This window comes from Aplidium turbinatum, chromosome 8, assembly GCF_918807975.1.
Source record: "Aplidium turbinatum chromosome 8, kaAplTurb1.1, whole genome shotgun sequence".
Classification (NCBI taxonomy): domain Eukaryota; kingdom Metazoa; phylum Chordata; class Ascidiacea; order Aplousobranchia; family Polyclinidae; genus Aplidium; species Aplidium turbinatum.
In genome coordinates this window covers 12622428-12766606 of record NC_137479.1, presented here as the reverse complement: position 1 = coordinate 12766606, position 144179 = coordinate 12622428, and the positions used below count along the sequence as shown (strand labels likewise).

The 144179-nt window shown below is 37.6% G+C and overlaps 5 protein-coding genes across 5 annotated transcripts; 1 reads left to right on the top strand and 4 right to left on the bottom strand.

Annotated features, from left to right (window-relative positions):
- Window positions 1-29307: 29307 nt before the first annotated feature.
- LOC145776075 (adipocyte plasma membrane-associated protein-like) lies at window positions 29308-35113 on the bottom strand. Its single transcript, XM_082587480.1, has 6 exons — window positions 34848-35113; window positions 34095-34297; window positions 33307-33534; window positions 31370-31567; window positions 30702-30849; window positions 29308-29518 (listed from the first exon to the last, which is right to left on the bottom strand). The coding sequence occupies exons 1-6, from the start codon at window positions 35111-35113 to the stop codon at window positions 29308-29310; spliced, it is 1254 nt and encodes a 417-aa protein (XP_082443606.1).
- A 4050-nt stretch (window positions 35114-39163) lies between these two features.
- On the bottom strand, window positions 39164-57832 carry LOC145775917 (adipocyte plasma membrane-associated protein-like). Its single transcript, XM_082587323.1, has 6 exons — window positions 57534-57832; window positions 55273-55475; window positions 52638-52865; window positions 51705-51902; window positions 40295-40442; window positions 39164-40009 (listed from the first exon to the last, which is right to left on the bottom strand). The coding sequence occupies exons 1-6, from the start codon at window positions 57797-57799 to the stop codon at window positions 39817-39819; spliced, it is 1236 nt and encodes a 411-aa protein (XP_082443449.1). The 5' UTR covers window positions 57800-57832; the 3' UTR covers window positions 39164-39816.
- A 1450-nt stretch (window positions 57833-59282) lies between these two features.
- Window positions 59283-86638, bottom strand: LOC145776074 (SCO-spondin-like). The gene is made up of 19 exons (XM_082587479.1): window positions 86582-86638; window positions 85697-85808; window positions 84782-84928; window positions 80635-80790; window positions 79741-79890; window positions 76258-76416; window positions 73331-73503; window positions 72730-72888; window positions 70939-71100; window positions 70534-70687; window positions 70284-70442; window positions 69427-69585; window positions 68599-68743; window positions 67947-68128; window positions 67395-67567; window positions 66667-66749; window positions 66032-66393; window positions 65486-65643; window positions 59283-60218 (listed from the first exon to the last, which is right to left on the bottom strand). Exons 1-17 carry the CDS (start codon window positions 86636-86638, stop codon window positions 66141-66143), a joined length of 2583 nt encoding a protein of 860 aa, XP_082443605.1. The 3' UTR covers window positions 59283-60218; window positions 65486-65643; window positions 66032-66140.
- A 22791-nt stretch (window positions 86639-109429) lies between these two features.
- Window positions 109430-114864, bottom strand: LOC145776073 (calcium homeostasis modulator protein 6-like). Its single transcript, XM_082587478.1, has 4 exons — window positions 114668-114864; window positions 111843-112329; window positions 110884-111105; window positions 109430-109696 (listed from the first exon to the last, which is right to left on the bottom strand). Exons 1-4 carry the CDS (start codon window positions 114862-114864, stop codon window positions 109430-109432), a joined length of 1173 nt encoding a protein of 390 aa, XP_082443604.1.
- Window positions 114865-141473: 26609 nt separating this feature from the next.
- On the top strand, window positions 141474-143331 carry LOC145775537 (putative hydroxypyruvate isomerase). Its single transcript, XM_082586833.1, has one exon. The coding sequence runs from the start codon at window positions 141487-141489 to the stop codon at window positions 142255-142257; it is 771 nt and encodes a 256-aa protein (XP_082442959.1). The 5' UTR covers window positions 141474-141486; the 3' UTR covers window positions 142258-143331.
- Window positions 143332-144179: the final 848 nt, after the last annotated feature.

Sequence of the window (144179 nt, the reverse complement as noted above, 5' to 3'; positions counted from 1 at the left end):
GAAGTCGAAGTCAATTTGCTACCATAGCGATACTTTCTAATTTCCGGTTTTGCGAAAAGACCTCCACGAACTCCAAAACGTTGAGACAAGCGAGCTAATGACATTTCTATCCTGTCTTCCTCTGACAAGCCAGGAGTGTCGGAAACCAAATTAGCAATCGTTTGTGCAGCTGTTCTAACACAAGCTGCTTGCAACAAAGTCAAACGAGTTCCCTTAAAGGGCGAAGCTGCCATCAAGGCCATAACACGATTTTTAAAGAAGACAAATGGCATATTATTACCATCGTAACCAATCAAGGCCGCCTTATCGAAGAACGTCCTACTATTTTGGTATTCAAAAAAGCAATCCTGCTGTTGAGAACTCGATTTAGCGGGAGAAGACAAGCTATATCCCTTAAGGGGCTGAGTGGGCTCAGTCACATGCACAGCCTGATCACGATCCTCAAACACGTTAAAATCAGGAGACACGATACGCCTCTCACAACCACCTAAATTACGTGTAGCTGGGCGATCAGCAACTAGCGGCGCAGAAAACTTTGAAGGGGGCAAAGCATTACTGCTAATGGCGGCCCCGTGACCTGTACGCTCTGGGGTAGGAGTTCGGTTGTAATTTGCAGACCTTGGCTCTACAGCCTTCGGAAGACCCTTAGCCGCGGCCCCAAGACCTCCTGAAACAGCTGGAAAACATGTGGATTGTACAGGTCCACTTACAGATTGAACAGGCGTTTGGAAAAGGTTAGGTAAATTAAACTGCGATTGATGTTCACTTCTGGAATGCCTAGAAGAGCTCTTCTTAGAGCTACGCCGGGAGCCCGCCTCTGATCGATATTCAGCTAAAACTACCTCTTTTCGTTGTTCAGCCCTCAACTGAGCGTCTTTGAGTGCGAACTCAGCAGCTCTCGCTTCGGCTCTCGCGGCGGCCTCTGCAGCTCTCGCTTCGGCCTCAGCTCTCGCGATGGCCTCAGCTCGTATGGCCTCAGCTCTCGCGGCGGCCTCAGCTCGTATGGCCTCAGCTCTCGCGATGGCCTCAGCAGCTCTTGCTTCGGCCTCAGCTTGGATCTGGAGCTCCTCTCGTCTTAACTGTAGGTTAATTTGTGCTACTATCCGTGACGAGCTCTCAGACATCCTAGTGCTTACATTTGAGGCGGTATCCTCAGGATGTATGTCAGCATCTAACCTATCTGAGAAATCACTTTCTTTTTGTTCGAAGTTATTTTTTAACGAGTTAAATTCGGGATCTACCCTATCACGAAGTTCTGCCAAGATTGCAGAGTTAACAATTTTACTCAAAAGAGCATGGAAATGCCGTAATTCCTCTTCTAAAGTAGATAACTTAGATCTAAAAATTAACAGTTCCTGCTTATCACTCAAAGAACCTAGGGCTACAGAAAGTTTCCCAATTTGAGTCAAAATATCCCGTCTAAGATGCCGGGCCTCTCGAACTGACTTAGCCTCATCGTTAATGGGTCCCTCCCCAGAATGGCCTGCCCGACCGCAAAGAACATCATCAGGCTTAAACTCAGTCGAGTCGACGGCGGTCGAGTCCCTGTCACCACCGAGTGTAGACATATTAAATGTTAGGGCTAAATTTAACAATTAAAAAATTAAGTTACACAAACACACAAAATTACAGTAGTTATAAAAAACTTAACTGTAAAGACCGTAAAAATACAAAAAAGAATTTAAATGCACGATACCGTAGCTGTACGAGTATGTGAAGTCCAAACGTCCACAAACTTTGCTTGGATTCTTCCACTTGAATCTTCAAGCACAGATGGATTGCCTTTAATCTTCTTTCTTGCCAATAAATGTCAAAGTTATTTTTTCTTCTGTACCAAACTGAGAAGAAATGTCTTTACTTTTTAGCTTAAAGTTCTTCAGTTGCCTACCGAGAAGAAATGTCTTCAATTTTCTTTGCTTCTTTAGACTACCAACCAATAAGATCTTCTTTTATTATTTCTTTGCTTCTAAGTGCTTCTTAGCCTACCAACTACAAACTTCGTCTTTTATTTTTTTGCTTCTAAGTGCTTCTGTGCCAAACACTAGACAGAGAATCGTCTTTTATTTTTTTTGCTTCTAAGTGCTTCTGTGCCAAACACTAGACAGAGAATCGTCTTTTATTTTTTGCTTCTAAGTGCTTCTGTGCCAAACACTAGACAGAGAATCGTCTTTTATTTTTTCTTCTTTTAGTGCTTCTTGGCCTACCAGCTAACAAGAACTCGTCTTTTATTTTTTATGGTCACAGCGGTAAACCATAATCTCTTCGTGGGAAAATTGTAACGTAAGATTCCCAAATCCGTTCGTCTGCATGCAATGACCCAAAAATAAACACACTTTCGAAACGTCTATTCAAACAGTGTATTCCAGTAAAATTAGCCCGAGGCTATCGAAAATAGGTGTAACGCCTACACCTCTAAAAAAACTGTCACTACAATACAGATTAATTGGATAAAAGACGGAACTTTTGTCCAGCTAGCAAGCACTAAGCCAACAGTTAAATGTGCGGCCAACTTTCAAACAATCATTTTACGAATGACCAGAATAGATATCAATATCTCAAATTCACGTATGCAGTACTGTGACGCAATAATGAAAAACAATTATGAAGTCATTCAACAGGTGTTCGAGCTAGTGAACCAATGCATTCATGTTTAAACAGGCCCAAACAGGTCCAAACAGATTTAAACAGGTCTGACACAAGTCTTATTAACGCTGGTGCAATTTTGGCTCATGTTTTAGGAATTTCCATGACGTAATATTCAGTAGACTTGAATGGTTTTATATGACGTTTGATTTGTACAGAGATTGGCCGTAACAATATTATCTGCAATATTGCAGAGATTTAATTCACCAGCACCGCTGGGATTCTGCTCGATCATTTTCTTTATAGCCAAGCAAGCGATATATGGGCTACTCTTTATTCCCCAAGGGTGTAGCCTACACTAAAACGAAAGGGTACCATTCTACCATTTTCAAGGTCATCATCTTCAAACCACAATATACGAAACAAATCCCTCTGCGACTCAGGTAACTTTATTTGAAAGAAGCATTCAGTCACATCAGCCATGAGACCAAATCTACCAAGCCGAAATCTAGCCAAGACATCTACCAGAGGGTTTAACAAGTCAGGACCAGAAAACATTACATCATTAACACAAGTTCCTCGAAATTCAGATTTGCCATCGTAAACAATGCGCTTTTTTAATTGTGACGTCACAAAGTTTGGTAAATACCATTTAAATCCCTTGACATTTCCTGCTTCACCAGCACGCTCAACATAGCCATTAGATTTAAGATCTTTCATGGTGTCAGTAAGGAAATCACGAAGTTCAGGTTGTTTTAAAGCCTTCTTCCTTAAAGCAGCAGCTCTATCTGACGCCAACACAAAATTGTTAGGTAGATCAATAACTTCCTTCAACGGTACAGGTATCTCAAATCGACCATCTTTCAACTCAATATTCGGTTCGACAAGTTCTCTAGCCAAATTATCATTGCGAGACAATTCACAGGTTTCATTTTGCAAGGTCAAATCCTCAATGACTTTATTCAGGTCTGCAATTTCTATATCACGAGACTCAATTTTACGCTGAAAGCCAGAGATGACATCCGACTCTGAAGACGTCTGCACTCTGCACACGTTAGCAACGCTTTCATCTAAGGGTGACTTACCACCACAAGCCAACCAACCGAGAGGAATGAGTAAAGCATGCGGTTCACTACGATTTTCACCAACACGCTCTTTTTTTGCACACATCAAATAAGCGTTGTCGTTGCCAATCAGTACATCTACAGTACTACAATCATTCAAATGAAACATATTCACGTCATGAAAATGACGGAAACCACTTAAATCTTGTTTATGTGGTAAAGTTTTAACATCGTCAGCCCAAGCTGGGTTAACCACCGAAGTTATATCACAAAACAGTTCATCTGTCTCTAACGATTGGATGTTGAGTTTGACAAGGTCAGCACAAGTAGGTTTCTGACCAGCCAGAGTATCCATTTTAAACGACGCTTTATCGTACGGTTTAAGACCAAGTTCGCACACCAAATCACTCGAAACAAACGTCAACTGCGAACCAGGATCATGCTGACAATACACCAACTTCGATTTGCCAGTCATTGGATTGAAAACACGAGCAGCAGTAACGCGGTTAAAGGCTGCTTTAACATTTCCAATCTTAACATTACGCACAGGAACTCTGGCACCAGCATCATCTTTGCCAATCGAATCCAGAGAATCACGTGACATCACATAAAAATCATGCAGAAGAAAATAGTGTTTCCTATCGTTGTTAGGGACACACTTACGACAGTTGTTTGCATGAACGCAATCCCTAACCATATGCTGGCGCAAACAATTCAAGCATTTGCCAGCTTTCACAATGACATCTCTCCGACCTTTAGGTGTCAAGCCCAAAAATTCTTTACAATTAGACAAAAAATGATATTCAACTTGACCACGTGACGAACAATAAAAACATGCCGGTATGTCACTACGTCTGGCCACACCACCGCGCGGTGCGCCAACAGCAGTCGAGTGCTGCGAACTCCCTGAAATCACATTATGATGGGGTTTTACCGACGTCTGCCTAACCGGACAAGAAGGCAATTTTCCTTTGCCAAACTTTTTAAAATGCCGCGACTCACCAGAATCGCCCATTAGCATAATGCTAAAATCAGTCGACTTGCGCGTTTCCTCCCGTACTACAAAATCAAACAAACTCTGAAAAGTAGGCTCATCAGTACCGCCATACTGATCACCTAAAAAGTCAAGATAACGCTGCTTAGCGTCAAACGAGAGTCGCTTAGCCAAATCCAAAACAAAACGTCCGTCCAATTTGTCACGCTGACCATAAGCTTGCGCGTAAAGCCAAGACTGCGTAAAGCAGACACTGCGACAATTCATCTTTAAACTCTTTTAAATCACTGGAAGAGATCGAAGTCAATTTGCTACCATAGCGGTACTTCCTAATTTCCGGTTCGGCGAAAAGACCTCCACGAACTCCAAAACGTTGAGACAAGCGAGCTAATGACATTTCTATCCTGTCTTCCTCTGACAAGCCAGGAGTGTCGGAAACCAAATTAGCAATCGTTTGCGCAGCTGTTCTAACACAAGCTGCTTGTAACAAAGTCAAACGAGTTCGTTTAAAGGGCGAAGCTGCCATTAAGGCCATGACACGATTTTTAAAGAAGACAAATGGCATATTATTACCATCGTAACCAATCAAGGCTGCCTTATCGAAAAACGTCCTACTATTTTGGTATTCAAAAAAGCAATCCTGCTGTTGAGAACTCGATTTAGCGGGAAAAGACAAGCTATATCCCTTAAGGGGCTGAGTGGGCTCAGTCACATGCACAGCCCGATCAAGATCCTCACACACGTTAAAATCAGGAGACACGATACGCCTCTCACAACCACCCAAATTACGTGTAGCTGGGCGATCAACAACTAGCGGCGCAGAAAACTTTGAAGGGGGCAAAGCATTACTGCTAATGGCGGCCCCGTGACCTGTACGCTCTGGGGGAGGAGTTCGGTTGTAATTCACAGACCTTGGCTCTACAGCATTCGGAAGACCCTTAGCCGCGGCCCCAAGACCTCCTGAAACAGCTGGAAAGCGTGTGGATTGCCCTGGTCCACCCACAGGTTGAACAGGCGTTTGGAAAAGGTTATGTAAATTAAACTGCGATTGATGTTCATTTCTGGAATGCCTAGAAAAGCCCTTCCTAGAGCTACGCCGGGAGCCCAACTCAGAACGATATTCAGCTAAAACTACCTCTTTTCGTTGTTCGGCCCTCAACTGAGCGTCTTTGAGTGCGAACTCAGCAGCTCTAGCTTCAGCTTTCGCGGCGGCCTCAGCAGCTCTCGCAGCAGCCTCAGCAGCTCTCGTGTCGGCCTCAGCTCTCGCGGCAGCCTCAGCTCGTATGGCCTCAGCTCTCGCGATGGCCTCAGCAGCTCTTGCTTCGGCCTCAGCTTGTATCTGGAGCTCCTCTCGTTTTAACTGTAGGTTAATTTGTGTAACTATCCGTGACGAGCTCTCAGACATCCTAGTGCTTACATTTGAGGCGCTATCCTCAGGATGTATGTCAGCATCCAACCTATCTGAGAACTCACTTTCTTTTTGTTCGAAGTTATGTTTTAACGAGTTAAATTCGGGATCTACCCTATCACGAAGTTCTGCCAGAATTGCAGAGTTACAAATTTTACTCAAAAGAGCATGGAAATGCAGTAATTCCTCTTCTAAAGTAGATAAGTTAGATCGAAAAATTAACAGTTCCTGCTTATCACTCAAAGAACCTAGGGCTACAGAAAGTTCCCCAATCTGAGTCAAAATATCCCGTCTAAGATGCCGGGCCTCTCGAACTGACTTAGCCTCATCGTTACTGGGTCCCTCCCCAGAATGGCCTGCCCGACCGCAAAGAACATCATCAGGCTTAAACTCAGTCGAATCGACGGCGGCCGAGTCCCTGTCGCCACCGAGTGTAGACATATCAAAATGTTGGGGCTAAATTTAACAATTCAAAAATTAAGTTACACAAACACACAAAATATTACAGTAGTTATAAAAAACTTAACTGCAAAGACCGTAAAATACAAAAAAGAATTTAAATGCACGATACCGTAGCTGTACGAGTATATGAAGTCCAAAAGTCCACAAAACTTGCTTGGATTCGTTCACTTGAATCTTCAAGCACAGATGGATTGTCTTCAATCTTCTTTCTTGCCAATGAATGTCAAAGTTGTTTTCCTTCAAAACCAACAAAGAAGAAATGTCTTTACTTTTTAGCTTAAAGTTCTTCAGTAGCCTACCAACCGAGAAGAAATGTCTCCAATTTTCTTTGCTTCTGTAGACTACCAACCAACAAGATCTTCTTTATTATTTCTTTGCTTCTGTAGCCTACCAACCAACAACTTCGTCTTTATTTTTTATGGTCACAGCGGTAAACCATAATTCTTCGTGGGAAAATTATGACATAAAATTCCCGGATCCGTTCGTCTGCATGTAATGACCGAAAAAGAAACACTCTTTCGAAACGTCTATTCAAAAAGTGTATTCCTGTAAAATTAGCCCACGGCTATCGAAATCGAGATGCAACGCCGTACACCTCTAAAAACTTGTCACTACAATACAAACTACTTAGATAAAGACGGAAATTTTGTCCAGCTAGCAAGCACTAAGCAAAACAGTTAAATGTGCTACTAACTCTCAAGCAACCATTTCACGAATGACCAGAATAGATAGTAATATCTCAAACTCACATTCACAGAACTGTGACGTAATAGTGAAAGACATTGTCACGCAATTCAAACAGGTGTTCAAAGCTGGTGAACCAATATTTCATGTTTAAACAGGTTTGACACTGAAACAAGTTTAAACAGGTTTGACACAAGTCGTACGAACGATGGTGCAATCTCTGCTCATGTTTAGGAAAAATTCCATGACGTAATACGCTAACATTCAGTAGACCTGAACGGTTTTTATATGACGTTTGATTTAGTGAACAATTGTCTGGAACAACTGTAGGCTATTATCTTTATCAGTAAAATATGGTTCAAGAAAATCACCTCTTTACCAAAATTGTATTATTTTTATCAGTTTAAAACGACGTAAGAAAATGTTTATACTAAAAAAAATTGCTTCACTGTAGGCTATTATTAAATTGACAATGCCAAATCGCTGTCGCCAATTAGCCTACAAATAAGAAAATAAAAAAAAAAGATCTTTCGTTTGAGCCTTTGGGCTCAAACGACGATGACTGGATGTTGATTGCTTTTTACTATTTAGTCTATTACATGACGCTACCAACGAAAGTTAACTTTAATAAATAAATGTTTGAAAATGTTTCTAATTTTAACTTGTTTCTTATTTACAAGCCGCTAATGACGTAGTCTACAGTTTAGAGTCGGCAATAGAGCGTGATATTTTCAAACGTGTAGCTAAACAATGGGGAAACTGCCATCTTTAGAATATTAAGCGCTATGGCAAATGTGAAAGCAGTTTATTTTTGATCTCGTTTTCTTAAAAGATTATGAAAATCTTTTTACAACAAAAGCCCTGCGATAGCTGAAATTTAACGATTAGACAGTCACGTCAAAGAACGACGTAAATTGAAGTTTCAATGCGTGGCTATTACGTAAAGCGTTTACGTCTGACGCTGCACTTACGCAGAAACTGTCAAATGCTCGCATCATCCAACTCGTCATTTTTGTGTTATTGTTCAACGCAACTTGGAAGACATGCGCCTGTAACTAATACACAAATCTCTTTTGGGAAGATTGCAAACTGTTTCTTTTGTGGTAATTGCTAACAATTCGACGCTGTGTTTAGTTGCAATTGTTACCAAGTCAATGAAATCAAGGGAAAACGTAAAAGGATGGTGGCCTACCTAAAACATGTATTGCTGTTATTTGCATTTAAGCAACTATTGTGTTGTGACTAAATTTGAGCCTAATTGTTTTGAACACCTTTCATTTCCAAAATACTGTCACAATGAGGAGTGGATAAATTGACTTTGTCGGGTTTTGTAAACTTTGAGATAGATTTACCAAACAAGCATCCGTTTATATCTGAAAAAGTGATGACAAGCATTTTTGCTGAAAAAACAAGTGGAAACTCTTTTATCGTGGCAACTCTATTTTGAGAAGACAGTTTTGCATCCCGTTGATTTACTGAGTCTACTTCCAGTGTTCCCTCTAAGGTGCGCACCTGCGCAATAACACCAAACCATTTGGCCAGTATACTATGAATTGATTTCTACTCGCTTACAACGCTTAGCTTAAAACAAAGATTTTAAGTTTAACTTTTGCAGCACAGAAAGTATTTTTGATCTGTTGGTTTAAGGCTATTTGAATACAATTAAAGTGTGCACCTTAAACAAAAAGCATTACCAGACAAAAAACGATCAAAATAAGGTAGGCTAAAATTTGTCAAATGTTTCTGAGAGCAAGCCCCTAAATCTCAGTCTATTTTCATATTTTATCATACTTCAACTTTTATACTAGGTATCCATTCTTTCTTACAAGATTTTTTTGGACGGAGCTCGGTGCCTCCAATTATTATTTCTAAATCCGTTACTGAGTTATGATCAAATCTATCTTCACTAAAGCTTCTAAAATAACTAATAGATGATGACAGTGAAATGAAACGTGGGTGATAACCGGAAAAAGCACGAAAGCAAAAAGGTGGTTGAATTAAATTTTTAGGCTAATTTGTTTGTGCTCTTTGATACTTAAAGATTACTTCTAACTAAGCCTAGTCAGTTTATTTTGTTTCAATAGCGCCATATGCAGTAGCCTATATACAAACAAGCAGAGAAAATAAAATTATCAAAGCAATGCATTGCAGGATACAACTGATGGTTAGATTATGGTGTGATCACTGCTCAAGATGGTAGCAAAATCCATAAGCGGTCAATAGTTTGCTAAGTTTTTAATTCACATGCAACTTTGCAAAGGCAGCCTTAAAATATTATTGCTCACTGAAAAATATTATTGCGTACTGGAAAAATTTCTTGGAGGGAAGACGGCCTACTTCTAGAAATCTCTGACTACAGGTTTCTATTTTTGGCTTCAGTTTATGCAATTTTAATAATTTGAAGAGTCTACTGTAGGCTACTGTCCATGATCGAAAATCAGTCATGCTACCTAAAGTTCCACAACGGTAAATCACTGCAAAACCGTTTCGCCTTGTACGGATGCAGGTTGCACTTAAACTGTTTGTTTTGATGCAATAAGCACAGTGCCCATGCAGTGCCATCACTATTATTAACATGAGAGTGACAGTTTGTATTATACATCTAGTGACAATGAAATTGTAACAACAAGTAACTTTTTTTAATTCAAGCAGAAAGGTAAATAGCAAACAAATCAACATTTTAACAAGTCGCTTGACAACAACCTACAACGAAACAAATCCATTCTAACAGGTAAATACGTATCACAAAATCACCATCAACACATAGCCTACGTAACGCTAGGCTACCACATAAGTTATACACTGTTGGTAAATCGGAATCAAGGTTGCAATTAAATGATCTAATTTATAGTATTTGCGCAATTAAATCAAGCTAAGGTCTTTATTACTTTGCACGGTAGTCAACAACTATAAATAAAACAATTCCTAGTGGCTAACTTCAAGTAGCATGAGAAATGTTTTAACTCAGTTGCGAATCCAGAAAGTATTCTTAGGGAAAGCGATTTCAACAAAACTCAATGATGTTTAGGTTGGCATTAATCTGACCATCGCTCCCCTTTTTGATCCGCCACAGGTCTGACAAGTGACAAACACCGTATAGCAAGGGGATTCAGGGATAAAATTAAAGTTAACCTCCTTCGACGTAGGCTACTTATAGCAAACTGTAGTGAATCCAGGTTCGAGCCAGGTCATGACAACTGTGGAGACAAATAATTCACAAGGAGATAGGTGTGAACAACTTCAAAACAAAGTTAATTTTATACTAAATCAAACCAAAACTTGACCCGCACAATGTAGGCCAGGAGTGTGCAACCTTTAATACAGGCGGGCCAGATATAAATAACTGTGTGAAACCGCGGGCCGCACGTTCATTTAACATATGATTTCTAGTAGTTGCAAGCACAAAAGAATAGTTCTTTTGTGTTATTCATGTTATTCTTTCGGCATTACTAGGAGTTTTCTTGCAGAAATAATAAGTCAAGACTAGGGTTGTAAAAATACTGTATTTTTGGTTGTGCGTAAAATACAAATGTAAAATACATGCATTTTTCGAAACTCATGAGTACAGTGACTATGCCAATAAAAGCAGTCAATATTTTGGTCCATTTCACCTTCTCTAGCTACGTACTGTACAGTTTTGTAGGTACTGTACAACGCCATACAGCTTCTAAGTGCTAACCTCACATTGCGAAATTGCAAAGCAGCATTCTTACATCACAAAGCTTCAGCTCTACATAAACCCCCTAAACCTTAAACTTGCTTTGATGTAAGTGAACTAACATTATGCTGAGTAGCCCACTACGCGGGCCACTCAGAACAACGTGGTGGGCGGTTACACATGTCCGCAATAGAACAATGACCTAATTGTGACGTAGATCGCCTGTGACATCACAATATATTATATCTGTAGAAGACTATAAGGCCATTGCAAGTAAGATATTAAGTACAATCACTAAACGTTGATAAAAAAGAATATACAGGGCTCTAAAATCCGCAGTTGGAATGGTTGGATTGTGTAAAAGTCCTCATTTGTATACGTTGTTATGTAGGCCTACCATTCCGCGACCCTCAGAAGCATCCTCGCGATCCTCGTTTGGGTCGCGACAATGAGTTTGGGAACCACTGACGTACAAAGACCAAGAACTTCGCGTAGCGAGCGGATGCTCCCTGCCGTTACGCTGTTGCCGGAGCATGACGCGAGCTTTTAATAAGTTTTAATTTAATACGAAAAATACATGTATTTTTCCGTCGATGTATTTTTCTTGTATTTTACATGTATTTTACACATGTGTATTTTACACGAAATGTATTTTTACAACCCTAGTCAAGACGCATAAATTTCTGACGAAAACTGCTATTTTAATATATTGTCACACCGACTTTAAATGAGTTCAGTGAGAAATTTGCAGTTGGCTTCTTTTCCCGACTGCTTTTTTCCAATTTACTTCAATGGAAATGCTTGCAATTCGAAGTCCGTTTTCCAAGTGTTCGTCTGTCAGAACTAGAGATGTAAAAAAACGGTTTTTTTTGTTTTTAAAAAAAACGAGCTCGTTTTTTTTGTTTTTTATCGTTTTTTTTGTTTTTTATTTGTTTTTTTTGTTTTTTTTACCTGTTTTTTTATTAAATGTCACAATATGCAGCAATTAGGGTAAACTCATTGCAATAGCGTCTCTTTCAACAAAAAAATAGTCTCATAACTCGTATAACATCTTTCAAATGAGACAATATGTCTCTCAAGTCTCAACACACGAGCCATAAAGGTTTCTCATCGTCTCAAATAGTAACACAGTGTCCTATGGTTGGCACATCTCCAGTATTGTCTGTAATTTGGTTCAGCCAGTTGTTAAATGCAGTACCACACTCGTGTACAGTTTCGAAGCCACCTGGGATTTTGGTTAATGGGCATGTTACGTTAAGACCAGGTGGTCAGGGTCCTGTTTCTCTACTTCACAAAGGCACTTTTCACCAGCACACCACACCATTACCAGTACAACGTCAAGAGATTGTTCCAGTTGATGTGCATTTGGTGCAAACGTGATGAAAATCACACAAGCGGTTCTTGAGTTATAAGTGAAATAACCTTAGCCACTAAGTGGCTTTATAGATAAGGAGCAATAGAAAAACGGCCATATCTCAAGAACCGCTCAACATATTTACATAAGTTTTAGCTCTACCCCCATGTTTTATGGGGTGGGCTATCTGTTTATGAATATTAAAACAAGTTTTGGCTACTACTTTTTGAGCTAAAAAGAAATTAACCTCTTGTCGTTACGCACCAATAAAACCATGGTGCGTAAATTAAAAAAAATAATAATTGGGTAGAAGAAAGATTGATGACAAGTTTGGCAAAAGCAGTGTAGTGCTAAAGTCCCAACTTTTAGCCCAAATCACATTTAAATGTAGTGAAAGATGAAAACGTTTTTATGTTTTTTTATTTTCCCTGAAGAGATTCAATAATCCTTTGTGACGTCATAGTCATGTTTGTTTTCCCTTAATCACACCATTGTGCTGTCATAGACATGTTTAAAAGAAGTATGGTTATTGGTTGCACTTAATCCATCCAATTTGAACTAGTTTGCAGAACTTTGAGACTTTAGCACTTTTTTGTTTTTGCCTAACTTTTCGTCAATCTTTCCTCTGCCTAATAAAAAAAATTAAAATTTGCATCATGGTTTTATTGGTGCGTAACGACAAGAGGTCAATTTCTTTTTATCTGAAAAAACAGTAGGCCTAGTTCTCAAATAAAATAAGTTTTCATCTTTGATGTTTGTTTTGTATCTTTATCCTGCATTGTGGGAATATGGGTAAAACTTTATTCTTGTCAGGAAAAGCATTATAAAGCATTTATTCACTATGTGAACACTGAACACTGAGCAGTGCTGAAAAACTCCACTTTAAAGGAAAAACTTCTTCATTCAAGGTTGGTAGAATGGTAGTTTCTAGCAATAGTCAACATGGGTGGTAGGCATTTGAAAGGAACATTAACCTAAACCTTTTCTGACAAATGCACTAACTTTTGACAGCTAAAAATATCAGTGATAAGGTCTCTTGCATTATATGTCCCAAATAATCTGCAAGAAGCATCAATGACGAAGTGTCCAATCCAAGATCTTACAACACACGAAAAGAATACTTCTGTTTCAACATTTATAAAGCATATACATCGTTGGCAAGCTATCAGTTACAAAACATGTTTAAACAAGCTATTGGCAATAGCTTGCATTAGTAAATTATCACGTCCACAAACAAGGTAAATGTGTGTACTGAATACTGCCACCTTGTTTTGTCAAAATTTCGTCAACCCATTGAGTGTGTACAAGAATAACCAGTACCACAGTATACTAACATCATAGGCTAACTTCCATAAAAGGAAAAAGAAATTAACTCATCTACATTATGTCATGTATCAAATTTCATTAATTCAATGTTTGTCAGGTCTACTGCCACAAACATGCCAGAGAATGAAGAAGAAGGCGAAACAACATAGGTCCTCATAGGACTATGCAAGAACATATGCTGCCAAACACAAACACTTAGGAATTTCAGCACACCAATAAAACTATTTTTAGTAATTTAATGTTTTTCAAGAGCACTATAATGAAACTAAGCTGTAAATTGCAAAAAAATTGCAACTTTTCCAGAAAAATATGAAAAAAAACAAAAAAACCAAAAAAAACCAAAAAACGAGTGTTTTTTTTGGCTCAAGTTTTTTTTGAAAAAAAACACGTTTTTTTTAAAAAAAAACGGTTCGTTTTTTTTGCATTTACATCTCTAGTCAGAACTGATCGATAGGAAGATTTCATGACGCCTATTTTAGAAAAAAATTGTTCGCACAAATACGTTGAGCCAAAAAGAGCCATTTTTGAAGCCATGAGTTTTTTCAAATGTGGAAAGTCATTTTAGTTGAAATGTTTTCGGTAAAAATCGCCAAGATTCATTTTTAAATAGGCCTACATTGCTTTCAAATCCATTTGCTCTTGAAGATCAATCAGTCCAAGTTACATCGGCTGGTGCTTTGTCAATGTCTGTGTTGAATGGCGAAGACAATATATATTCCAAACAAATGTTCATGAGATTTGAAGTCCTTGAAACGAGCCAAAAATTCATACAACAATTTTTCAAGTTGGTCTGCAAATTCATTTTTCTTCTCAGGATGCATTCCATAGTCTCTCAAAGTTGGAAAGTGGAAAAAATGTTCTGTCTGTATGTGAGCTTTCCAAATTCGTAATTTGTTCATAAAGCCTTTTATGTGACCATACATTTTTACGTTCCAAATGATTAAATACAACGGATTTGCCGTGGCCGGTGGGAGATTTCTAAAATGGTTAACAAAAGGTGCTAAATTTGCAATACAATAATCCACTCCACAATGAATTGTTAACACGTAGGCCTACCAGACTAAACTAAATTACAAACACGTTTCACGGGGCTCGCACAATTCAAAATTAGCACATCTTCGCGGGCCGCACAACTTTTCTTCGCGGGCCGCACGTTGCACACCCCTGATGTAGGCTATTGTGTGCAGCCGCATGCGGTGCTCATACAATTGAGGTTTTAGTATGTTTTTTCACAATTTACTCGCTTTGCTCGCCCAATCAAGTTTGGTCAAATACAACGAATGCGTCTTAGACAAAAGATATAATATTGAAGCTCAAAAAGCGACAAAAACAACGTAGTAATTGCCAAAGGTTTCTCAGGGGCAAGCCCAAGTCCCCTGTCAATCTTTGATCTCAACATGTTGATTGCGCTTGGAATTTATTCGTCGTTGAAACTTTGGTGCCCTCCAAATTTTTTTCTAGATTGGCTACCATGTAGCGCAGTAATTCATATAGCTTACATCACTTCATTTTAAAATTTTACAAATAATGCAATCAAACGTGAAATTTCACACGTAGACCTGCACACTTAGACCTGCATAGACCTGCAGCGAAATTCTTAGTGTGCCGTCGGCAAAAAAAGTTTGAAAATCACTGATCTAGAGACCGAATAAGCGAAATAGACAACGAATCCACAAGCCGGCTGCATTGCCGAGTGGTGAGAGCCCTGGAACGACATTCGAAAGGGCGCCGGCTCGACACCGCGCAAGAGCATGCAGCTGTGTCTTTGGTAAGACACTTAAAGGCATGCCTGAATGTGGTCACGAAGATTGGCTGCCTTGCCTTCCTGTCCACTTAATCTAAATCTTCAATCACCAGGCGTAAGCCTGGATACGACAAACAAAAACAACTAGCCGTTCCGTTAAAAATCGAACGAGGCTGTTTACCAGGCATTTAGTTAAATAACATGATATACATGTATCATGTTATTTAAGCCGTTCTGTTTTTATCATATAAAAAAAAAGGCCAGATTTCATTTTTAGCTAAACGCCGATATCAGACGCATTGCAACAACGCGCCTGGAGTATAACCTATTGTGAAAATCTGTACACATGCAATGTTAGCCTTTCATACCAAAATCACCTTTTGGAGACCACGCTGAAAACCAAAAAATTTAAAAATACGTTAACGTATTATATTAATTCAACTTACCTCAAAGTTTGCTTTCATTATTGTATACCCTTAGACTGACGTAATCCAAACATCGTACTGTATTATATTGTTTATGATGAATTTAACCGCATCCAATCGAAGTCTAGCAATGATATATTTATGACAACTCCATTCACACAATTTATGAACTCTGTTTGATTCTTCTTGTTTTGCAATATTTCTTTATTGTTTTCAAAGTGCAGCAGGTTTGGCCTGCAGTATTACAGGCTATAGTTTAATGCACTTAGGTTTGCAAATGTAAATGCAAACATCAATTAACATCGTTTGGAACGTAAAATTTATTACACGCATTTCAATCATAGTTTTTGTTTTATAAATTGATAAAAAGTTTTATTGCACAGAATATGTATTTTTTATGGCAGTTGTGGCGAAATAAATGACAGCCTATCAAAAATCTCTATCCTTGCGAGTCTCGCCAAATCTGGAAGAAGATTATTTTATGATTTTCAAAAACTATTAGGCTGACTGTCACTGAAGTAGGATTGCTGTCTGATGAATAAGTATCACAATTTTGTTTGGATTCAGGCGAGTTTCGCATGCTTATTAGCCATGTTGGCAGGTAATCTTGCTTCAAAATTGACAGCACAGCACTGCGTTAATGAATGGCAATTCACTTAAAGTTTCTAACACAAAGATTTTGTTAAATAAACTTCCCATCATACGTCATATTACTCATTACAAAGAAGACCAATCAGCTTTGAGATGATGATTAAAACAAGTCCAAATATTTTGTTCAATTTCGATCACCGTTGAAACAAAAAATTAAGCTGGTTTTTAACAACTACGACTTGTCTCTAACAACTGCGACTTATCCGTGATTTGTATAATACACGTGATTGAATTAGCCTACTTAGTAAAATTACCAGAATGTTCAAAGACGCAAGAATGTATGACAGAAATTTCTTAGGTTTTTGCAAAGAAGCAGCAAAAAGCTAAGTAGCATATACTGTACCTAACTCATTAATCAGTAGCAAACATCTATGGTGTTCGTATTTAGCCTATACCACGATAGATTTTGATTATAAAGCTTTTTAAATCAGACTTCAATTGTTCATTGAGAAAATAAATGCATTTCTTTATCAAATAAAACGTTTAAAAATTTGGTATTTTTAACCATTTAAAAGTTTGGACATAGGTTATTAGTTATTACATTCCAAGATGTTGTATGTGGCCTTCCATGTTCAGCTGCAACCGTGTTACTCCGACCCATACGACAGGTGAAGCTGCCTGCACTGAGAAGTGCACTTGCTCAAGATAAGGAGGATGAGTTCCTCTTGTTGGACACCGGGGCCGAGGTTTATCCTTTTATCTCCCCGGCTGCCCTGTGAATTGCGGTCTCTGCTGGTTGTTGCCATTTACTTGACAAACATGACTTACGGGGACTCACCACAATCCACAATGATTGTCGAATAGACGCCTTTTGTTGGAATAATATTTTCGACCTAATAACAGTGATATAAATAGGCTATACTGAGTACTATTCAGTGAGTTGGCAATTTGTTCTAGCAAGAAAGCAAGCCATTGATGCTTTTTTATTTTAAAATTTTTACAAAAAGCTGATTTTGATGTGGTGTCTTCTGTTAGAAAACCTCTCATTTTTTTCTGTTTTACTAATTGTTTATTTTTAAATCGGTTTTGAATTGTAGTAAGTAAAGGTAACGGTCACTCAGTTACTCAGCTTTGAGGAATGAGAAGATAAGGTACTCATCATACTAGGCCTTCCGCACCAGCGAGAGTAGAGTGGCCAGTTTCTTTTTCTCTGGCGCCTTTCCTTCAGCAATTATGGTCATCTAATTTATTTCACCCTGGGTGGAGGTGAGCGGTGTTTATCCACAACCAGCTAGCTTAAGCTGGGTGTCGAACCAGGTTTGCAGTATTGGAAAGCCAGCGCATCATCCGCTGCACCATTCTACCACTAAATTGTATTGCATATTAATACTTTGGGTGATTAAAGGTGCAATATATGCTTTTGCAACAATGATACGCTACGTAGAAGTACGACGTAAGTGCAAATGAGATGCAGATATGATTTTAGATAAGATTAGATTACAGAAACAATTAGCTTCATGTTAAGGATGCTGTCATCAAGTTGTCATGCTAATTTTTCGTTTGTGACAAACACTTCCAAGAATGAAATGGTATAAACAGTGTATTGCTTCAAAGCACAACTTTATGAAAAATGGTATCTTTTCAATGAGTTTGTAAAATTGCTCAGAAATGCTGTTTTATTCTAATTATTAAAGAGTCAAAAAAGTATGAAAGGTCAGTTGCTAAACAGTTATGCGTAATCAGACGTAACTCAGCAACAACACTGCATTTAACATTATAAAAACGCGAAGGTTTTCGGCTAGTCATGCAGTCCTTTTCAAGCCTATAAGAAAAATATTCTAAAAGAAATACTAAAGAATCATACAGTATCATAGCAAAAAATCTGGTCAAATCTAAACATTTGAGAAACTGCTTAACATGCTCACACAAAATGATAACTGAAAAATTACGCAGCACAACGGGTCAAGTATTTGAGAAATAAAATTAATTGTTCAGAGAAGGACTCAAGCAGATTTAAGCAAAATGGACAGAAGCGAGCAAATTTAGCAGTTTTTTTACCATATTTTTTGCTGTGATATTGTATGATTCTTGGGTATTTTTTTTAAAATACTTTTCTTATAAGCTTGAAAAGGACTGAATGACTAGCCGAAAACTTTCGCTTATTGTTTTTTGTTATTGTGTTGTTAATTGTAGTGTTGTTGCTGAGTTATGTCTGTTTAAAGTTATCTCTCTACCCAAATTGAGTTATGCGCAACAGAAAAGAAATGTTCAATAACGTCTTTATATCTATTAATAAGTAACGATATGTTTTTTAATTGTTGGTCATCATAGATCTAACACTTTTTTTCTATTATGTAGCCTATAGAAAAGACTTCTTTGAACACGAGCCAGGCCTAGTTAATCTGCAGAATCATGGTGGTTATTAGAAAACGCTATAATAAGAAAGTGTTGTATTGTCGGTTTATTTTCAGAATTATTAACACGTCAACGAAAGAATCTGTGGATACCAACTAGCCAAATTACCACTAGCGCTGTAGATTATGCTTAAATTTGGAAACACTGGGCGACAACAATTTTAAATGTTTTTCTCTGATTTAAAGTAAAAGAATTTTGGCCATTGATTAGGCTGGCTAAGGCTTTAGAGAATGAATGAGGAAGGACAGATGCCATCGTAATTTGTAGCAAAAATATCAAAAGTAGAAAGAAGGAAGTTGTGTTTGAAGAAGTACAACACCAGCGTCGAAGAAGTTATTGAACATGACGAGTAAAAGTTGATTCAGGCGCGATCTGTAAGAAAGACAGAACACCGAAGAGAGCGAGTGAATAAATCAGTATTCAGCAGCAACTTCTCTTACAACTTAGAAGCAAGTTTACTTTTCAGTTGCTCACATATCATTACTTTTAATTAACTATTCATTACACATGTGCTGAAAATTAAAATAAATTTCAGTTAGCTACCAATTGTTAGTGGCAGCGCCTGGTTTAGGACAAGCATCGGTAGGCTATGTAGCGGCAAAGGAAATGTTGTAAATTCTAAAAAAGGGGTGCAAGTACTTTTTTAGGCCATTTGCTGTAAAACTGTTGGACGTAATTTCTAAATCCTTTTATGCCAACTAGGAATTAATCAGAGAAAGAACGGTATCTAGTGACCATAAGTTGATTATTATTATTAACTGATGTTATTGGCCGAAATACTTTGACGCAATGAACGTTCTGTCTGTATGTGATCAAAATTCTAAAGTGTAGTCAATGCACAGCATAAACAACATGGAGCTATGTCAGTATGTCATCAGTTCTGTGAACCCGCACGCATGGAATGTCAGTGTTGTTTCTTTTTAAATTGGTGACAAATACAAAACAAGGCGTGTTGAGTCATGAATCGTGTTCAGGAACACCTACCACTAACTAACATGGTTTAATCACGCGCGTGAAAATTTTTAGTCAAGAATTTAATTTTTGTTTTATCTCAAATCTTTTGTTTCTGTTTTATCTTGTTTCGTCTTTCTACGGGAAAATTAGTTTGTAGCCTAGAAACACTGTTGACAAGGCTAAGCAATGGTTGATGAACCAGTCATAAGTGATTTAAAATTGTATGAAAGTCATGACATGGGCTATGTTGTTACCTAGCGTAGGCTAAGTGAGAAAAAATCAAATATAGCCTATGCAACTTGGAGGAAGAGCTTGAATTTAACGTTTCGATAAACGAAAGCTTGTGGTCCCAAAAAATAACGAAGAATATTAAATTTGTCGCTTTTCTGCGTTGCTATAAGGATTTTAAAAGTTCCCTTTTCATTTTTTCGCTTTAGGCTACTCAAGACTAGGATTGTCAAGCATGTGTGTTCAAGTCGAGCCATGCGGAAATGCAGCAACTGTTTTAACCTTTGTGATGTGTTTCAACATAACTGATATAAATTTATACGATAAACGTTTAACAAAATAAGATCATGATAAACGTTATACAACTTCTTGCCAAATACTCAAATTGCAGGATGTGAGGTTTAGGCTTGCCAAGCTATGACAGAAACTCGTGACTAAATGAAATAGCACAAGAGGCCGTGCCGTTCTTATCTTTTCCAGTTTCAAAGCATGGTCTTTGCTTGGTCGCTCTTAAATCTATGTCGGAATCTATTTTCGGGCAGGCTAGCCCTTTTTTCCTGCAATGTTTTGCTAAAAATCTAGAAGTTACTTGAGAATTTCAGACACTTCAGTTGATACAGGCAATTGAGTCGACGCACGCTTTTTGCGTCAGACGTAACTTTATGTAGGCCTACGTGCTTTTTCTGCAGCGACTGTGTTCTACGCAATAGATTATACAAAAATATCTGTTGAGTAGCCAACAGTATAACAGAATCATCAAACTGACTTTTAACTTAATCTTTTTTAATAGAACAGTCAGTATCTTACTGCTTAAATTTCTGAAAGAATATTTGAAAAAGAAGCTGCAAGTATGAAATGCAAAGTGATGATTTCGCTTGTGATTTTCACCTGTTTGCTTTTGGATTATTATTGTGCAGGTAATAGAACAGAGTTTGTTTCATTGACGAGTTTGTGAAAAAGCTTAATGTTTTTTTGAAGAAAGTAGGCCTAAAGCATCTTTACATGGTGATGAAACAGGAAGAATTTAGATATTTGATGCCTAACCAACTAATCATTGCATGCAATTTCAACCTGTTGTTCTTCTTTACCAGTCAAACAATCGGCATCATCATTCATTATGTCTACAGTGTCGCTACTTTGACATAATTTGTGAAATTTAGTCTACTGGTCTCTAGTTGTTGTTCAAATATCACTCAATAGTTTCCTCAACTTCGTTCTTTTTTTTTTAAATAAAGAAGTAGTCGAAATAGCAATGTTGCCGCATTTTGTCGCATCCGAAAATCTTTATGCAGTGTTATACTACAATGCAATTAGCCTATAGAGAAGCGTTATGGAGTTTCATCAAAATGCTCGATTCAACTTTTTTTAGAACTAGCTCTAACCAGGCACCTGTCAAATTCTTTTTGACTCCAATTAGCCTACCGTACCGACATCGACCTTATTTGAAAATAACACAAGTCAGTTGACATTTCGTTACACACAGCTCATTTTTAAAGCATGAACTTCTTCAAATTTTGTATTTATTCTCTTTTTAAAGTTTTCAAATTTGTATTTATTCATAATGTTCATTGTTTAGAAGCAAATCAACGTCAGAGTGTCGAGCCCTCCAACAAGTCTTCGTTTGAAAATATGGAGATTGGTTATTTCACAAAAGAGCGAGTGCTCCACCGAACAGCGGTCCAAAGATGTCAATCATGGAAAGGAACGTTAGTTGCTATTAAAAACCAGAGAAAACAGCAACACATTGAGGAAAATATGCCGGTAAAGGAAAACTGTATATCGTACTTCTTTTATATCGGATTGGTTCGCTATGGTGATCATTGGAGATGGCCCGATAGAACAACCTTTCGAGAGGGAGTCAATTATTCAAATTGGAGAATGCACGAAGATGAAAGAAAAGATCCTTGCAGCGAGGAGCCAAACGGATACAAGACATGCTTACCACCAAGGACAGTGCCTCGAGTACAAAACGCAACACAGATATCAGCCTGTTCGAAAGCAACAACTTCATCTGTTGGAGATTGGTTTGATAAAGATGGGAGAACTTCCAACTGGTACTACATATGCGAAAGACCGAAACGCAAATCCACAATTACGAGTAAGTTTATGGTTAATTAATTTTAGAAGCCGCTGTGCAAGCGTACGATTGTATTAGTCAAGTAATTTGAAGTAAACGCAATTGCAAAGTTGTAACTTACTATTCAATAAACATCGTTTGATTTTTGACTAGCATAGGCCAATTTTTATCGGAAAGTTGGTTAGATTTTTATTTTAGTAAATGTTTGTAATTCGCATGCCCAGTTTATAAAAAACTTCAACCACAAAAATATATCTCTTATCAAAATATTTCTTCATGACAATTTTATTTGAGTAACAAATATGATATTTTTCAGGGCGCATAGCATCAACCACATTGGCACCAACCTTGAAACAAACGACTCAAGCTGAAGATACCACACAATCACGCGAAACAACTACACAAGCAGTAACGCAGCAGACGGATATGGATAGTATGACAACCGCCAAGTCTGCTTTAAAGCTGCTTTCGAATGCAACTACAACAGTTAATACCAACCCAACGTCATTGGCACCCTCACCCAGCACTATGGTCGTTACCGAACAAGCCATTTTGACATCACAATCTTCAACCATCGGTACCGATCACGCCATCACGACAGCCTCTGTGGAGCAAACCAGTAACAGTGACATACTAACCACAGCTCAAAGGCAATCACAAACAGATAAATGTTTGTTGGATTTATTAAATGGTGAAATTGGTGTCACTGGCGAATGTGAGCTTTCAAAGACTTTTGGAGAAGACTTTGACCTGAGTTTATGGGAAGAAAACCTCAGTCAAAGTTTAGGTCGCCTTTTCTTAGTGCAAGATGAAATGATTGTAAGAACAATTAGCTTTCCAGGGATCACTGTAAGCTTGTTTAAAGCGAATACTCAAAACAATTTATCAAAGATATTTAACATGAGTACAAAAGCAGTCGACCGTGTTATAATACCATTTGACAATGAGAAGGAATCTCGTAACAGTTTTTTTGTGAATTCGAGAGTGCTTTCTAAAATTCCACGTCCATTTTCTATTGTAGCAGCCGAAATTAAACCACCGTTACAAAGCGAAGAGTATGTAAAACACGCAAAACCGATACGACAATTTACCCCCAATGCAACTGAAGCAAAACACTGGGAAATAAACTCTTTCTTTAACACTTTACCTTCTGAAGGAAGCATTCTGTCATTTAAACTGTATATTCCAAGCGGGAATTCTTCTGTGCAAGTAAAAACTCTAAGCATCCCCGTTGAACCAATTGTAAGTCTCGAAAACGATGACAGTGTCTCAAAAATCGAACGCACTGGCAATTGGAAAATTCCTTACGATGGTGTCTCTTACTCGTGTAGATTTTTACAGACATCCTCGGCTGGAGTAAAGTCGTGGTCGACTGATGGTTGTTTTGTTAAAGAAATAGCAGACAAAGTTGTTCATTGTAATTGTAACCACACCACTTCTTTTGGTGTCATCGTGGCTGTTAGGACTTTTTTCATACCTCCCGTTGTTCCTACGGTGGCTCTCGTTTTGGAAATATTGACTGTATTAGCATTGGCAGTGACCGTAATTCTACTTTTATGGTTAAGGAAGCGTATGCATAGTGATCGAACAGTCATGCAAATAAACCTAGCTTTCTCCTTGCTTTTAGCTCATGTTTTCTTCATACTTGGTGACTCTGCTGTGAGGCACAGCGAACCTTCTCTTTGCATAGTATGCGCTGTCTTCTCGCAGTTTTTTGTTGTCACTACAGCTTTTTGGATGCTCAACGAAGGAATTGTTTTAGTTTTGAAAACTTACAAAACCGCCCTGTCTTTTAGTGTAAAGAAAATCTTCCCATACTTAGCGCTTGTTGCGTGGGGTTTTCCTATTTTTTACATCTCAGTTTGTGCCGGTGTTGCTCTCAACAACGACATATACTTGGACAAGAAAAACTTTACAACAAATGACGCTGGGTTTCCTTATGCTCGCTGCTGGGTGGGCGTGGAACATCATATGATATACACTGTAGTTGTTCCGGTGTTCCTCGTCTTGGCCATCACAACAGGAATCGTAATCAAAACATCTATTGCTATCAACAAAATGAGCAAGGAAGTAAAAAGAATGCAGCCACGTGGAAAGAGCTTAAATATGAGTCCTTCAAATGTTTCTGTATCGACAAATGCATCCAGCACGTTCTCTTTTGCAAGCGAAGGCAGTATAAAAGCCAAAAAATCTGCCTCACGGCATGCTATGGTGGCTTTGAGAGCAGTCGTTTTGCTTCTTCCGGTGCTAGGCATTACTTGGTGGTTGGCGTTTTTTGTCAATATACCCTATCTGGAGCTGCCATTCGTCATCATTCATAGCATCATAAGCGGTTTGCAAGGCGTTTTCATATTTTACATTTACTGCATTCAAAATTCACATTTTCGTCGTGTGTTTGACCGGAAATGGAAAGAGCTTTCCAATAGCCACATGGGAACTGACATGTACAGCCAACGATCTTCAAAGCATCATTCTCATACCGGCCACAGTCATATTAGATAAAGTCTTGCTGCGACTGATCAATTTTCCATTAACTGTGGCGTGATGGTTGTATACGCCGGCTATACATGTTCTTAAAATCCTCTTTTATACAATCTTGTATACAAGCTCTACTGTATAGAAATCGTTTACAAACAAACGATTGACATATTTTCAAACACAAAATTGAGTAACCAAAAGTTTTCAATTGCTATCGGCGTATGACATTTTGAGAGTATTTTATATTTCATGCTGTTCTGTTTGGACTGGTCTTGTTTTCTCAAACAAACAAAAAAGTAAAAACGCACCAGATTGGAATCAATAAAACTTAACTAAAAAACGAGTTGTGACATCTGATTTAGTAGAAGTCATGACTTCGTTTATGGATGTTTCACTTTATAATTTTTTATTAATTTGCTCATATGGATGTGTTGTGATTTGGAGGAAATTTTATCGTTTAATTCGATTTAGATTTGTGGAAGAGGATCAATAAAAAGTGTAGCCGGCTGCAAATAGATCCGCAACTTATTTTATTAAATATTTTTGTAAGGTTGACAAATGTTATTTATTCCCCACTGTTGCTGCATTAGATGTTTAAGAATGTTGTTTCGTCATTTGGCCTTGCATCGGGGTCAATTGCACCCGACGATCTGTTTGGAGGATTAAATTAATTCTGATTACATGCATAATGAGTTGATTGACCGGGTGGTTTAACCTATGAATAAGTTGTCTCGACAATTTTCTGAAGCCCAAATACATGCACATTGCACAATAAGTTGAACTGACACGTTTCAAGTTTGGCACCGGCATTAAATTGCAGCCTGCGTATGAAGATCGATGACTTTATAATTCATGCTTTTATTTTGTATCTACCTTTCATTCTATTTGATCGTATCGATGCCGTTGGAAAGCTACATGTGCGGTAGCATTTTCAATAAAATGTAAAGTTGATGTTGAAAAATGTAAATCCAATTGCAGATGTATTTATGAGATTATGTTTAGCTGATTTGAATATTTCTTTCAGCAAAAAAATTACACGAATTTGAACGTCCAACTTAAGAAATAGCTTATTGAAAGATCTGTTGTTTTTATTTAACTCGATATGACTTGTGTGTTACAAAATATGGTTTGTGGCGTTTCGCAATGCTTAAAAGCATTGCAAACTTACTTCTGAAAACATCGTAGAATTTGAAGATTATTATCATTACTGCAATATACAGTATTAAAGCTATTTTTCAATAAGATACCTTTCGTGGATTAATTAGGCCTTTGCAAATGGTACTAACAGATAAATGGAAATAATAGTGTTTATTAATCCAAACAACTTGCTTGATACAGAGGCGTGGTAAAATCAGCAATGCAGTCAGTTAGCTATGCAGAATTTAAATCCAAGGGAAATAGTTTTTCATTTAAATGTTACAAAAAATGCTCATTGAAAGTTGTAGTTTGATTTTTTGTTTCGGAATTACATAACCGAGTCTGATGGATATATTTGATACTACTTTTCATTCTGAGTATTCGGTTTAATTGGCAAGTCTTAATAAACTTAATTTCATTCAAACGATTAGTTTATATATAAATAATTGTACGGTAATCAAAACTCCCAAACCTCTGACCTGCAAGTTAAAAGTATTCTAAATACCATTTTACCTTTTTTTCACATATAATTTTTAACCATTTTGTAACGCAGTTTTGTCAGTTTACTCTTCGGCGAACGCTCGCTTTAATAAAGCGATTATTTAGTTATTGGTATGCATAAGAATATCTTTGCTAATAGGTGCGATGATTGCTTTTGATGCCTTTAAAAAAAGATACTAAAAGTCATTTTTAACAAGGCAAACGTAACAAAATGGATTGCGCGTTTTATTTTTGATTCAATTTTTGTAGAGAGGTCAGTTTTTAAACCATAGGAAACAAAAGCAAGTAACAACATAGCATTTAGCATGATATAAAAGAAAACAAACCTTTGCATGGCCTAATTTTACTCAAAAATTTGGGTCGTCAATTCGCCAAACAGTGAAGTATGCTTCTATGAAGCAGTCTCTGTCGCGTCATGCGGTTTTAAAAAACGGTACCCAGCTAACCTATTAATTCGCTTTTCATTGATTCAACGTCTACAGACGTTGAATCAATATGTGATTGGACTAATTTGCCTGCTGGGCAGAGATTGTGTTGTTTCTTTATGCTTGCTTCCAGACAACGTTCCATCCAACGTCTACAGACGTTGAATCAATGTGTTGATTTGCTGTCTGGGTTCTTGCGTCAGGCAACAAAAATATCTCGGCGTGACGATGCGTTTACATCGTAAATATGAAAGAAAAGAAACAAGCGTCAGGTCGCTCAACTAGCAGTTGTGAGGCGACAACGAGTGGTGTAAACTAGGCTACACTGTGTAGTGCTATTAGCATCATTACTATTATTATTAAAATAATTTCCTATAATCTAAAGCGACCCCCCAATCATAATCATGAACACTTTTTTGTGCTGAAGTGTAGCAATTTTATCTTTTACGATTATTGGAATGTTAATGCTAATAGCTGACTTTTGAGGATGTTATGTTAATGTTTGTTTGAGTGATTGTTTACGAGGTAAATCGTCTGAGAGCTCAAATGATTCCTACAACTCATTTTGGTGGCTGGGCAAAATTATAAAGATACTTCGAGTCAATTCAACATCAGCGATGGCATAAATAACAATAATATAACAAACATGCAAGCATTTCTTTCTGGTTAATCAAAAAGTTGGCATGCAACAAGCAAAGTTTGTTGCGGTGTGCCGTAGGCCTGCTAGTGAATCATGTCAAATTATACGAGCAGTTTTAATGAGGCTTTGGCGATATGTCAGTGCCGGATAACGCATTTATTTTTCATAAGGTCTCATAGAATATTTTGATATAAATCTAAAATTGCAACTGTTGCCTCATAAAAATTTAAACATTATTATAAAATATTTATGATCAAGAAATAAAAAAAAGAATACACTAGTTCCTTGGTGGTTGGTCATACAGCGGCAGTTATGTTATTATCAAAACTATCATCTCTCAATCCAGCACAAATGTTGTCAAGAAAGGGATACAAAAGACACCGTTGCCTGCAGTCCACCCACGACATTTCTACATGAACTAAAGACATAAAGCGCAGAACTTGGATGGCTTGACATCGTCTTTCGTTCCAGAGTTTCACTTTGCACATTTTTAGTTTGATTATGAGTTAGTCATTTTTTAGAATTGAGATAATCCATCGTTAAAGTACCACCGATATGGTTGAGACATTTGAGACAACCTTTTTCACTTGATTAACAACTTTAAAGTCACTTCTAACTTAAAATAAAGAACTTTCTTGCTGTCCGTTTCCAAAAGCAATTCATATCACTTTGTTCACACTTTTTAAGTTTTGCTTGGAGCGGTATTCAAATGCAGACACCGTAATGTTACTTTAATCTGTGTAAGGCTCTAGGCCATTTACACCTCACTTTGGTTCGAATTTGGAATGCTACTTTACATTCGTTTTAGAGTAACTATTCGCTCTTGCTAAAAATATCTGACAATCTTGTTTGGCGACTCCAAAATTTGTATCAAGTTATCGTGTTGCGTATCGCTATTTCGAATATTAAATTCTTTTCAGCACAATTTTATAACAGGCGTAGTAAAAATAATATAATTTGTATATTTATAATTAGTAACTTGATAGAATATGGAGTCGTCGTACATTGTTCTTGAATATATAATTATCTGGCAGTGCATCCTATGGATCCGTAATTGGGCTTCTCTCTAGCACCAGCTTGCTGGGCGTGCAATTGTTCTCTTTGCGTTATACTGCCTTTCTCATAATTTTTGCATTTTAATAGATAGTGACTGTATCATTTTGATCCATTTTAGGGCTTTTTGTGTCACTTTTGTGCGAGGATGGCTTGTCTCTTCAGAATCCCTCCCTGGCGTTTGTCACTCCGTTTTACTAATGTATGACTTAATTCTCTTCATAATGTACATAATATTGTAACTACTGCTCGAAGACTAAATTTATTTGTTTCTTAGCAATCGAAAAATACTTGCTGGTTTCTTTCTAAACTTAACTGCTGCATTCTTGAATTGACCTACTGAAGATTTTACTATGCCTGTTATAAAGTTGTGCTGAAGAATTTTAATATTCGAAATCGCGATAGCGATACACAACAAGATAACTTGATACATTTTGGAATCGTCGTACATTGTTCTTGAAATATAGAATTATCAGGCAGTGCATCCTATGGATCCGTAATCGGGCCTTCTCTCTAGCACCAGCTTGCTGGGCGTGCAGTTGTTCTCTTGCGATATATTGCCTTTTTCATTAATCTTGCTTGGGGTTGCAAATTGTACAGTTTTGTTACGCCATCTTAACTTTTTTTCACATTGAGGTTCACGCCCGGTGATTGAAGATTTAGATTCCGTGGATGGGAACAACAAAGCCAATATTCGTGTCTACCTTTAAAGATGGTGCTGAGTGACTAAGTGTCTTTTCAATGACACAGTGGCTTGCTCTAGAGCGGTGTCAAACCGACGCCATTTTGACCGTCATACCCGGCTGTAGGCCTACCATCTTTGCGAACAACCTAAAAATGCAAAACTAAACAATTTTTTTCTTGTATCCGTGTAAGCTCAGTCTATAGGGCCCAGTCAACTTATTTTGTAATTTTGTAGCTTATTATTGAAAAGGTTATTTATGAAATGTGTAATGAGATATTGATCAAAGATAAATTGAAGTTAATGAAAATCATTGAAGGTAAATGCACAGAAATATAATTATGATGCATAAACTATGATAATCCTGGTGTTAAAACATGAAAGCAAATAGTCAGGACCATTGCATAATTTTTAAATCTATATTTCATGCATTTTGAGTTCCTAAAGCGACATCTTTTTTATCTAAAATGCTCAGAAAAGGAGCCATGTGCGAGCCCAGAGCCAGTCTTCCATCGCTTAGTGGAGTTGCTTGCGACAGTCCTAACGTCAATTCTCCATCAGGGTCATGAAGAGATTGAACAATTTCTCTGTTGTCGTTCATCTCAATCAGCATGTTGTAACTCAGATCCAATGATCTGTATGGAATATGAGTTTTACTAGAGATTCTCTGGAAAACGTGTGAGCGGCAGCTTTGGTAGAGATATGACTTTGCTGTACGATAGTTAATCGGGAAATGTAATTTAAATGAACTACTAAGCTTCCGTTCAAAATACAATCTAACAAAAGCGATTTGCTGCGCCCAAAATGTTTAGATTTGTTTTGTTTTGTTGATGTTTCTGTAGTTTAAATAAAGTTTTTAACCCAGTTAGAAACTGTGTTGGCAATCATTTGTACTTGGATAAAAGAAGAATCTCCACGCGATAGCAGATGTTACAAAAAGTCACCTTACTTTTGAGAAACAGTAAAGATTATTTGAAAATGGATTAAATAAAAATTATTTCATTGATTTGTTGGAGAGGTTAAAGCTTAGGATCTCAAGGATACCCTTGAAAACAACAATGGCACATGTAAGATTGTATAGCGGTGCGGGTTGCCTGATGTTAAACAGCCAATCAACACTGAGATGATTCCACTCGAACAGTCTGCTTGCATATTACCACCAAGCTGAAGGAGTTGTTCTATATTGGAAAAACGCGCAATTGTCTCGTCAAAGCACTCAATATTGTCCTTCAGGTCGCGACCAGACAAAAGTTGACCTAAAAGTTGACCGGCGTTTCGAGCAACTAGCCTACTTTACTGCATAAAACTTTTAAAAAACTTTCAGGTAAGCTTCGACCATTACTGTAGATCTGCAGTTTTTGTCGACCTCAACATCAACTAGATTGCCTTGCTGAGTTTTGCCAGTGGTGCTGTCGATCAGTCGGCTGTATGACCGATTGGTGAGAGCTCTGAGTGACACGGCATTCGAATGGTCCCGGCTCAACACCATTCCAGAGCATGCGACTGTGTAGAAGGTGGACACGAAGACTGGTTTCCTTACCTTCCCGTCCACTTAATCTAAATCTTCAACGACCGAGTGTAAGCTTGGAATCTTTGGATTTAACAAACAATCTTTGCTAATTTAATTTATTCGGAGATTTTAAGGGTTAGGTTTATTTAATGTTTAAAATAAGTTTTTTAGTTGTGACAGAGTTAGAACGTAAAATGTAGAGTCGCTTTCAGGTGTGGATAAAAATAATTAATTAACTAAGACGAGGTAATTCACTTAAAGTAATTTTTTTTTAATTATTACAACAAAGGAAATGTAATCTAAATTACCTCATTAATCCTCCATGTCCCAACAGACCAGTAATAATTTGTCTCATCACTGGATTTCTTTCCATGAAAGCAAACATGTAATTCCATGGGATTCCACCTGCTATCCAATAAGTACCATGCCCAGTTGGTCGAATGTTGTCAGGCATCACTGGAATGTTAACAGTATATTTCAAGCTTGTGTCGTAAATTCTGGTTGAAATAAAATTACTTCTTGAAATTACCATAACAATTTAAAATTAGCTTATTAAATTAAATCTCGTTTTTCAGTTATTGCTTGCATTTTTTATTTTTCGGAATGATATAAAATGTTAACAACAACGTTCAAAAAAAAAAAAAAATGCCTAAACTAACCAATAGGCCTAAAGACAAATTTCTTTCCACTCGAGTCAGTTCCAGGATAAACAGCTAAAATCGATTTCGGTCCGCTAGCAGCTAGATCATCTATTTTACATAAATTCTATTTGAATAAGCTTAACTGAAGATGATCTAGCTGCTAGCAGATCGAAGATTTTTAGTTGTTAATCGTTGAACTCACTCGTGTTTTTCGTGTCGTGTCGAACCAAGTCATTTTTATCAAGCATTGATATAGGTTTGATATACCTCTCAGAAGGTTTTTGTTTTGACTAACCTAAATAAAAATTAATAGACCTGCTATTTGTATCTCTCACCGGGAACATCAACAAATCTCAATGTTTTCCAAGTGGACAAGTCGATGATTCTTATTTTGTATCGAAACGTTTCCGGAACGAACAAATATTTCTCGTCGCTGGAAAGCTCGATTCCATTTGCAAAGCAAAGCTCAGAAGCAACTATTCGAATTTCTTTGGTCTTTATGTTATATTGCATCACACGACCGTCACACACTCCTGAAGTAAAATGATAAAATGGAAAATATTTCGAAGTGAAACCATTTTAATGAGGTTATATTTTTTATTGTTTCTAATAATATTTATTTGCATCAGACCAATAGATCCATATTTACTACCAAACATGCAAAAAAAAACATAGCAAAAACAAACAATACAAGTAATAATCACAATATCCCAGTTAACAAATGATGCTGTTGGGGAGAGTTGCCCACGAGTAAACTGAGTAAATGGCACCATTGAAATACGGTGATTTGACACGAGCATCAGAATTGCAAAAAGCATTTATGTAACAATTTTTTGAAGATTGACATCTATATAAAGAGTTGCAAGGGTAGATTTGCGAAGAACTGAATCGAAGGTCAAGATATTTTGTCCAATTTGAATAGTGCAAGCACTAGCATAGCGAAGTAAGCCATGCACCATGCAACATATTATAATTTTTTTTTTTAAAGATGTACTGTACATCGAGCACAAGAGTAAGATGGCCAGTTCTTTTTTCTCGGCAGCCTTTTCTACGGCACTTCGCCCACCCAATTTATTACACCCTCGGTAAAGGTGATTCTTGCAACAACCAGCTTTAGCTGAATGTCGAACCAGGATTGTCTCATGGGAAGGAAAAAAAGGTGAGTTCCATACTTGACCCAAGCATCGGAAGATAAAAAGTTTAGGTTCTCATTGTAATAAGCCTTTGACACTAACGAGAGTAGGGTGGCCACTGGCCAATTCCTTTCTCTCGGCCGCCTTTCCTTTAGCAACTTTATTTAACCAATTTATTTCACCCAGGGTAGAGGTGAGCGATGTGTTTCAACAGCCAGCAGAAGCCAGGAGTCGAACCAAGATTGCATGCTTGGAAAGCGAGCGTCTTAGCCGCTGCGCTATCTAACCTTCATGCAACCAATGATCCGCAAGTATAGAGGCAGCCGATCTTTATAAATGTTTGAGTCGAGAAATAAAGACTATTCATGTAAATATTCATGGAACTTGAAGGTTTGTTAACAACAACGTTTTGTCTATTCATCTTTTAAAGTTGACCAGTAAATTCTATGCTACAAGATCATATGAAACGACTTAGGGTACATTTTGTTGTGTTGAGGTTGTTCAAAATCATTTGAAACTGCTAGTCATTAATATGTCAATCGCAAATGACATTTTTTGCTTCGACGACGGGGCTCATGAAATGATTGAATTTCAAAACTTTACACACAGGATTTCCTTTGCAACATTGAAATCAAAATATTTGTATATTTGTGCTTTCGGTTCACGGTTTCAGTGAGGTTGTTACGTATATCCGGATAACAACAGTGTTTTAACAACAATGTTGACACAGCTTGGTTGAGCAATGCCCTACATAGCTTGGGTGGAAATAAAAGTGATCTCTCTACTGGACATAACAACTTGTTTCGTTGGTTACACTTAAAAAATGTTGATGTGCAGTAATAATAATGTGTGTTTCATATAACAATGTAGTAGTAGTAGTAGTGTAGCCTATTCATCGCAAATATACATTGCTCTCAACGCTTTAATCAAGCAGAAAGTATCTAGCTTTGCTAAGTGCAAAACAGAAATAATATTCAGTAACTCGACAGGATATTGAACCCATGCCTACTGATTCAGAGGTGGACATTCTAACCATGAAATTACCGAGCTACCAAACAGCAGTGATAGCAGAAAGGGAAATACATTTTATACACTGTAGATTTTATAATAATTCAAAATAATTTCAACGTATTGTTTACCTTCAGAAAATATGAACAGTACATTGTCCTCTTGATACTTACAAGAGGAATCAGTAAAATATATGAATGTTTTATCTTTGGTTATCACAAGGTCATTTGCAAAACAAATGGAAGGGTCTGCGTTATCAACTGAAACGATTGAACTAATTTGTTGAGTTTTAAGGTCAATTGAATAAATTCCGAAGCCAGCATCTGCCACATACAAGACGTTGTCTTCCAAACGTAAACCTAAAATATAATGTTTAGTCATTTACGACTTTTGTTGTCAGTAGATGTAGCATTGCTTAGTTTTGTAGTTTCGGTTTAAACCAAACATAAAACCACAACTTTTTACTTGAGTATCGCTAAAGCAAACACATTTTGAAATTGTTTATTAAACAGCATACTATCTTTAGTCTAAAAACGACTGGCGATGTTTTACATTTGTTACCGGACATGGGAAACAGCTTATTTGAAAAGTGATGCAGTTTTTAGTTACTTATGATCGGTTGTAAAATTTAATCTTTCTGCGGTGCTAGAACATTTTGTGTTGATTACACTTGTACCTTGACCTTTTGTTTTCACCACAGACGAAATGAACGTTTTCTCTCTCTATTACTCGATGACGCATCCAGACAGCAAATCAGCCGTTTGGAACATTGATTCAACTTCTGCAAACGTTAAATCAATGTAAAAACCGATTGATTTGCTTTCTGGGCAAAGCAGCATTGTCAAAATCCCAAAAGAGACTGGAGTGGATGATCCCAGCAAGTAGAGCCCATGTCAATATATGTAGCATGTCATCTTACCTCCTGGTCGACCATGACTTTGTTCCTTAAATGCATTCGGAACACCCGGTATCACTCCGGATGTTACATTTGTTATTTTTCCTGCATCAATTCTCCCAGAGCTAGAAGAAGCTATTTTAACAATTCTCCCATCCACGAGACCCGTGTAAAGATTTCGATTGTGATCCTCCACGACCGATTCTGGTCCGGTCAAGCCAAAAATTCTACAAGAAATATTTTTCAAGATTATGCCAACAAGGTCAATATGACAAGCAAGATAATACAATGCAATTTTGATGTTTTACATTATTTTCCATAAAAATTGTTTGCAGCCTGCTTTGGAGGTAGCCCAGGTCCGGTCAAGCTTTTTTTTGTATAGTATTAATCCGTGTTGTGTATCTAAAGATATGTATTGCAATTTATCTGAGCACCAACCACCCACTATAGTGTCGTACTCCTAGTTGATGCAAAATCTACTTAAATCCACAGTTCTCGATTTGATTAGATGTGTTCAAACTGTTTGGACTTGTGTCAATCAGTCAAAGTCCGTATTGATGCAATGATTAGTTCTCTTCTACTTTTTTCAGGACTTCTGCAATGTTGGTACGGTATGCATTGTTTTTTCTGGGTCTCAATAATAATTACAGGCGTAAAAGGCTTATAGACTGCTATTGGTAACTAGCCTACTACAATACTTATAATCGTTTTGTCAACAACTTTCAAAATAAAATGCAACTACATTGCGCGTGTTGGTATTTATAAAACAAATCTTACTTGAACCCTTTTGTAAGCTTTTTATTTACAAACAGTGGACCAGTCAGTTCTACTCGTACAGAAAAGTCTTTCAACTGAAGTGCAGTGAAAGGAGCATTGTAAAAACCAACAGTGGCAACAACCAGAGTGGCACATAGGCAAAACAGCAATCCAATAAAGCATTTTGTCAAGCAACTGTGCTCTCTTCCATTTGATTTCACTGCACTGTTAGGTTGCAATGATGGCTTAGGTTCAAAACGCACTTTTCTCTGTCTTAATCCGCTCATGTTGAACAAACTAATAGCTACCTTTAACAAGTGTGCTCTAGTCTAACTTTATTGCTGATGCTGCCTAGCTATCATGCCAAGCCTAATAAACTGCTGAGTAGCGAATATTTGTTTGTTGACCGATTCTACGATTGCGTTTTTAGGCTAAGTTATACGCCGTCAAAAAACATTTTTTCTGTGATAAAGTGAATAATAGTTTGGAATTTACTAGAAACTAGTCAATAGCCTACGTTGTAGAGTCTGACGTTAGACAATATAACAAAAAGACGTAAAATATATGCTCTAAATAGTTTTGCGACTTCTTAAGGCATACGTTTTCAATATGATATTAGAATATAAAACTTTAAGTATACAATTAATTAATTATATTTTATTGGTGGAGTAGCGCAGCAGATACGATGTTGACTTTCTGGCCACCATTCTCTATTAACTAGTGTAGCGATCCACTATTGCGTCAAATAATTAATAAGTTTCCCTTTCTTGAACTAGTTTAACCTAATATTATTTGCTAAAGATTCTGTAATTTTCCATGCAACCTGCACCCGAAGTAAATACAGTAGGAAAAAGGGGACAGACAATAAAATGGTCTGTTCGCATTTGGCGAGAGCTCAATTCAGAAAACATGAAATAGGTTGTGTAGGCTATGGTTTACGTAACTATTTGGACGACTGTTAAATGTGATAATTCGTAACCTTTTATTGTTTCGTTATTCTGTAATGTCTAAATTCATTTTGTTATAAACCTAGGCTACAATATTATAAGAACACCTTCTGATAAATAAAAATTATAATTCGAGTAATAATTGTGTGGAAATAGTTTAATGGAGTCAGATAACTAAATTTGGAAGGATAGAATTTTCATCAGGTAGTCAGACAACCTTAATACAAATTAAAATACAATCACTCATAAGATCTTAAATATAGATACGTTACCACATTGGTGACCTCCGAACGCAAGTAGATTGAAAATAAATAAAAGCTTAATGAATAACTTACGCACCACTCAACCACACTAGTAATAATGAGAACCTTATACAAAAGTGTCAAACAGGTGCTTTGTTAACAGCCTTCTGCACATTTATTGTAAGAGTAATAGAACTTCTAATATCAAGGTAGTTTAATATTTAACCCTATCTGTAGCAACACGGGGCTTTATGAGGACGCCCCACTGTAGTAGTGAAATATTTCACAGAAGGAAATATGCTAGAAATGTGAAATTTCTTGACTTTTAGTTTTTATTCTTTGCGAATTTTCTAAACCTACAGTGGTGATTTTTTACCTTCCTGCCCTTCACAATAAGCATTTCGTCTCAGGTGGCTAGATATTTTCGTGCAATGCTAATATATATGTTCGTGCAATTACTTGGAAATGTAAAAACGCCAAAAAATGGCTTATATTTATGAGAAAAATGAATTGTTTGTTTAGTTCAGCATTACTCTATGTTATAATTCAAAAATTTCAATTTGGAATCTATTTTGGGAAATATAGTTTCGGGAGAGAGTTTGCTTTTTTATACCAAAGACAGGCAAGACACAACAATACCACAGGGTTGAGCATTACAACAGTATATATTTTTTACATATTTACAAAATAGTTTAACATTCAAACGTTTCTAAACATTCAAAAAAGCTCACCAACCTCTGGCGACGACAGCGAAAAAAATCTCCTAATTGTATTATAAATTTGAGTAGCAAGAAACTCAGTCTATTGGAAGAAGATGCTTTGCGGTTTGGATTAGACCATCACATTTTGCCGGAAAAAGTTCAAATTGACAGCATGAAAACAAACATGGAACAATTAATTTACTCAGCAAGGAAAGAAAAAGAAATCACGCTTGACGATGAATCTAAGGATGAAATTAAGTTTATGGTTAAACGATTCATGTCTGATGCAAAACGAGCTTGCTCGTCAAAACGAAATCAAATAATGCACCGAACTCTGAAGACTCTATCAAAAAACAAAGACATCAAAATCTGTAAATTTGATAAAGGAAAAGGGACAGCAATTTTAAATACCTCGGATTACTATCTGAAACTGGACTCTATAGTCAATGATAAATCGAAGTTTGAACAAATTTCAGACAGCGGCAAATCACATCCCATCATTTCGAAAGAAAAGTCAATTGCGTACTACAGCCGTAAGTACTTTAAAGACTTCGACAAACAATTGATAACGAAACTAATTCCATCGGGCAGTAACCCCGGTAAATTATACGGCTTGGTAAAAGTGCACAAGGAAGGTAACCCTCTTCGGCCTGTTGTTTCTATGATAGGCTCTCCGGAATATGAACTGGCAAAATTCTTAGATAGCGTGATCAAACCGTACATTCCAAATTCGTATATGCTTAACTCCACAAATCATTTTTTAGAAAAACTAAAAGATTATTCTCCGTCTTCCGGACAGATGATGGTTAGTTTTGATGTTAAATCTCTGTTTACGAACGTACCTTTGAAAGAGACTGTTGACATCATTGCTGACTACATTTATTCGGAAACAAAACCCACTCAATTACCTTTCAAGCGTGACGTATTTGTCAAGTTAATGACTTTAGCTACCAAAAGCATATTTATGTATAAAAACCAATTGTTTAAACAAATTGACGGCGTTGCCATGGGATCTCCATTGGGCCCTACTATTGCTAATTTTTTTCTGGCACATTTGGAAACAAAACTATTTAAAAAGCATCTTACATTTCACCCAAAGTTGTTCTTACGGTACATTGATGACATTTTTGCGGTATTTAATAAGGAGACGTCTTGTGCGGCCTTTTTGGAATTGCTGAACTCTCAACATAAAAACATCAAATTTACAATTGAAAAAGCACGCGAAACTTTGCCTTTTTTGGACGTTGAAATTAAAATTAATGCTACCGAATTTGATACTTGGGTTTGGCGCAAACCAACCCGTACTGGTTTGTTTTTGAATTTTGATGCACTATGCCCATCGAAATGGAAATCTGGTCTGATCATGTGCCTATTAGCTCGGGCTAAAATGATTTGCTGTAATGATGCTCTTTTTAATATTGAAACAGAGAAATTAAAACAAATGTTCTATAATAATGGTTATCCAAAATTATACTTTGAAAAAATATTGAATCGCTTTATCTCCACGAATTCCGACCAACAAGAAAAGGCTGAAAATGAGTTAAACATGAAGCATTGTTTGTCCATTCCGTTTGTGGGAAAAGATTCTAAAACGTTTGCTCGCAAAATCGGACAGTTTATGAAAAGTAAATTTGATGTGGACGTTTTTCCTGTTTATAAAACATTCAAAATCAGTTCGTATTTTCAACTAAAGTCCCAGACTCCTTCGCCTCTCTGTTCAAATGTCGTATCCAGTTTTACATGTCCGTGTGATTCGGCATTGACATACATCGGTATGTCCACCAGACATTTGACCACGAGAGTACGGGAGCATTTGAACTTTAGAGACTTAAAGAAAAGTGCCATCAAAGACCATATTATGGAGTGTTCCTTTTGCACAAATCGAAAATTCTCTGCTGACTCATTTAAAATTTTACGCAAAGGCAAATCCCAATTTGACACAAAAATTCAGGAAGCGCTATTAATCAAACGTTACAGCCCAAATTTAAACAAACAATTATTTGCTGGCGGCGCGTCCATTCTACTAAACATTTACTAAGTTAGATGGATCACGTTCCCTGTGGTGCTAATTCGTTTGTAGTCATGTGTGCCTTTTTCTAATGTAATTTTGTTTTCCGTCCGTCTGTTTGTTTTCCACACTATTGCTTTTAACCGCTGCGTATTTCTTGATGCTTACAATTGGTTAGCTAGTTACCTTCAAGAAGTTGAAATTTATTGCATTTTATCAATATTTTCAGATTCCTGATGAGGGCTTAGGTTAAGCCGAAAACGTTTGAATGTTAAACTATTTTGTAAATATGTAAAAAATATATACTGTTGTAATGCTCAACCCTGCTGTGGTATTGTTGTGTGCCTGTCTTTGGTATTTTGGGAAATTAGAATAAAAACCGACTTTCTGACATTTTTTCATCTCAAACAATTTATTTCAATAAATTTGTTGGGTAAAAATTTAATTTCTATACGCACAATACACAATTACACATGGCTATTATCTTATAAAATATTTTGGCTCTGTGATTTTCATGGTTCCAGTTATTAGCGATTAATTAGCACGGGGCTAAGATAGCACGTGACGTGCTTTCCGCGTACGAAAACAGCTCGTATTAAGGTAAGGTTGAAAGAAAATTGCCCTTTTTATTGTTTAAGACTAAACTTTATTTTTTGATTTTTAAATAACTAGTTTATCTTAGGCTACACAGTTACACACGCATTATTACTCTATTTGGTTTAGCTAGGCCGACTGCTGTAAAAACTCTTGAGATAAGCTTATAACTTTATTTGCAAATTAGATTTATAACAGTGCACAATCAGCTTACAGTACATCACAGTAACATACAATTTACAAGCATAGAGAAACGCTTAAGACGCTCAGTGTTAAGCAATTCAATCTGATTAGTTAGGACCAGCGAAAGATCATAGGCCACAAAGTTTTGGTTATTTTGAGTGTAACATAAATACGCTGAAATTTAGTTAGTCAAAGCTTAAGTTAAATATTTATTGGGAATTAAAGCAAATGATTAGCCAACAACCAAATACCCTTGTGTGAATATATTTTTTAAAGTTAACAAGAGCAGTCCAACATTCAACCGTTTTGAAATCTTTAATCGGTATCTTTTTTATCTAAAATGCTCAGAAAAGGAGCCATGTGCGAGCCCAGAGCCAGTCTTCCGTCGCTTAATGGAGTTGCTTGCGAGAGTCCCAACGTCAATTCTCCATCAGGATCATGAAGAGCTTGCACAATTTCTCCGTTGTCGTTCATCTCAATCAGCATGTTGTAACTCAGATCCAATGTTCTGAATAGAATATGAGTTTTACTATGTGATTGCTTATTGCATTCGGTATGAGCCGAGCGACACATGCAAAAAAAGCGTTAAACGCTGATTGCTAAAAATATAAATTATAAGTTTTTATTTTGAAATTTAAGACAATGATTATGAAAGCGATTGAAGTTTTACAGCGGTTCCAAGATATAGCCCACCTATGGATTGGTAAAAGTTGAGACGTTAAAAGCTATTTTTAGTATGTGAATAAATATTTCTTCAGCTATTCTCGCAGCAAGTTACAGACAATGATCTAACCTCATAATTCCTCCATGTCCCAATAAGCCAGTAATAATTTGTCTCATCACTGGATTTCTTTCCATGAAAGCAAACATGTGATTCCATGGGACTCCACCTGCTATCCAATATGTACCATGCCCAGTTGGTCGAATGTTGTCAGGCATCACTGGAATGTAAAGACAAAGGTATAGTAGCCTATAAGTTTGCATTGTGAGACTCTATGTTAAACTGCCAACAATCATAGCGGTAGATGAGGTGCAAGAGGGGCTGTCGCTCCCCTGCCAAAAAAAACGTCTCGAATTTGGAAAAAACATGTTCAGTTATTCGGGCAAATCAATCTTACCATGATGTTTCGACATCTCACCAGTTTACAAACTTTACATAATTGTTATAATTTATGAAATACATTAATGCTTTCCAATGAATGTAAAAACTATTAACTATAGGCTATTATCGATTTTAGAAACTATTGCATGTGGTAGTCTATTGCGATTTGGGCAGAGTGATAAGTTTCGATTCAACATTTGCAAAATGTAAGTGTAAAAGAACACAATAATTGACGAGCAGAGGTAAGCTTATTTGCTAGCATGTAGGCTATATTTCTTCACGGCTAGAATTCAAAAGACTGTTGGGTACAGGAAACCTTATGAATTTTTTCGCTTTTTTTGCTATAGGCCTACCCCGTAGCCTACTAGTTCTTGGGTCACATCATAAGGAAAGGCGAACTTGAAGATCTATCTTTAAGTAGAAAAATACTAGGAAAACGGTCAAGAGGAGCTCAAAGATTTACATTTTTGCACAATTTTCAACCACATACCAAGAACCCTACTAAAATTTGGCAAGACGCACGAGATCGATCAAACTGGAACATCATTGTACATCGAGGGCTGTATCAGTCATGATACCTACAGAGAGAGAGTAGCCTACTAATGCAATTAATAAAATCATTTGGGCAAAAATGTCTACTTATTTGGACCAATCAAATTTTACCATGAGTTTTCAACATTTTACCAATTTAGAATCTGTGTAGGTCTACAGTGTTGTATTTGAAATAGGCTACATTAACACTTTTTTTAGAATGTAAAATGCAGCATCATCAAGTCTGGAAGCTTTTGTATTTAGTACTGTATTGCAATTTGAGCTGAATGTCAAGCTTCGATCCAGTATCTGCAGAAATTAAATGTAAAAGAATGCATCTGTTCAGCTTTTTTGACTTTTTATCCATAGCCTATCCTACTATTACAGTTATTTGTAAAAAATATTTGGGCAAAAATGTAAAGAAATGATGGTATCAGTAAGCTCCAGAGCAGGAGCTGGAGCTAATTTTGATAAAAGAGAGCTCCGGAACTGGAGCAACTTAACATTAACGCCTGCTCTAAAGCCCTGGGTAAAAGGAAACAAACATAGGCTACGCCATTTCTCGTGCGACGTTTTTGTATGGTGAAGACAGTTTTGTATGTTCGGTGTGAATCTCGCCTTAGACTATAGCCTACACCAGTGCTACTCAAACTTTTTTATGCCGTGTACCGGCTGAGCACCTTCAATCACTTGGCGTCCCGGTCAATTTGCGAAAAAAGACAAGGGCAAAGTCATTATTACTTTTGTAACAAATAACTTACACAAAAAAACAAGTAAAGAAACACTTTTATTAATGGTCTTTCGAATTTTGATGCGAAGTGTGCGCTTGCTCATTTGCAACCAGCTTATCCAATTGCGGTTCAATGGAAGACAATGCTACTCGAAGAGGAGCATGGATATCCAACGCGTTTCTGTGTTTTCCTTTTAAACAGCTCATGGTAGAAAAGCCGGCTTCACATAGATATGTAGAAGGGAATGGAAGCAGTGTTTTAATAGCCATGGTACACACTACACAGCCTCGGATATTCTGCTTTTATTTTGACCCAGAAGCTTGCAAGGGAGTTTGATTCAAAAGATTTTCGCAAACCTTCATCAGCAGATAGATCCAATAATTTATCTTTTAAATCGACACTTATATTTAACTCTTCTACGTTTACAGTTGGTGCAAATGGGTTTCGAATCCATTTATTTCCTCTTCGTGGATCTTTTTGTTCTGGAAAATAATGTTGAATACGTTCCACCAAATTTGACAAATGTTCTGTGGTAGTATCTTGAACACAGTTTACGTCCAAATCAGGGCCGTAGCCAGACCGCAGAGCAAGGGGGGCCAACTTTTTGTCAGGGGCGCCAAAAAAATTTAAATAATTTGGGCATTTTAACTTCTTAAATACCCGTATCCACAAAAATTGCAATATATCAGATTAGTGTTAAAATCAACGCTGGTCTCTTATTTTATCCGCTATAGTTAAATCACGGCAACCATATTACAATGACCAACATAACACAGCAATTGTTGGCTTGTTGTATAAATAGCGGTACTTGTTATGAGCAAAAAGTTTAACTGGCTCGAAGAAGCTAGTGCCGAGGATTATGATATATATGATTAGATTCCGCCTATACATCCGTGAGCTAGTCTATTGCAATTGCAGTCGCGGATGTTTGGATGCAAACCGTCTCACAAACAAGTCTAAATCGATAAATTTCGATACAAAATGTTCAAAGGCCATAAGCACCAAGTTTGCCTGTCTTGGTTGTAACATGCTCCGTCTAGTGCAGTGGTTCTTAACCAGGGGTACGTGTACCCCTTGGGGGTACGAAGCACCAAAGCAGGGGGTACGACGTGCAGTGTGAAATTATACGCTTTTTAGGCATATGTGTGAAGAATGCGTAACAAGTCACTTTTGTATATGTCTATATACTGGAGAGGTTTCTATTTCTCAGGGATGGATGCAAGACCCATTTATTTTCAGCCTACATTCTATGGATGATAATGACCAAATGAAAGACCATCTTATTGAAATGAAAGCTAGTAGTAAAAGCAAAATGGAGTTTGATCCAATGCAGTTCGATGCCTCCTGGTGTGCACAACTCAACACATTTCCCCAGTTAGAAAAAAAACTTTAGAAATCCTTGTGTGCTTTTTGCAACAACCTACCCATGTGAAACTGGGTTAACTCTTATAAACATCAAACTATGTCGGGCAATCGTTTGGATCCAAGAGATAGTAGGCCTATGCGTGTGTCTATCTCAAAGAAAGTACCTCGTTTCAACATAATCATTGACAAAAAGCAGCAACAAAAAAGCCATTCGTAGATTGACTGATAAATCTTGTTGAACTTACAAGACTGTTTTTAATGCATACATTCAACACGTAAGTTATAAATACACTGAGTTTAATTCCTATTATTACAATTTTATTTGCTTCCGTTGACCATTGTAGACAGGAAGTACGAGAAAATTTCATGAAAGCTCAAAGGGTACGAGCGCTAAAAAGGTTAAGAAACACTGAGTGTCAACCCTCGTTAACACTGAGAATCCACACTCACAAAACGGCAGTGCTAGATCCAAATGTAGCAATATCTGCTGCAAGGTTGAACACTTCACAGATCAGAAAACTAGAAACAAAATTTATTTACACTGATTGGATTGAAGAGAAAAAATAAACACTGCTTAAAAGATTACGGTTTATATTTTGTATGCGTTGTCTTCAAAAACCACTTGCTTTACCACTGCACATTTTGCGATTTATCACTGCACAAATTTGGTTTATCACTGCACAAATTGGTTATCACTGACCCTTAGAATTAGGTATGGTACCGAGAATAGCGACAGCTGATATCAAATAGCCTAATTTGTACCGGTTTGTAGGCCTTCTGGAAAACCATTCCTTCTTTGTTAGGTTATCATTCTTTCCCAAAACATTTCCATTTTGCACAGTTTCTGACATTTTTCTACCAACCTAACACGTGTTGGCCTTGGTTGAATTGAACATGTTGAGGTTGCCAAAGGAGGGAGTAGGGGGGGGGGGGGGCGAAATTGTTTAATCATCTTATAGCTGTTAACTAAACAAAACAATTGTAGTTAATTGGGCCTAGGTTGGAGCTCTACAACGGGAAAGATGGGAAAAATCCTTTTAATTGTAGCTGTTGCTCGAGAATGTTGGGATTTTTCCAGGGGAGGCAAAATTTTTTTCAGGGGGGGGGCGAGGCCCCCCTGGCCCCCGGCTGGCTACGGGCCTGGTCCAAATTGTCTCCAGCATCGTCAATAACAGTAGCTAACTTAGGAAACATGTTGTAACAATTGTTCGAGACTCGAATCTTTCACGTTTTCAGCTTTCGTTGCATGCCGCATCAATTTTATCTGCTGTTGCAAAAAGTGAAGCATTTTTTCCTTGCATTGAAGTGTTAAGGCCAATCATAATAACGAAAATGTCAGTTATGTAAGCTAGCAAAGCAAGCCATTGTTCATCTAGAAATAGCTTCGCCCAATCTGGCTTTCTGTCACGTAAAAATACTGCCAGTTCGTTTCGGAGCTCATATACGCGTGATAAAACTTTTCCCCTCGACAGCCAAAGCAAACTAGAATGAAATAATAGTTGCCTGTGATCTGCTTGCATATCGTCGCATAAAAGGGCAAATAGTCTTGAATTAACTGCACTTTCTTTGATATAATTAACAATTTTTACGACCTCGCAAAGCACATCATTTAACTTCATTGACAATTTCTTGGTTGCAAGACTTTCCCTATAAATTATTATATAGACGTTCTGATCAACATAAAACAAATTACTCAATTTGCAATTTCTCCTAACTGACCGAGTACCAGCAGCCAAGTGCTCGCGTACCGGCGTTTGAGTAGCACTGGCCTACACCACCTCAGAGATTATGAGTAATGTTGCGTTTTTAAGAGTGTATTGGAAAGACAAAATTTGGGAAAATTTTGTTCGCTGCCCAAATTTTTTGCTCTCCTACGACTATGCCAACAATTGCAAAGTTATGGTAGAAATTATGAAAAAAAAGGGCTAAAGTTTAAATGAAAACCTGCCCATAGCCTATGTGGCAAAGATAAAACTTGATAAAAAAGTTTTCAAACTTTAAACAACATCTTTCTAGTTTTCTACAATATATTACTAACACTACAAAACCAATGCTCAAGGCCAAGCAAAAAAGTCAACCAGAGCGAAACCAATGATAGCTGCTGCTCTCCTAAAAACTTTAACAGCGTATTGCACCCTCGATGTAATCTTCAAAAGAGCAGTGATGTACGCGCATACAAAAAGTATTGACGCCGTCAACGTAAACGCAAACGTTCGAAAACCATACGCCGTATGCGTCAACGTAACTTGTAAAAAAAGTTGGTGGCGTCAGCGTCAGCGCATAGGCTACACCAGCGTAAACTCATTTTGTTTGCTAGGTGCCAAACATTCACACGGTATAAACCACTCGAAACAAACAAGTTTTATTTTGAATTTCCACGAAGAAACACAAGCATCTAAAAGTGTTCATCTGACATTTTGCTGCGTTTTGGTTTCAATATGTCTTTTCTCATTGAAAACATTCTTTCAACTGCAGCGCTGGAAGGTATTGGCGTGTTGTAGCGAAAAAAAAGACATTAAAAAGTATGCGTTGACGCTATGCGCTAAAAAACCGCAAAAACTTTACGGCGTAGCCTCAAGCGACAACTATCCAAAAAAATGTGGCCGTAAGCGTTAGCGCAAACAAAAAGTCTACGCCGCAAGTCTACGGCGTAGAATTTGCGGCGTATACGTAGGCTACATCTCTGCAAAAGAGACTTATTCAACTATAATCTCGGAGATAGAATCAAATATAATCTAATTGAACAAAACCCGTCGGACGATCCCGCAATGGCGAAATAGGCTGCATTAAGGTTTTTTTTTTTAGCACAGTGACAATTTTATCTGATTTAATTCTAATTTTCTTTAGACAGAAGTAGTAGCCCATGTACGTAGGTTTTCAAACGTAAATTTTCGACATAGGCTACACGTATCTTGTAAATCAAAAATCAAAAAATAGTTTTCGATTGGAGATTTGATTCCAATCGATAAAAACTACAGTGTTTAAAAACATAGGCTATACTGTACAATGTTAGGGTGGAGTGAATTTCACTTTATGTTTTGGATTTTGATTTAAGGTGTTGTAATGTTGTCTTTGGGCCTAAAAAACAACCCTGAACATAATTTTGGTTCTCCTACCCCTAAATTGACCCTCCTACCTGAAGTCAAAGGTCACGTGAGGTCAAAATTGCTCTATCTCCACTTCTACTGGAGCTACAAATCTGTTTAATGGCTGAAAAGATTCAGAAGACCCATATTTCTATCTGTTCTAAGAGAACTTTTTCTTCTATTGCTAGTAGAACTTGACTAAACAGCAAAAATACAGTTTTTGTGGTATTTTTGCTTATACAACATTATAGTTAACGAACTTCAACAGCCAAAATACTAAATTTCAGCAATTGGTTGGATTGTTATGTAAGAATCACAAAGCTTTTCACAAAGCACCGGAAAATAACGACCTGCAAAAAAAATTGTCAATTATAGGCTCAGATGAAACCACAATTATGACAGGTAAACACCATTGCAGCCTTGCCACATTAGAAGAGTTGCTGCAAACACCTTCGCAATAGGTCATCTGTCTCCTGCATACCAACGAACTGCCTCTCAGGCATGTCTTTAAGCACTTGGATGGAGTCTCTTTAAACTCCGACTCGTTTTCAGGCCCAATTGACAAAGAGCTAAATGGTTTAGTGTCTGATTGGCATGTGGTTAAGTTTAAGCCATTATCTTCTATTGAATTTCCTCAATTGCCAAAAGAAGTTATGGAAAGTTTGAGTTCCGATTAATTTTATGCATAGGCCTACCAAATTTGTTTGGTTGTCATATCTGGAAAACTTGAGAATGACTTAGCACAGTTTGAAGTAGATGGCTTGTCACATGCAAGATGCTTGACACTTGCATGTCACATTTTGAGATACAACACTTCCCAAACAAAGCCGAGCAAAATTTTGAGAATTCTGGTAGAATTTTGTTTAAAAGTCTACTTCCCAAGTTGGTTTGATATCAAGCTTAACTCTAAAATAAATAAAGTAGCTGTCAACTATTTTCGCATGCTCAAACGAATCAACCAATTTCCCTAGAAGCGAGCAAGAGACATTGCATCAAAAACTTTGATACGTAATGGCTTTTCAGCTCACCCCGAAAACATTCTTCTTTCGATGATGGCTGACGATGATGATACAATTCGATCGCAAGCTGTCAATATTGTGCTGTCGCTACGCAGAAGCAAAAATGTTGAAATGATTCCAGGTGATGAAAGTGCAAAGGCGAAATCTATTGCAGAGAGGACAGTAACTGTTCGAAAATTTATCATACTGGAAATCAATATCAACGCCGAGTTCTACCACAACATAGTAAATTTTGATGAAATTCATGTCACAGGAACCTCCCGCAACCAAAGTCATGAATGATGATGCAATACAAAATTTCAAAACAAACAAGCTTGAACTTGATCACCCATGCCACAATCAAGCTGTAAGTGTAAAGCGTCATGTGAAGCTCGTAACAGAAGCTTTCATTCATGTGGCTGGGTTCGAAAGACGGGATGGTGTGATCTGGCAAAAGATCAAATCACGGAAGTTGATGCCCTCTTTCAACACCAAAAAGCAATTTTACTGCTGAATACGATTGCATAAAAACCACTTGTTTTTTCGTTATAATTACCAGAGGCATAACGGAAACCTAAATATGAGGGAGGCAAAATATTTTGTGACATTTTTTGAAATGTTTAAAAGTGCAGTTGGATTTTCATTTACAAACAATGGGATTTTCATTAGGTGCTGCTTGACTTGAAGACCTGTCGGTGGTCTCTTCGCAGCCTTCCCGTTGTTGCTGGTTAGTTCATGCTCAATTTAAATTTTGATTGTTTGTGTAATAATTATTATTGTACGTAGTGTGACTTGTTGGCAAAAACTGTATCTCTCTCTCAATAATTTCATGCCTTTCAACCATTGAAATGTCATCTTAAAGTGCCTCTGACAGGAAAATAAATTCGCTAAATTTACCTAAGATATCAAACAGATGACACTAACAAACTTTCCTGACCAGCAAATCGTAAAAAATATCACCAGGCTACTAAGTTATACGCTTGTAAACTTTCGTTCAATTTCGGCGAATCCGGCACTCATTCAATTGCGAAAATAAAAACGGCAACACCGCTGTGACGTCACCATGGGTGGGAAGCATACTTTTTTTCTCTGTGGTGAGTTGGTAAGGTATGGTACGACTACTGCAAAGCGTCAATGTGTGGGGCTCTGTTGGTCTAAAGAATGTGCAAAATGAGAATTACCGAAATGAAAAAGTCAACTTATTGTTACTATCAGGCTTAGTAAATCAAATAGGTTGAGTTTATTTTTATCAAACAACATCTCAATTCAATTGAAATTGCAGTTTTTCTAAACTCTTGTAGGGCTACAATTTTGATACTTTTTTATTTGTCCTAATCTGGCTATAGCCATTTGCAGTGTAACAGCAGTATCTCACAAACAGTACTCTTAATTTATGGTTGAGGTAATGCCTGCAAATTGCTGTTTTTGTGACAGTGTCGTGACAAAGACGTGTGTTATCTTTTCACGCTTTCAAACAAAACAAGGTGCTGAGAAGAAAATAGTCAAAGTTTTCTTCAAGTGTTCGAAAGTGGGATGGGCCACACAAAACTAGTCGTATATGTTCTCTTCTCTTCACTGGAGATGATTTTGTTAACACCACCAACCCGATTTGGATCTTCCCAGCAGTGCCGGTCTTTGGGATGTGCAAACCGTGCGATCGCACAGGGCCCGCAAATTAGGGGGCCCGCAATTTACTCAGAAAATGCAGTAATTTTGTCATTTTCAATGGAAAAATTCAACAAGTGAATTCAGCAAAGGAATTCGCAACAAGAAAACATAGAGACTCAACGAATTCAACCTATTTCGTCGCCTGAATATTTCGTACCCTGAAAAGATCGAGAAAAAAAACGACATGGCCGAAATCGCTGATCGGAGTTGCCGCAAACATTTCAAAATTTCTCGATCTTTTCAGGGGACGAAATAAGTCGAAATTTAATTTTGTTACACGATTTCAGGGGACGAAATAGGTTGCATCCAGACTCAACATATTGTAGAGACATAGCTTTATTTCCGAAAAATGCCAAAGAAAGCATGATTTTATCCTTTTGCTATGCCACCGGACAGCACCATTTCACAGTAATATTCATACCTAAATTTTTGTTGAACATGCTCTCAGAATGTCCCAAATTCAAAGTAATTTTTCAAAATTTTCTGGGGGAGGCCTCCCAGACCCCCCGCCGCTGGTTGTCGTCTTTGACGATCACGCCGCCACCGCCGCCACCGCCGCCCCTCCCCTTTCAAAGTACCTAGCTACGCCACTGAATTGGATTATTGTCATTGGGGCCCGCAAAAGCATATTCCGCACAGGGCCCGAAAAACCCTAAAACCGGCACTGTTCCCAGCAATGAGTGGCGTGCTGGGAACTCTAGGTGGTGCGTTTGCCACAAGTGAGAGTCTATTCCCCAGCCCAATGAATGTGCATGCTGCCATGAAGTGCCACAGACGAAAGCACTTTTGAAGAAAGACGCATCTAGCTGTGCTACCAATTTGACCGATTTTGAGGCACACTCACATCCTGCAGTTCTGGGTACTGTTTTTTATGAGGAGCAGGAAGAACTGGAGAAAAAACAATAAACCTAAAGGAGAAAACGGAGATCTATCAAAAGAGTAAGGATGTTACATTAGGCTAAAAATACCCTAAACGCTAAAGAATGCACACTAAAAGAAGTGGTTTTATTTCCTTGCAGGCAGTATCAGTAATTAGTCGCTTACAGGCATGTATTGGAGTGGATACTACGAAGTGATGCTCTAGGAAGCAACGATTTGATTGTGCTGCCGTCATGCATTGTTTGGCGAATCCGAAACAATTTTCCAAGTCCAGATGGCCGTTACACCGGATTTCAATGGACAACTGAAGGCACATTACGAGAGAGAGAGAGAAAATTTTTATTTATTCATAAATAGTGATGAATGATGATGAATTGAATATGAATGATGATTCGTACGATTTCTTCATTTTTCACTTCAAGTATATTTTAGGTTTTGTAGGAACGTATCCAGTACAGTTTTATCAAACTGTACAAAACAATAAATCTTTGAAAAAAGCAACCGCTTGTACCAACTCCGACCAAACTGTGATCCACCAATTACATCTAGAAAGCATTTGTTTTGTTCGTAGCTCACGACGCCCACCCAGGATGACGTAACACCACCAAAGTCGTCCCAGAGCAGTGAAATATGGAATTTCGCCAGTGGTGGCGCTGCGAAGCAGTCGTTTTGTATAAATTTCGCCCTAACCAGTCGAGCTTCGAGGTTAAGGTTAAAAAGTTCGCTAAGCATAATTCTGCGCTAGGAAATGCTTAGAGAAGTTGCTATACTTGGATTCAACCTATCAGGAGCACTTTAAATGCATCAAAACCTTAATTTCATACTTAGTTCAAACTTCAGTTCCTCATCAATGCTACAGATAAGAATATTTTGATGTTCAATACACTTATTCTCAAACAACAATCCAACCAATAGCTGAAATTTAGTATTTTGGCTGTTGAAGTTCGTTAACTATAATGTTGATTATGCAAAAATACCACAAAAACTGTATTTTTGCTGTTTAGTCAAATTCTACTAGCAATAGAAGAAAAAGTTCTCTTAGAATAGATAGAAATATGGGTCTTCTGAATCTTTTAAGCCATTAAACAGGATTATAGCACCAGTAGAAGTGGAGATAGAGCAATTTTGACCTCACGTGACCTTTGACCTCAGGTAGGAGGGTCAATTTAGGGGCAGGAGAACCAAAATTATGTTCAGGGTTGTTTTTTAGGCCCAAAGACAACATTACAACACCTTAAATCAAAATCCAAAACATTAAGTGAAATTCACTCCACCCTACTGTACATTGTACTGTAATTTTAGCAAAAGAGAATTAATTTAAAGTTTTTATTGACGCGTAAAAGCCTATTGCAGCAGCAATTTTCTGATGTAGGCTACTGTATAACAGTAAATCACATTGTCAATGTCTGTATCTGAGACTTGGATTACAGTAATTCATTTTGTTATTATAACTTACTATCATTATTTAACAAACACCCCATCAAATGTCGGTCTGCCACGATTGCTCAGTTGGTTAGCGCGTGACTTCTGGAATGAAAAAGCTTCAAGATCAAGCGGCCCTGGTTCGACTCTCGGGGTGAGCGCTTGTGCAACCCACGTTAAGGACTGCTCTTCATTCAGCGGAATCTAATGGATGGAATAATTCCCTGGTAACAAGACTTCAACAATCAGAACCTTCACTCTGTCAATTTCGGCGGCCGGGCCTGTGTCAGTGATTCAAAGCCTCTACAGTCTACAAAAAAAAAAAAAAAAAAAGTATGCGAAACTGCAAGGATTAAGCTCTGCAAGAAGCTTTCTCAGTCCGAGGATAAAGATTCAATCAATCAATCAAACAAATTCTCACCGGGAACATCAATAAATCTCAATGTTTTCCAAGTGGACAAGTCTATGATTCTTATTCTGTATCGAAACGTTTCGGGAACAAACAAATACTTTTCGTCGCTGGAAAGCTCGATTCCATTTGCAAAGCAAAGCTCAGAAGCAACAAGTCGAATTTCTTTGGTCTTTACGTTATATTGCATCACACGACCGTCACATACCCCTGAGATGCAACAGTGAAAAATTTAGTTATACCAGAGCTAATTTGGACAAGCACAAGTATGAAGTATGTAGGGTAGTATGCACTTTTGTCGTATAACTTACTATAAATAACTTATCTGATTTGTAGCCTGTTTACTGCAAACTGCTGGAAACGTCCGTTTCATTGAAAACATGAAGTATTAAAGCCTACCACATTTTTTGTTGTTGTTTGCAGTTTTTGTCTGTTCTTATAGCTTACTAGCTCAGTGGTTACGCGTATGACTCAATAAGCGCTTGTTCGGCTCTCGGGATGTGTGTTTGAGCAACGCACTTCAGGACCGTCTCTCCATTCAGCGGCACCTAGTGGATGGAATAATTCTCCTGCAACAACACTTCCACAACAATCGGAAACTCCACTCTGTCAATTTTGGTGACCAGGCCTGTGTCGTGGTTCAAAGCCTATACGAGTATGTGAAACTGCCAAGATTAAGCTTTCAAAAAAGCTTCCCCAGTCTGCTGATAAAGATCAAATCAATCAATAGAGTCGTTTGTATTTGAAGCTAGAAAGCGTAATCACAGGGCCCACCGCCAAGCTAAATGTTATAACTAAGTCTATCAGCTAAAGGTATGTAAGCCATGTAAGGCATTTATTCCATTCCAAAGGTATGACAAGCTTCAGTCCGGGAAGTGCATGGTGGTGAGATATGTTATCCTACTTTGTTAACAGCTAGCCTACACACGAAAGACAGAAACTAACCTTCAGTGAATATATACAACAGGTTATTCATTTGGTACTTGGAAGATGAATCAGAAAAATACATAAAATTTCCATCTTTTGTAATTAAAACGTCGTTTGTAAAACCCATTGGAGGGTTAACATCTTGAACGGAAAGCATCATATCCACATTTCGAGTTTTCAAGTGAACTTTATAGATCCCGTATCCAGCATCGGCCACATACAGAGCTTCCTTTGTCAAGCGCAAACCTGTGAACTTTGTTATTAAATCATTGCTGAGTTTTGTTACATTGTAAAAGCGGTTTAGTGGGCCTTGAGTGAGTGGTTTTATGTGAGTGTTGTGTTGATTTCTTAGATGTAGTGCTAAATGAATAAGTTTGGATCTAACTTAGCAATTCTAAACCACTAAATGTTTGGTGGTGACCTCAAGTTATTGATTGATTGGTTTGTTTTGTTGTGCAATATCATAACAGTAAAATCATTAAATGATGCAGGCATGCAGCACGCTTACCGAACACAATTGAAACAAAGAAAAATAACAAATGTAGGCTACACTGCATCGTTGAAGTAAGTAAATCACAACGGGAAGCTGCGAAGTGACCATGACGGCAGGGGCGCCGGAAGCGGGGGGGCAGGGGGGGCGGATGCCCCCCCTGCCCTCAAATTTTCTGCAGATGGAGGGGCAGGGGGGGCAATGGTGCCCTTTTAAAGTCATGTAAGCAACTGCACATTTTGCAACATAACAAGTTCTGCTATTCGCTTTTAGCCTAATAATAATCTTTCATTTTTGCCTCAAATAATATTTACGGCAGAAAATTTTGCAACACAGTACAGGCCTTAAAACTCGTTTTTTTTTCGGAAGCTCCTTCTCGGCGGCCAAATCTGTGTGCTTGGAGGCCAAAATACAAAATAAAAATAACGATAGCACAAGTAAATAGAATTAAACTTGCAACAATATTAAAATGATCACTTAGCGTTGTTGAAGTCTGGGCCTGGGCGACGTCCTACAATAGAATCGTCGCACCGCGCAATAACTGCTTTATCGGGATTGTAATCCAGTACTGCGGGACCATCTAACGACACTCGCACGAGTGTCTCCAATGTGGCTGATTTTAAAGAAGTTCGCCATTCCCCTAGAATTCTTTTTAGCAACGAAAAACAACGCTCGACATGATTGTGTTGACGATGACGGCAAGGTAATAAAATAAGTATTTCAATGATGTGAAGGACATTACTAAAAGAAGCATAATTTTTGCAAAATATGATCAAAAAATGTTTTCCCCTTGGATGTCAACTAACCTAGTTCTCCTTTTTAACAACGATTCAATGTCCGACAACATCGAATCGACATAAAAACGACAATATTGCCAGCCGATGTAAATTAGCACTTCGGATTAAGACTTTGTTAAGATAAACGTCGAGAATTACAAACAAGACTTACAGCGCTGGTGATTGCAGCTGGATATATTCCATCAATAACAAATATCCCCGCATAATGCAACAGTGGCGATTATGACTCGCTGACCTAATTTTGCGTCACTCTTTGATACTACATATTTTCGACAATTAATCCACGACCATTCTATTGCAAAATTAAATAATTGGTTAGAAGAGACCGGCGGCCAAACTTGGCCGATTGAAGAGGTAGCACCGGCGGTCATTCAAGCACTACTTAGCGGCCATGGCCGCAGGCTGCTTTAAGGCTTGACAGTAGGTTACATCATTATAACATAGCATGATGCCCTTCTTTGTATACTGGACACTTGTATGCTATCATTACTCAATACAAGTAAAACTCGGTTAATCCGGATTCGATTTGACCGGCGATTCCATCCGGATTAGGCGAAGATCCGGATTAACCGATGACGGTTCTATCAAGCCTGACTCATTTGTACTTCCAGTTTCATCCGGTTTAGGCAAAGATCCGGATTAACCGAATCCGGATTAACCGAGTTCTACTGTACATAGTGAGCTGATAGATTAGCATTATCGCTATATCTTAAAACTTGACAAAAAATTTGCCTTTTAGTAAAAAAAGTGCCTTTTTTCGTAATCTTGCCCCCCCAGTCAAAAATCGTTCCGGCGCCCCTGCATGACGGTCTTCGAGTCAAGCAGCCACCCTCAGCCAAGTCGATGATAAACATTTAGTAAACATTACACTAAAATATCTACACTAGCAACAAAGAGTCAAGACAGAAACAAACTTGCATCGATGATATGCAAAATTACAAGTTCCAATATTAGGTGTTGATAGTCAACGATTAAAAGCTTAAAGAGTATCAATTGTAGGCTTAATAAAAGCAATTATTTTGGGGAATTTCTGTTAGACAAAAATAATTTAAAAAAGGCATTAGAAATATTGTCAGCCGTTTTAAAACCAAACGCTGTTCCAGGTCTTTCAGAAGTCGGTGGAAAATAACTTTTTCTAATTTGACGTTAGGCTACAGGTTAATCATTGATGCTTCATAAATAGTATCCAGACTTGGAGATTATTATGGTCACTCAATATATTGTTTTCTATCTGATTCCATAAAAACATCAAATTCCATCTCCAGGTGGCCATGATATAACACTGAAATATTGGAGGGCAATTGTGCAATACCCATGCTATCCAGTAATTTTGTCCTATTCCCTACTCCAAGCAACTGCAGCCCACCTAATGGTCGACCACGATTTTGATCCTTAAATGCATTCGGAACACCCGGAATCACTCCGGATGTTACATTTGTTATTTTTCCTGCACCAATTCTTCCAGAGCTAGAAGAAGCTATTTTAACAATTCTCCCATCTATGAGACCCGTGTAAAGATTTCCATTGTGATCCTCTACGATCGATTCCGGTCCGGTCAAGCCAAAAATTCTACACAAAACAGCATACAACTATTTAATTAGTAAATGATTTGTACTACAATAGGTCCATGCTGCAGAATACTAAGCAATTCACAACCAAATAAATTATGAAGCAATATAACTTTTTTACACTTGTATGTTAGTTCGTTTTCGCTGAACGTTGTAGGCTAGCTATACCAAACTAGGTTTATAAACTATCTTCGTTACGATAATACGGTAGGGTTGTTAGATACAATACGATATTGAATTTTCAAAACCTAAGCATTTTTTATATTTTGAGCTCGAAACAACAACGAAACACTTTTTGCGTTTATTTCCATTAAAATAATTGTTTTCGAACAATTCTTGAAGTAAAGATCAAAGGCAACCTTTTGTAGGCCTATTGAATCTTGGTGTAGTTAGACTATTTGCAGTCTTTGGATTTTGAGAAATTGCCTTTAGTTATTGATAAATCTATTAAAAACTACTTCAAAAAAACAAAAAGTTGGTATGAAATGATATTCCTTTCGCAGAGAATTAATTTAGTTATGGATTTAAAAGGCTTTAATAAAACAATAAGCTTTGTAGTTTCAGCCTTGCTAATTGCTGTTGCCAAACTGATAACTTTCTATTGATCAGGAAATGGCTAAGATCTAATTCTAACCTACGGTCTTTGATATATTCAGTAGGCCTATCTCTTTCACACATATTATCTCACTTGCTACTGAAAGTTCAGAGACGAGACAGGCTGACACCAAACTCTCATAAACGGAGAAGGTCGTTGCAAAGATTGCGTGAGATGCGAAAACCAATCACATAGAGTCTGACCTTTGGCTGCCCTGTCCATCAGATGACCTGACAAGAAATTGGCTTTCAGACCTCCTGTTATTCCGCTGAAAACAGTTGTTTAAACTTAGGCGGCTTTCTACTTCATACAAAGACGATTCCTTCATGTTAAAAACCATTACTTCGGCTATGCCCTGCAATACAGACTTTAATATAGGTACTAATTGTAGTGTTATGCCCTGAGACGCCACGCAATGGTAATTACGCAGCACTGTGCGCGTAGGCTACCTGCCGTTGGGCGACGCAAGGACTGCTACGTGAGCGATGACTGAGGTTTTTGTGATTCATTCGAGACTAACACAACACTAATCAAGCAAGTTTATTTCGGCATAGCTTCAGCAGCTACATATTCACTTCACTGTACAACAGTCAAAAGCGTAACGTATTATTTTTATTCAAAGGGAAGTTACACCATGAAGGCACCAAAGAAACCATGCGGTTATCTAAGTCAAGGTGCCCCCACAATATGCAAAACATACAGCCAACTTTTCCATTAAAGAAAAAAAACATGGCACTAAAGGTTGTTTGACAAACACACTTTTAAATCACTGTTATGATAAACAAAAGTTCAACTAAGTTTTTCAGTCCCAAGGTTTACATCTGACCTCTAAGAATGAGCTGTGAACTATTCAAAAATTAGTTTAAAAATAACATTGTTTTTGGTAGACATCTTTACTACAAATCACAAAAAAATAGAACATGTGACAAAGTTGCTTTGGTTTAATCAGGGATATCTAAAGAAGGGGATGCGAAGGCTCACAGTGATTGCCTTATTCTTATGACACTACCAGGGCGTTAGTATAATAGCGCGTGACATGCGGTTCTTTTCAAAATTGCAGAAAGTTTTGTAGTGCAGCTGGTACAGTCAGCTACAAAAGACAGTTAATAAATGATATGTTAAGCATATTTAAAAAATACTTGTTTGGAAAGACAGTTGAAAAGTTACCAGTAAGCCGTTTTTCTTAACAAAACCTTTGCAGTAGGCTAGATGTAAAGCAAGTATACGGGTAGTTCAATTAACAAGTAACCATGAGCATGCAGTGAGTATCCAGGCCTGATGCTAATTAATAGCGTAATGCAGGTTATCATAGCAAGATTTATTAAACTACTATCGGTGCCAATTGTCATTTTACGGTAAACAGGGATTATTTACGGTAAACAGAAGCCCTTCTGCTGTCAGGCGTATCAAAAACCTTCGTATCCCCTTCTTTAGATATCCATGGGTTTAATGCAAAACTCTTACTTGGAGCCGTGCGACAGCCTTCTGTTTGGAAGAAAAGGACCAGTCAAGTCTACACGCACAGAAAAGTCTTTGAGCGGAATTGAAGTGAATGGAGCATTGTAATAGCCAACTGTGGCAATAACCAGAGTGGCACATATGCAAAACAGCAATCCAATAAAGCATTTTGTCAAGCAACTGTGCTCTCTTCCATTTGGTTTCACTGCACTGTCAGGTTGCAATGATGGCTTAGGTTCAAAACGCACTTTTCTCTGTCTTAATCCGCTCATGTTGAACAAGCTACAGGCCTAAGCATGCGCTGTTGCTCGTCGCCGAGTATGTGCTGTAAGTATTCTGTTGAGCATAACCGAGTACAGGGCAGACAGGGATGACAATATTTACTTTTCGCAAACTGTTTTTTGTTTGCTGAGGTAAGTTGATTTGTGTCAATATTCTTAAGCATCATTTATTGTAGGTTTTTTGACATTCAATAGATACAAATGGATCATTTACAATGAAATTCTATTCAGTAATGCTCGAACAGCTGACGATCTTTATCGATGAGGCTATCAAAACACATCAATTTGTCTATACTGCAAAAAAAGCAAGAAAACTGTTAATCAAGTGAACAAAAAAATAACGAAATACATGTAGCTCCCCACAAAGTGAAAATTACATGGCTTTAGAGTTTTTTTTTTTGGTAACTACGGGCGGAGGCCAATCTTTTGATCTTCCGATCTCCTCAGCGTAGTAGAATGAAAGTAGAGAGTTGTCTTGAAGTTTTGAGATAATGGTTTCCAAGAGTGATTAAAAAAACGATGGGAATTGATTTAATTTCTAGTTGTAAATAGGCTACAATGACGATTCGCTAAAGTCCAAATTAAAAATCAATTCTGACTAGCTCATTAATCATCACTGTTGAAAACCATCATCTCATCCGAAACTGCAATACAACTCTCTACTTTCATTTTAGTACCCTGAAGAGATCGGAAGATTGAACTATTGGTCACTGTCCTTAGTTTACTTTTAACAATGTCTTTTTATACATTAACTTTAAAGAAACAAAAAAAAAGTCAAAAATCATGTGATTTTCACTTTGTGTGGAGCAACATTTACTTTAGAGGTTACCGTTATTTTTTTATTCATGTGTTGATTTATGCATATCAGTTTGTTGTTTGTATTCTCTGTGGATCCTTGTATCATGGGCCAATCCTATAAATGTTTGCCGGTACACCCCTTCATTTTCTTTGAATTTTAAAACGGCTGATTACGTGATTTCATACCGTCTAATGTCTATGGGCTGCACCACTCAATGCTTTCAACACAGTTTGCTATAATGCAAAAATATATTCAAAAACTAGCTAAAAGAAAACGTGCTTTAAGTGTGATAATGCCATACGAAACTTCTACTAGGCTACTATTGTAGAATATGTAGGGTAGCCTACAGTAGCCTATGCAATAGATTGAGTTTATTGTAAGGAAGTTCAGAGCAAAGCAGGTCAATTTCAATGTGTTCAAGCAAATTTGTTTTAGCCTACTCAGATGCAATCATTTCAAAAAATACTTCAGAGCACGTTGTGGTTGTGATGTGGCAATGGCAAGTTTTTTGCTTGCTGCGTTGGTCTACGCTTTGCACTACGTTTGCACTACGCTACTGCGTTGGTCTACAAACAAATGAAAATTTTATCAAGAATATATTTCGCGAACCTCTGGCAAGTTATTCAGTAACTCGCAACGTCTCGCCGAGTCCACTCGGAGAAGCACTGTCTTGAATGTTTTATTAGCCGCAACAAACGCTCCCTCCAAGAAAACTTTTTTCAGTGAGCAACAATTTTTTGTGAGAAATAGTATTTTTAGACTGCGTTTGTAAAGATACAAGGGAATTAACAACTTAGTGAATTGTTAAAAGTACGGTACCGGTAATCTCAAAATATGAAAGAGCACGAGTAAATTACAAACTTAATTCAAACAGCCAATTGCTTTTGCGCTTTTACGGTGATCACACACTTCACTTTTCATTTCACTGCTGTCATCTACAGTATTAATCACTTCTGAGTTCTGATGCTTTAGTCAAGACAGCTTTGACCATCACGCTGTAACAAAGGCTAAAAATTGAAAGCGCTATCAAAAAAGAAAGAATGGATTGTGTAAAGTTGAGGTATGCGACATTATGAATATATAGGTTGGGAACTGGGCTGCTTGCCCCCAGAAACATTTGACCTTTTTTTACCTTAGTTTAATCAGTTGTTTAAGACGCACACTTTAATTGTAGACCATTTAAGTATAATTCAACGCATCACAGATACGTTGTGTAGATGTAAAATGTAAAAGCTTTCTTTTCAGCTGAAAGCGTTACAAGTGCGCAGAAATAAAATCACACGGCGCAATGATCAGGTGTTAATGCGCATTTGCGCACCTTAGAGAGAACACAAACCGCAACCGCACTCTTGAAACGAACAAAAAATATTCAATAAAAAAAAGAAGAATATTGTAGCTATAAAAATGAAATTATTAGCATCTTGAACTTGGTTCCCTGCGCAGATTTACACCAGTTGTTTGAACGATCCAGTCGCTAAAAGAAGTTATTTGAGTGTAAACGCTCGGTTCTGTCACAGTGCCACATCCATCACGGTCATACGATGAAACACCAGCGAGAAACCATTGACAAGATTGGCACATTTGGCACATTAAAGGACCACTTGTGGTTTCCTAAAAACAACAACTTTGTTAACAACATATAAAATTAAAATAAATCCAAATAGGCTGTGATCAATTGATCATACAAGGTTTGGTGACATTGACATTGTTCAACGAAATGGTTAAGTTAAACCGTATATTTATTAACTATGGTTAAACGAAATGAAAAAAAGTAGTCTACATGCAACAAATGTTCGACTGAGTTAAAACATAGCCTACCTTAGTCAGTGATGGGCATTATCGGCGATAATTATCGGCGATAAATTTTATCGCTTATCGTTATCGCTTAATTATTTTTTCAGCTATCGTTTATCGTTATCGCCAAAGGCAATATTTGATTATCGCCGATAATTAATCGCCGATAAATTTTATTTTGGATCAACACACAAGTGAAAAGATCATGAAAAGTAATATTTTTACTAGCCACCTAGTTAATGAAACTAAAATTAAAACCAGTTCTTCTTCAGTGCCTGAAGTGTGTGTGCACAGGTTGTTATCAGGGGAGGGGGCACGCCCCCCTGCAGCGACGGCCCTGACAACACAATAATTTTTAGAGTTGCAAATTGCAATGCAATGAAATGCATGCAACAAGTCTCTTGTTGTTTTGCTGCAATGGGCAATCGCGAGTGAATTTTACAATTAAAATGTAAGCGCACAGGCGGGACAACTTCCTTTGAAGCGAAGCGAAAGAAATTGGCAAGTCGTTTGTGAAAGTGTCGCAATACAAGGCCGCTTTTACATCGGAAACATGGTCTTTCGCGCCACCTCACGATCAACTATTTTATTCTTGTGTTTTCTTTTTTCGTTGGAAGTGTTAGTTTTTAGTAATTGTCGTAAAAAAATAAAATCTCTTTCGTCAAAACATGAAACTTACTGTTTTAAGCGCATTAAATCTTTAGATGAGTAGATTAACTAAAATTGCAAGAACTTGCTTTGAGACGTGCGGTTACGTCACAAACTCAGATTAAAAGACAAAATTCACACACGATAACAACACAAGATCGGTTATAGACTGTAAGTTCGATTTTTTCTAGACTGGCGATATAACTTTAATCCAAAAATAATAACCGAATGCATAAGTGCCATTTAACTTAAAAAGTTAACCCATTTGTGCCGAAAGTGAAAATACTTAAAAAAAATTCGGAAAATTTAAATATTGCATAATTATGACTTAAAAAACATATCACAATTATTTTTTTCCTAATTGTGTTTGTACTTTTTGAGAAAAAAGCCGTCCTATATATAAGACGCCAAGCAAATCCGTTATCAAATTTCATAAGTTTCTTGTGCGTACTGCTTAAGCGTTATTACTAGGGCAACCAATTTTTTGACCTAAAAACTTGAAATTTTGACTTTATAATTTACAAATTTTGACCTAATTTTAACCAATAACTTTCTTCGTTTGCAACTCAAACGTGAAATTTAGAAATCAAACCGTTAGGTAAGAATAGCTTCTTTTCTATTGAAATATGAAAAAAATATAGAAGACTCAACGACACCACAGCAACGAACAGGTAATGAAAGTCACTCAAAAAACTGCAAAAGATAAATATGGAGTGTCTAAATATCCCAAAATTACTGAGGGGGTTCTGCACTATTATACTTCAACATCAAGTAATGTTTATTATGTTTCACATTATCGCCTTTGAAGTTTCTGTCTCTCGCAAAAATTTTTCCTAAAATAGGGAAGCTTCTCTCAACTGATACAGAAGTTGCTTGGGAGTTCTTCAGCCGGCTATAAAAATGTGGTGAAATATCATCTCGTCCCATTTTCACAATGCACTTGATGCCATTCCTTAAGATTCTTGCTTGAATATATTTTCCAATTTGGCAGCCATCAACACCAAAGTTAAGAGACCTCATTTTCTGGTAAGCTTCTTGAATGGTGTAACGGCTGTTTTCCATCTTCTGAATTATATCAAACAGTGCACTGTACTGCTCCTCTATTTCTACAAGGTGAGTAGCTAAATTGGGAGCTTTTACAGCATCTTGAGCACGCCGCAGCAAGACACCACCAATCCACCATCATGGAAGCCTTCCACAATATTTCTTACTTTTGGTAGACTTCTTGAATAATAGAAAGCAGCTTGCAACCAAAGGCCCATCTAGTTACATTTGGCTGTGGAGTGTGGAGGTTGGCCATGGAAGTTAAACTAGCTCTTCTTAACCTGTTATTAATGGTCACTGCTTTAACCCTGGCAACCAACTCATCAACAGCAGGGTAGCTGGCTAATATTCAACCTTCAATAGTGGGCAAAACAAGATTATTACCTCAGAAATTGCAACAAATCGATTATTACCTCAGAATAGCAACAGAAATTGCAACAAAAAATCAGTATCTGTGTAGATTTAATAAAATATCAATAGAGAGAAGAAAAACTACGTTAAAAGAAAATTTTGACCTAACCATGAATTTTGACTTTTTTTTTACTTAATAACTTTGAAACCTCTCTTCGTCTCAGCCTGAAATTTAGTTTGTGGACGTTTTATAAACTTTGAACAAGGCAGAAAAATTTTGACTTTATTGACTTTTGGTTGCCCTGGTTATTACATTTTACTTCAAAGTCGCTCAAAGTGACTAATCGCTCAAAGTGATAAATGGGAAATGTCTTGTTCATGTCTTGTCATGTCATTATTGTCATCAAGCATTTTATTGAAATGAAAATTCAAAAAATATGAAGATGAAAATTAGCAAAGTAACACAACATCACTGAAACAAGTCATTGCGGAATATGATATTGCTTGAAGCATTAGCATGCAGACCGACATCACATTTTTTGCATCTTGTAGTAGTTTTTGCATGACAATAGGCGGATCGAGTTGCGTGGTAAAATTATGCTAAATACAGTATAACCTTTCTCATTTACTGTAGCCTACCTATGCGACACAGCCTACCTCAATCAAATATTTTTATTCCCACTAATACAGTGCCTACATTGTAATTCTTATCTCAACAACTCAGCGTTCTGCCATTGTTTTACTGATGGTGTTCACAAAGAAAACAAAAAAAAATTATCTGAAATTATCAGTAAATTACGATAATTATGTTATTGTTCTTAAACAAACACGACTAATTTGACAAGCTTGATGGATTTCACAGTAGGTCTATGCACATTTTTACTACCAATAACGCTTAAGATTAGCCTACTGATAAATTTTCAAGCATTTTGCGTTTTTGGGAATTTTTTCAATTATTGCTGACTTTGCTGTAAACAGCACTTTAAGCAGAAAGCAAAACACAAAGTTTGAAATTTTTTTTCGGTATTTTCGTTTGATTTAATTATTTTGCCTACTGCACGTAAGCGGCAGTGTAACTCAATTAATAAAAGCATCCAACTGGTAACTTAAGGTATAATTATAAGCACGGCGGTTACCTCAGTGGTTTGATTTTGGATCAAGAGGTTGAAGATTCGATACCCACTGCCGCTATTGCGATTCTATTTATGCATAACTTACAAAAAGTTTTGTCCCTTTACAGTATATTATGTTCGATTTTTTGGCATGTTGATGAAAACAGTTCGTGCTGCATGGGAAGGGGCAGCGCTAATTAAGAAAAAAAAAATTATCGTTATCGGACATTATCGGCGATAATTTATCGTTTATCGTTATCGCTTAACTTTTTTTTGATTTATCGTTTATCGTTATCGCTTTAGGCATTTTTCGTTTATCGATTATCGTTATCGCTTAACTGAAAAATGAGTTATCGCGCCCAACACTGACCGTAGTCAATTGTTATTCAAATAGTATCTAAATACATATACCGGTACTTGTATTTGAACGACAAAGAAGGGTTTTGCAGTTTTACAGCGAAATGCATTTCTGTGTAAGTGAAAAGTTATGATTCTGGCCTACTAGCTAATTTCCAAACTGATACGGGTCAGGTGCTGTAACCGCTAACAATAGCCTAAACGTTATGTTGAGTTAGAGCTTCTTCACTGCACCAGCAATAAAGGCTTTTTTACAATAAACATTTCAGTAGGTAATAACTAGGGCAACCAATTTTTTGACCTAAAAACTTGAAATTTTGACTTTATAATTTACAAATTTTGACTTAATTTTGACCAATAACTTTCTTCGTTTGCAACTCAAACGTGAAATTTAGAAATCAAACCGTTAGGTAAGGATAGCTTCTTTTCTATTGAAATATGAGAAAAATGTGGAGGACTCAACGACACCACAGCTAACGAACAGGTAATGAAAGTCACTTAAAAAACTGCAAAAGATAAATATGGAGTGTCTAAATATCCCGAAATTACTGAGAGGGTTCTGCAGTATTATACTTCAACATCAAGTAATGTTTCACATTATCGCCTTTGAAGTTTCTGTCTCTCGCCAAAATTTTTCCTAAAATAGGGAAGCTTCTCTCTACTGATACAGAAGTTGCTTGGGAATTCCTCAGCCGGCTATAAAAATGTGGTGAAATATCATCTCGTCCCATTTTCACAATGCACTTGATGCCACTCCTTAAGATTCTTGCTTGAATATATTTTCCAATTTGGCAGCCATCAACACCAAAGTTAAGAGACCTCATTTTCTGGTAAGCTTCTTGAATGGTGTAACGGCTGTTTTCCATCTTCTGAATTATATCAAACAGTGCACTGTACTGCTCCTCTATTTCTACAAAGTGAGTAGCTAAATTGGGAGCTTTTACAGCATCTTGAGCACGCCGCAGCAAGACACCACCAATCCACCATCATGGAAGTCTTCCACAATATTTCTTACTTTTGGTAGACTTCTTGAATAATAGAAAGCAGCTTTCAACCAAAGGCCCATCTAGTTACATTTGGCTGTGGAGGTTGGCCAATGGAAGTTAAACTAGCTCTTCTTGACCTGTTATTAATAGTCACTGCTTTAACCCTGGCAACCAACTCATCAACAGCCGGGTAGCTGGCTAATATTCAATCGTCAGTAGTGGGCGAAACAAGATTATTACCTCAGAAATTGCAACAAATCGATTATTACGTCAGAATAGCAACAGAAATTGCAACAAAAAAATCAGTATCTGTGTAGATTTAATAAAATATCAATAGAGAGAAGAAAAACTACGTTAAAAGAAAATTTTGACCTAACCATGAATTTTGACTTTTTTTTTACTTAATAACTTTGACACCTCTCTTCGTGTCAGCCTGAAATTTAGTTTGTGGACGTTTTATAAACTTTGAACAAGGCAAAAAAATTTTGACTTTATTGACTTTTGGTTGCCCTAGTAATAACATTTTTCCGTTAAAATGGAAAATGCAGAAAATATGACATGGTAACCTATACTGCACATAGCCTACCTGGCACTTGCTCGTACTTCCTTCTTCCAAGCTTTCACCAGCACAAAACATATAGTCACGTAAAAATGACGTGGTCTGCTTACACTTGTCGTCACTGACAGTTTGTAACTTTGTTTGTACTAGTTTTGGACGCATGGAAACTTCAGTACCTTGGGAAGCTGTGTACGTATACATGTAGGTGCAAAGGTTACATTATCTCAAAATATCATAATTACTGATGACTTTTCATGTTAAAGTGAATACTGAACAGCTTGTAGTGGTGTAGCGAAGTCTTCTTGAAAGTTATTATAACTAACAGATAGGCAAACGAGTTTTAAACAATTTGCTTTGCATTACAAGTTACTAAAAAGAAATTGTAGGCCTACTTATGTGAATATCGCCAAAGCATTTATCAACCACCCAGTAGCACGGTGTTTCTCAGCTGCTTATTTCACTGATTTATAATTTCGCCACCTTGTTGCCACCATCACGGCAAAGAACAGTGAACGTAACAGCTAGTAGGCTACTGCGCGTCAAGTAGCCTAAATATAACTTTAATATACTGACTTGTCTTCCATCCAACTGCAAAGCATTGAAAGCCATTGGGAATCCGTGCTTGATGTGGCAAGCAAATCGGCTGAATATACATGCTGTGCAGCGACACGTGTTGTGGAAGCTAAATGTGGTAACAATACTTTAGTAAGCAAAAGCAAACGTAACTCCAAGCAAATTTAACAGAAAAAAGCAACATTTTAGAAGCTTTCCGTGCCTGCACAAGTGCAATGTCATTTTCAAGAAAACGCTCCGCTAAGTTGATTCGGAAGAGTGGATGGTATATGAGAGATCTAGCAATGAAGTGGTTTGTCGCCACAGTCAAGTTTGCTTTGCCTCCTCCAACACGGACCAAAATGTTGCTTGCTCTTTGATTTCTGAAATAAATATATTTACAGTATACCCACTCAATCAGGGGTTCCCAACTTGGGGGCCATGGCCCCTAGTGGGCCAAGAGCCTTTTTCAAGGGGGCCATGGAAAAAAAATAATAATTTTTTTAATTTATCATTTGTAAGTCCACTTCAACACTATATAACAAAAGAAATAAATTAAAATTCAATATAATTACAGCTAAGACAGCCATAAACCCAAAAACACAAACAGCAAAAAAGGAATCGATAAAAATAGTTTGCAGTTTAGCTTGACTTACATGAAGCAATGTGCGGCAGCAACAATCCACCTCGAGCTTATCAAAGTGCCCCCACACGATGAAGTTGGTGTTTCCATATAAACCTAAAACAAGCTTGCTTATTGCCCGGCTAAAGTTTCAGTCTTGTAACAAATACAATATAATTATGTAAACAGTAGGTTAGGCATTCCGGGTGTTTTATTGAGCAAGAGAACTATTTTTCTTCAGTAAGTTGCAAAACCAATGCGGAATGTAAGACAAACAGAACACACTAGAAAAAAGATTGACGACTTTAAAAATGGGAAACAACTTCATTTCCGTAAAAAAATATTTTATTGGACTATTTCTTTTTGAATATTAGCCTAGTACTTTTATACTAATTTAAAACATCGTTGAACATCTGTAGGTTACAAAATCGACACTTAAGTCTTCTCAATGTAAAACAATGGTTGGTTGGTTTGGTTGATTTTAAATTTTTGTTCTCGGACAGTCGGACTGATAAATCCTTGATTGGTTATTCTTGGTAGTTTCGCATACTTGTAGAGGCTCTTGACACTGGGCCGAACAATATAGCGTTAATGCAAAACGTTTTTTCGTGTTCACAAAGACAGCGAAACGTGGCTTTAAAAAAGGACTTTTTCTTTCTAATAGGTTATTGGCGAGCTAACATCACATTGTTAAATCGCAGCTTTTCGGAGATAAATCTTGCGACTTAACACAAGTAATTTCTGCATGTAGACTGCACTCACCATCCACGGCCATCTCTCTTGCACAGATACGTCATCATCAACCAGTTGCCGATTTGACGGTTGCAAGGAACGGTCTCGAAGAGTGTTAATGCCACAAGAAGTGTCGTCATTTAAGGTACAGCATTCTGTGGAACCATAACGACGAGTTTGTCCAAGTGGACAAGCAGCACGAACTAAAGAAACATAAAATAACGCCGCGGTAATAATGACACACAGCATCGAATAAAAGTTTATGAGAGCAAACAATAGTGGTTAAATTTTAAAAGATACAAAACAAAAAGGCATATTGAGACAACAATTAGTAGTAGTGGACAGGTATTTTGGCCATATGGCTGGCCTCATTTAGCTGCATCACACCACTAATTCATGTCATAAAGGTCTTTACCACTATTAACACCAGTAAGTTTTAAAAAACGTATTTTCCACTACAAAGGTCTTGAGTTTTTGATTTTCTGATTTTATCAACGACTGTAATTTTTGTTATTTGAAATCATGTGATTATGTTAAGTTTTAACTATCACTATGAAACAAGTGTAAAGAGGCGTTTCTTACACAAGTCATCGCACTGGCATCTTCCACCACTAGATTGCCCAGGACACAAACCACATGTACGCTGACACAGCATATTTGCGTAGCCAGGGACAGTGCTACAGAAAGGAAGAAACACGTTACAAAGTCCTTGTGCATCGTCTTGACAAACTGCGCTATCGTCGCAAACACATTCGTCGCCGGACCTGTATAATGATAAACAAACTGTCAAAATAGATAAATGACATTAAAAAATAATTTGAAATAAAGGAAATGTAAATTTTTACACTTTCAGCAATTTTTATATCAGTTTTAGAATTGCACAAACAAAAAATAAACTCTTTGTTTCTGCTTTGCCGCAACTTATGTTTTTTTCTCTGGAGAATACTAAACGATGTTACGCAATTTAAATAAAGTAATATATTGAGTTTACAGTAGCTTTTAGAAGCGTGACTGTTGTTTAGGGCCTTAGGCTACTTTACAAACGTAGATCCACCTGTTTTAGCCTGATGCTGCTGGTTCGCTGTGGTAGTAGCGGTTTGCACCAGCTTTCGGAACACAGTTTTCTAGTCATGTGCTATGACGAATATTTAAATAAAATGTAATCAGCGTTTCTCCCCGCACTATCCAACTCTTCACCAAACCTTTGTTGTACAAAACTTATAAGAAGCAATACCTGCAAGCTTCGACAACGCAACTTTCCAGTTGTATGGTTGGACCATTGCAAACGCTGTCCACGTCACAAAATCGTTCACGAGATCTCTGACCAAGACCGCACGTCTGATCACAGGGTGACCATTGTACCCACGGAGACCATCCCACTGCAGTATACACACAAATTACACTGCAAAGTTTACTTCACACATGATTGCATTGTCTAAACTGCTGTTCACCAGAATGCATAGATTTTTAAACTGCAGGTTTTGAAGCACAAGCTTAAAACAATGAACTGACATGAGAAAAAATAATTACATTCCAAACACAAACAAGCTTTCTACTTCCAGCCTCTTGCTTATTTAAATTTAAAGATAAAGCTCACATGAAGAAAAGTGTGGCAATTAAACAAATTATGTCCCAAGCAAAATCTGCACTTTTACATTGATTTAATGTCTGCAAACGTTCCGTCACTGTAAAATGACGAGTTGTGCTAGTTGGGATAAGCCTTTTAAATTTTATTATATGACCTTTTAAAGATGCTACTGAATCTGATTCCTGTTTAGCACTCAGCAAAGAAATGAACTTGGGGTAACAAATTGCTCTGGTGTTTTGTAAACTGAAAGCACATCGAGGGTCCCACTAAGCCTACAGGTAAACATTTAGCTTTCAATTATCTGTATATCTGTTTGGTTGAAAATAAATGGTTTTTCTGATTTGTTTTTTTCTTTTGATTCCATTTGAATTTATCATGCATTATCCAGACATAGACTGTTTTAAACTAAATTATTTAATTTTGATGCATTTTATTTTTTTTTTAATTTTATTTCTGAACACAGACTTAAGGTACCATTTGAGCAAACGTCCGTATTGCAAGGTCTTGATTCAGTTGCATCTCCAACGCAATCAATCATATTTCCAGACGAGCAAAACCTTCTTCGAGTGGAAGTCCCCCCTCCACACTCCTCACTACAAGGCAACCATGACGTCCAGGGAGTCCACGCTGCAACTGCAAAAACAACTCGTCTATACTTATATTTAAAAGCTTTGTTTCTGATTCAAACCAGTCAGGTTTGTGTAATCAGCCAGTTTCTATTTGAATAAGCTAAAGATGATATAATTATAGCGAAATCGATTCTCTAGTAAATTATGTAAAAAGGTTAAACTGTCGTACAAATGCCAGCATTCGATGAATGCTGACATTTGCACACGATGAATTAGCAGTTAATCAGCAATGCTAGGTGTATAATTAAAGTTTATTCCACCCAGTAACATTTTGCAGATCTGAAGTTACCCGATAGCTGCTTAGTCCATTGCTGAAAAATCTATCATTTCAGTATTTATAAGCTAAGTGTGTCTAGGAAGATATGCATGGGGAAAGCATAATCGATTACATTTTTAGATCGCAATTAAATATCTTGAGAAGAACAAGGTGATTCACTTTCCTTGCAATTTGATTAAGAACGTCAAACTGACGAAATAAGGTACGCCCATGGCCCAATTGGCCCATCTTAGCAGGATATACGTTGGCGTGGTTTGTAAATGAACACAATAATTTCGTCAACTCTATGTCGTGAGTCGAACCGGTAGGTTTAAATTTTGGATGCAACATAATTTTTAGGTATAATGTAGGTGTAAATTTTTAGTCTGATACAAAAAAGAATGAAAAAATTGCGATCTGATCACTAAAAATGCTTTTTAACCCACTTTCGGGGCAATTTTCAATGTTGCATGGTGTTGTTTCTTGATTCCGTTGACCACAGTCTCTAACTTCGCCAGTTGAACAAGTTCTGGTACGACTTAGAGTTCCTCCTCCACATGTTCTGCTGCAGGAAGACCATCTGCTCCATCTATTCCATTGCACGCCTGTAAAAAATCACTGCAGCCTGATTGCTTCAGAACGATTTTTTTAATGTAAATAAAGTTAAAATAGATGATGACACTGACTTTCTCCAACTTACTTGGACACGGTCTAACAATACAATTTTCTCTTTGTCTTGCTTGTCCTTCGCATTGTTGGTTATTGACACGAATGCATGTTCTTGATCTTGATCTGGATCCCAGGTTGCAAGTAGCGCTGCATTGTGACCAACTTGTCCAAGGACTCCAACCTGTTGATCAGTTTCAAGTTGGTATTAAAAAGTACAATTATTCCAGTCCATTCTTACAAACCACAGCAGCTTATTCAACAAAGCAAAACAATATAGGCCAATTTAAAACATACAAATTGAACTTTTAAATACATATTTTAAAGATATAGTCCTGTTACTCAACGCAACAAACAGTGTACCAGCCTCTTTTTAATAATTAAAAAAAAAACAGGAAAGTTTTATGAGTCAATATTTTAAAGAGAGTATCTTACGACTGCGTTTGCATGGATTGGTGTTGCAATCGACAGTTTGTCTGCTATTGGAACCACAATCTGAGTTTCTTCCAGAACTGCATGTCCTGGTTTTTGATCTGATTCCAGTGTTGCATGTTTGTGTGCATCCCGACCAGGGTCTCCACGTGTTCCACGTAGCAGCTGTTAACAAACCAAGTCATAAAAAAGTAGAAAACCTTCGATCTACAAGTGTTTAACAGATAGCCAAATGGTCTTTCGCTGCCCATGGCTAATCAGATTGAATTATTTAACACTGAGCATACTTATGCGTTTCTCTATGAATTATATGTTATTGTGATGTAAGTTTATTGCGTACCGTAGCCCATTATTATAAAATCTACTTGGCAAATAAGGTTGTTATTTCTCTCTCTGAAGTTATCAACTCAAATGATGAGTGCGATCCAGTCCATCAATTCAGCTTGAAAATTGATGAAGTGTTAATGTTACGCTTAGGAAAAAAACACGGAGGCCTATATTTAGCCTACTCCCGGCTCAAATGTTATCAAAAAGGAAGCACTCTGCAAATGCCTTTTGCAGCAATGATGCCAGGAATAAAACTACAAGTTTAAACAAAGGAACAGTCCGCTACAGGTACAGTCCGCTACAGAAGACAATTAGTAAATGTTATGTAGAGCATATTTGAAGCATACTTGTTTGGAAACACTGTTGAAAGGTTACGAGCAAGCTTTTTCTTAACAAAACTTATGAAGTAAAGGTAAAGGTAAAGGTCTCATACTCAGATACTAAGCTTTGGAGAATGAGAAGATAAGGTTCTCATTATACTAAGCCTTTGGCACTAAGGAGAGTAGGGTGGCCAGTTCTTTTCTCTCGGCCACCTTTACTTCAGCAACTACGCCCACCCAATTTATTACACCCTGGGTAGAGGTGAGCGGTGTTTTTCAACAACCAGCTGAAGCCAGGAGTCGAACCAGGTTTGCATAATTGCAAAGCCAACGCCTTATCCGTTGCGCCATCCATCTTATGAAATAGGCTAGGTGTAAAACAAGTAGCCTATACGGGTAATTGAATTAACAAGTACAATAACTATTAGCATGCAGTGAGTATCCAGACCTGATGATATAGCACAATGCAGGTTATCGTATCAAGCTTTATTACTCTATTATCTGTGTCAATTGTCATTTTAGCAAAAACATAGATTAATCACGATAAATGGAAACCCTACAACTTCACTGTTATAGCTTTGTAAGCTAATACAATACCATTTGGGTGGGGAAGTTATTCTTTTAAACCAAAGCAACGTTAACTCAGCAACAACACTACATTTTACATTATAAAAACAAAAAACAATAAGCGAACTTTTTCGGCTAGTCGTACGGCCTTGTTCAAGCCTATAAAAGAAATATTTCTCGTATTTTTACTTCGTTTGTGCCACTATCTCGTGTTGTGCTTTTGTCCTTCTTGTGTAATCTGCCTCGATCTTTCTTCTCTAAACAATTAGTTTTACCTTTCAAATACTTGACCGGTTGTGTTATGCAATTTTCAGTCATCATTTTTTGTAAGCAAGTTTAGCAGTTTCTCAAATGTTTAAATTTGACTATATTTTGCTTAGATACTGTGTGATTTACTGATTTTTCAGTATTTCTTTTAAAACATTTTTGTTACAGGCTTGAAAAGGGCTGTATGAGTATGGCTAGCCGAAATGTTCGCTTATTATATTTTGTTTTTATAATGTTAAATGTAGTGTTATTGCTGAGTTATATCTGTTTATAATACAAAATAAATTATCAAAAATACACAGAACTGACTTACGCGGAGGACAATCTTGTGGGTTGCATGACCTTGATTCCCTTGAGGGTTGACCACAATCCACATTTCTTCCGGTTGAACAAGTTCTGGTACGACGTTGAGTTCCTCCTCCACATGTCCTGCTGCAGGAAGACCATCTGCTCCATATGTTCCATATAGGAACTGCGTAGTTGGTAGCAAAATCAATATTGTTAAAATGGCATGATTGTGACAAAACAGAGATGCATGACAAATTTTTACAAAGAAGTAATTGAAAGTAGGCTACCTGGACACGATCGAACAACGCAATTTTCTCTTTGGCTTGCTTGTCCTTGGCATTTTTGATTATTGACACGAATGCATGTTCTTGATCTTGATCTGGAGCCTAGATCGCAAGTTGCGCTGCATCGTGTCCAAGCAGTCCATGGGCTCCAACCTGTTTAATTGAATATCAGTTTGGTTGTGGTAGAAAATCAAAACTTATAATCGCTTGCTGTTCAGTGCAATACTGTAGCTTACAGAGCAACAACAAATAATCGAATGCAGCCTATCTTCCATTAGTATGCTACAGAGTATTTTGAAAAAGACTACAGCTCTTACAAAGTGACAATTTTTGAACTGTAACCATTATCTTACGACTGCGTCTGCACGGATTGGTGTTGCAATCGACAGTTTGTATTTTACTGGAACCACAATCCGAATTTTTTCCAGAACTGCATGTCCTGGTTCTTGATCTGGTTCCAGTGTTGCATGTTCTTGTACATCCCGACCAGGGTCTCCACGTGCTCCACGTAGCAGCTGTTAACAAACCAAGTCATAAAAAAGTAGAAAACCTTCGATCTACATGTGTTTCAACATCTACAAGATCTACAAGTCATTCAACCAACAAGATCAATTAAAAAACTATATTCTATTTTGTCAGAAACAATACCAACGGTTATCTTTAAAATTCGTAAAAGTTCTAGAGAACATGTCAAAAAAAACGAAAACATACTTGCGAGCAAACATTTCAACAAACAGAACTGCGAACTTGATCAATGTTTTATTCCTATTCCACTTTTTAATTTTATATTTTGGTTTCAGCGACTTTCCTTTTAGTTAAACTTAATAGGCCATTCAACGAAATGCTAAGTTTTCCGGGGTTCTCGTAGAAGTTGAAAATAATCACCTTCAATCAGGTGATGATGTTAATGACCAAGTTTTTTTGTAAAGTCGACTGCAATCATTTTGTTGGAATTTGAATGCAGAAACATTTATTTAACAAATTGAAGTCTCGGTTTGAATTCATTAAAATCAATTGAATGCTCTTTTTTTGTTAGTGTCTAACTCAAATAGAAAAATACATTTTGAATATTATTTTGAATTATATTTGATGATATGATATTTGCATCTTTAAATCTGTTTAAGACGTTGATGATTATAGTCATCAGGGATGGAGGAACCATTTTAAAAGTAGGTGGGTCCAGAGGCACAGCAAGCAAAGTCGATCGAACTTCTGGGGGGCTTCGCCCCCCAGACCCTCCTTGGCATTGCTGCATTCCGTATGCTTTATACCATTTTTACATTGAATTTCATGATTGCCTTTCGTACCAACAAGCAAAAAGTTTCCATTTATGGGCCCAATTTGAGCAAAACATTTACAAAATTGTTAAATTGCTTTATAGTGATAAAGCTTTGGTAGAGAGTTTGCTTTGTTGAACCATAGAGAAATAAAACATAATAACCTTAGCGGATTTAACATACTTTATTACACACAAAAAATATAACATAATTAAAATAAAATCAAACGTTTTCGACACGTAGGCTACGTGTGTCCTCATCAGGAAACAACACATACATTAGTATGTCAACCAGACATTTGTTAAGGGCCGGGAAGCACTTAAACCCAAACCTAACAACTAAAAGCGCAATTAAAGAGCACATCGCTTCTTGTGAAACGTGCACTGACAATGTCTCAATTGGCCAATTTAAAATCATCTCTCGAAGCAGATCTGATTTTCAGACTAAGATCATGGAAGCCTTAAGAATCAAACGTAACAATCCATCTCTCAACCGGCAGTTAATCGCCTGTGGCTTATCGTTCCTTCTGTGTGTGTTCTAATTGTTTGTCCAATGCCTGTAGTCGACACCTCATGTGATCTGTTTCCCACCGCATAATTTACTCGTAAGAGTCGTAATCATTCTCGTATCATTTGTTCAGTTTGTGCTTTTCAGTCCAGAGTATCGTTACAGTTACAGTGCAAAGTCAAATTTATCTTCCGATTGTTCATTTTATGTATATTGCAGATTTAATTCCTGATGAGGACACACGTAGCTTACGTGTCGAAAACGTTTGAGTTTATTTTAATTATGTTATATTTTTTGTTTGTAATAAAGTATGTTAAACCCGCTAAGGTTACTATGTTTTATTTCTCTATGCTTTATAGTCCTGTACAAAATATCGCGATGAACACACAAATAAAAAAGAAACAATACACACACAGTTATAATACCACCTGGGATAAATAATCTGCAGCATTATATAGTAGGGTGTGCGCATATGTAACAGCCGCAGCACCAATATGCAAATATAATACTGGCATCAACAATGCACAGCTAATTACCACAAAGTTTCAATACCAGGAGTACCGGTACTGGTATATACACATATTTAACAGTTAGCAAAGTTATCCTAGAGTAACAGCCTGCAGTATTAGGCTATGTGCATACACAACAGCTGCACCACCAATATACAAATATAATAGGCCTACTGGTATCAAACCACAAGGTTTCTTCAACTGTCATTTTTTAGGTGACTGCTACTGTATTACACTTAAAATTTTTCCTAAAAAAGTTAATAGTACGATCATTGAAAGCAATAGCTTCTTGGAAAATTGAGGTGAAATCAACCTGATTGATCACGTTTTTGTGAATGTGTTCAACTGTTCATCCTATGGTCCAAGTGCTCTTGGGTTAATCTGCTTTTTAAGTAATTTTTCACCAGTCTGTGGCACGAAAAAGACCTTTTTGCAGTAACATTAAACATTGGGATTTTCAGGTAAAACTGTATCAGTTTTGATAGATTTATGTAAATGTTTATCTATTTTAACAGCTTGAGTTCGTTTTCGAGAGAATCAACATCAATATCCCCATCCAGCCTGGTTTAAGTGCCTTCTTTTAGAGACAAAGTTGCTGCATCTTCTACCCTTGCTGCAGCTAAAATTACTTTCTCTATATCACAAAAAACTGCAGGTTATCTTGGTCAAACCTTTTGCTACCTTTTCAAAAATATTTGACTTTCAAAAGTGGGTGGGCCAGGCCCAACCAGAAAATAAAGTAGGTGGACCCAGGCTCACGAGGCCCACGTGGTTCCTCCATCCCTGAAAGTCATCTAATCCTCTTTGCTATTAAGAGACTAGTGGATCACAAAATTCTACATAGAAAACATAATTTAACCGTAGGCTACCATGATAAATATTTTCTTCCTTATTTGGTGTAAAATTCGTGTTGCTACGAAGTTACAACTTTACAATAATTGAAAAACGTCAGAAGAAAAAGCAATCACTGACTTACGCGGAGGACAATCTTGTGTGTTGCATGGCCTTGGTTGTGTGGATAATTGGCCACAATCAATATTTCTTCCGGTTGAACAAGTTCTGGTACGACGTTGAGTTCCTTCTCCACATGTCCTGCTGCAGGAAGACCATCTGCTCCATATGTTCCATGTAGGTTCTGTATATAAAATAGTATAATACAATATAACTAGTAATCATAGGCGCTGACTTTTCAAAAAACCTTTGGGGGGCGAGAAAGGTGATGACGTCATAACCATAACGCTATTTTACTCAATTAAAATTTATAGTCTTTGATTAAGCTTAGTGTCTTGTTTATATTGACACTTAGGTCGCAAACCGAATTTATTAGAACCGCTGCTTAAAACGATTAGTTTTACCTTTTACGCATGCAGTACGCCTAGTCGTAAAAATTTTGATATTGTTAGTTCATAATTGGAACAGTTGGAAAACAAGCCGATTCATTTCCTTTTCGTGCGAGTGAATAACAACGATCAAGACAGTGGCGTAGCCAGGAAAAAAATTTGGGGGGGGCCAAATATTTGATGAATTGAAGAGAACGACAAAGTGTTTGATTTAAGACATCGCCACCTGATGTGCAGTGGCGTATCCTGGTGGCTTGAGCAAGGGGAAACAATGAAACTGGTGGATGGTTAGAGCGTGCCGAAGGCACGCGTATTCTAGGGGGGTCCGGGGGCATGCTCCCCCGGAACATTTTTGCAAAATTACACTTAAATAAATGGATTATAGCGCTTTCTGGAAACACTTTTAGGGTAATATTTGTATGAAATTTATTAGCAGATAAACAGCTATTAACTTATTAAAGGTAGCTCTTACACACGAACGGTCAAAATCTGCGGCTAAAACTAGAGAACACCAAAAACTCAGCTACAGAAAAACCCAACAGAGTAAGCCATTCTGAAATTGCTTCCATAAATTAGTTAAAAAAAACTTAAATCCAGAAAATTTTGCGTAATTTACGATTTGCAAAGTTTATTGGTGTCTTTCTGTGTGTCTAAAACAAGTCCTTGGGGTGTTAATAGCCAGATGTCTTGGAAAACGTTATAAATTTCTGCAAATTTTATTATATTTTCAACAAAGGGCTCAACTTCGGAATCCAAACTTCGAAAATTTGGGGGGGGCCATGGCCCCTTTCGCCCCCCCCTGGCTACGCCTATGGATCAAGACAGTGGTGAAGTTATCGAAATAAAACGCAAAAAATCATGATCTCAAGCAGAGTGAAAACCTGCTATCAGTTTTAAACCTCGTTTCGCTCGTTTTGCTGATTACTTACCTTCAAAGCGTTAACAACGGCGAAGTGTTTTCTCTTCTGTTCTTTATCGAAAGTCTTTATAGTCTTTCATTGAATAGCCTACAGTAGGCTAGGCTATATACTCGAGTATAGGTCAAGATGTTCGCAAGTGATTTTCACCTCGAAAAGACAAGTTCAACTAACACGGGACAAGCTGTTGTCTCCAGCTCGGCAGGTGTCAAAATGAATGCACTTGTTGCGGCAAAATCATTGTCGACGTAGATTACAGATTAATACGTTTATTTGCAGTGATTCAAACTTAATTTTCAAATTTAATGATTTCTTGTCAATTCTAAACTTATGCATTTGTTGAGCAATATGCAAAGCTCACGAGACAAAACAGCAGAAACAGCTGTTTTAAGAGATCATTTTTTTATTTTTGCCTGTAGGACAGGGTGGTCCAAACCCTGGCACGCGGGCCGCATGCGGCCCGCGTGAAGCTTTTGTGCGGCCCGCGAACACTTTGTGCATGCCGGAATTTTCAGTGCTAAATCCAAGGTTTAAAAATACACCTACGTTTTATAAATACATTACATTCGCCACAACCCTAAATAAGTCGTGCATAATTGGGTCAATATAGGTAACGATGAGGTAACAATGTCGGTTTGTGACGACACAAACGTGCGTTGATATTTTGCTTTTGTTGCTAGCACTTTCTCCGCTATGAAGGCACTTTCTCTGTTATAAAGCGATTAAAAAGCGCGACACACGGAACAGAATGGCTGATGAAACCCTGGATGCCTGTTTACGTCTGTCGACCACTGAATTTAAACCAGAGATCGACACTACATGCAAAATTAAAAAACAATAAATTGTTTTGGTTTGCTAATTTGTTGACGTGTTATGTATCGTATCTTTTTTACTAGCTGAAAATCACTTTTTTGAGTCGCAAGCAGAGATTAAAAAGTGAGTTAGGCGTGCAGCAAAACATTAGGTCGATCAGAAAAGCAAATCAGTCCTTTCATTGCAACTGTATTTTGTCAGCGACAAGATTTGTTAATGTTCATAGCCTGCGAACAGTAAGAATGTAGCTATAACAGATTGAAATCTATAGAAAAGAAGTTCAAAATCGCAACCTAGCTAAGTTTTATTTAACAACGTTTCTACTTTCAGCAACGTGTTATCATTTCTCACTATGCGGCCCGTAGAGTTTTTGTCAGACCTTAATGTGGCCCTTCATGTTCGCAGTTTTGGACCACCTTGGTGTAGGATATAATCGTTTTTATTATGTAACATTCCATGATCGTTGAAGTCCATGTCAAACCTTGGCGGCCACATAAAACAATAATGTCAGGCAGGCGCGGATCTAGGATTTTTTTTTTGGGGGGGCCAGAAAATTTGAAAATAAATTAAAAAGGTAAAACATATATGAACAATCAGTGGCGTAGCCAGGAATTTTGAAAGGGGGTTTTGACGGCCGGTAGGCGTAGCCCGTTGGCGTGTTCGCCAAAGGCGACAACCAGCGGCGGGGGGTCTGGGGGGCTTCCCCCAGACAATTTTGAAAAAGTACTTTGAATTTGGTGCATTCTGAGAGCATTTTCAACAAATATATGGGTATAAATATTCCTGTAAAATGGTGCTGTCCGGTGGCATAGCAAAAGGATAAGATCATGTTTTCTTCGGCATCTTTTCGGTAATAAAGCTAAGTCTCTATGTTTTCTTGTGGCTAATTCCTGGCTGAGATGTTTGAATGTTTGGTATTGGAAAAACTCGCTCTTTTAATGCAGTTTCGCTTAAAATTAGGCAAACTTTGTTTTAGAGACATAGAGACTGAAAGCATCATTCTCAATATCGTGACGTCACACGCGTGCTAAAGGGGGGGTTGTAAATTAGGTTTTATTCCATCTACTTTGAAATTTCCATACCTTATGAGAAAGCCATGCGATCAGCTGCTGTTTTGCGGGCAAGAGCAACGTAGGCTGTTTTTTGCTTTCGGCATTCTTTAAGTCCGTTTAAATGATCTAAATCTCTTTCGCGAAGTGTTTTATCTTTGAAACACCACTTGTAATAACCTTTTTATTGCCCCTCAACCATAAATTTACGGGGGGCGGCGCCCCCCCGCCCCCCCGGAAGTCGGCGCGTATGCTAGTATAATGTAAAGCTGAGCTTAAAATGACTACAGAGTGGAAATGTAAACATGGTAAACGTTGACAGAAAAATGTTATAAACTACCTGGACACGACCGCACAACACAGTTTTTCCTTTGCCTTGCTTGTCCTTCGCACTCTTGATTATTGGCACGAATGCAAGTTCTTGATCTAGTTCTGGAGCCTAAATCGCAAGTAGCGCTGCATCGTGTCCAAGTAGTCCATGGGCTCCAACCTATCAAGTTCAACATCTCGTTTCTCTTGCTGGAACTTGGAAGATAATTATTTCTATTTTGAAATTTCTGTTTTGTTTGTTTGACTCGTTCTTAGATTTGGGGCTATTTACTTTTATCCATACCAATTATATAAAAACTCCAAAAAATAATTGTTTTCAAAGAAAATCTACATATCAGCAAAAGAAAAGCAGCTCAATAAAGACATTAAACCGATTTTTCTCAAAAGTTACAAAACATTTTGTTGAAACAAGTTATTTATTACGTTAGTTATCTGATAATCATGTTTGATTTGAAAACAATTGAAACAGCGATTCAGTTTCACCGTGACCAGCCACAACTCTGCAATGGTAGACTTCAAGCTGCTATTTCTTGTCCGTTAAGATGAAATGATTTTCAAATTAGAAAAGAATGCAAAGAATTAACTGTGCAACACATTTTCAGACTGTATCTTGGTTAGTCAAAAAGTTGACATTTTGTCGTCTAATGTCGTAGTTTGAGTTAATGTAAATTTAAACATTGCGGTTTTTGATCATATCGTATGTATTGCAGTATGGAATGTTATCAACTCTCTTTTACAGACAACAAAATGCAAGAAAAAAATAAGTCAAGGTAGTTATTTTAAGCTACATTTAGAAGCAACACAGAAAACGAAAAATTATCAAAAGATTATTGTCTATTTCAGAAAGAAAATGTAAACACGATCTATACCTTGAAAGCAGATAATTACAATGGATTGCACTAACGTGAACAACTCTCTGTGTTGCATGGTCTAGACTCCTTGGATAATTGGCCACAATCAGCATTTCTTCCAGTTGAACAAGTTCTAGTATGACGCTGAGTTCCTCCTCCACATGTCCTGCTGCAAGAAGACCATCTGCTCCATCTGTTCCATGTAGGAACTAAAAATATTAAATATTAATTGCATTGCTTCAAATTATTATTGATTTCATGGGTGGAAAAACTACAGTTGCGGAAAAAAATTAATTCAAAACTTAAAGAAAAACTTAACTTAAATGCAAAATAAGAAACTTTTGATTTACTAAGTATTTTGACAGCTGAACTTACTCAACTTATAAGAGATGGGTCTGCAATGGTTTTTGCCTTTTGTGCCCTAACTGATTGATGAATTGAGCAATCGTTTTACGTGATAACGGTGCTCTTGAAAAAATATTAATTATAAAATCAGAATAGACCTTAAAAGAATCGACTGCCTGCGGAAAGTATGGAATAAAAGATCTGTGGTGAGTAGGAAAACATAAATATAATAGCAGTAGTTCTTACATGTTTGACTCAAATGCCGTATTTTTGACCGGCGTAAATAGCCTATGCTACGAGTAAAATAAAAGGCCGGTGTCGTAATCTACGTTTAACTTGTGCCTGGTACAAACCGGAGGCTTGCTTCGTATCTCAGTTGCGTTCTTAGCCTAAGGAAGTAGGCAGTGGTGGCCTTAAGGTTTTGTTAGCTCTGGGCAAGAAGTAATATAACTATAAGGGACCTTTACAGCCCGGTATCGACAAATTAAAGTACGCAAACGTTTAAGTAACCATAAATCACAATAACACAAAAAGGAATTAACATGATACAACAACAAACAGCGATGGTAAGCGAGAAAGGTGTATTTCATGCTGTGACATCTTCACATCACTCTGGTTTGATGCTATGTTATACCAGCACACCAAGTGCCCTCGGAGTCCTACACCACCCATCGGCAGCACTTACACAAAATGCACCTTTCTAGCTTTTATTGCGGCAAACTCTTTAATGTTTTGCCCATGTTGTACTCAATTGAAACAACAGCTAGTCCAACCAAGCGTTCTTGGCTCATTGTAAAGCGAAGGTAATTTTCTATCAACTTTAGTTTAGAAAATGATCTTTCCTCTGAAGCTACAGTAACTGGCACAGTAAGAAATAGTCTTAGTAACAAACACAAGTTAGGGTACACAACATTCAGTTTGTTTTGATACAGATACTGTAGAACAGAGAGAGCAGTGGTTCTCTGTTCTCGTCGTTTTGACTGTAGTAAGCTTCGTGATCCCAACACCTTGCAATCCTTCCAAGAAGCTATTGATAAAAACCTGCATGATCTAAACCTTCCAGATAACGCCACAGTTGAAGACCAATGGACTACACTTCGAGACGCAATGTCCGCTGCAGCTAAAGCAACAATTGGTTACAAACACAAGAAAAAGCAGGACTGGTTTGACGAAAATGACGACGAAATCACCAACCTTATTGAAAGTAAACGATGTGCACGACTCACTTTTGAAAATAATCCTTCTCCAAGCAACAAGCTAAAACATCGACAAGCTGCCACAGCATGCCAAAAAGGAATTCGTAAGGCCCAATACAAGTGGTGGCAACAGAAAGCTGAAAATCTGCAAAAATATGCCTACCAACGAGATATGCGCAGATTTTACGCTGCGACAAAAGAAATCTTTGGACCGACTAAATCATCAGTGGGGGGTCTAAAAGACGCAGCTGGCTCAAACATTATCACTGACACCGAAGGAATCATTGATCGTTGGAAGTCGCATTTTGAAACACTGTTAAATAACCACTCATCTCCTCACAGTGACCTTCTCCGCAATACTCCACAATATCCCACCCGCGATTGGATGTCCACACCACCTACACTGAGTGAACTCAAAAAGGCTATCAAACACATAAAGAAAAACAAAGCTCCGGGACCAGACAACTTTCCGCTAGAGGTTCTTAATTCCCCGACAACAAGCCTTCAACAATCGGAAACTTCACTCTGTCAATCTCGGTGACCGGGTCTGCGTCAGTGATTCAAAGCCTCTACAAGTATGCGAAACTGCCAGGATTAAGCTCTCCAAGAAGCTTTCCCAGTCCGAGGATAAAGATTCAATCAATCAATCAATCAATCAAAAGGAGATAGAGAAGATTGTAACAACTACCGTGGTATCTCACTCCTCAGCATCACTAGCAAGATCTTTGCCCGCATTCTCCTTGATCGTCTTATCATTCTAGCTGAGGACGTACTCCCAGAGTCCCAATGTGGCTTTAGACCTTCTCGCGGCACTATAGATATGATCTTTTGTGCTCGACAACTCTAAGAAAAGTGTCAAGAACAACAACAACCTCTTTCATTTATCTTTTGGGACCTGAAGAAGGCATTTGATAAAGTTCCTCGACCTGCTATGTGGTCTGTTCTTGCTCGATTTCGATGCCCTGACGACTTTATTACCCTGATCCGTGCTCTTCATGATGGCATGCTTGGCAGAGTCTGTTACCAAAACACCCTCTCCGACCCATTCCCCGTTACAGGTGGACTCAAACAAGGATGCGTTCTTGCACCTACATGTTTTTCACTGTATGTGGCTGCAATGCTTAACGAGGTCCCACAAACCTCTCCTGGTATCAACATGCGCTGTCGCGTGGACGGAGGGCTCTTCAATCTTGCTCGCTTCCGTGCTAAGTCGAAAACCTCTGCTCATACAATTCATGAGTTACAGTTTGTCGATGACAATGCCACACCTGTTCGGACTCCTGATGACCTCCAAACGATAGCCACCATCTACAACAACTCTTATGAGCATTTTGGAATGGAAGTTAACACTGATAAAACTAGGATACTCAACCAAACGCCACCTGACCACACCTCCCCAGAGATCAATATCAACGAAAGACCTTTAGGTGAAGTAGACTACTTCTCTTACCTAGGTAGCATACTTTCAACAGCATCAACATGTGCAAAGGATATTGAACAACGTATAAAAACAGCTCACTGTGCCTATGGAAGACTTAACCATCGTGTTTTCCACAACCATGTTATATCTATCACAGTTTAGAAGCCACCATATTGCAACAACCGCCTTCGCTGGACAGGGCATGTCATACGAATGGACCCAACGAGGCTTCCAACAATGCTTTATGGTGAACTAGAGACAGGAAAGAGACCCCCCGGAAGACCAAAAATGAAATACAAAGATCAGCTGAAAGTCTCCCTCAACCATGCCAACATTGATCTGGATTCATGGGAACTACTTGCTAGTGACAGATCACTTTGGAGAAAAAGAATTAGGGAAGGCACGGAAATTTTTGAAAAAAACAGGATACAAAAAGCCCAAGAAAAACGAAACACTAGAAAATCTAAAACTACCACGTCCCCCACCCTCCATACAATGTGACTTTTGCCCACGTCTATTCCATCATAGACTGGGCCTCCACAGCCACATACGACATCACCATCCAAAACCAAATTCAATTTGAAGACGAAACCAATGCTCGGACACGAGCTGGAGCCGACGACGACGACTGTAGTGTAGAACAGAGAGAGCAGTGGTTTATTTTGTTTTCAATGGTTCAGCTGACAGTTCTTCATTGTCAAGGTATCCAGAAAATTCTGGGGATGCTTCAGAGCATTTTATTAACATATTTTCTTCTGTGGTGGAGGTCGGCAAACAAATATCACACACAAAACCATACTTTTTTTGAAACTCCATGATATTTTCAAACCTATCATCCATCTTGGTAATAGCTTCATCTGAGGGAAAATTGAAAACGTCTATTCTAAATGCTTCCTTGCTGCTTCTGTTGCTTTCAGCATAATCATTTGTATCTTCAAACAAGAATCTCTTGCGCTTCCCTCGATGGGTTTCTGGAAAGGAAGCTTGCACAGAGTCATCAAAAGACATTGTTTTCATTTCAGAAATCTTTATAGCATCTTCGAAACCACTTTCTCTATGTTCCAATATAAACTGTGGTGGAAAAGTTTCAGTTAGCCTACTGCTTTCTGTTAGTGCTTAATGTAAACTTTGTTTGTACATATTTTGGATAAGCACGGGCCCATAAATTTGCGGGCCCTGGGCGGTCGTCCAGTTTGCCAACCCCAAAGGCCTCCACTGGAAGTAGGTAAATGTTCTTACGTGGGCATGGTCGAACAACACATGCTCCCATTTGATTTGACGACCCTTGACACCCATCATTATCAGGAAAGCATGTTCTTGATCTAGATCTTGAGCCTAAGTCACAAGTTTCACTGCATGTCGTCCAACTACTCCACTCGCTCCAACCTAAAAAGTTTAATAAAAAGCATTGAATTGACTAAAAAAGTGCAACGTAAATTTTGACAGCAATAAAGTTGACCAAAACCACGCTATTGAAAAGTAAAGATATACGGTAGATTCTGTAAATAAAATACCGCATAAAGATGTGTGTTGAAACATATCTCAGCAGTCAACACATCTAATGAACAGTAGCTTACAGGAACCATGGACGTCGTCGTCGCCATGCAATTGTAACGACGATCACGACGGAACAAACGGTGCGCTGGAATGGCGCACTAGGCTGCAATCACCGACTATGCCGATTCAACAAAGTAGCCTACACATAAGGCCTAATAGCCTACATAAAGGTGCTGCGATATTTCATCCAAATGACAGTTTATTACAGCAACAGTTCATAGACGACGATATATCGAGTTACGCAGCTGAAATTTATCACAAGAACATTATTCCCTTCAGAAAAAGCTATAAGTAAAAGTTACAGTGACTCCTCTCGAGAAATCAATTGACTAACTAAAGTAATTTTTGGAGGGAAATTAACTATTTAACGTGAGTATTTTGTAAAGAAGAGTATTGCAGTTATAATAAAACGAAAACTTACCGTTTGATAGATTAGTCGCCGAACAAACCGTCGTTTCAGTAATTAGTGGTTTCACAGAAATTTAGTCAGCCAGCCATTCATTTAAAAAAAAATCAAAAATTAATTGCAACAACTGTTGATTTATCCACTAACTTGGACAACTCTCTGTGTTGCATGGCCTTAGTTTCCTGGATAACTGGCCACAATCAACATTTCTTCCAGTTGAACAAGTTCTTGTGTGGCGTTGAGTTCCTCCTCCACATGTCCTGCTGCAGGAAGACCATGTGCTCCACATGTTCCATGTAGGAGCTAAAAATATTAAATATTACTTGTATTGCTTCAAATTATTATCGATTTCATGGGTGGAAAAATTCCAGTTACGGAAAAAAAATCATTCAAATCTTAAAGAAAAACTTAACTTAAATTCAAAATAAGAAACTTTTGATTTATCAAGTATTTTGACAGCTGAACTTACTCAGTATTTTCGTGCTAATTTTTTTTTTACTGAAAAAGACAACCAACATCTTTAAAAGAGTGGGTATGACCTATGCAAAGCATTTCATTAGACCTAAAAAATATTGCCATTATTTTTTTGACACTTAAGATAAGCAGTGCTTATTATTATGAATGTTGCTTAAATAGAAGTAAGCTATTTTTTATTGAGCGATAAATATTGAATTTTAAAGACCAAAAGTAAAACGATTTAGTTTTTATAACATTTTCAAGACCATAAGGGATTTTTGCCTTTTGTGCTCTAATGATTGAATGAATTAACGAATCGTTTCAGGTGATAACGGTGCTCTTGAAAAAAAAAATTATGTAATAAGAATAGACCTTAAAAGAATTGATTGCCTGCACAAAGTATACCATAGAAGGGCTGTGGTGAGTAGGAAAACATAAATATATAGCAGAAGTTTTTACATGTTTGACGCAAATGCCGTGTTTTTGACACAATATAGGCTACGAGTAAAATAAAAGGCCGGTGTCGTAGTCTACGTTTAACGTGTTCCTGGTACAAACCGAAGGCTTGTTTCGTATTTCACTTGTGTTCTTAGCCTAAGGAAGTAGGTCAATGTTCTCACGTGGGCATGGTCGAACAACACATGCTCCCATTTGATTTGACGACCCTTGACACCCATCATTATCAGGAAAGCATGTTCTTGATCTAGATCTTGAGCCTAAGTCACAAGTTTCACTGCATGTCGTCCAACTACTCCACGCGCTCCAACCTAAAAAATTTAATGAAAAGCATTGAATTGACTAAAAAAAGTGCAACGTAAATTTTGTCAGCAATAAAGTTGACCACGCTATTAAAAATTAAAGATATAGATTGTGTAAATGAAGTATAAAGATGTGTGCTTACATACTTCAGCAGTCAACACATCTAATGAACAGTAGCTTACAGGAACCGTGGACGTCGCTATGCAATTGTAACGACGTTCACGACGGAACAACCGGTGCGCTGGAATGGCTCACCAGGCTGCAATCACCGACTCTGCCAATTCAACAAAGTAGCCTACATAAAAGGCCTAGTAGCCTACATAAAAGTGCTGCGATGTTTCATCCAATTGAAAGTTTTTTACAGCAACAGTCAGGGCCTCTGAGAGAAATTTTCACTAGAGGTACGAAGAGTCATTCCGGGCCCAATTCTCACTCCGGGCCCTCTTTGTCTTTGGCAAAACGCGTGATGTTTGCTTAGGCGCATTGCACAGTGCACACCATACAACATTTTACTGCAGAATTGGACATCTGTGCGCAGTAATAGCATCAGGCTGCAATAAAACTATTATTTAGTGTCTATAGTGTTGTGCATATCATGTGATCTGTCCCTCGCCAATTTGTGTAGGCTTTCCTGCATTGAATTCGTGTGTCAGTTATTGATGGTGCTGTTGAGAGGTGTCGTTTGTACAGGTTTAAAATGTAAAATTTTCAAATTTATTAATGTACTTTTTCTTAGATGTAGCCTATAATTACTCCTGATGAGGAAACTATGTGGTGTCGAAAACGTTAGATTTAGTAGTTTTTTCTTGTTTTTTTTTGTGTGTTTAATAAAAAATGTTTAAATCCGCTAACGTTACTGAGTGTTATTATTATGTAGGCTATCTGGTACAACAAGTCAAGCTCTCTACCAAGGCTTAAACATAACATCTTGTTGAGACATAATCAAATTAATCATCTGACTAATAACCTTTCTTCATTAACTTTAGCATTCACCACATGCCTAGCAGAGGTGAACAAAGTCATTTTTTTTTACTCCGGCTCCGCTCCTGCTCCGAAAGTATTGACTTCTGCTCCAACTCCGAAATTCATTTTGAAGAGATATAAGCGTGAAACTACCCTTTTCAAACGATTTTTAAAAAACACAAAAATCCTAAAAACACTCAAGGGTTTTTCTTAATCTTGCGTTTGCTACCCTATGCCTCCCCCTCCCGAACAGGAGAATAATCAACTTTTATAATTTAATTTAGGGTGCTTTTAGCAGAAAATTTTTGCACGAAAAGCTTTAAATCACCACTTTGGGCCCCTAATTTGCGCGCAATGCACTCAATTATTTTTCCAGCCCTTTTGCAACATTACGGGCCCCCAGGACTAAAGAATAACAACTTTTATGCTTGAATTTAGTCGTTTAGGATGGTTTTAACCAACATTTTTGCGTGTAAAGTATAAAATCACAATTTCGGGCCCCCCAACAATCACAGGCCTGGGCCCTCAAGGGTACACCGTACCCTCCATACCCCCCTCTCATAGGCCCTGGCAACAGTTCATAAGACCGACGATATATCGAGTTACGCAGGTGAAACTTATCGCAACAAAAACATTATTCCCTTCAGAAAAAGCGATAAGTAAAAGTTACAGTGACCTCTCTCAGGAGATCAATATGTAACATGTACCATGTTTTTAACTAACAAATTTATATTTTAACATTTAACCGAAACTTATCAGAATTGCAAAATGCAGTTCAACGCTGCAAATTCAAAACCTAAATTCTGTTCTCACGGAATCTAGGCCACGCTTTCCCAGAAATGCCACTCTCACAGAATTAGCTCACCACAATCGTATTTCTGAAGCGATTTAATTGTGTAACTGGGTTCGGTTCATAATTCTCACGATAGGCTATTACTGATAAAAAGGCACTACATTATGAAATAAGCGGGGAATTGAAAAACGAAAAACATTCAGAGACAGACTTGCAAAGCGAACAGACTGAACAACGGAGAACAAAAAATGTTAAATTTGCGACGGGAGAATGTCGCTCTTCTGACACCGGTTGCAATAAATTTAATTAGTTAGACATATTTTCCAATTTCCCGAATTTGTAACTTTGATTTAATAAAAAATGTTTAATTCCATTTAGTTGTTTGCTTTTTTGTAGGAAGTCATACCCCTAGACTAGACAGACAGAGAGCCTAAATTACCCTTTTTAATTAGAGACTTAGAGTCTCTCAATATTCTTTTAAATTATCCTTTTTATTTTTATTTTTATAAACAAATTTACGAAAATTAGACAGCCAAACCCTACGCTGGGGTCGTAAGTTAGGCAGAACCCTACAAATACAACAGACAGATGTAATTTTTGCAGGGAAATTAACTATTTAACATGAGTATTTTGTAAAAAAGATTATTGCAGCTATAATAAAACGATAAATTACCGTTTGATAGATTAGTCGTCAAATAAACCGTCGTTTCAATAATTAGTGGCTTTGCAGAAATTCAGTCAGTCAGCTATTTATTTTAAAAAATCAAAAATTAATTGCAGCAACTGTTGATTTATCCACTAACTTGGACAAATCTCTGAGTTGCATGGCCTTGGTTCCCTGGATAATCGGCCACAATCATTATTTCTTCCAGTTGAACAAGTTCTGGTACGACGTTGAGTTCCTTCTCCACATGTCCTGCTGCAGGAAGACCATACGTTCCATCTGTTCCATGTAGGAACTGCACAATAGATAACAAAATCAATATTAAGATAAAAATGGAATGCTTGTAACAAAATGTAATTACAAGTGAGACAAAGAAATACTTGAAATTACCTGGACAAGATTGAACAACGCAGTTTCTTCTTTGTCTTGCTTCTCCTTCGCATGCTTGGTTATTGACACGACTGCATGTTCTTGATCTTGTTCTGGATCCCAAGTTGCAAGTGGCGCTGCATCGTGTCCAAGTTGTCCATGGGCCCCAACCTATGAAAGCAAATATCAACTTAAATTATAAAATGAAAAGACATTTGTTTGTTGTGCTACAGTTCCCACACTGCTTTTCCCATAAAACACAAAATGTTATACATACAGTAATTTATCAATTTGGGATATAGCTTTCCAAACTAGGCTAACCGTACTTGATCTACGGCTATACGCCTATCAGTCTCAGTAACTTTACAGTAACAGTCGCGTCACAAACGTCGTAAAAGATTTGCTAAAAGATGTTCAGAGACACATAAAAAACAACTAAGGAATATGTTTTGAAACGGACTAGTCAAAACTGAAAAACAAGTGCCGGTATATTGACTTACGACTCCCTCTGCATTGGTTGGTGTTACAATTAATTGTTTGCAGCCTGTTAGAACCACAGTCCGAACTTAGGCCAGAACTGCATGTCCTGAATCTTGTTTGTGTTCCAAAGTTGCAGGTTTTTGTGCAAGAGGACCAGTCTCTCCATTTGTTCCAAGAAGCGGCTAAAAATAAAAAAAATAAAAACTTTGACACAATTTTAAACAAAAATCTTAATTACTGTAACTAGTCAAACTAATATTCCTGTCAAGTGAGTATGTGACGTTTGGCTTCGATCACCGCAAGCCCGCGCGAGAAACTAAATTAGTCTCGCGCTTTTTTAGTCTCGCGCTTGCCTTCAGATGGTCTCACATTTTTTGTAAGTTACACGTTTCGTTTTTTGACTACGTTGAGAAAAATTCATCAGTTTTTAGTTGGTTGAGTTACAGGACGGTTATTTATTTTTTTGCTTATCACTAGAGAGAAGAAACTGAATTAATAAAACAAAAGTTGCACGATAGTTTCTTTTTAGTTGCATTATAGCATCAAAACTTAGAAGAAAGAAAAGAGAGAAGAACAAGCCCGTCGCCCACATTGGTGACCCCGACGTGATTTCTTTTCGACTTGATTTCGTTTCGACGTGATTTTTTGGACGTGATCGTTATAGAAACTATATGAACAACGGTAAATACTTCAACGAAGCAGAGAAAGATGGATAAATATTTCAAAGGAAGGTTATAGAAAAGAGACGATTTTCCAGCCAAATCGGTTTAAGATGAAAGAAGAAGGAAGGACTTATAAAAATGAAAAGAAACTATATTTTGTAAACATAAAATTTCAAACTAAAATTACGTATGCAAGCGGGTATTTTATTTGTTAGTATTGTTAGTATGTTGTCAGTGTTGTTAGTATCGCTTTTACATATCACTTCATAGATATTTAAAACGCTTTCCTCTACCCCGCACAGGTTTCCTTTCTACACTTTATATACTGGCAGGATTGAATAGCAATCCTGGCGGCGTCGCACCAGTCAGATTTATAATTCCAGATCGCTGTGGCACATCCAGAAACAATGGATTTGTGGCCGATGAGATCTGAGCTGACAAATAAAAACATTCGAGGGACCCGTAGACACGTGTGAGAGGTTTGATGGAATTGAAAGCGAAAACTTGAGGATAAGCTTTCACAACACATACACGACAGCACACCAGATCCACGCTTTGCAACCCTTCATCACATATTGCTGAGCACTGCGAATGGTCTGTCCGGCACGATGTTTAGTTTAACTATTAATTTAAGTTTGCTTTGCGACTTGTAACCCTGATCAAACTAATCATTTTGTTATTGTGTCTGCGTGATTTATTTTGTGTTCGCACTTGTAAAGGCGAAACCATGCTCTCAGTTCGCTCGATTTGCATCAATTTCAAAAGATACAAGCTTACTAATGCCTCATGAAGTTGTTATCCATTGTCGAATTCGATTTTTGCCGTCTGAGTTTGGTAAGCCACAGCTTACTCCTTATCATAGATTGTAGTTAGGAATTGGTTTCTGCAACTGTTGATAATTTGAACATCGTTTAAGTGAGCAGATCAGTTATGTTATTGTCGGTTTCTTATACATTGCATTATTTTTTTGTGTACATCATTTATGTTTTGTCGATTCACCATTTTTGTTTGCAATATCACATGGTTCATCTGGGGGAGGGCTGGTGTGACGTTTGGCTTCGATCACCGCAAGCCCGCGCGAGAAACTAAATTAGTCTCGCGCTTGCCTTCAGATGGTCTCACATTTTTTGTAAGTTACACGTTTCATTTTTTGACTACGTTGAGAAAAATTCATCAGTTTTTAGTTGGTTGAGTTACAGGACGGTTATTTATTTTTTTGCTTATCACTAGAGAGAAGAAACTGAATTAATAAAACAAAAGTGCACAATTATTGTTTCTCTTCATTTTGCAAGGCGTTGAAAACTGAGACCGAAGAAAGAAAAGTGAAGAACAAGCCCGTTTGCGCACAAGTAAATAGACTACATGCAAAGCCGTTAAGAAGATATTTTGGGCCTGGTAACAATGAGACCTTCTGGCCTCGATTTAAGGCACTTTGAAGAAAACCTCACTATGTCAAAGTAACTTCTGATAGTCTTTTTGTTCCCCGGCCTTCGAAGAGGTTACAGGCTTCAAAAATCTTTCCGGTCCCGCGTTCAAACGTACCCCCCTACACTCCATATCAAGGAAACTGCTTGTATGTTTTAGTTACAAAACACAAAGGTCACTTGTTGAAAGAAAGGTTGCAAACGTCACAGCGAAAGAAATTCTTAGTATGTAGCAGCATACACCTCACGTTTATAGTTGCAATTTGATTCTTTCTTTATCCTCGGACTGGGAAAGCTTGTTTGAGAGCTTAATCCTGGTAGTTTAGCGTAGGCTTTGAACCACTGAAGCAAGCCGCCCGGTCACCGAGATTGACAGAGTGAATTTTCCGATTGTTGAAGTGTTGTTACCGCGGAATTATCGGTATTTCATCTATTAGGACTAGGCATGGCCACCTGGAGATGCGGCCTGATTTGTCACATTTTGCAGATTTTGATTACAGCCACTGCTAGTGCTTGACTGACATTTTTTTAGATGTTTTTACTTTTTGCGGTTTCCTAATGACGTAAAACTTTTTTGTTGCCTTCGGGAAGCAGTAGCAAATGAGAAAAAGTAAGTTGAAAAACGCAAAATCAGACTGTTATTGAAAAATTAGCAGTCTGACTAAAATCTTCGAAATCAAATTTTCTTTGTTTTTCAACATGTGAGGATGTTAAAACCTATTGTGTCATCTGGGAAAAAGAGTAAAGAAAGCGTAAAAATCTAATTTTTAGAAAAATTTATTTAAACGTTCGCCCAAAGTTAGAAAAACCTGGAAATTTCTGCAAAATGTGACAAATCAGGCCGTATCTTTAGGTGGCCATGGACTAGGTGACTAAATGGACTAAATAAAGACCAGTCCTTAGAATGCGTTGCTCAAGAGCACGCTCCGACAGTCGAATCAGCGACGTTTGATCCTGACGTTTCTGCGTTCACGAACTCTCGGACTAACCAACTGAGCTATCTGGGCGTCTGACATTTAAGTTGTGACCCTGAGCTTGTCGGCCTAGTCTTTTCTTACAAGAATCATTGTGGCTGAAGTGCAACAATTACACATCAGGTTATCAGGTATTGAACAAACTGAAAGGTCTAACTTATTTCAAAGTCTCTGAAACAATATATTGTAAACTTACGTGAAGGACAATCTAATATGTTGCATGGCTTTAATTCCTTAAAAATTCGACCACACTCAGTATTTCTGCTCGTTGAGCAAGTTCGGGTACGACTTTGAGTCCCTCTTCCGCATGTCCTGCTGCAGGAGGACCATCTGCTCCAAATAGGTTCTGCACAACAACAATTATTCTTTAGAAGAAAGACCGACTTCCAGCAAAAACAAGGTTAAAACAAAAACACCTGAAATGAACAAATGGTCAAAACAGCCAATTAAAACTACCTCTTGTTGGACACGATCGAACAACGCAGTTTATTCTTTGACTTGCTTCTCCTTCACAATTTTGATTATTGCCACCAAAGCATGTTCTTGATCTTGTTCTGGAGCCTAGATCGCAAGTAGCGCTACATCGTGTCCAACTTCTCCATGGGCTCCAACCTAAAATTTTCAGCTTCTTTATGCGAAAACAAGACGCATTTCTTTACCAATCATATAAATCTAATAGTAATAAAAAGTTTAACATTACATTGATGACAATGAAACATACCCTAGGTTACTTGAGCAAAACGATGCAAATATTAATTTAAAGAGGGGGATATGAAGGCTCGCAGCGACTGCCTTTTTCTCACGACAGTGAAAGGGCGGTAGTTAGTACCGCGTTAAACTGGACGTTTTTTTTATTACAGAAATTTATTTAGTGCTGCTGCTACAGTTAGCTACAGAAAACTGTTAGCAAATGTTATGTAGGGCATATTTAAAGAATACTTGTTTAGAAAAACAGTTGAAAGGTTACCAAGCAGCCTAAGCTGTTTTTCTTAACAAATTTTTACAGTAGACTAGGTGTAAAATAAGTATGCAGGTAGCTGAATTAACAAGTATTTATGATCATGCAGTGAATCTTCAGGCCTGATGCTAATAGCGCAATGCAGATTATTATAGCCTACCGAAGTTTATTAAATTACTGTCGGTGCCAATTGTTACTTTACGATAAACAGATGCCGTTTTACTGTAAAACGTAATAAAAGTCTTCGTATCCCCTTCTTTAGATATCCCTGGAATATTAATAACAAGTAAAGAATTAAAAGCTGTGTAAGAACTCTTATGTCAGAAAAAGAGGTCTTGTGAAAAATAAGGTTAATGTTTGGAAAGCTAATGCATATCGGAAAAGTGAAAGATTTTTACAAAGGAAGATGCTACTACTCAATTTTAACATCAATTCATAGGCTATATTGAAAATTGTTGCATACGTTGTTCCTAAACTCAGCTTTGGATTACAAGCAATCATTCATAAGAACCTACTAAGTTACACTACGACTAGGCGATATTGTAAATTATCGTTTTGTCATTATTAGACTCATATTCTTAATTTTTATCAAAGCTGCAGGTTCTAACTCTTGATTGTGCTCTTGCGTCACTCATTTTCGTATAAGGTGTCCAGAATTACCATATAGCCTACTCCATAAAGTAGCCAATTAAAAAGAAAATAGAAAATAATAAAATAAGCTTTACTCGTTTCATTAGAAATGGTCAAATATTTATAAGTGAAGACCCAAAATGAAAATAAAAGATACAAATTTTGACAAATGATTTGTTTTACATCATACGTAGACTGGGATAAACATTGGACAGTGCAGCTTTCTATTTGCCTTGCGGAACCTGGACAGTGGACAGTCATTATTTGACCCGGAAAACATGTTCTGGATAGTGTTGTTGTAATATAAATTACAAGCAGCATCACTATCTGTCTAAGCATTTAATGAAGTTCAACCTATCTTCTTAACTATCAACCTTTTATTATTTTCAACACCACAAACTTTGCTATAAAACTAACTTAAACTAAGCCGAAAGGAACATGAATATCTGTAGTACTGACAGCGGCAGTCCTTGAGCCACTTACTTGGACAGATACCAAGATTACAGTCGGACTGCTGAAAAGTTAATAAACCACAATCGGCTTCTCGTCCTGTACTACACGTTCGTTTCCTTGCTCTCGTACCCTGACCACACGTCGCGCTGCAGGTTGTCCAAGGTGACCAATTATTCCAAGCTAATAACAAAAAGTTAATATAATAATAAAAAAAATACTGGTCTAACTATTTAATCCTTTTATTTTCTTTCTACTGCACAATATCATCGTCGGATGTCACATCGTCGGATGCAAACCGAATCCATGCTTCTTCACCTAGTAGTTAAAGAACTATCCAGAAAACAGTTTGTACTCTATTGTTTCATAAATAAATTGCTTGCCAACAAGTTTTGCGTTCATTTAAATTTTCCATTTTCTTATGATATACGACTACTCAATACATTCGAGCAGCCAGCATTAACAGTTGAGAGGCTTCAGCTGAAATATCACAATTTTGTAACAAATGCGCAGGCTAACAGCAATTGATGTAAAGAAAACTACAGTATAAGCTATTTCAACTCAGTCTAAAGATGACTAATCATCAATTTATGCAAAGCTTAGTAAAACGATTCCTTGAAAAATATGTTTTATAGCTTCTATAAACTACACTATTTGCTCTAAAAAGAAACTTACGACTGCGTCTACATGGATTGGTGTTGCAATTGATAGTTTGTCTGTTATTGGAGCCACAATCTGAGTTTCTTCTAGAACTGCATGTCCTGATTCTTGATTTTCTTCCAGTGTTGCATGATTTCGTACAAGGTGCCCATGGGTTCCATTCGGTCCAAAAAGCTAATTGCAAACAACAAGGAAAAAACATGAGCCAAACTAACGAAGAGCAATCGTTTTAGCGAATAAGCTCTCAACAATTTGCGGAGAGCATTCTTTTACATAACAGGCTACCGTATGTAATATTTGTGTTAGTCAAGCAGTAGGCTACGTGATGAGAATTACGTTAAAAAATTGATGCATATTTAACAAAAATGTTTAGGCCTAATTGTTACGGACAATTTTCAAATCAAACGTCATATAAAACCGTTCAGGTCTACTGAATCTTAGCGTATTACGTCATGGATTTTTTCCTTAAAAATGAGCCAATATTGCACCATCGTTCGTAAGACTTGTATCACACCTGTTGAAACATTGCATCATCCTCTTTGAACACCTGTTGAGAATTGCTTCACAATTCCTTTCATTATTGCGTCACATTAACTGCTTACGTGCGTTTGGAGATATTGCAATGTATTCTGATCATTCTTAAAATTGTTACTTGGAAGTTTTATAGAAGGTCGCATATTTAACTGTTTTGCTTATTGCTTGCTAGCTGGACAAAATTTCCGTCTTTTATCTAAGTAGTTTGGATTGTAGTGACAAGTTTTTAGTGGTGTATCGCGTTGCACCCCATTTTCGATAGCCGCGGGCAAATTTTACAGAAATACACTTTTTGAATAGACGTTTCAGAAGAGTGTTTCTTTTTCGGTCATTACATACGGACGAACGGATCCGGAAATCTTATGTTACAACTTTCCCACGAAGAGATTATGATTTACCGCTGTGACCACTAATCAAGGCATGCTGTTGTTTGGTCGTTAGAATGGTTTGAAAAAACAAAAAAAAACTTGAACTTGCCAACATCGTTTTGTTTCGAAATAAAAGCAATTTTCCTGTCAATACGAAACATAGGTTAAATTAAACAAACGAGAATATTCGATTACAGAAAAAAAGGACATTATATTTAAAGATGAGTGGCCTTGTGTAAAAGTTTATGTGAAAAAAGCTATCTGCTCAATTTTTTGTCACCGGTCTACAAATAACACAAATCTTTATCTTTTTTGATGATAAATTAACATTTTGAAAACTACATGTGAGCTACAAGTGACATACCATGACGGTTGTTTTTGGTGTTCACTTTTTCAGTAAACTTTAAGCACACAGTCTCCTTGTATTTGAAAAAAAACAACAAAACAAAAAACCAACAGTAGAGCTGACTCGATTGAACCACACCCGAGGCTTTTTTAAATACAAGCAGTCTAGATTAAAGTCTGCTGAAAAAGTAAAACCCAAAGAAATGGTTAGACTACGCCCCTCGGCAACGCTTGGTCAATCTAATAAAAAATAGAGAGTCCAAAATGCGGATACCAATTTCATGTTCAACAAACGTTCCCAAAACTAGTCTGCTTTCACCTTTAGCGGTATACTGAATCTTTACATACCCTACTTTACTTTATGTTGACACTTTACTGGCATGAAAATTGAATGAGGCTGTTCACCAGGCATTAAATTAAATAATATGAGATGTTCTACTGGTGCAAATTAAGCTAAACTATCACAAGATGTATACAGTGACAATCTGCTTTTATTCCGAAGATTGTCACTGTATACATCTTGTGATAGTTTAGCTTAATTTGCACCAGTAGAACATTTCATATTATTTAACTTTACTGGCATATTATAAGCCTGTCAGAACTTTGCGTTCACAACACCGATCTTGCTCCTAACGCTTTATGTAAGACGCAATATGGCAGCCGCATATCCCAGTTGCTGCTGCCAGCTGCAGGAATTGTTTATCTACAGTATAGGCTACTTGCATAAAGGAAGCTGAAAATTTAAAGAAATTTAAAACCCATTTGAGAACGTTCTATTTTACTGAACATGGTAACAGATTGTATTATTTTATTACCATCGTCATAGCCTACAGCTCCCAGAAGAAGAATTTGCACTGTAGATGAGCGTTATATACGTAAATGCTGTTATACTATTAACTTATTATTATATCCAGCACTCTTTCCAAATCATTCGTCAAGGGCCTTTGAGCAACCTTGATAAAGTGCTTAACATCACTAAATTTCAACTTGCATGCAAGACTGTAAACAAAACAATAAATATCAAATAATTTGTTTCTTAACGAAAGTAAATAAACAAAACTCACTCTGGGAACAATCCGGAGCATTGCACGATGAAATATCCCGGGACAGACCACAATCCACATTTCTACTCGTCGAACACGCCAGAGTACGAGTTCGTGTTCGGGTTCCTCCACATCTCTTGCTGCAGGAAGACCATCCGCTCCATCTAGTCCATGTAGAAACTGCGCAATAGATATATGTTAGCATTCTACAACTGGGTTCCTGGAAATTTGAATCTGAATTTCTTATTTTGCAAATGTGTGTAATGTCTATTACCCCTCTATACATTGAAACGTTTTATTATTTTTCATGATTTTTTTACTTTTTTATCAGCGTCGATCAAAATCTAAAAATTGAAGGTTTGTAACTTTTGTGTTCTGCTTTGTTTTATAAGCAACTCAGTTACTGTAGGAAGATACTTCATTTTCTCTTAGATATTTATTTATATGCCACAAAATGCTATACCACGTATTATGGGACATTCCGCTATGAAGCATCTTCTTTCCTCTTTTCTTAAATTGCAAGAAGAGGTAGAGAAAGGATTGCTTTGGAAGCAGCGGCTTGTTCTTGATTGATCTCCCTCTCCACAAGAACGAGAGCAAGATGACCAAGGTGTCCAAGAGGTGTACCTTGCGAAGATCCCCACTCCTGTATCAACAAACATTGAAAAAGAATATTGAAACTGTAAATAACAATTAACAAAAAGTATATAAGCGAAGTCGTTGACGTAATGTCCCTGTAGCGTGTGCTGGAGAGAAGTCAATTGCTTTTCGTTTATAAAGGTGCGGCAAACAATACTTTTACCCCAAGTGGGATTGCATATTGCTTGCATCAGTTGTTTTTTGTGTTAGAGTGAAGAAGTGAAATTGTTGCAGATATGTTTGCAGGACATGCATTATTTGCGAACATAGGGTTAGACAGGCGTAGTAACTAACTTTTAGGTATATGCATGGGCTCAGGGGCGCCGGAACGATTTTTGACTGGGAGGGGGCAGGATCATGAAAAAGGGGCACTTTTGTAGCTGAAAAGCCAATTTTCTTTTAATTTTAGCATAAGATGTAGCGATAATGCTCATCTATGAGCTCATTATCGAGTAATGATACAAGTGTCCAGTATATAAAGAACAAAAACATGGAAGGGCATCATGCTATGTTATAATAATGTCACCGACAGTGATACAGAATTTTGTGTCGTGAATATTATTTTGAGGCAGAAATGAAAGAATATAATAAGGCTGAAAGCAGATAGCTGAAATGGTTATATCGTATTGCAAAATGTGCAGCAGCTTACATGACCTTAAATGGGCACCATTCCCCCCCCCCCGCGCTTCCGGCGCCCCTGCATGGGCCATATCTAAGGGAGGTGAGCAATGGAAAATCACCCCCCAGTCATTTGGCTTTGAAAAGGTTTTGTGATATTTTATTGATCGAATTTTGAAAAAAAATATTTCGATTGTTATCAATTTTTTGAATTTTTGATTTGGCAACCCTGAACTACGAGCCCGGCGTTTACACTGTGGAGTTTAAACTTAGTTTGCTTACCCAAAAATGCCCTTTCCGAAACATACTTTGTGAAACGATTTTGAAACCCAGTGCACGTTGATGATCAATGAAGCTGATGCTACAATAGGGGGTCTGGAGGGCTTAGCCCCCAAGAAGTTGAAATGACTATGACCACTGTCCAAAAATCACCCCCCCTCCCCGAATGCTAAAAGTGGATAGAGTCCCTGGGTATATGGCCTGTACTTACGCATGCTATAAATTAGGAACATACATACAAGATATGCTTACACTATTATATTATAGCCTAGAATTTTGGCTGAGAGCAAATAAAAGTGTTTGAAATAAGAGTTTAATTATATTATTAACACACATCAGCATTCATTTATATTAAACTTTTAACCTTTTAAAAATCCATTATGCAGATTTTCTATCATTATCATGACATCATAGGACAAATTATCTTTCACGTTTTTTCTGGCACATGAATAATATGTTTTGGAGATTGTTTTTTTATTTTAGTAAATTGTTTCAACATGTTACATGAGATCATGAAAACGTAAATGGCTCTCATGTAAGGGCTTATAATGGAAACAAGATATGCCAATAAATAAAAACATGCAAAGATACCAAAAAAGTTAAAGTAAATCTACATCATTGAATTTGCTGATTTCACTGAAGTAATTTGTCACCGCAGATAGCTGACAAGTCAAGAAGAAACTGGGAAATAATCCGATCATGTTTTAAAAATAAGTAACCTTTCTGCTGGTCACGCTGCATGCACTCACCTTACATTATTATTGTAAACTTTGCTTTGGTAAAACAGGGCTTCCCAAGCTTTTTTTGCTCGCGACCCCTTTTAATCTCCAAACATTTTCCTCGAGCCTGCATGGTTTTCAATGGCCACTGATGCGATTACTCGCATATTGCACTTTTGCACAAGAAGGGTTGCCATATTGGCGTTTTTAATGCCAAATTAACGTTTTTTAAAGCGTTTGGCAGGGAATTTTTGGTTTGGCATGTTGGCATTGTTTTGGCGTTTTTTTAAAGTTTTTTTAGAGTTTTTTATTTAAGTTTAAAAAACTCTGTTTTATCTGTTTGCAGTATACTATTTATAAAAAATCAAGTTTGAAATGGCAATCCTATCTTCCCTCACTCTATTACATTTTGGGCTGATTTTAGTCGACACCATTTTAATGTTGTTGACTAAAATCAGCAGTTTTTAGGACTTAATTTTTGTTTAAATTAGATCCAAGTTAAAGAATGAACAGCTAATCAATGGTTATCAACCTTTTTTTTGGCTGTTACCCCAATCTCCGCCCTGAAGTGAGCCAATTACCCCCAAGATCAATTTTCAAAAACAAAGTGTTTATATTGCTATGTGTTTCAAAGGGCTAACTATCACAATCAAAATGCAGTACAAGATGACAATGCGTGGTAAACATTCAATGCGAAGGTTGGACCTGGACCTCAGCCGCCTGCTTTGTGATCCTGGGCTTTGTGGTACTGAGGGCAATTCTTGCGTTGCTTTCGACATCCAGGCGATTGCGCTTCTTTGTCTTCATTCCCAAGACAGTTGAAAACCTTTGTTGACAGCGATACGTTCTTGAAAAAGATGTCAGGATATTTAATGCAGTGTCGCTAATGTTGGTGCATCCTGGAGTCTGCCAAACCAGCAGGGTTCCAATCCAAGCCTTTTCCCTTGAAATCAAGTATCAACGCTTTGTTCATTCGGAGAGTGATAAATTCTTCTTTGGCCGGAAAGTCGTCATCATCCACCTGGCTGTCATCACATGTGAAGGGCTCAGCGCAACATTGGAGACTAGCCGTGTCCAAGTTCGAAAAGTTAAGTGGTCAGCTATGTCCTCCTTCAACGCCGCTGTCAACGCAAGTCGATTGCCTTCGAAGTAGGCTACATGGGAAGCGTCTGAAACTGCACTACTGTGCCTCTTCCAACTCGGTTGTTCCACAATTTAACCTTCGCGATAAATGCAGCTACGGCTACTTTGGTGTCGATCACAGTTACATTCTTGCCTTGAATTAAAAGATTATCTTTGTTCAATTCACCATAGATATCAGCCAGGTAGCACAGCTGGGAAATTCACTGTTGGTTAGAGAAATATTCAGCCAAGTCGGACTTTTTTTCTATCAGAAAAACATGGACAGCCTCACGAAGTTCGACCAGGCGGGTTATCACCTTGCCACGAGACAGCCATCGTACTTGTGTGTGGTACAGTACTGCTTCGTATCTTTCTTTCATCTTCTTGCACAGTTCTATGAAAAGACGGCTGTTCAATTCCTTCGCTTTTATAAAGTTTACAACCTTCACTTAGGCTACTTCATTATTTCCAAATCGGGTCTTGTTACTCCCCAAAAACGGGCAAATTACCCCGCAGGTAATTGACCCTCAGGTTGGGAACCACTGAGCTAAATGGAAAGCTTTAGCGTACATTTAGAACGTATGAGCCTACCTTTGACCTTACTTATAATATCCTTAATGTTCCATTCAAGCAGATTAATTATCCATCTGTGTTGTGAGTAGGCTACCTCAAATTTTGTGTGAGATTCTAAATGTCTGAATTAACGAGGTTTGTTTCCTGATTTTCATCAAAATAAAATACCAGCTCTTTAAAATCGTCTAATTCTGCAAAGATTCAACTCATTATAATATCTAAGCAGTTGTGTTTCATAGATTATCATAGTTGTTTCTTAGTACAAGAGACCTCTGCAACTAAATGTTCTAGATTAAAGTTTAATACATTATTATTTACAAAATATTGTGGGCGGGGATGAATATAGAAATCAATTACGGGTCTCAAAAGTTTAGTATAGATATAATATGCCTTTCACCCACAATTTGCCTGAGAAATCTACATTTTTAAGCTTACATGTTTTACGCTTGGGAAAAAAATGCCTTTTTTCCCATCATTTAGGCGCGAAAGGTGCCCTTTTAACATAACTCTCGCGCTAAAAGTGCCCTTTTTTGAAAATTTGCCCACCTAGTCCCAATTTGCGAAAAGATGCTATGTGAACAGGTGGTAGGTCAACTGTTTGTGAACAATTTTTCAAGAGTTACTCAGGAGCGCCGGAAGCGGGGGGCAGGGGGGGGCATCATGGAAGGACAGGGGGGCAATGGTGTCCTTTTAAAGTCATTTAAGCTACTGCACATTTTGCAATATAACAATTTCTGCTATTCGCTTTTAGCCTAATTATAACACAGGCCAACAAAAAATTTTTGGCACAAATAAAGGTGAGAGTCATTTTAAAGTATTTCAAGGCCCCTGATTCCGAAAATGCACTTGGTTTTTTCGAATTGGCTCTAGTTTTCGAAATATTCGACAATGAAAATATTTTTGAAATCGTTAATCAAAAGCTTTCAATCAAAAGCTCAGAATAATATTCACAGCACAAACTCTGCAATACAGTAGGTTACATCCTTATAACATAGCATGATGTCCTTCTTTGTATACCGGACACTTGTATCATTACTCGATAGTGAGCTGATAGATGTGCATTATCGCTATATCTTGTCTTAAAAGTTTTTAAAAAAAAATTGGCCTTTCAGCAACAAAAGTGCTCTTTTTCATAATTTTGCCCCCCCAGTCAAAAATTGTGTCGGCGCCCCTGTTGTTACTCGTGCAAGACATTTCCTTTGAAAATGCTCAAATTTCCAATAAGTAGTTTTTTGCTCTTGTGCGATAAGTGCACTACAATCTTTGTAATAAAGCTGGCCACCATACAAAAGTTTTGGCTTTCCTTTTTCGCTGCCATTCCGAATGAGGGACTCAACACTCTGTCTGCTCGTCTACAGCACGTCACATCTAGCACATCTTTAGCATATACGCTACCCTAATTAATTGTTTGTAAAGAAATGTAACTGTTTTACGAACAATTAGTATTACGGTCAATTGCATGCACGAAAAAATGCTTTACGAAGAATTGTGTTACGAAGCATTAATTTTATGTACAATTGTTTACGAACAATTGTTTTACGAACAACTGTTTACGAAAAAACGCCGCGGACGCCGTTTCAAATGTGTGAAGACCTTTTTTGGAACTCGCTCTCTGATTTGCCGTTTTTGCTACCTTTTCAAAGAAATTTGGCTTTCAAAAGTGTGTGGGCCAGTCCCATCCAGAAAATAAAGTAGGTAGACCCAGCCCCACGTGGTTCCTCCATACCTGTGTGGAGAACGTCTCGAGACGCTTGAAAATACGTTGTTTCGACAACACTCCAGAGCAAGCAGCTGTAAAAGCTACTGATAAGATATTAAATGACACGCCCAAATAATAGGAACATCTTAAGTCGATGACAAAAGCTCTGTGGCGCAAATTAGTGGTGCAATACTGATAAGCGAAGCGTCATTGGCAAAACATGTGTTTTTTGCTCTCAATTTTGACTACACTTGATTGCCGACAAGCATTTGTTGATTGAAAAAGTCTCCATGGCAATCGTGGAGGTAACACTGGTATGGCTATGAATACACATTGGTTGCTGTTTTGAATAATGCATACGAATGTACGATACTTATTTGCTTAACCTTGTGTTGTGTTTCATGTAAGTAGATTGCTCTCACATGTTATTTATGCATCGAAAAAAAAAGCATCCACAACTTTATTTGACAATGACAGATTTTATTTTATTTATCGACTGACTTAAGATAACATTTGGCATTTTTTTAAGGTGCATTTGGTATTTTTTAAAATTTGGGTCTGGCAACCGTACTTTTGCATGATACCCAACTGTAGTCTATGTCCTGTCATTGCAGAAGCCTCCTCATTACACAGACCAACACAGTTATTTCAAAATAGCCCCACTTTCGTGAAAAAATCTTTGAAATTGGCGTTATCGTTCTATTTTTTTAATCAGCTATCCATTGATTCGATTAATTTTACTTTTTCAATGTTTTGCTACTACGGTAGTATGCAATCTTCAGGCTTAAATTCTGCGTCTTAGCAACTATAGCCTCTTGTCCGGAGAGACAGGATTATATGACATCATAAACCAAAGCGACCAAGCAAAAAGTTGCACATCCGGCGCAATGCCGATACGAATAAGGAAACGTTCATCCGCCGCCAATTAACAAAGTCCCACTACTAGGGCTAGCTAGGCCTACGTAGGCTACGCAGAGTTTACAGCTCAGTTAAGAATACGGTAATGCTTTGAGCAGTTGCACCAGTATTAACAACTGCGTTTGCAGCCGCTACTCTAAAAAAATGTAGCGGCGGTACAAAAGTAGCGCGTTACTGCCCCACCACTGCAAATAAATCCGTATTCACATTGATTCAACAGCGGCATACGTTGAATCGATTAAAAGACATATCTACAGAGCACATTCAACAAGGCACTGGAGCTTTCTACGCAAATCATTGTCGAAACGAAAGCTCATGTACAGATACTGAAAAGTTGTACAGAACTGTTAGAATGATTCATAGAATTATTATTTTTCAGATTTGAATTTTAATAAGACTTTAGCGCTGACTTTTCTGCAGTTTACTGTGTAGGCTACAATTGTATTGTGTACCGTCATGACTCATGGTAGATCTATTAGTTAGGAATTCTGTTTCCACTTGCAACAAAATGTGAATTCTTGGACCATTATCGAAATTCGAAAACATAATAAACATTGTTTTCGTGCTTATTCCACTAACGAAAATGAGTTGAAGAAGACACGTTCCTCTTTTGAGACATGTGTGTCGTAAGAAATATAATTGCGTCTAGCGGGCAAAGCCATATATTAATGGCAAATTAAACAGTTAAACACCTCACTGCTCTTACATGCAATTTGTCAAGCTTCAATCCCATACAGCAACATCCGTTATTTTACATTGATTCAACGTCTGCAGACGTCGAATCAATGTAAAAATGGCAAATTTTGCTGTCTGGGAAGCAACATATTAATTTGTTGTCAGCTTCTCATTCACTAAATCGTAAGTCATGGAAATTTGTTTTTATTTCCTGCTCTTCAAAGATTCTTGAAGCTCGAGGCGACGTTGCTGTTTTACTAACTAGAACTACAGTTTTTATGAAAAAACCATAAGGATTTCTCAACGCTACCTCATCACAAATTTCCAAAGCCACCAGTTCAATAAGTCAAGACTCGCAAGCAACTTCTTCATATAAAACGCGGTGAATAGAAAGGAGCTGAGTTGTTTAATGAAAGGGATATTATATAATAATGAGCTTTGCTTCTCTGCAACCCCAGTAGAGGAAGGTCGGGACCCATGATCATAGCGGCACCGATGAGCCACCCTTATAATTTTTTTAAATAAAAAAGGCTTTCAATGCTTAGTGCTCGATTTCTATTTTTCATGCATTAGTAACCTCACAACCAAGAAATGGACGCCATTGATCAGACGTTTGCTTCGTAGGAGCTGTTAGTTTGTTTTGATGCGTGTTGAGTAAATTTTGAGTTGGTCCTTGCATTGGTAACTATGCGATCACATTGAAGAGTAAGTATGTGAAGTATCGTGTTATACGAAAATAATTTATTATTGTAGACGTTGTAACAGAGTTGGAAAGCTAACTTTAGCATATAAGAAAAAAATTTGATGGAAAGATGATTGTAGCAGTTCGAGTCCTTTAAGCCATCAGAAGTTGGAACCCATGAGCCATATATGGTTATATGTAAAATATATTTGTAAAAGTTATGTTATATGTAAAAGTTAGGTCTGCTTCTGCTTATTCTTTGCACTAAAAATATTGCACCGACAAATAATTCGAAGACATTTCACCTATTTGGGAAGGGCCCCTTTCAGATAGCTTGCACCCCTCCCCCCCCCCGGCTCAAACCCCTAGCTACGCTTGGCTACACTGGCTTTAACTACAAGTGATGCTTCACAGTAGAAAGCAAATGCAATGCAACTTATTGCCTCACAAAAAGATGCAATTGTATGGTGTATAGATGGCTCATGGGTCCCTCCATGGAGGGACCGATGAGCCATATTTAGTTTTTTATAATTTTGTTAATATTTTTGGTAGTTTTACTTTAAATGAAAAAATGTTTCTGTACAGATCTTAGGTATGCCGTAGGCTACACTGCTTCCAAATTTCAGCATCAAATCTTGTTCCGGCTACCAAATATGTATGAATATGTCAAAAGTGGTTCATGGGTTCCGACTATTCTTCTATGCTGGTTCTGATGCCCTATTCTCTCAGGGCGTATTTCATATGTGAGCAATTATTTTTTCATTGCTTTTAGCGAAGAGTGATCTTTTAGCAAAAGGTAAATGAAATCTCTTTGGAATTACCGTACATTTTAGACATTCAAAAGAAAAGGTCTTAAACATCAACTTGACAAAACTAGAAATGTTTGATGGCATATAAAATTGAAGGACTTGTTTACAGCTCGGTAGAAAGACATGGTAGTCTAATATCATTCTCAGGAGAGATAACTTTTACCTTTCATTTGGTCACAGAAACTTTAGTCAAGATTTTAACAATGTAGAAGCACGATTTTTTTCTTGCTGCATTGGACTGAGTTTGCATCCCTGGATGCATGAAACAAGTCAAACCTTTAGCACCAGGGCCATTGAGAGGATAATTTGGGCTCGGTATCAATTAGATTTTCTTGCCTAAAATTAAAATACTTCTCGAAAAAACACACGCTATCTAAAGTATAGTTGATGGTTTCTTTAAATTTTCAAGCCCCTTGGAAAGGTTATTGGCCCCTAAAATTATCCCGGCCTGGGTGTAAAAGTACCTCCTACACCTCTCTATCAACGCTACTGTTTAGCACTATGAAAGTATCAAACATTAAGTAAACGCTTACCATCTATTCCACAAGTGCGACAAGTCTGTTTGCACACAAGCAAAACTGCTGGTTGAGAAGACTGGCATAGACCTGCAATATCCAACGTTTGGCAACGACTTCTTGACAATCTATCTTGACATTCTGAAATGGAGTTGTAAATTTTACCATTAGACAAAAAGCTTTACCGTAATCATTATCCCGGAGGCTGAAGCTACTCTCTTTTTCAAAAAGTGAGTAAAACTTTGTGTGTAAACTGTAAACTACACAATGTTTGGGCTCTGTTGAGTAATATTATCTGTCAATAATAATTTTGTGGATCACTTAACCGTGATCGAAAATCTACATTTCAATTAAAAAACTTATGGCTTTGACATTCGATATTAAACCTGAGTAGTAACCTTCTGAAGTAATGTAGTCAATTATAAAATTTATTATAAATTCTAATCATGTATCAGTTATTTAAATGTATCTACCTTGAGCCGATGCGAAGTGACAAAAGTAAAACACTGACACAAATAGAAGAGAGAACAACTGACTGACTTGCATGCTTTCGTACAGTCCCTAATTCGTTCTATAAATTTTGTAAGTGAGCAATAAGTAGCAAAATGTTTTTCGCCTCGAGATATGATTTCAACCGATAATGTTGCACAAAATGTTTTGCCTTGCTTGATCTTTCGAAGATATGCAATGATCTTTCAGTCGAAAAGGTCATTGAAACACTCGTAGTTTACTGATGATAATCGTTTTTGCATGGCCACCTGGAGATGATACCTTTAGATAGCCATGGTTTTTGTGTGAACATTATAAAAAAAACTTTAAAATTCTACAATTTTCTGCTTGGGTTGCTTAATGAACTAAGTTAAAAGAACTAGTTTAAAAAGTTATTTTTTTACTTAAGCATTATAGATTATAAATATTGTAGCACAGCTTACCTGATGTGGAATCTTGCTCTAATCACACATAGCCTACTTTGCAACAAAGTAGTGAACAGAAAAGTTCTTCACTCACACAGCAGAAAAAAAAATCTTGACAAAAAAAGATCAAAGTTTTTGAGTACCGGTAACAATTTTATCTTACACTACACTAATGTAGCAGGCTATTGACAACAAATAACAATAATGCAATGATGTGTATCATAATTATGTAGGCTATCAAATGTACATTAGGCCTACTATTAAAGTCCTACATGACAATAGTTCTGTACAAACCGGAGGTAACACTGGTATGGCTATGAATACACATTGGTTGCTGTTTTGAATAATGCTTACGAATGTACGATACTTATTTACTTAACCTTGTGTTGTGTTTCATGTAAGTAGATTGCTCTCACATGTTATTTATGCATCGAAAAAAAAAGCATCTACACACAAACAAGCAATAGTCTATCTTACATGAAGAAATATTTTAAACATGACGTCAAATTTAGAAATCGCCAAATGCTGTAGTTTACAAGCCAAGTCAATTTTTTTTGTTGATAAAAGAAATGGCGTATAGAAGCAATGAAACTCTTCAAAACTCATGCAAACAATGGCAGCCTCAAGTATTATATTGCTGATGAATGATGATTCAAAGTAACCTGAAGTCTACGTGTTTCATTTGTTTGTTTTCACACCGCCGAAAATACAAGCAATGTTCAAATATTTTTGCAAACAGCTACTGAAGTAATTCATCAAAACATCAAATGGAACTAATCGTCGACGTCATGGAACTAATCGTAATTGTCAAGCAGATAAAATCCAGAACTGTTTTCAAATGATCTTTGTTTGCTTGCCGTCTTATAACATGTTTTATTTTGTGTTTGTAGCATTTCATGATAGACGTTGAATAATCTTACACATCAAGAAAATATAGCCTAACGATTCTATAGCCTAACTAACGACTGATTCTTAACTAATTCATCTAGGCTACTTGTTTTACAGTATCAGGTTTGGTGGCCGTGCTTAACTATACTTATCGATGCAAATACCGCAATATTAGATCTTTTTATGCACGTCTTAAACCATTAAGGTTTTGCCACCTTTTCCTTTTGTTGGTTTTGTTACTGTATTTCTTTTTTACAATATCATTTCTTTTTGCGTTCTGACAAAGAAAAATAAATTGAATTGAATTGAATTGAATTGAATAACAGCAAAATCAAGCCTTGTTTATTCGCCACCACTAGAAAGAGTTGAATTTAAATCGATTTTAGAAGACCTGGCAATTTTTAATCCATCAATATCATCCAGTTGTAGAAGAGGAGCTTTTTCTGGTTTTCTTTTTTCCTGTAAGGTCCATTCATGCAGATTGGAGTAAAGAGCCAGCTTCTGTTTGTCGCGATGAAACTCATAGACTGTAGAAATCCGATCCCATAACTTCTTCGATCTTCTCTTTTCCATAAACTTCAGTACGTTTGACTCTGCATCCTTCTGAGCCTAAATACATAAAAAGATCTAATCTGTGCAATTCGAATAAAGCTACGCTATAGCGCAAAAAATATTTTCAACCAATGTGATAGATGAATACTGAATGTGACGAATTAAAAACATGCAGTTGAGCAGACTATGATCGTGATAAGTTATTGTGATATCGTGATATCGATGATCGTGATAAGTCGGCAGCTGTGGCCGAGTGGTTAGCGCGTTGGGCTCGCAGTCGAGAGCCTGCATGTTCAACTCCAGCCAACCGCAAATGCTGCTGTTTCTCTGGGCAAGAAACTTAACGATAATTGCCTCTACCTAGTGATCGATTTCGAGTAGGCCTAATGGGTAGTACCAAATTTAAGTCATAAGTAGAGTAGACAACCGGAAACAGACATTGCCGTCGGCTGCAGCGTGGGTCAGGTGTATGTCGGAAGGCGTACACCGATGCATAGCGCTCAAGTCCGCTTTCCCGCAATGCAGGATAAAGATAAACAAACAAATAAAAAACAAAATTTTAACCAGTGAAAGTTCATCCATACTTTGAATACCTAATGCTTGTGTCTCTTTTTACGCTATGGAGAGTGTTTGCTTTGGTTCTCAAAATCATTTGAAATTCTTAAAACTAGTTACCGTACATTAAGTTGAAAGTGTGAAAAATATTTAAAAGAACGTTATTAAACACCAACTTTAAAATAATGTATGTAGGCCTACAGTGCGATGCTGATTTGAATTGCGCTGTAGACTATGAAGCATGATTATATGCATTGTTGTTAGCTCAACACAATGCCTGCAGTTCGCGGAAAAGTACAGTGGGCTTATGTGCTACGTCACTCTGTTTATTGCATTCCAGATTTGTTCCATGAGACATAACTTGAAACAAATGTCAAAATAATTTTCTCCGTTTATCAGCAATTTCATAGGATCAGAGGTCAGATATTCATAAATAGCCTTGGATCCGGGAAAGTTTTAACATCAATACAATAACAGGCTATACTTCTTAGTAGCTTAAAAGCAGGCTCTAGCTTGCTTAACAAACGAAAAGTTTGTTACATAAAACAGACCAAAGTTATGGCTATAACCTGCAGTTATTTTCAAGCACCTACATTTCATTTAATAGTTTTACTGTTAAAACTATTGTGTTAATGCCAAAAAAAGACATTTAAAAATCGGCCAAGTGCTGTTGTTTCACTCTACTTTACCTTTTTTTTCATCTCCGTCTCGAATTCTTCTTCTTCGTATTTAGAATACAACTTATAATATTTAGCGTGATAATATGTCAGCGGTGACGTGCATTGAGAAATTGAATATAAGAGCAAGCCAATAAATATCGAAACAACCATGACAACCCAACCAAAAATTTGAGAAAATCGTCTGTTGTTGTTGTATGCATCGGATGTGATAGGATTAGTTTTTTCGGCCACCTGGACAAAGCAGTAAGTCAGTATATTTTGCACTTATTTTAATTTAGAAAAAAAAAGAAAAAGATTGGGGTTAAAACCGTGAACCCTGAAAGTTACTAAATCCTAAGCAAACGATTCTTTCAACTTTTTAAGCAAATCTCCCATGTGACAAGCCTGCTTTAGCGTACTATTCCACTTCAATAACCTACTTGTTCAATTTCTCGCCATAATTTTTGAGTTGAAGCCTTACACAATATTGCACTGAATGTCAGCCTATTGGATGTAAATATATTGTCTTTGTTTTTAATTTATAAAAAGAGCAGCAAATATTTTTGTATAAATTAATAATAACCACTGGTTTAAGCCAAAATAAATTTCTTGTAAGCTATATTTTGTAACAAAGTAGACCAGCACATTTTGCAGGAAGAACCAGTAGGCCTACGCCTAAATTTGTATAAAAATCAAGCTCAATTTTAGTAATTTTCCATAAATAGCCTATAGCACAATTTTGGTAGAGAGGTGACTTTTTTAACCATAGACAGATAAAACCAAGCAACCACACTGCATTTAGCATCATACAATTAGAGTGAACATAAAACTATAAGCTACGAACGTTTTCGGCCATACTCAAGTTAGCCCTTCTCAAGTAACGAAAATAACCGATTTTACAATAACATCTACATTGAAAATAACTGATCTACACAATAAATATAACGGTATAAACTGGTAACATAATGCAGCTTCAAACCATGCAATACCTCTTCACAATCTTTGTAGAGCGCAGAAATATGTCCAACGTTGTATGGTAAAGCTGTTGTTGCGCATGCGTAATACTGACCATCCAAAAGAGATATAGCAATCCAGGAAATTGGAGAGATCAACGCTTGAGTAAAAATCAGCAACAAAATCCAACAAAGGTCGTGACATTCTTTTTTGAGTTTATCTGTTTTATTTATATATCCAGTGCAAGACTTCCACAATTTGGGATTAGACACTGCTCCTAATACAAAAAGACCAATCGCCGGAGCAGTCAAGAATGAAACACCATAACTGAAGTTCAGCGACTGCGCACAGAATATCGGATCATCAGTTGCGTTCAAGCAAACGGAAGAAAATTTGACAAGAGATACACACGGACAGCGGAACACTGATGCTGTTGTCAGCAATTCAATTCCTCCTGTCAGTGCGACGATTGTTGTATTTAAAAATGCTCCAGCGTATTCCTTAATATACTTCGTCAAAAACCTATATTGTTTTGCTAATTTCATGACATTTATTTAGACTTCTTACTGCCTAGTAAGTTTGCATTTGTTTAAGTTTTCTAATTTGCACTTCATAAAATGTAGACTAGGCTATAGGCCTACCTTATTATCCACTAAGTTAAGTTTACAAGTGTTGGCCTGCCCTAAATAATGTTATAAGCGTCTATTCGTTGGAAATCAACGGCAGTTGGCTGCTGGCCGTAATGTTAACAGGCTGCTTAACATTAAAGCCTAAACAACTTTCTACTCCTTACAAACATAAAGAAACATCTACTAGGCTACAGTAGCCTACCTATAGTAATTGATGAACATTTTTTTAAATTGTGTTTGGCTTGTTTTTATTGCCTTTTAAAGAAATCTCAGTCTACAATTCATATTAAGATTCAGGTTAATTTGTGTTAATCTGTATAATCTGCACTAATTTGAAAATTTTTATCGAACATTTCTCTATTGCAACAAACAGCAACTTAGCCTATGTTTGTGTTGCCGTTTAAAACAAACAATTACAATAGCGCAATAGCGACATTTCGAAATTGCCACTCTCCACTCAATCGATACTTTTTTACTGAATGTGAGGAATATCCTGTTAAATTTTTAAAAACTGAAATCTGAACTTTAAAGATTAGAATCTTGTTATTTTGGAAGTGACATAATGGAGTGAGATAATGAATATTTTATAAGCAAATGAGAAGTCAATAATTCAATTATTGTCTTCATTTGAAACAAAGTTGCAAGAGATGACCCGCAGCGGTCAATTGATCAATAAAGAAAACAAACGCAGTTTAAATTACAAAAGCGTGGTCGATTTTGGGATTAGGCCTACCGCTTCTGTGCATTTTAAATTGACGCTGTCAATGCTACATTCTACAACTCGAAAGTCAAAGTTTAAGGCAAAAGTGAAAAAATTTGTAAATTTTGAATGCGTTGAGCTTACATTATGCTTTCCGGAAACCTTAGCTTCGTAGAAGAAAGATGTCGCTTTCGATCAGAATGTTTTTAATTATGCACGACTGTTTAATAAAAGTAGTGCAGATGTCAACAAATACAACAGTGTTGTTATAAAACAAAACTTAAGGAGTTACACAACAACTTTGGTCAACATTTCAATGAACTTGAGGATCTTCGGTAATGTCGGCCTAATATTTGGATGAGAGGTCACTTTCTGGGCAATTCCAAATCTTTCCGTTTTTATGTGAAAACGAGTTTGTCATACCGGTGTGGTTCCCAAACTTTTATCGTTAACGATGCCCTTTGAAAACTTACAAGCCTAAACACCCACACGCCCTAGTAAATTTCGCGTTAACTAAATTTATTAAAACAAAATTTGTTCAGTAGAAACGGTATTTATTTTATAAAAGCCAGTTCGACATAAAAAAAAAAAAAAACGAATTAACCAGCCAATAAACTGGAACTGCTGAAATTTTCGTGCGACACGGAAACAAACACAATTGGATCAATTACTATTGTAGCCTAATTGAATGTACGGTAATTAATTGCACATTTTCATGTTATTGCAACTGAAGCATTTTGTTGTTGTGTAATAGTGTTTTCAAAAAACAAATTGGTCCAAATTACAATTAATCTACGCTTATTTAGTTGCACACATGGTATCAGTAGGCTGCTTTTTATTAACCCTCTAGTTGAGTTTTAAAAGGGACTTACACATTGCAACCTAATTTTTATTAAATACGATTCTACTTTTACTTGACTTTGGTGAAATCATACTGTAAAAAAATCAGCTATGAACAAAAATATTGAAATACCGCATTTAATTTTTGTGATTAAAATATAAAATTAAACGAAGTAGCCTACAAATTACAAGTAGCCTACAAGTAGTTGAAAATGCCGCCCTAAGTAGACTGCAGCAAATTTTGAAATAGTTTCATGTTCAAGCAATCTTTTCAATAAAAATAATTACAAATAATGTGCCGCGTCTCAGAAGTTCTATATTGCTTGAGAAAGAAGCCTCACTGTCTCAGCGTTAAGGCCAAAAGTAAAAAACAAAAAATGGACAACAAATGTATTAGGCAAATAAAAGATCAATAGCCGCCTAAAAACTAAACTTTTCGAGCTTTCGCCGAAGCAAAGTCAGCGATAATATCTTCAAAATCAAGTTTTTGAACGTAGTCTCTTTCTATAGAAAGAATCGATAGAGCTGATAGCCGATCATCATTCATGGTAGAATGTAAACACGACTTTATCATTTTGAGCTTTGAGAAACTCCTCTTACAGCTCGCAATTGAAACACCAATGGTAAGATAAAGTTTCAGACATAAGCATAAATATATGGTGTCGAATCAAGTAGGTGTGATTTAGCTAACCACTGTAAAACATCAAACGCTGTTGCATTACGATCAAACGTGGTTTCACTGCTTCGCACCAGTCTCTTAAATCTGTCAATTTCCACAGCTAACTCCAAAAAGTCCACCTCATCGTCATAAGTGCTTTTAAAAGTGTTGGTGAATCCATTGTGACTTTCGCTTTGCAGCAGCGCGTGAGGATTCAAAAATCCAAACATATCATTCAAGTGGTGTATGCCGGTAAACCTAGTTTCAGCTTCAAGTTTAAATTTGTCCAAAGCTTGAAACATGCATCGTCTTACTTCTCCAACAACACTAAGGCCAGCAATTGTTCTATCCTTAAATTTTTTAGGGTGTGCTAGCTGTCTCTTTGTAAATCATTTTCTTGTTTTAATTTTAATTTATTTTTGCATTACTTCATTTCTCGTGCTGTGTACACTGTGCAGCCTCATTTTGCTTCTCCCTTGCAGCCTGCCCCCTGGCGCAGAGCCAGAACCGCCAAGTGACTGCTACGCAACTGTTCAGAGCCAAAGCTACTATACACAATCTCTCTAGCGCCTTGCAACGACTACAAAAGCTACCTTGCTGTAATGATCCAAACCACCTCGTTCTACAAATCTTTGCAGCGAAAAAGCAAGACAAAGCTCCATTTCAAGCCAATAGGCACAGTCTGTTATTCAACGAAAAGAGTCAGGAGTTCCTCCCAAGGATTACAACGGCGCTAAACCAAACGTAAAACCATGGAACTCCCCACGCAGTGGATTCTTACACAGAACACACGGCACAAACTCACACATTCTTTTTGGGAAGATGGTGGAATAACATCGATTCACGTCACGATACGATGCCACAAACACGACACTACATCATTACTGTCACAATCAAGGTGCAAATGCCTCGCGATGGCTTGCTTTGTATCTTCAACAAGCGTGTTGTTTTCATTATGGAATTCTTGAGCGGTATGTTATTATCGGTCAATGACCAGTAGTAACCTCTAATTGTGAAGTCGTTGTTCTGCAACGTAATTCTAGATTATTCTGTATCTGGAACGTTCTGTTGTTTTCACAATTGCCAATATCGTTTGTCATGATGTCACAAGGTTGTTTACGAATGGACCTCTGATTACGAAATCGTTATTACCCAGCAAACATTGATTGCTGGGCCAGCATCGGCTATATGCTGGGTATGTTGGCACAAGGTCGGCAATTTCGTCCAACATTTTGCCAACCTTGCCAACAATACGCCAACAATTTCAATACATCTTATTAAGCGTTGAAAAAGGTCTCAAAGATTATATTTCAGGTTTATTTGTTTTAAACTTGAAAAATACTAACACAAACCTCTTTTCATGTGGTATTGCTTCTAAACACAGTTGTGTGATTGGTTAACATCGGTCAGAAGCATTGCCAACGTTGTGCCAATTCATAACAATTTTGGTGTTTTCTTTCAAATTATGCAAATGTATATGCCACCATTTTGCTACAATTTAAAATTTTAATAATAGGCTATCAATGCTGTTATTATTTTCTGATACCGTACAAGTATATTATGAATATAAAAGACCAGCATTGGTCAGAAGAGTAGCCAATGCTTTGCCAACAAAGTACTTTCATTTCAGTTTGTTTATGCCAAACTGAGCAGAGGTCTAGAAAAAGGTAGGAGTAACAAAACGCGAACGCGATAACGTGCTTGATACCGAAACAGTTTAAACTTTCCATTAGCCTACACGTTTCCACAAAATAAACAATTGCAACGTTGGCTATATGCTGGATGTGAGGGCACAAGGTCGGCAATTTCGTCCAACATTGCCAACAATACGCCAACAATTTCAATACTTCTTATTAAGCGTTCAAAAAGGTTTCAAAGATTTTATTTCAGGTTTAAGCTTATTTGTTTTAAACTTGAAAAATACTAACACAAACATCTTTTCATGTGGTATTGCTTCAAAACACAGTTGTGTGATTGGTTAACATCGGTCAGAAGCATTGCCAACGTTGTGCCAATTCAAAACAATTTTGGTGTTTTCTTTCAAATTAAGCAAATGTATGCCATCATTTTGCTACAATTTAAAATTTTAATAATAGGCTATCAATGCTGTCATTATTTTCTGATACCGTACAAGTATATTATGAATATTTAAGACCAGCGTTGGCCAGAAGAGTAGCCAATGCTTTGCCAACAAAGTACTTTCATTTCAGTTTGTTTATGCCAAACTGAGCAGAGGTCTAGAAAAAGGTAGGAGCAACAAAATGCGAACGCGATAACGTGCTTGATACCGAAACAGTTTAAAGTTTCCATTAGCCTACACGTTTCCACAAAATAAACAATTGCAACGTTGGCTATATGCTGGATGTGAGGGCACAAGGTCGGCAATTTCGTCCAACATTGCCAACAATTCGCCAACAATTTCAATACTTCTTATTAAGCGTTCAAAAAGATCTCAAAGATTTTATTTCAGGTTTAAGCTTATTTGTTTTAAACTTGAAAAATACTAACACAAACCTCTTTTCATGTGGTATTGCTTCAAAACACAGTTGTGTGATTGGCTAACATCGGTCAGAAGCATTGCCAACGTTGTGCCAATTCATAACAATTTTGGTGTTTTCTTTCAAATTATGCAAATGTAGGCTATGCCATCATTTTGCTACAATTTTAATAATAGGCTATCAATGCTGTTATTATTTTCTGATACCGTACAAGTATACTATGAATATTTAAGACCAGCGTTGGTCAGAAGTGTAGCCAATGCTTTTATTACTTATTTCCATTTTTAAAAATATCAATAGCCTACAAACCTTTTTTATGCGGTTTTGTTTAAAAATATGTTTCTGTGAACAAGCATCGGTTAGAAATGTTGCCAACGTTGTGCCAGTTGAACAACTATTCTAAAGTTTTCTTTCAATTAATGCAAATGTACACCATCATTTGCTACAGACCAGGCCAGTGAGAAGATAATTTGGGCCCGGTACCAATGAGATCTTTGGGCCTCTAAACAGTTTTAAAAATAACGCACTACATCCAAATATACGCGGTAGTTTGTTTGTTTTTCCGGACACCTTGAAGAAGTTACGGGCTCCTAACATTATCCAGGGCCCGAGTTCAAAAGTAATCCCTGAACTCCCCTGACACCGCTACTGGTGGGCAATTCCCAGCTTCAGGAGCAGTCATGTTGCGTCGAAATCTCTCCTCAATTTCTTGAAGCGAGATTTCACAAAACGATTGCTACTTTTACTTTCAACGATCCGGCAAATCGTTTTTCTCCTCCCGCGGTGCATAGAAAAACACTGCAGGCACAATAATTGTTGTGAAAACTTCATTATGACGTCACTACTTAAACTTTGACTGGGCAATATGACGTGTTGAAGTGAAATAGGCAACAAAGCTTTAGAATGCGGCGATGCGTTATATCAACGTGAGGAGATGCAATTTAGCAGAAGAACTTGGTTTGTTTTGATGAAGGAAGACAAAGGCCATGACTTAATCCTTTGCTAAAGGGATTATGACGTCACTCGATTCACTTCGACTGTTCAAGCATGGCGGTTGTGCGCAATACACAATTACGTGTAGAGCCGGAGAGGCGAAAGCACAATGCTTATGTGAACAGCGCTAAGAGGAATTTTCGCTTCTTGCATCGAAAATATAAAAAATCGAATTCAATTGAGATATTAGTTTTAGAAATGATCAATTAGAAATGAGCCGAAAGAAGTTTTAGAAATGATCAAAATGAAACTATAGGAATGACTTACGACAATGTTTATGAAAACCTGGTAAGTGAATGTCTTTTATTCATTGAACCTGAAATAATTGTGTAAAGTCGTTTTTGTCACTAGGCTACGTTTACACAATTTAAAGAAAGTTATAAAACTCAATTTAGAGAAAGTTATAAAACTCAATGACCAATGGAAAACTTTCATATGAAATATTCTCGTGACAAATTTAGTGCCAGTGCTCCTAGATGAGTGCTAAGAAGATATCAGCAAAGTAGCAGAGCTTGTGATGTCCCACAACATGTGTAGGGTTTTGCTCAATCTTTGATTTTGCTGCTCCGGCAGTGTTTGCCTGACTGCTTAAATGTGTTTGTATTTTTATGTCGTGTGGATAGGTCTGTGATGGTTGTAGAGTATTTGCAAATGTAACTTTCATTGCCGTCAACTAAATAATAATAACAAGTATTTATTTTGCGCCCATTGCGACAACATAGCCTACAGTAGCCTACACTGCGACCTACATACGCAACACACGACTGGAATCCCAAATAAAACTTTAAACGTTGGCTGTCATTTGTAACAGTCGAAAATTTCTGTAACAAGTGCTGAAGCTTTTTAATATGATGGATGAAACCCCTGTCATTACATTCGATTTACATTTTGCAGGTGACAAATTTAAGTTAAGTTGTTGGTAAAAATGCAAGCGATTGTATCAGTGGACTTATTCCAACTATTATTATCGAACACAACACAGTTCAAGTCATGTCGAGAACAAAGAAAGTAAAAAAAAAACATCGTGAAGTCTAAGCACTCGTTTGATTGTTTAAAGAAGAATCTGAAAAAGGTTGTTCTTGGTGAGTACGGATAAATGTTTCTACTACGACTAAATGATTATGTCATAACTATGCCATTTTGCTCTTTTGATTAATGTGTGATGTAATTGTGAAGAGTATTGAGTAATGTATGAAAATGTTTTAGTGGTGTACTCGCATTGATGTGAACAACGAACATGGTGGTTAGTAGGCTATGTCGGCATTATATGCTGATTTAACACTTCTTTTTTTACTTTCATGATTAGACATGGTGATGGCGCACGACAAAGCTGCTGCCGTGCAGCAAATTGATGAAGAGTTTCAGAGTGATTTCGAAATTGGAAGGACAGGCAAGGTGGCCGAAAACGGCAAAAACTAACTTTTGGTGAGCTTGTTGTATGTTTGAAAGACAACTGCGAATGTGTCGCTTTAGTTGTTGAATAACTATCTGTACACGCAATTAGAATGTATTGGAACTTGATTATCGCTCTGCGTGGCGCAGAATCGAATGATAAGTTTTTTGTCACGCACGTTGGAGAGAGGGATATTACCATGGATATTACATTGATATTGCAGATTGTCAATTAACTTCGTATTATCCTGGACAACAACTGATCAAAATCCTACACTGTTGCCAAACAGCCCTCTTGAATTAAATATTTTTGTTTCATTCGCAGGAATTCAGAATGATAAAGATACGCAAGAAAAAGCTGCTGATGTGCAATGAATATCCATCTGTCAATACGATTTGATGTAGCTTGTTTCTAATAAATGTGAAAATATAAGAAGCTCCGCTGTTACTTTGCTTTGTCACAAAGGGAGTAATGTTGCTTATAAATCCGTGTTGCTGCTGTTCTTTCGCCCAAGGATTAGCTAGGTTCAACAATAAACTTTTGGTGATGAGCGAGGTTTAGGTACAGAGACGTTTGGCAAATGTAAATGCCAATGCTGTTCAGATGTTTTATGCACCAGCTTGCTTCGCATGGCCAATCTTGGTCAAAGCGCGGGCATCACAATAGTCAATAGGTCAGATGAAGCAGCGTCATGGTGCATAAAAGTCAACCAGAATTTAGGCGCCAGATGAAGCAAAATGGTGCACAAGCCATCTTGCCAACGCTGGCCAGATACAGATGCCAACGTTGGCAAGATGAAGCAAAATGGTGCATAAAACATTTTGCCAATGTTGGCAAGATACAGAAGCCAACGTTGGCTAGATGCAGAAGTCGACGTTGGCTAGATGCAGACGCCAACGGTGGCAAGATGCAGACGCCAACGCTGGCCAGATGCATCCAAATGGTGCATAAAACATTTTGCCAATGTTGGCAAGATGCAGAAGCCAATGTTGGCTAGATGCAGAAGCCAAGGTTGGCAAGATGCAGAAGCCAGCGTTGGCAAGATGCAGACGCCAACGCTGGCCAGATGCATCCAAATGGTGCATAAAACATTTTGCCAATGTTGGCAAGATGCAGAAGCCAACGTTGGCCAGATGCAGTAGCCAGCGTTGGCAAGATGCATAATCCAACGTTGGCAAGATGCAGAAGCCAACGGTGGCAAGATGCAGACGCCAACGGTGGCAAGATGCAGACGCCAACGCTGGCCAGATGCATCCAAATGGTGCATAAAACATCTTGCCAACGTTGGCGTCTGCATCTTGCCAATGTTGCGGCCAACTTCTTGCCAATGTTGCCCCAACAATCAATGTTTACTGGGTATGTAAGAATCTTCTTGCGAACGTGACCTTCTAGAGACTTCTGTTGTTTACCTTTTAAATGCTACGTGACCGAACGATGGTTCTTTATGATGTAACCTTCTCGAAGTTACTGGACTGAACAGCCAACTATAAATAGTGGTGTAGTTTGTATTTCTGATTATTCTGAGATTATTATTATGGGAGTTGTATTATGATGAGTTGGTGATGAGAGTTCATTATTGTAGTAGTAGCAGTTGTTAATAGACGCAAAGATTATTGTTGATCGAGAGTGGAAGTATTGAATACGAGTACTGTAAAGCAAAGTTGATGCTAATATAATTTCTGATTGAAATTAGAATCGTATGAGAAGCTGTGAGTGGATCACGTTAAACTCGATCAATAGTCGCAAGCATTGGAATCTATTGCTGTTTACTATTACTTTGATTAATTGTTGGAAGTGGTGAACCATTCGTTGGAGTCCTTCAAGCGTTTTTATATATCATTTCACCAGTAAAACTATCCGTGAATTTAATTGACTGCTTTTCGGTTTGACCCATTAAACTACGTCATTGAATCTTTCCAAGTCTTTTTCCTGGTAAGAGATAGAAAGAAATCGTGACATTCTGGGGGCTCGTCCGGGATAAACCGAAAAAATTTAACCGAAAAACCGAAGAATACCGAAGATTTATTGAAAGAATAATAAATTAATGTCAAGATGGCGGATACTGTCAAACATGAGATGATTGAAGACTTAGGGAGCATGGCTGAACGAATGGGGCTGACTGGTAATGAGAAGTCTCAGTTTGTGATAGAAGAGTATCACAAGATAATGGACCAAAAAGCTCAGCGAGAAGCTGACGAAAGAGAAGATAGAAGAGCTGCTCGTGAAATAAGGAAAGCAGAACTTGAAGCTGAAGCAGAGGAGAAGCGGGCGCAGCGCGAAGCTGAAGAAAAACAAGCTCAACGAGAAGCTGAAGCTGAAGAAAAACAAGCTCAGCGTGAAGCTGAAGAAAAACAAGCTCAACGAGAAGCTGAAGAGAAACAAGCGCAGCGCGAAGTAGAAGCTGAAGAAAGAAGAGCGCAATATGAATTGGAAAAGTTAAAACTTGAATTAGAAAGACAAAAGCTGGACATTGGTGAGCGATCTAATTCTACTAATGATAATGCTCGAGATGTTATTGTGGCGCAAGTTAGACGCCCAGATTTGCCATCATTTGTTGAAGAAAAAGATGAGTTGGATAGTTATTTGTTAAGATTTGAAAGATATGCTACAATAGCCAAATTGGAGAAGTCGACGTGGGCTACCCAGCTAAGCATGTTATTATCGGGACAAGCTCTTGATGTATATTCAAGACTTTCGCAAGAAGAAGCCATGAACTACGACAGATTGAAGTTAGCTCTGTTAAAGCGATACAATTTTACCGAGCATGGATACCGTCAAAGATTCCGTGAGGCAAAGCCTGAACGACATGAAAGTCCAGGTCAATTTATTGAACGTTTGAGAAACCTTTTGTTAAAATGGTTTGAACTTTCGGGGGCAGAACAATCATTGGACGGATTGGCAAACCTTATAGTTAAGGAACAATTCACAGATTCATGTTCAAAAGATCTGTCTGTTTATCTAATGGAGAGAAGTCCAAAGAATCTAGAAGAAATAGCCAGTGTGGCAGAACAGTACTTAGTTGCTCATGATGAGAAGTTGTCGACTGAAGAAACGTTGTCATGCGATAATGACGAAGAGCAAACAAATAATTTTAAAGGAGGTGCGGTTCCAAGAGAAGTACGTTGTTTTAATTGTAATGGCTTAGGTCATAAGTCTGTTAACTGCCGGAGGAAGACTAACAGAAATCATCAGGAATCGAGGAAGTGGTGCAATCGTTGCAATAGGCAAGGACACGAAGCGAAGGAATGCAAGGACAAGTCGTTTTCCTTATCCAATCAGTCTGGAAAAGATAAAGACACGGACGTTTATCGATGCGGTTGTGCGTTAATGATTCCTGAACCCACGCTTGACGAGGAGAATCCGGATGAAGATGTTTGCGGAAAAATAATACCTGAAGATCACCTGCCAGTAGTGGATGGAAAAGTTGGAGACAAAAAGGTAAAAGTTTTACGTGATTCTGGTTCTACTGGTATAATAGTGAGGAGAGATTTGGTTAAAGACAGTCAATTAACGGGAAAAACTGGCCATGTGACAAAAATAGATACCACTTCAATCCAAGGACCGTTAGCGATGATATCTATCGAAACTCCGTATTGTAGTGGGACTGTGAAAGCGTTATGTTTACAAAACTCTTTAGTTGATCTGATAATCGGAAATGTTTTTGAGAGAGATTCTGAAGTTACTTGTTATTCTTGTGGCAAGAATGGTCACTTTGCTCGAGATTGTTCTGCAGATAATCAGCAACGATCTCACGATGACGGATATTACGAGCGCGAAGAACCGAGGAGAAGAGGCAGGCAACGACCATTTGGAGTTTGCTATAAATGCGGTAGACGCGGACACTTCGCCAGGGAGTGCGTTGCTGACGGCGGACATTCGGAAAATAGACGTTGCCGTGACAACCACTGCTACCGATGTGGGGAGATTGGACACATAGCCAGGAGCTGCTCTTTTGATGAAAAGGCTTGCTACAACTGTCATAAAGAAGGTCATCTCGCCAAGGACTGTCCGGAGAGGAGATGTTTCCGATGTAGGAAGATGGGTCATCTTGCTCGCCGATGCACTGAAGATGTTGAGGACGTTGAAAACTTTCACAGAAAACGTGACTATTGTTTTGAGTAAAGCTATCGTTGGTAGATCATGCAACGATGGACTAATGAGAACTGTTTTATTGAGTAATTAATTGTTTTATGGTGTGTTTTGTATTGATTGTGTTGTTATATTGTTTGCAACAATATTCTAAGGGGGGGCGTATGTCACAATCAAGGTGCAAATGCCTCGCGATGGCTTGCTTTGTATCTTCAACAAGCGTGTTGTTTTCATTATGGAATTCTTGAGCGGTATGTTATTATCGGTCAATGACCAGTAGTAACCTCTAATTGTGAAGTCGTTGTTCTGCAACGTAATTCTAGATTATTCTGTATCTGGAACGTTCTGTTGTTTTCACAATTGCCAATATCGTTTGTCATGATGTCACAAGGTTGTTTACGAATGGACCTCTGATTACGAAATCGTTATTATGTAAGAATCTTCTTGCGAACGTGACCTTCTAGAGACTTCTGTTGTTTACCTTTTAAATGCTACGTGACCGAACGATGGTTCTTTATGATGTAACCTTCTCGAAGTTACTGGACTGAACAGCCAACTATAAATAGTGGTGTAGTTTGTATTTCTGATTATTCTGAGATTATTATTATGGGAGTTGTATTATGATGAGTTGGTGATGAGAGTTCATTATTGTTGTAGTAGCAGTTGTTAATAGACGCAAAGATTATTGTTGATCGAGAGTGGAAGTATTGAATACGAGTACTGTAAAGCAAAGTTGATGCTAATATAATTTCTGATTGAAATTAAAATCGTATGAGAAGCTGCGAGTGGATCACGTTAAACTCGATCAATAGTCGCAAGCATTGGAATCTATTGCTGTTTACTATTACTTTGATTAATTGTTGGAAGTGGTGAACCATTCGTTGGAGTCCTTCAAGCGTTTTTATATATCATTTCACCAGTAGAACTATCCGTGAATTTAATTGACTGCTTTTCGGTTTGACCCATTAAACTACGTCATTGAATCTTTCCAAGTCTTTTTCCTGGTAAGAGATAGAAAGAAATCGTGACAATTACCTTAAATCGCCTAGTCCACGTAATGATTTTGTTTCTTACCGTTTATAACTTCTTAAATTTTGAACTAGGTTGATGAAAAAAAAATAATAAAAACGCTGAGAAAAAATTTAAGAAAAAAGTAAAAATACAGAGAGACAAAAAGAGCAAAAGAGAAAAAAGCCTACACTTGGTTCCAATTTAATCCAATTCTGGTAGGGGGAGGGATTCCGTAACGATCCATTTATGTCAAACGAGTTTCTCGTTTAGTCAAACTTTTTCCTACACACCAACCAAAGTGATAGCCTATGAGTTTTAGGCTAGGCCTATATATCAAACCTGCTTCCTGTATTTAGTCTAGGCCTATACAAAAGGAGCAAACACAAGCAGTTCTCTTTCGGTTTTTGGACAAAGAACATTAATAAATCTTATATTTTATATGTTAATAATTGGACTTCTACAACGTAAGGTAGCCTATTGATAGTGCAGTAAGCTAGGTAGGCAGAGGTGGGCAGTAACTAGTTACAAAAGTAACTAGTTACTGTAACTAGTTACTTTTTGAGTAACTGTAACGGTAACTTCGTTACTATTTTCCAAAAGTAACGAAACACGGTAACTAGTTCCTATTTTAGCACTTTTTCAACAGTTACAGTTACAAGTTACTTTTGTATTGAAATTTCAGTTTTTAATTGCCGTTTATTTCTCTGCACGTGTTTGTGTCTTGCTTAGTGCGTGTTTGCTGCGTTTTGCGCAATAATGCATTTTTCTCGCAGATGTATCGGCGCAGCACTGCGCATGCGCGGTTCTACTTTTGTTTTGTGGTCTGGTGGAGAAGGGTTGCCATATTGGCGAATTTATCGCCGAAGTCCAGAAATCTGGCCATATTTTAAGACGTTTAGCTTCATATTTATGATTTGGCTCTTTTTTGGCGATTTTTGATAACTGATTTGGCTAAATTAATTGTTTTTGGCGATTAATCAATATGTACCAAAGACAGGCAAGACACAACAATACAACAGGGTTGAGCATTATAATAATATATTTTACATATTTACAAATGAGTTTAGCAGTCAAACGTTTTCGGTTTAACTTAAGCCCTCATCAGGAACCTGAAAATATTTATAAAAATGCATTAAATTTCAACTTCTTGAAAGTAACTAACTAACTGACTATAAGCATCAAGAAACATGCAGCGATTAAAAGCAATTTGTTGATGCTTATAGTCAGTTAGTTAGTTACCTTCAAGAAGTTGAAATTTATTGCATTTAGTGTAACGCTTGCAATGCCTCTAAAAAGATTGTCTGACATTAAAACCAGCAACAGCATTGCTGTTTGCTTGCCGTTGGTGGACGTTCTTGTGGAAGCAATACAAACCAGATTTGGTCATTGGTTCGAGGACAGCGACTTTCAGCGTGCGACTGCATTCCACCCACAATTTAGAATTATCTGTGTTTAATGCCTGATCATTAAGCGACACTGCTGAATTGAAGACCAAAATAAAACAGAACATGCTTCAAGCAATTGAAGAAGCAAACTGCTCTGCTGAAGAGGGGAGTAGCAGCGACACTGAAGTGGATGGTGGTAGGTAGAGCCACGGAGGACTTTTTGCACCACTTTACGCAAAAACCAAGAAAACAATGCGCGTTGCATCTGTTACAGGAGTATTTGGAAGCGGACCCTGAGGACAAGTTAAGCGGATCCAGATTCACAATTGGACCGATGAAAAAACTGTTTTAAAAACATAACACTCCCATTCCGTCAAGTGCTGCAGTAGAAATGTTGTTTTCATTGCAGCACTTGTTCATCACCAGACTTTATTCGTTCGTCCCCGACGCCGACACACGCTCCATCGACCTGACACTACCAAGACAGGCATGGATGCCCCTCAACCGTCTCCATGCGGGCGTCGGGCTTTTCCGCTCAACCATGCACCAATGGGAAATGGCCTCTTCCTCCTCCTGTGAATGTGGTGCTGAGGAACAGACCGCAGACCACATCATTGATTGATTGATTAAATCTTCATCCTCGGACTGGGAAAGCTTCTTGCACAACTTAATCCTGGCAGTTTCGCATACTTGTAGACTAAAGGCTTTAAATCACTGACGCAAGCCCGGTCACCGAGATTGACAGAGTGAAGTTTCCGATTGTTGAAGTCTCGTTGCCGGGAAATTATTCCATCTATTAGATGCCGCTAAACGTAGAGCAGTCCTTAACGTGCGTTGCTCAAGCGCATGCCCTGAGAGTCGAACCAGTGCCGCTTGATCTTGAAGCTTCTTCGTTCCAGAAGTGACGCGCTAACCAATTGAACTATCGGGAAGGACATCATCAATGACTGTAACATCTTCAAGCCACCTAACAGAGTGGAAGGTTTGCGTGTCATGAATGATGAAACCAAAGACTGGCTGCTCTCTAGAAGCCTTCCAGTGTAGTCCGGGAACATCGTGAATCTGGGGCGATAAAAGAATAGACTCTCGGCCCCAGAGGCTCACACGACGACGACGATTGGGCAAGGACATTTTAAAGCCCAAAAGGGCAGGCCTGAGTGACGAGCACTTTGAAATGCTCGTATTTCTCAAAGGAAATAAACATCTAAGCCACTGAGTATGTTTTTAAAATAAAACCTTGTTGGTTTTGTACTTGTGCTGTTATGTTAGCATGGATGGCTCTAACACTATATATCAAACATTGCGGTTAAACTGGACGTGCATGCAGAGCTGGCCAGGTGCAGAATTTTATGTTCAGATTTGTGAGTAACTGAAAGTAACTAGTAACTGTAACTAGTAACGGTAACTAGTTACTTTTTAAAATCGATAACTGTAACGGTAACTCAGTTACTATTTTGGCCAAGTAACTGTAACTGTAACTCAGTTACTTTTGAAAGTAACTTTGCCCACCTATGTAGGTAGGCTACACTGGGTGTGGCCACAGACTAGAGATATTATAGCCTACCTCGGAAGGCCGAAACGGTGTGCACTGTCGGCAGTTAATATTTTTTCTAAATATTGTAATGCTTTAATTCATTTCCTTATAGGCTACAAATTAAGAAAACGTTTTCATTGAAAAGAGTTTTTGAGTCAGATAATTAAATTAGGCAGAATCTTATCAGGCAGTCAGATAATCTAAATTAATCGATTGCATTGTGCTGCGTTTCAAAATTTGTTTGAAAAGTATAATGATGTTTTAATTGTTACTGAATTATTTTTTTGCGCTGAAATTAAAAATGCAATCAGTGTTTTTCAATCAGGTCAAGTTTTTTTCTTCATTGCATGTTTCATCATGTTACCTTTGATCGTTATTATGCCCAAAGTCTAACTAATTTTTGTGATAGCTCTAGTGCCTAGTGGTCAAGCATGTTGTCATTATTTTATGCAAGATGATTTTTTTATTTGAATGCAATGACAGGCATTTTAAATACGGTACTACAGAAATATAGTGATATAGTTGAAATAAACCAACAAAGCTTCCTAACACACAATTTAATATAATAACAATATGCTACAAATGGTTTATGCTGACAAAAAGTGCCGCTTCCAAGATTTTTATATATGAGTGAAATTAGGAAGATATCTTTTTATGCACCAACAGCAAATATGATTAGGCTACGCCTCAGCGGCTGCTTGGTGACCGAAATAGAAAGGAAGACCCAAGTAAACGTGGAAAAAGCAAGTTGAAGAAGAAAGCATCAAGGTCGGCTACTCGGCTTGACAAGAGAAGACGCTTTAGAGCAGGGGTCGGCAACCTTTTTGAGCCGCGGGCCAATTTGATAAAATAAAATATACTGGCGGGCCGTAACTGCCGGGACAGCTTTTCCGAAACGCGAATATCTTACCCTTAAATTGCACGGCGTTTTACACTCCTATTCAAGCTTATATAATATGTTCATTGATATGATAAAAGGAATTTATTACTTTGAAACCGTTTATTAAAAGAACAAATGTGTGTAACAATTTAATGTGAATGTTGATGTTGTTTGCATTTTTTTGCCAAATTGCCAAAGTCAGTTTTGAATTTGATATTGGAACAAGAAATTTGTAAAACATCATTAACATGTTCAATTGTTCATCAGATAAACGTGATCGAAGTTTTATTTTTTGCAAAGTTGCAAATGCTCGATAAAAAAGTATTTCTCAGTCCACTCTTGCTGAAAACTTCGTTCCTTCAAATCCACTTTTCTGCGTTTTGCCATCGCTACTCCTACCTACTGTTGGAATCTAAATTTTAAAATATATCAACCAGTTGCAATCACAGTCGTGTGATTCCCTTTTTCTTTCTCTTGATTTCCAGCAAAAATTTCCTTTTTCTTGATTTCCAGCATTGTGATGTCATCTGGCTTGTTCAAGATTGCATCATCTTAATGAATCAATCTAGTTAAACTTTTGCACAAAAATGAAACCTGTGCAATGAAGTATATTATTTGTAGCACGAGGTAGTATCCGTGGTTTTGTTGCACTATGATTTTAGCATGCGAAAAACAACTTATTTATCGTTGCGGGCCGAATTGCGTGCTTTTGCTAGGAACTGCTCGCGGGCCGGAACGAAGCGATGGCGGGCCGGACCTGGCCCGCGGGCCGTAGGTTGCCGACCCCTGCTTTAGAGTTTAAATCGCAGGGCAGATCGATGTTGAAGCAAGGTCGTCGTTGTGTGAGCGTCTGGGGCCGTGGGCCTATGCTTTTACCACCCCAGATTCATGATGTTCCCGGACTACACTGAAAGGCTACTAGAGAGCAGCCAGTCTTTGGTTTCATCATCCATGACACGCAGACCTTTCACTCCGTTAGGTGGCTTGAAGATGGAGACTGCATTGATGATGTGGTCTGCGGTCTGTTCCTCGGCACCACATTCACAGGAGGAGGAAGAGGCCATTCCCCATTGGTGCATGGTTGAGTGGAAAAGCCCGACGCCAGTACGGAGACGGTTGAGGCGCACCCATGCCTGTCTTGGTAGTGTTAGACCGATGGGGCGTGTGTCAGCGTCGGGGATGAACGAATAGAGTCTGGTGGCGGTTGACTTCCATTCAGAACTCCATTTATGGTCCGCCCAAGCAGTCGCAGAGATGTCTTGTACATCAGCTTTGTTGATAAGAAGTTGAGCGGCTGGTACGAATGGGTGTCTTGATTTCAGTCGACGGGGGTGCTCGTTTGGGAGAGCAGAGATCTTGTGGAGGAGAAGGTGGTTAGGCTCCAGTGCCCTTCGACCGAGGGACAGAGTGGCTTCTTCGCGACGAAGCTCAGCGGGTTGGATGCCAGCGAGCATGGGGAGATTGTCCAATGGTGTGGGACGCAGGCATCCGGTCACTGTGCGCAAGGCGCTGTTTATGGCAGTGTCTATGTTATGGTAGTGAGCACTGCGGCACCAAACAGGTGCACAGTACTCTGCTGAAGAGTAGACAAGGGCTAAGGCTGCTATACGCAAAGTGTCAGCCCTCGGCTTGACAAGAGAAGACGCTTTAGAGTTTAGATCGCAGAGCAGATCGATGTGGAAGCAGGGTGTGAAGGCGATTGAGGCACATGGAGGACGGAGTTACAATTACAAGTTACTTCAAGTTACTTCACTCCAAAAGTGACCAGGGTTACCAAATATTGCATTATTTTTGGTTTTTGAAAAATAATAAAAGTTGTTACCCCTCACAGGTCACAGTGGAATTTTAAGCTTTGAATAATTTTAACTGAAAAATTATGCACTGGTTTGGTTTGTTTTGAATCTTTATCCTGGGACTGACAACGCCTTAGATGGGTTATTCCTGGTAGTCTCGCATAGGCTACTTGTTTTCCGAGTCTTGAAACAAAATTTTTTCGATTGTTGAAATGTTACCCGAGAATTATTCCATTCACTAGGTTCCGCTGAATGGAGAGCAGTCATGAATGCGTTGCTCAAACGCACACCCCGAGAGTCGAACCAGCGCCGCGTGATCTTGAGCCGGGCGCGTAAACACGGAGCTAAGGGGGCAGACAATATCTTTTTAAAACATTGTCGGCAGCAGTGGCTGAGTGGTTGTTCCCGACAATTATTCACCAAATCAAACGTCATATAAAAACCGATATGGTCTTTTGAATCTTATCGTATCACGTCATGGAACTTTTCCTAAAAAATGATGCAATCTTGGCTCATTGTTCCTAGACTGATAAAATATTGCATCAGCCGCTTTGAACACCTGTTTGAATGACTTCATAATTGTCTTTCATTATTGCGTCACAGTACTGCGTACGTGAGTTTGAGATATTGCAAATCATTCTGGTTATTCGTAAAATTGTTTGTTGGAAGTCAGTCGCATATTTAACTGTTTGCTTGGTGCTTGCTAGCTGAACAAATTTTCCGTCTTTTATCTAAGTAATCTGTTCTGTAGTGACAAGTTTTAGTGGTGTACGGCGTTGCATCCAATTTCGACAGCCAGGTGGCTAATTTTACAGAAATACAAATTTGAATAGACATTTCGAAGGAGTGTTTCTTTTTCGGTCATTACATGCAGACGAACGGATTCGGGAATCTTATGTTACAATTTTCCCACGAAGAGATTATGGTTTACCGCTGTGACCATAAAAAATAAAAGACGTGTTGTTGTCAGCTAGTGCAGAAGTACTTCAGAAGCACATAATAAATAAAAGACGTTTTTGTTAGCTGGTAGGCCAAGAAGCACTTGAAGGCATAAAAAAAATAAAAGACGTTTTTGTTAGCTGGTAGGCCAAGAAGAACTTGAAGCAAGAAATAATAAAAGACTTTACTCTGTCTAGTGTTTGGTACTGCAGCAAAAAAAATAAAAGACGAAGTTGTTGGTTGGTAGTCTACAGAAGCAAAAGAAAATTAAAGACTTTTCTTCTCAGTTTGTACTGAAGAACTTCAAGTTAAAAATTAAAGGCGTTTCTTTGTTGGTTCTGAAGAAAAAACAACATTGACATTCATTTGAAGAAAAAAGATTAAAGACAATCGATCTGTGCTTGAAGATTTAAGTGATCGAATCCAAGCAAGTTTTGTGGAACTTTTGGACTTGGTTTGGTTTGGTTTGGTTTGGTTTTGAATCTTTATCCTCGGACTGACAAATACCCTTACATCTACGGTATTGTGCATTTAACTTCTTTTTTGTATTTTTTACGGTCTTTGGAGTTAAGTTTTTTATAACTTAATTTTGTGTGTTTGTGTAACTTAATTTTTTTAATTGTTAAATTTAGCCCCAACATTTAATATGTCTACACTCGGTGGCGACAGGGACTCGACCGCCGTCGACTCGACTGAGTTTAAGCCTGATGATGTTCTTTGCGGTCGGGCAGGTCATTCTGGGGAGGGACCCAGTAACGATGAGGCTAAGTCAGTTCGAGAGGCCCGGCATCTTAGAAGGGATATTTTGACTCAAATTGGGGAACTTTCTGTAGCCCTAGGTTCTTTGAGTGATAAGCAGGAACTGTTAATTTTTAGATCTAAGTTCTCTACTTTGGAAGAGGAATTACGGCATTTCCATGCTCTTTTGACTAAAATGTTTAACTCTGCAATCTTGGCAGAACTTCGTGATAGGGTAGATCCCGAATTTAACTCGTTGAAAAATAACTTCGAACAAAAAGTAAGTGAGTTCTCAGATATGTTGGATGCTGACATACATCCTGAGGATAGCGCCTCAAATGTAAGCACTAGGATGTCTAAGAGTTCGTCTTGGATAGTTGCACAAATTAACCTACAGCTAAGACGAGAGGACAGTAGCGCACCCAGCATGGGGCTAAGGGGACTCAAGCCCCCCCCCCAAACTCGCCACAAAAAATAAAGTTTTTGTTTGTTCCCTATGTAGGCTAGGCTATACCTTTTGCTTACAGGTTAGATATGAATAAGACCATGGCCACCTAAAGATACGGCCTGATTTGTCACATTTTGCAGAAATTTCCAGGTTTTTCTAACTTTGGGCGAACGTTTGAATAAATTTTTATAAAAATTAGATTTTTACGCTTTCTTTATTCTTTTCCCCACATGACACAATAGGTTTTAACATCCTCACATGTTGAAAAACAAAGAAATTTTGATTTCGAACATTTTAGTCAGACTGTTAATTTTCAATAACAGTCTGATTTTGCGTTTTTTAACTTACTTTTTCTCAGTTGCTACTGCTTCCCCAAGGCAACAAAAAAGTTTTATGTCATTAGGAAACCGCAAAAAGTAAAAACATCTCAAAAAATGTCAGTCAAGCACTAGCAGTAGCTGTAATCAAAATCTGCAAAATGTGACAAATCAGGCCGCATCTCCAGGTGGCCATGATAAGACACAACAATACAACAGGCCCGAGCATTATAACACTATATTTTACATAATTACCGCCGTACAAATAGTTTTAACAGTCGAACGTTTTCGGCTTAATTTTAAGCCCTAATCAAGAATCAGAAAATAATTAATAAATGCAATAAATTTCAACTTCTTGAAGGTAAATTTACATTAGGAAAAGGCAACTACATAAATAACTACAAAAAATTTGCACCACAGGGAACGTGATACATCAAGTAAATTTTGAGGAGAATAGTCGCGCCTCCAGCAAATAATTGTTTGTTTAAATTTGGGTTGTAGCGTATAGCGTTAACAGTGCTTCCTGAATTTTGGTGTCAAATTGGGATTTTCCTTTGCGTAAAATTATAAATGAGTCAGCAAAGAATTTTTGATCTGTGCAAAAAGAACACTCCATGATATAGATTGATTGATTGAATCTTTATCCTCGGACTGGGAAAGCTTCTTGCAGAGCTTAATCCTGGCAGTTTCGCATACTTGTAGAGGCTTTGAATCACTGACGCAGGCCCGGTCACCGAGATTAACAGAGTGAAGTTTCCGATTGTTGCCGGGGAACTATTCCATTCATTAGATGCCGATGAATGGAGAGCAGTCCTTAACGTGCGTTGCTCAAGCGCACACCCCGAGAGTCGAACCAGCGCCGCTTGATCTTGAAGCTTCTTCGTTCCAGAAGTGACGCGCTAACCAATTGAGCTATCGGGGCGGTCTTTGATGGCACCTTTCTTTAACTCCCTAAAGCTCAGATGCTCCCGTACTCCCGTGGTCAAATGTCTGGTGGACAACTGGATCGACATACCGAATACCGATGTACTATAGCGTCATACATAGCCGTACGAGACCAAACCATTTTGGGGGGGGCAGAACGTAAATTTGCCCAAATCTGCACGCTTTTATAGAAATTGCCCAAATATAATGTATGCGGTGCATGATAACAGTGAAAAACTAACATAACAAGATCACCAGCTAGCTAGAATTTCTTACCAAAGTAGCCTAATCAAGATAGAACGACTGAATTCATCTTTGAGTAGGCCTATACCTTGCTTGTGCATTGCTCGATGCTTCTGCACTTTGGCATGGTACTGTAGGTAGGAGCAGTGCTGTGTTAAACCCTTTGTGGGCCCCGGGGCCAGAATAATTTTGGGCCCTCTATCGTCAAGCAGACCTATAGTATTGTCTATTGTGTATACTTTCACTGTACTGATATGGAAATGTGGTTCACTTCAATAGACTTTCTCACCACATTAAAAAACAACACAAGTGTAAGTAACCGCAAACACAGGTATATCATTTCTTAGCTACACCTTTGCTCGGAATGAAAGCCAAAAGTGTTAACAATTTCTAATAAAAAAAATACTGGCAATGGAGTATAGTGACGACGCGGTAATACCACCGTACCGCGCAGAATTTTGACTGTTTGAACTTTGCGTCGCGGTACCGCGATAAAATCTGAGGATAAAACCAAAACTGAAGAAATTATTAATTTTCATTCAGATTTGGTCATCTGGTCTGGTAGCATTATTGTTTTTCACCATTTTTATGGTTTATCTGGCAACACTACTTGTTCAGTCAACCAAGGTAAAAACATTGTGATTGTGATTGTAAATTTTAGTTTGTAAACAAAAGCAGTGTCAAGAGTTTTGAGAATCAGGTGTTTAATTATTTTTATTTAACATTATTTCATTCCAAGGCAAAGCTTTCATTATTTTATGCAGGCATTCAAGTTAATTAAAGTTTTTAGGGTATGGTAGCCTTGGTTAGTGTCAGGAATAAACACTTAAACAGGTCACTTGTGAATAAATGATTTTTATTTTGAATCAAAGCAATTTCAGTGGGCTTACTGTTACTGGGCTACCATACAAGATATATACAACATGTGATATGCCAGGCCTATAAGGTATTTGAAGATAAGAGAAATTTCATGTGCATATATTCAGAAAAAAGTAAATACAGAAGAATGTTTCTGCTAAAAATATCCAGCATTCAATAAAAAGCAACTCAGATGAGCTATAAAAGGTGGATAACAAGTGGTGCAAGTTCCTCTATTGCCTAAATAGGCCCTAAATTTTTTCCAAATTTGCTTTTGTTTAATAGATTCTCTTGCATTTGATGTGCACTTGCACAAGTGCACTCTTATTCTTCATGGTGCAGACTGCAGAGGCAGTATGACATTTCGAGATGTTTTGCGTTGTAGCCTAGTGTACGGGAAGACATGTGCAGCGCGGCAGCGGACAGGTTTTTTCTGCTTGTGACATCACTAGTCAAGGATATTTATAATTACGGTAGTGTAAATGTTAAAAATGAAATGATAAATCATAAAATAAATTGAATATATAGGTATGTGAATTCACAAAGGGCCCAACTCCATTTTTTTTTCATTTCACTTTTTGTGCTTTCCGATTTCTTTCAATCAAAAGAAATTGAATGCCAGTATGTGAATTCAAAAAGGGCCCTCTAATATTTTTTTCATTTCACTATTTGTGCTTTCCAATTTTTTTCAATCTCTTGTAAATTATACTAAAAAACAGCCAAATTTTTCAAACATTTCGGTAAACACATAAAAAATACCCTATCAATATTTCCATTGAATTTGAAATGGGCCCAACTACATCAATTACACTTCAACTTCTAAATAGTTTCTCCACAGAATCTTCACCGAGTGAACTTATTAGGTATGGTGCTTCTTACCAGTAAGCATAAAATCATTATCGAAGTTTCACCACAAAAGTAAATGACCAAAACAATTAAAACGGTTGTGCAAAAACACTTTGTGGCAATTGGGCCCTTCTTGAATTCAATATTCAATTGCATCCCACCTGTTATATATATGTTAAATATATTATATTTCTGCAGATCATGTTACCGGAACTAACGTTGTCGCATTTTAACTTTCTTTTAAGATAGTAATGGTGTTTTTAGAGAAGTTTCAGTGTAGTAAGGGCCCAAATTTGAGATGTTTTAGTATAATTAGACCTAAATCATCTTTATAATGGACAAGTACACGCAGTAAACTTTAGAAAATCAAAAAAAATTCACTGAAACGCAAATGTCTTGTATTTGTGGGCCCCCTGAGATGGTGGGCCCGGGGGCCGGGCCCCCTTGGCCCTCCCCTTAACACAGCACTGGGTAGGAGTAACATTTAGGAGTATTATATATTTCAGCAGTAGCATTTTAAATGTTGGTGAAATTAACATGACACAGTTGCATAAACAAACTAAATATTTATTTTTTATTTTGGAGCGCAACTGTATCATTTTAATTTGGGTAGTTTTATAAAAATAACCAAACAAAGCTAAGCAACACCACAACATTAACATTAGATTTAACAGGTACACTGGTACAGTATAACAATTTTTTGTTAAATGTTGCCGTTGTGTTGTTGCTTAGCTATCTCCCTTTATGGTTGAAAAAGTACTGTGACCTCTCCACCCGAATTGTTTTATAAAAGTAGGCTATTCACCAGATTAATATAAATTCATATTTTGTAGTTGCCCAAATCAAGATGATGCATTTATGGATATTATGAAAAAAATTAAAGACTTTGTAAATTTTGATGCCGAGGCAACTGCATCATGCAAATTTGGGAAGTTTTATAAATATACTATGATCAGATAATTTCATATTTTTTTGTTGCCCAAATCTAAACGATACAGTTATGTAAATGGGAAAAATTAATGAATTTGTCGTTTTGGGGAAACTGCCTCAGTCTAATTTGGGCAGTTGCATAAACAGACTAATCAGTTTCATCAGATAATGTCATGTTTTCAGCTGCCCAAATTAACACGATGCATTTGTAAAAATTAATGAAATTAGCTATCTAGCAAATTTTGTGTTTGATTTGGGCAGTTTCACAAAAGTATTAGAGACATATTTTGGTGGCTGTCCAAATTGGCATGATGCAGTTGATTAAATGCATTTCGTACTACAGTTTGATCACCATACAATACATCAATACGGTGTGCCAAATGAAAATTTTGCCGCACATTTCTTGTGCAAATAAGAGGCTGTACTTAGTTTCATAGGTAAAATATATTAATTTGTAGTTTTTCTTAATTCATGCAATTTTGAAGCTTTTCATATAGCAATTTTTGCCCTAATAATTGCAAGATTTTTGTTTGTTTGTTTTTTGTTTGTTTATCTTTATCCTGCATTGCGGGAAAGCGGACTTGAGCGCTATGCATCGGTGTACGCCTTCCGACGTACACCTGACCCACGCTGCAGCCGACAGCAATGTCTGTTTCCGGTTGTCTACTTTATTTATGACTTAAATTTGGTACTACCCATTACTCGAAATCGATCACTAGGTAGAGGCAATTATCGTAAAGTTTCTTGCCCAGAGAAACAACAGCATGCCCGAATTCGCAATGTTTTGAAACAACAGGGAGGCAGCTGCCCCCCCTGCCCCCTGGCTCGTACGGCTATGGCGTCATACGTCAATGCCGAATCACACGGACATGTAAAACTGTATAGGCCTACGGCATTTGAGCAGAGAGACGAAGGCGTCTGGGACTTTAATTGAAAATACGAACTAAGTTTGAATGTTTTGTAAATAGGAAAAACGTCCACATCAAATTTACTGTTTACAAAATTAGTGTTTTGTTTCAAACTGTTTTCGTGCTAGTTGTTGGTTTCACACTTATCTGTGTTGGCAAACGGAAAGCTAATTTTATCTTGTCGTACGCGTAGATGACAAAAAGTCGAAATCGATAGAAGATTGCGAGAGTGGACGTAGGGATGAGAGTGTTGATGGTTCTAATAGCGTGGGGTTCACTAGGCCAAATTCTAATCTGATTTGAGAGAACGAATCCTGGTGTATCGGCAAACCGGTGGGTAGTGGGCCGTGAGTGCCTTTAAATATTAATGAAAGGGATGGACACAGTGCCGGTCTTAGGGTATTTCGGGCCCTGTGCGGAATATACTTTGCTGGCCCCAATGACAATGATCCAATTCAGTAGCGAAGCTAGATATTTTGAAAAGGGAGGGGGGTGGTCTTACGGTCAGCGGGCGAAGCCTGACGGCGTCATCGCCGACGGCCACCCTGTGGTGGGGGGTCTGGGGGTCCTCTCCTAGAAAATTTTGAAAAATTACTTTGCATTTGGGGCATTCTGAGAGCATGTTCAACAAAAATTTAGGTATGAATATTACTGTAAACTGGTGCTGTCCGGTGGCATAGCAAAAGGATAAGATCATGCTTTCCTCAGCATTTTTCGGAAATATAAAGCTATGTCTCTATGTTGATTTGGATGCAACCTATTTCGTCCCCTAAAAAATTCTTACCCCGATTCCGTATCCTGAAATCGGAGTAACAAAATCAAATTTCGAATTAATTCGTCCCCTGAAAAGATCAAGAGAAATTTTAAAATGTTTGCGGCAACTCCGATCAGCGACTTCGGCTCTGTTGTTTTTTTCTCGATCTTTTCAGGATACGAAATATTCAGGCCTATTCAGAGGACAAACAAGGTTGCACCCGTTGAGTCTCTATGTTTTCTTGTTGCTAATTCCTTTGTTGAATTCACTTTGTTGAATTCTTCCATTAGAAATAACAAAATTACTGCATTTTCTGAGTAGATTGCAGGCCCTCTAATTTGCGGGCCCTGTGCGATCGCACGGTTTGCACACCCCAAAGGCCGGCACTGGTGGGCATTGGCCTACTGTCATTATTATCGCAAATCACTCAGCCGACATTTCTGAATTAGCCCCCCCCTAAATTTTTTTCTGGGTGCGCTACTGCGAGAGGAGTTCCAAATCCAAGCTGAGGCCGAAGCGAGAGCTGCTGAGGCCATGGCGAGAGCTGAGGCCATACGAGCTGAGGCTGCCGCGAGAGCTGCTGAGGCAGCACGAGCAGAGGCTGCCGCGAGAGCTGAGGCCGAAGCGAGAGCTGCTGAGGCCGCCGCGAGAGCCGAAGCTAGAGCTGCTGAGTTCGCACTCAAAGACGCTCAGTTGAGGGCTGAACAACGTAAAGAGGTAGTTTTAGCTGAATATCATTCAGAGTTGGGCTCCCGGCGTAGTTCTAGGAAGGGCTCTTCTAGCCATTCCAGAAGTGAACATCAATCGCAGTTTAATTTACATAACCTTTTCCAGAGGCCTGTTCAATCTGTAAGTGGACTAGTGCAATCCACACGTTTTCCAGCTGTTTTAGGAAGGCTCGGGGCCGCGGCTAAGAGTCTTCCGAAGGCTGTAGAGCCAAGGACTGCAAATTATAACCGATCTTCTCCCCCAGAGCGTACAGGTCACGGGGCCGCTGATAGCAGTAATGCTTTGCCCCCTTCACAGTTTTCTGCGCCGCTAGTTTTTGATCGCCCAGCTACACGTAATTTGGGTGGTTGTGAGAGGCGTGTCGCGCCTACTGATTTTAAGGTTTGTGAGGATCGGGATCGGACTGTGCATGTGACTGAACTTCCTCAGCTCCTTAAGGGATATAGCTTGTCTTCTCCCGCTAAATCGAGTTCTCAACAGCAGGATTGCTTTTTTGAATACCAAAATAGTAGGACGTTCTTCGATAAGGCGGCCTTGATTGGTTACGATGGTAATAATATGCCATTTATCTACTTTAAAAATCGTGTTACGGCCTTAATGGCAGCTTCGCCCTTCAAAGGAACTCGTTTGACTTTGTTGCAAGCAGCTTGTGTTAGAACAGCTGCACAAACGATTGCTAATTTGGTTTCGGACACCCCTGGCTTGTCAGAGGAAGACAGGATAGAAATGTCGTTAGCTATAATATATTAATAGAAATGTAGTTAGGTAATAACCCTAATATTGCATCAGCCGCTTTGAACACCTAAGGTTTGAATGACTTCATAATTGTCTTTCATTATTGCGTCGCAGTACTGCGTACGTGAGTTTGAGATATTGCAAATCATTCTGGTTATTCGTAAAATTGTTTGTTGGAAGTCAGTCGCATATTTAACTGTTTGCTTGGTGCTTGCTAGCTGTACAAATCTTCCGTCTTTTATTTAAGTAATCTGTTCTGTAGTGACAAGTTTTAGTGGTGTACGGCGTTGCATCCAATTTTGACAGCCAGGTGGCTAATTTTACAGAAATACAAATTTGAATAGACGTTTCGAAGGAGTGTTTCTTTTTCGGTCATTACATGCAGACGAACGGATTCGGGAATCTTATGTTACAATTTTCCCACGAAAAGATTATGGTTTACCGCTGTGACCAGTGGTTAGCGCGTTGCGCTCGCAGTCGAGAGCCTGCATGTTCCACTCCAGCCACCCGCACTTGCTGTTGTTTCTCTGGGCAAGAAACTTTACGATAATTGCCTCTACCCAGTGATCGATTTCGAGTAATGAGTAGTAGCCTACCAAATTTAAGTCATAAGTAGAGTAGACAACCGGAAACAGACATTGCAGTCGGCTGCAGCGTGGGTCAGGTGTACGTCGGAAGGCGTACACCGATGCATAGCGCTCAAGTCCGCTTTCCCGCAATGCAGGATAAAGATAATAAAACAAACAAAAACAAACAAACAGACAAGTTTGAAAACATTAGTTTGAAAACAAGTTAATTTTACTTAAATTTAACATTCCAAAACGTTCTCTTTTGTATACTTTGCCTATGCGCATGGCAGCTGTTGTTACTTCTAGTCTGGCAGTCACTTCTAGACTACCACTCCACTGTACCAGCAAGAAGTTATTGTTATATTGCAAAGGCATAGGGGCATGCTGTTTCGAATTTTGTTTGAGAAAACTTGTAAATAGCATAGGTAAAATATTATGCAATTGAAACTTTTTTGCTTATTTTCTAGGTTTCAGAGTAAAACTACAAAACTATGGCTGTTGTTTCTCTGGGCAAGAAACTTTACGATAATTGCCTCTACCCAGTGATCGATTTCGATAATGAGTAGTAGCCTACCAAATTTAAGTCATAAGTAGAGTAGACAACCGGAAACAGGCATTGCAGTCGCCTGCAGCATGGGTCAAGTGTACGTCGGAAGGCGTACACCGATGCATAGCGCTCAAGTCCGCTTTCCCGCTATGCAGGATAAAGATATGAGAAACAAACAAAACAAACATTGGCAGTGCGGTAAAGTTTAAAGCTTTGCTGACTTATTTTTTTTCAAAGAACTTCTTATCTTCTTAAAACAAACGAAAAGTACTAAATTTTAAATGGTTTGTGTTTTCATAGTTTGCCAAAAAATATCTTATTTTTGCTCACGAGGATATGCAAACTTGATTGAATTTAGCCTATAACTTTGGTTTTACCTTTCATAAAATTAAAGTTTAGTTTTACCTTTCATAAAATTAAAGTTTACTCGTACCAGAGTTGCCAAGTTGTATCATGAGTTTTAGGTTTAGCACTTAGCAGTGTTAGCACAACCACCAAAATCTAGTTGACAACTTGACATTTTGCATGTTGCCAGTGGCAAAACGGTGTATAGTAAAAAAATACGTAACACATATACAGTATATAGTCAGTTTGTGTTTATCATCTAAAGCTCAGACAAGCAACTTACTTTTCCTATTTACAAGTCTGCCTTGAATCAAAGTTTGGTAAAGTAGCAAGATTTTTAATACCGTATATTGTGGTTTACTGATTGTTTTCAACTAAGTCGTCAACTGTCATATAATTGAAAGTTTTGTTGGATATTGTCTACAGATTTAAGGGTGTTAAACATTATGGAAAAACTTAAGTTTTGTGCAAATATTTCTTTTTTGTTCAAAGAAGTATCATTTTTAGACCGATACCAAGCCGCTGCTGATGCTGGTTTCAAAGCTGTAGAATGTGGTTGGCCATATGCCTATAGCTTAAAAGATGTGGTGAAAGCAAAAAATGATGCTGGAGTTGAACAAGTTTTAATTAATACTGGTGGTCCTGAAAATCTTGGAAATGCAAGCAATTATGATGCTCCTGATACTTTTAAAGAGGAATTAAGTTTGGCTATTCAATATGCCAATGGACTTGGCTGCAAACGAATTCACATTATGGCTGGAAAAATTGGAAAAAGATCTAAACAGCGAGCAATAGAAACTTTTGTTGATAATTTAAAGTATGCTTCTGATCAGTTGCAGTCACATGGCATTACTGGTTTAATTGAACCCCTAAATAATTTAAATGTTCCTGATTATCTTTATTCGACCAGTACTGAAGCTTTAGAAATTGTCAAAAAAGTAAATAAACCAAACATACTGTATCAGTTGGATTTCTTTCATCTTCAGTTAATGGAAGGAAATCTGACAAATATCCTTGTGAATAATTTGACAAAAATTGGTCATATTCAAGTTAGTCAGGCTCCAAATCGTTCTGAGCCTTTTTCTGCTGGAGAAATAGACTTTTCATATATATTTGATTTGTTAAAAAAAGTTGCATATAATGGCTGGATTGGGTGTGAATACATTCCTTCTGCCGTTACAACAGACACTCTTCAGTGGTTGAAGAAATATGACTAAAATTTGTTTGAATATATATATATATAATATGTAATATTATTTAATTTAGGTGATCTTTTTACTTCAGTAATAGGTTTTTCAATTATCAATAATTTTGTACCTGTGACAATGATAGGCTAACAATCATTTTTTGTATTCATTGCGACAACATGCAGTGCATTGCATATCACAAATACAATAGATAACTGAAAGCAGTGAAGGGACATATTATAGTCATCTTGCACTCATTTAATTATTTTGACTATTTTGAAATGAATTAGATGAAATGTCTTGTGCTTTTTAATGAAGGTTTCATCTTTGCTTTATGCTGGGAATATTAGAATATATACTCTTCTTCCGCTTTGAAATCTTGTTTTAAAGCTTTGTATTCGCTTGAAGATTTCACATTTGTGTAGATCTTGAACAGTGATTAAAAATGTTGCACCTGCATTAACAATGCATCCATTTAATGAAACATATGATAATTACCACATCATTAGCAGATTTATGTGGAATGTGGTCTTAAAAAATGTCTCAGTGTACTGCTCTACTTCCACTGTCAAGGTTTGACTCTCTCACATGCCTCTTTAACTATATTTGACTTTTATAATTTAAACTAGATCCTTGAATTGATTTGAGGTGAGGCCTTTAAGTTGTCATTGGTCTTGTTCCTTTTGCAGAAGTTTTATCAACTTTTTTGTATTTCATATTGTCATGATATGTTATATGTACATTGTGATGTGATTAGAAAACTGTAAAACAAAAAGAGTGTTGTTGTTGCAAACAAAGAATGAATTACTCTACAAGTCTGCTTATTATGCTTTTTACTAACTGTTGATGGTGACAGGTAAATAGAGAGTATATATATATATATTTTTTACACCCGTGTTTTAATTTTGCTTGTTGAGCTAATCCATTGTTCATATCATCAGTTTTCTTATAATTTAGGTGTCATAGTCAAATAAAGTCTAACCAGTGATATAACCATGATTGGTACTGACGAAAGAAAGTAAAGGTCCTGGAGTTATACCGTTTTCAAGTCATAAAGATCCATTCCTCAAGTTAATTTTTGTTCAATCTCAATCTCTCAAAGAAAAGGTATCAAAGGCTATATATATGTACATCATAACATATTTAGGTAGTGCCAGCCTAGAATTTCTGTGTCATTTGTTCTTTGTTTGTTTATATAAATGGTGTATGATCATGTGTGGCACAAGGCCTGTGCACTTCACTACTGGTATGCATAATGTACTTAGCTTATTTTAGAAAAAATAAATCTCTGCTAAATGAGGCTGTTTTTAATTTAGATAGCATTTATTTTGGTACTTCTGCGCAGTATACTTTTAATATTTATAGCAAATTTTGAAAGTTGTGTGTGTTCGAAACATACGTTTGAAATTTTGATGTCCAATGCTGCTTGTGACATCTCATGGGAGTAGCAGGCTAATTAAGAATATATATATCTGTTGTTTGTGGAAGGTATATATATGGTCTCAGTGTTGTTTAGTTTCTATGTTTATCAAACCAATTTAATGTCGTTTTTGGAACAAACCTTTTTTGGGGAGGAATTCTGGCGTCACTTGAAGTTGCTCTGATTGAATTTAATTCTTGGCTTTGTTTTCAAAATCAAGTTTGTTCTGTGGCAAACTTTGTGTTACATTGAAACTCATTAGGTTGTGACTATGCCACATATAAAGCGTATACTCATTTCAAACAAGCTATGTGGAATGTGGCATGAGTATCTATCTTAGCATGGTTACAGTTCATACAATGATGTTTTTACAGATAATCTCCGAACTCCAGCTTTTCTAAACCACCGAGCAGGCTGCTACGAAGTAGCAATTTAAAACAAGTTTGAGATGACTTCAAAGTACAAAAGATTTATTGCCGTTTGCAACAAATGGCCAATGCTTAAAGAACGTTATAACCAGACCACTACCCTG

Bases quoted from the DNA above. Each gene is read 5' to 3' on its own strand.
- LOC145776075 (XM_082587480.1), bottom strand. From the start codon at position 35,113: ATGAGCGGATTAAGACAGAGAAAAGTGCGTTTTGAACCTAAGCCATCA. The intron at 34,298-34,847 runs GTAAGATTTGTT...TATTTCTTGTAG, and splicing joins AAGCTTACAAAAGGGTTCAA to AATTTTTGGCTTGACCGGAC. The intron at 31,568-33,306 runs GTAAACAATACG...ATTTTACTTCAG, and splicing joins ACTGTTCATATTTTCTGAAG to GAGTGTGTGACGGTCGTGTG.
- LOC145775917 (XM_082587323.1), bottom strand. From the start codon at position 57,799: ATGAGCGGATTAAGACAGAGAAAAGTGCGTTTTGAACCTAAGCCATCA. The intron at 51,903-52,637 runs GTTAGTTTCTGT...GTTGCATCTCAG, and splicing joins GTTGTATATATTCACTGAAG to GGGTATGTGACGGTCGTGTG. The intron at 40,443-51,704 runs GTGAGAATTTGT...TTTACATTCCAG, and splicing joins GAGATTTATTGATGTTCCCG to TGATGCCTGACAACATTCGA.
- LOC145776074 (XM_082587479.1), bottom strand. From the start codon at position 86,638: ATGGGTGTCAAGGGTCGTCAAATCAAATGGGAGCATGTGTTGTTCGAC. The intron at 84,929-85,696 runs GTTATCCAGGAA...TAAACTTTTTAG, and splicing joins AGAAATGTTGATTGTGGCCA to GTTGGAGCGAGTGGAGTAGT. The intron at 66,394-66,666 runs GTAAGTCAAGCT...TATTTATTTCAG, and splicing joins GCTGCCGCACATTGCTTCAT to AAATCAAAGAGCAAGCAACA.
- LOC145776073 (XM_082587478.1), bottom strand. From the start codon at position 114,864: ATGTTTGGATTTTTGAATCCTCACGCGCTGCTGCAAAGCGAAAGTCAC. The intron at 112,330-114,667 runs GTTAGCTAAATC...AAAACAATATAG, and splicing joins GCGTTTGATGTTTTACAGTG to GTTTTTGACGAAGTATATTA. The intron at 109,697-110,883 runs GTAAAGTAGAGT...TTATGTATTTAG, and splicing joins AGACGGAGATGAAAAAAAAG to GCTCAGAAGGATGCAGAGTC.
- LOC145775537 (XM_082586833.1), top strand. From the start codon at position 141,487: ATGGAAAAACTTAAGTTTTGTGCAAATATTTCTTTTTTGTTCAAAGAA.